This window comes from Nelumbo nucifera, chromosome 1 (genome assembly GCF_055504915.1).
Source record: "Nelumbo nucifera cultivar China Antique chromosome 1, China Antique-T2T, whole genome shotgun sequence".
NCBI lineage: Eukaryota > Viridiplantae > Streptophyta > Magnoliopsida > Proteales > Nelumbonaceae > Nelumbo > Nelumbo nucifera.
The window spans coordinates 199,737,901-199,853,319 of NC_142649.1; the positions used below are offsets into that span (position 1 = coordinate 199,737,901).

At 39.5% G+C, this 115,419-nt stretch overlaps 2 protein-coding genes across 31 annotated transcripts in view; one reads left to right on the forward strand and one right to left on the reverse strand.

The window, feature by feature from the left end:
- Positions 1 to 5,618, reverse strand: part of NAGK (N-acetyl-l-glutamate kinase) — a 16,977-nt gene extending 11,359 nt beyond the window's left edge. For 4 of the 13 annotated variants that reach the window (XR_016080894.1, XR_016080896.1, XR_016080895.1 and 1 more), the window contains exon 1: positions 4,410 to 5,618. Coding sequence is in view for 7 of the 13 variants with exons in the window: in XM_088895824.1 (XP_088751950.1) it covers positions 4,410 to 5,460 (1,051 nt within the window). In the remaining 6 variants the exon portion in view is untranslated. Of the gene's footprint in view, positions 1 to 4,387 lie in introns of all 13 variants that reach the window. The other 9 variants (XR_016080897.1, XR_016080898.1, XM_010266079.3 and 6 more) reach the window with 4 other exon arrangements.
- Positions 5,619 to 36,245: 30,627 nt separating this feature from the next.
- Positions 36,246 to 105,941, forward strand: ASG3 (SNF2 domain-containing protein / helicase domain-containing protein). 18 transcript variants are annotated; one of them, XR_016080904.1, is made up of 18 exons: positions 36,246 to 36,763; positions 36,890 to 36,945; positions 40,067 to 40,145; positions 40,261 to 40,421; positions 40,597 to 40,731; positions 41,295 to 41,475; positions 44,112 to 44,247; positions 52,025 to 52,142; positions 69,210 to 69,299; positions 69,799 to 69,906; positions 70,009 to 70,212; positions 76,341 to 76,466; positions 76,541 to 77,196; positions 84,131 to 84,198; positions 90,885 to 91,046; positions 91,408 to 91,522; positions 92,772 to 92,878; positions 105,627 to 105,941. XR_016080904.1 is itself a non-coding variant. In XM_088895830.1 (17 exons), exons 1-17 carry the CDS (start codon positions 36,580 to 36,582, stop codon positions 92,794 to 92,796), a joined length of 2,622 nt encoding a protein of 873 aa, XP_088751956.1. In that variant the 5' UTR covers positions 36,248 to 36,579; the 3' UTR covers positions 92,797 to 93,096. The 18 variants fall into 18 exon arrangements, 5 of the variants coding, with proteins under 5 accessions (XP_088751958.1, XP_088751959.1, XP_088751960.1 ...); XR_016080905.1 differs by having other exon boundaries at positions 90,888 to 91,046; XR_016080903.1 differs by lacking the exon at positions 84,131 to 84,198 and adding an exon at positions 82,421 to 82,566 and having other exon boundaries at positions 36,248 to 36,763; positions 91,408 to 91,462.
- Positions 105,942 to 115,419: the final 9,478 nt, after the last annotated feature.

Here is a 115,419-nt window from a genome sequence, read left to right on the forward strand (position 1 = left end):
CAAAGTGTCTTTCACTATGCTTCTCTTGACATCACCACCCAACCCCCTGACGTTCTAGCTCAAGATCTTCATTAGTTTACTCTGGTTGACTTCCCCTTACTTAACCTTCTACTCTCTTCCCTTGTACGATCCACATATTGATCCACTATACCCCATTGCAGACACTTTAATTCCCTGCCAAGCCCCTTTCTTTTTTCCTTTCTTTGAGTCATTTACTTCCCTAGGCTCACCTTTTTCCTTTGTATTCTTTCTTTCCAAGAACGAGGTCCCACTAGTTTCACGGCAATAAATTCCTAATTACCTCGCCATCTAATGTTCATTAACTTTCTGTTTTTCCTTTTCTTGACCTGCTGTAGCTTGGGCCCCTGCTTTGATAAACAAAGTTTCCTTTGAACCAGATCTGCGATAGTGATTATTGGGATTGACCAATGCTTGGGATTGCTGATCACCTGAACTTGGAGCACAAGGAAACAAAGGGTCACAGTGAGGAGGAAAGCTACTAAGATTAGATAAACAGGGAGACTCAAGGTTTGAAGAATAGCAAGATCTAGAAGAGTTTGCATTCAGAGAGTGCGGTGAGTTTCTTCCTCGTCCATCCTCAAAGCATCTGGAAGCAGGCAACCGATTCCCATAATCCAGATCAACTAGACAGACTTCTTCCAGCAAATCAGTGCACATCCTGCGGATCAACCTTTGTTCTCTGTCGTGTAGGAACTCAGGTCTTTATCTGAATCCGAGTCTTCTACTTCTCCAAAAGAGCTTGACATTGGATACATGGGAGTCGGTGATCGGAAGACTTCTTTCCAACGAGTTTTTGAGCTTGGGGGGGTTTTAGGGATGTCTCGTCCGCTGTAAGTAAGAGTCGAAAGAGGGCTAGGCGTGTAAGGACCTTCACGCGTGCGAACAGCTTGAGAAAATTGGGTTCGGCTCAAGGAATCGCTGGTATTCTTATCCAGGTTAGCGGAGTCCTCTTTGTGCTAATGTGTCTCACTCAAACCTAGAAGCTACACCTCAAGCGTTGAGCTGAACTTTCGAGCCGAGACTTCTTTTGAAATTTGAACTAGCTTCCTTTTTTGTCTCTTTGAAGTAGTCTTCCTCTCTCCCTTTCTCTTACTTTTACCCAATAGAGCAAAATCCCACCTGTTCCTGACTTCACCCGACTCTTTAGTACCTGCTACATTTTTTCCTTCCTTAGCACGTAACCAACCTACCCCATCTCCTGGCTGATCGAGGGGCATAGAGAGCTCGTGTGTTTGAGGACCGTTGCTCCGAGATGACTCAGCAGGTTGGGCACTTAACTTGGTTGTCTTCTCTACTACGACCAAGGCAAGGAACCAGACATTCCTATCAAGGACTGCTATCGGTCGAGGAATGGAGTGTACTCCATGGTTTTTCACTTTCAAACAAGCAACACTCAACTCATATAAGCTTTTTGTTTTGGGATCAATTTCTTCTAATCCACTGCACAGACTTCCAATCAGCTCAAAAATTTCCTCCTTCCACAAATGAAATGGGAGTATGTGGATTGCAATCCATCCATTGAACAATAAATCAGAAGGGATGGAATTTACAATTGGCCACCAACAATTTAGCTTCACCCAACTACCGTAAATGTAAAACTTCTCCAATCTAGCCCAAGCAGAAACTAGAGTGAACCCCACCGCTTTGTTCCTGGAGAAAGGGTGAAGATGAATGAGGGTTAGAGAGTGGAGATTTGCCGAGAGGCTGAGCTCAATTTCGTAACAACCCAGTTGGTCAGGTTTGGTACATACGAACGCGTTCTTCACTTCTTCCATTGTCCGAAAGGTCTTTCCTGGGTGGCGATAGAAATATGAGCTGAACCTCCAACCTACAACTCTGCTTCGCCCATCCATTAAAGATAGAAAGGCGACTGGGATTTCAAAGGCTGAAGGTCCAAGCTTAGGCAAGAAGGAATCAAGCACTTCGACAAAAGTCTTCCAGCCTAATTTCTTTTTTCTTCAGGGATGCAGATGGATCTTAGTTTTTTTGCGAGTTCCCAGCAGCTTAATCGGATGAATCTTCCCCAATGGTTTTCGCTTTGTTGAATGAGAAACACCTTCCCTCTGTGAACGTGTTTACACTCCTTCACTATTCCTTTTTGCGAGAAAATCACCTCTCGAAGGAAATCTTTCGTCCAGGTCATCTCCTTTGCTTTTAGAGATATTCTCGACCAGCCACCCCTAAATCTCTCGGTTTGCATTAAAAAATCATCTTGGTTAAGTGGGTTTGTATCAAACTTGAATGATTTTGAGCCGATTGTTATTGACTTTCTCATCATTTTCTTTAACGTTCGTCGTTGGTCATTGCTCAGTCTCCACCGAGTGCACTTGGGGAGACTTCTAATCCTCCAAAGAAGCATCCAATCAGCTGCTAAAGAAGAGCCTAGAAAGATATTTTACATATGAAAGAAAGAAAGTTAAATGGAAATTTCAAAAGAAATAAAGTTAAATGTTTTATATACACATAATGCATATATATTCTTATAAGAGTAAGACAATTTCTACCTTCCTTTTCACTCCATAATCAATTTTGTGAGCACATCAAGGTCTCCAAATTACCCAGATGAAGCCTACTTCAACGACTAACTACCCTCCCACCAGTACTAAAAGTTCATTCAGAAGCAACTACGGAAACAAGAGGAAGGGCTTGAATCCTCTCTCAACCCTTTTTACTTATGTGTATTATTTCTTATAAAATATATAACATATATTTAATAAAAATATATACAGGTTTATAGTCAGCTATTGGGAGTTGGGTACCCTAAGGTCAAAAACCAAATCCTATAGGGTTTTGATAAACATGTCCTATTAGAGTCGGGATGGGCTGGCTACCTAAAAATTCCCACGAAATTGCCATCCTTACCGACAAGTTTATTGTAGTTAGTAGTCGATTAAGACTACAATCAGTCTTGAATCCGAAAGTAAAAGAAAGATTTCAGATGGAGAAAAGAAGAAGAAAAGAGGGAGAAAGCAGAAGCACACGAAGGGTTTTAGAAAAGGAGAGAGAGGGTCGAATAGAATCAATCTGCCGACCCACTCTTAATATTTATATGTTTACTAATTGTAAAAAAGGCTGAATTGCCCTTAATGCTTACATGAAAAATAAACTAATAATAAAGCTGAAATAACAAGCTGTAACAACAAAACTGAAATAACTACCAACTAACACTGACATAACTAACAAAGAATACATGCTGTGCTGCCATACGAACACAGTGGGGACCACAGCCGTGGGATCCACATCAGTGTTCTCTACATAGTTGCTGGCTAAACTAAGATTTTTTGTAGTGTTATATGACACACACAAAATCACCATGTAGTTTAGAGTAATTATAGGTATTATGGATGGGCTATCATCAATTCAAATAAGGGATCCATGAAATCATGTATTTCAATGATAGTTGGAGGCAGCTTTGCATGTGTTCTGTTCTATTAAACTCCATGAAAACACAGCAGCAGTTCAGTGGTTCCTTCTTGTGCTTCTTGTATTCATTGTTCAAATTATTTAGAGGTGGAAGTATTTACCGCTTTGTAATTGGTTAGATATCTTCTAGATATAAAAGTCCTTTGGCACTTGATTTTTCTTATAAGCATTGGACACTTCATCATCATATCCAAGAAACAAATTTGATAGTAATATAGACTGGATATCTCATTTGAATTAGTCCTAAAATTAGCCAAACACCTTGTTGACTCTTGCAAATGAATTTCTGATCAACCAATCTGGGATATTTTAGAATGGGTCTCCCAGGTCCTGGGGTACAGCAGTACAGCCAAGATCTGATAAAAGTCCCTTCTTTTTTGTTCTACTGGATATATCATATAAAACATCCATTGTCATTCTGGTTTATCCCAAGAGTAGGGCCATAGGGGTACTGTTTATGCTTGTAATTCCTCTTCTTCCTTAGATTAACAAAGCCCTCTGATTGTCTTTAGTTGTTTCTGATAAAAAAATTTTCGTTTCTCAAAGAGAATGTCGCACAGTTTAATTAGTTGATACTGTATGCAAGCCCTCTGATTGTCTTCGTTTCTCGAAGGGTTTCAAAAGAAAATCAGTCAAAAATAGATTTGTTTATTTAGTTCCCTTGGAACTTTGCAACAGAAACAACTTTTGTTTTACTGAGAACTTGGAAGGACGGAGTCGATCAGAATAATATTCTGAAACTAAAGTTAATGGGTACTTGAAAACGTAGATAAAAGTCCCGCATTTAAATTAAAACATTACAAAAACAACATCAGAACAAAAATGGAAGCCAATAACCCACCAAAGAGCTAATTATAATTGCATTGACAAATACTGGTGTTCCATCTCCACTCAACTCACAATCTCATAGCAATTCCGCAAGTATACATAAATTATCTTTTACCCAGTAATCATTGTGCCTGCACCTTCATCGGTGAGGATCTCGAGAAGTAATGAATGTGGAAGCCGGCCGTCAATGATACTTGCAGTACGCACCCCCTGCGCGAGCGATCGAATGCAGCAATTCACTTTCGGAATCATCCCACCAGCGATCTTCCCTTCATCCATCATCTTCTTCACTCCCTTAATATCAATTTCCTTCACCAATGTCGTGGGTTCATCCTTATTTTCAAGAATTCCGGCAACATCTGTCAAGAGGATCAGCTTCTCAGCTCCAAGCGCTGCCGCCAGTTCCCCAGCAACCGTGTCAGCATTAATGTTATACGCCTGACCATTTTCGTCCGCCGCTACCGATGCAATCACCGGAATGAAATCATTAGCAACAAGCGGGCGGAGGATGGTTGGATCAACCCGAGCAATGTCACCGACAAACCCAAGTTGAGCAGCTTTGGCAGATGGCCGGGCGGTGAGGAGGCGACCATCTTTGCCGGAGAGACCGACAGCAGTGGCTCCGGCCTTGTTGATGAGAGAAACTAAGTGTTTATTGACCTTACCGACGAGGACCATTTCAACTATTTCCATGGTGGGCGTGTCAGTCACTCGGAGACCATCGACAAACTTGGGTTGCTGGCCGAGTCGGCCAAGCATGGAGTTAATTTCGGGGCCACCTCCATGGACGAAGACGGGACGAAGACCAACGCAGGAGAGGAGGACGAGATCGTTGATAACGGATGCCTGGAGATTTTTATCCTTCATGGCTGCGCCACCGTACTTGACGAGGATGGTCTTGCCGCGAAATTTCTGGATAAATGGGAGGGATTCCGCGAGGATATCTACGCGGGTTTGAGCGGCCGCTTTTGATGTCGAAGCAAGGGATTGATCCGGTGGCGATATTGCTGGTTCTGTTGTCGAAATTGATGATTTGAGAGGAGGAAAAGTGAGGAGTGGAGAAGTGGGTTTTCTAGTAGAAGTGGAGAGAGTCGAAAGGAACGGGAGGTTAGCGTTAAAATTAGGGTTGCTCGGATGATTGGAAATGGAGGGAAGAGATGCAAGCGTAGGGGCTTTTGCAGTAAACATCTTCTTCTGTTTCTGTATCTCCCTCACTGCCCTTTTGTAGCTGTGTCGCGGTGTTCTCAGGAGAAAGCGAACCCTCTCTGCCGGCGTCTCTACTCTCTAGGTCGAGGGTTTTGGTTTGGAGTTGGTGGGCAATACTCCTACCCAGTGGGAGGATATTAGGATATATGTCCGACAAGTGGATTGACCCACTTGATTTAAGTATATTCTCTATTTAAAAAATGTTAGTAAATATGATTTATTTAATTATTTTAAAAATCCTATTTTACCCTTATTTGTTAATAATATTTACAAATTGTTCTAGGTTGGAAATAACCACCACCTATTTGACGAAATGTATGAATGGACCAAGTTCATAAAAATCCTTTCCAACCCACAAACCAACTCCCTCATATGCTATTATGCTAGGTTGCATAGCCTGACCAAACATCTCCTTCTCCAAGTGCGGAATAAACAAAAGACCCCCTCCCCTTGCACCTGGTGTTGCTCCCCCTAGGCACACCCAGCCCACATGCTAGGCCACCCCTTGCCCTGCTTACCCGCCAACCACCCCACTCTTCGAAAAAATGCCTCAATGAGGACAGCAATAAAAAGCCAAGAAAACTCCTACCCCTCTCCCTTCTCACCATATAAACACAAGGTAGTGGAGCAAGAATAGTAACAAATTACTCGATCTGCAAAGTAATTGATCCAACGCACCGTTACCTGAAACCCATTGATATCAAGATGTTAAGATTAAAACGCAAATGGGTTCATTTTGTTTCTACATTTATCTCAGTGAAATGGAATTTGGCACCAATTCTGCTCGTTCGGCAATTCTGTCATTTGGAACCAATTTCATAGTTGATCAGAATTCAGAGACTGGCAGTAAAATAATTGCAAGTGATGCTTCTGTGGTGGTGTTTGTCATTTGCATTCATCTGACTGAGAGGGTATGGAATATAATTCTGTTTCAGATCTTTTCATCAAAAAAACAACCTTCTTGAGAATTGGAAATGGTCAATATCTCTGATCAGTAAACGAAAAATAATCTTATTGCAAATGTTTATTAGAAACAGGGAATGGATCTTTTTTAAATGTTGATTTTTTTCAGCAATGTAGAGGAGAATCATAACTAAATAATTTTATTTTCATGGCATCCAAAAAGGTGTGATCCAACACAATTCCAAAATCTTTCATGAGTAAAGGAACGATTGCATTTTGTATCCATGAGAGGTCACAAAAATCTATGTTTATTAGAAACCGGGAATGGATCTTTTTTAAATGTTGATTTTTTTCAGCAATGTAGAGGAGAATCATAACTAAATCATTTTATTTTCATGGCATCCAAAAAGGTGTGATCCAACACAATTCCAAAATCTTTCATGAGTAAAGGAACGATTGCATTTTGTATCCATGAGAGGTCACAAAAATCTATGTTTATTAGAAACCGGGAATGGATCTTTTTTAAATGTTGATTTTTTTCAGCAATGTAGAGGAGAATCATAACTAAATCATTTTATTTTCATGGCATCCAAAAAGGTGTGATCCAACACAATCCCAAAATCTTTCATGAGTAAAGGAACGATTGCATTTTGTATCCATGAGAGGTCACAAAAATCTATTCTATCAAAATCCAAGAAAACATGGCAAAGGAAATGTGAAAAAAAAAACAAAGAAAATCATATCAATCAAATTACTGAGATTTACAATGAATCAATTAATACAATTCAATCTTAAAAGAATTGTAAAAATCTCTTGATCTATGATTAAAATGTGGTCCTCTCCTTGACTAAGAAAAGGTACCTACTTTGATTTTCTTCCTCAGTGTTCTTCTTGTCTCTTTACAGTTCATTCTTTTTGTTTCCCACTTAAGCTCCCAAAACCCTTGCAGAAGTAGTTGGTCTTCTAATTATTCTTCCTTGAACTTCTATACCGATGTCTTCTACAGTGCTTAGAGCCTTTTCTGCAATGAAAGGATGAAGCAATAGCATATTAGTCATTTACCTGAAGCCGGCATTCCTCACAAAACATCTCTTTGAAAATCCTTCCCCTCCTCTTATATCTCCTTGAGCATCAAATGTGAGTTATGGCCAGTCTACCCCCTCTACAGACTAAGCGAGGTAAAACTAGAATACACCCTCCATTTCACATTCTGAGCTTCGAACAATGAAGTTGAATATGAGGCATTTATAGTCGAGCTATCATTGGCGAAAGAAGTCGGGGCTAAGCATCTCGTGTTGTGCAGCAATTCATAGTTACTAGTTAACCAAGTGAATGGACAGTATGAGGCTCGAGAGCCCACCATGTCGGCCTACCTGGCCAAGGTAAGGGAGCTCTTGCCCAACTTCCATTATTGGCATATCCAACAAATCCCAAGATCAAAGAACACGGAAGTCAACGCACTCTCAAAGTTGGCTAGCACAATCGACTCCAATAAAAGGATGGTTTACATAGAAGACATGCCATGCCCAACAATAGAAAGGGTGGCAAAAGAGGTTGTCACTGTGCTGACAATAGAGCCGAGTTGGATGGATCCGCTCATTGACTATCTGCTTCTTGGTACCCTGCGATAAGAATGTAACATGGCCCAGAGGGTAGAGCAACAAGCAGGTCGCTACGTGATCGTAGGAGAGCATCTATACAGGAGATCGTTCACACTCCCCTACCTATGCTGTTTACGCCGAATTGAAGTGGACTAAGTACTACAGGAAATTCACGAAGGTCTCTACAGATGACACTTGCGGGGCAGAGCGCTCGCCCAAAAAGCGCTACGACAAGGCTACTATTGGCCTACACTAAAAGCGGACACAACCAAACTAGTGCATAAATGTGACGAGTGCCAATGGCACACCAATATCCTACATCAACTTGCAACCTACCTAAAATATCTCACTACCCATGGCCTTTCGCATAGTGGGGAATCGATATACTTGGCTACTTTCCACCAGCAACCGAGCAAAGGAAGTTTTTAGTCGTAGCAGTTGATTATTTCACAAAATTGGTAGAGGTCGAGCCACTGGTAACTATTATACCTTGGAATGTGCAGAATTTCTTCTAGAGAAACATTGTATGCAAATTCAGAATACCAAAACTACTGATCTCAGACAATAGAAAACAATTTGAAGACATCAAGTTTCAAAACTAGTGCGCAGAGATGGGCATATAGCAGAATGTCACATCAGTCACTCATCCTCAAAAAAATGGTCAGGCCGAGGTAACAAACAGGGCGACACTCCACGACCTTAAAGCTCAGCTTTCCCGAGCTAAAGGTTTAAGGGTGGGCGAGCTGCCCAACGTATTATAGTTCTACTAAACAACTATCATGACAACGGCCGGTGAAACACCTTTCAATCTGACATGCGGGACTAAAGTTATGATCCCAATAGAAATCGAAGTGTTGACCTTATGATCCGAGACTTATGACAAGGTGACCAATGAGGACGATCTACGGACCAACCTCGACTTGATAAAATAAATTTGTGATCTTGCCTATATTCGAACTATAGCATACCAACAGTGAGTGGCTTAATACTATAACGCCCGAGTCAAGATACGCCAATTTAGAATTGGCGACCTAGTACTCAGGAAGGTTTTGGTGCCTGAACCTGGTGTAGGAAAGCTACGTCTGAACTGGGAAGGCCCTTATAGAGTCGTCAATGTAATTGGTGAAAATGCATACGAACTCAAAACATTGGAGGGGAAGCTAGTACCCCACGCATGGAATATAGACAACTTAAGGAGATATTATCTGTGAAAAGAAGCTGAATACAAAAATGTGAAAATCCTTCCCCTCCTCTTACTTTAAAAAAAAAATCAAAATATCTCGACCTAGACAAACATTTCATATACTTCAATACAAAAATACCACAGTCATTATTCCTACAAACACATTATAAATGATGGTAAACTCAATCACAAATGAATAAATGAAATTTAGAATGCTAGATTCACTAATGACAATGAAAGATAAACATACCCTTCTTGTTATGGAGCCCACATAATACCCTCAAATTGACATTGTCTAATGCTAGTAATGTGAGCTTGTAGCAAAGATATATAAAAGTCACACTACAAAATACAAAGGATTGAAACAAGGAATCTGTACTCATTGGAAAATAAACATGTTCTAGACAAGAAAAAACTAACAAAAATTAGAAAAAGTATCATGTTTGCAATGAAGGCTCTATACACGGAGGATTTCATTGAATCATATACCCGAATATTCTTCTCACACACGTCAATGACGACAAGTTGCCAGTGTGAGCTACCATTAATTGGAATAAAAATATTATCATACTTAACATTGTTTAAAGGTTCAAACCATTTATTTAATTTTATTGTCCTTTTTTTATTAAAACAACCATGCATTATAAGTAATGGTGTTAATTTATTCTTTAAATGAGCAGCATTTAGTAAATCATAATGATAGATAAGATAAGAACAAACCTGTGCTAATGTAGGCATGTAACAAAAATAATACTTGTTATAGTGCCTCGACTGCAGTAGTGTCGCATAAGCATATATGACCTATGGAATACCATAGATGGAATTGTTTTCATGCAGTTGACACACATATACCGTATGGATAAGATTAAGAAATAATTCCACCACCATATTTACTTCTTTGCACAGCTATCCTTCCATATCAAACAATTTTTTTCATATGTATGTGTCACTACAATTACAACACAAGCAAAGGAATGGTAGGATGAAATAAATAAGAAAAATGTGAGAAATGCTAGTGATGGTGCGCGATCTGAGCACTCCTAGCTGGCAGAGGCTGTGCTCCTAGCTGGCGCCGGACAAGATACCTGCGAGGAACAAGGTGAAGGATTCCCGGGGAGCTCTCCCGGTGGGAACACTCCAATGCTTAAGTCAGAACTTGGTGGAGAGCTGAGAAAGAGAGAGTTGCGGAGAAATAAGCTAAGAGTAGAGATGCGCAAATTGCAATTACCTTTGCTCTTTGGGGGTCGGAGCTCTTATATAGCAGTATCCTGTCAAATCAGGCATAACCGCCTCTGATTCTATGCCGCAGTCATTACTTGTCAGGGCTGCACAGGTAACTGTTGCAGAGTACGGCCCTGCCAAGCGGGGGACACCTCTCAGGGTTGGTAGGCACGACGCCACCTGGCGAGAGGCGTGGGTGCAAGTCTCCAGGTTTGGCAGGTACAGTTGTCAGACAGAAGATCTTCTTGTGATACGTCGAGCTGTTTTTTCGCGAGCTGCCTTACACCGAGCTACCCGAGCTGCAGGTGCCGTAACGAGGTGCCTCTACCCAAGGTGGCCTACTTAGGTTTGGGCAGGAATAAATTTATTCTACCTTAGGACGCTCCCGAGCTCACCCCGAAGTGCCTTGGGCTCGAGAGATTCCTGTCTTGGGAGAACCTTAGCTCGGAACGCTTCCTTGGAAGAATCTTATCTCGGGGTAATCAGTGTGTCATCCGGTACCAAGCTACCACGCTGGATCTTGGTGGACTGGCCACGCTGAGTTGTCACTTATGCTGAGTCACGTCTACGTGTCCTCTTATGATGAGTTCGGGTCAAATCACCCTCCATCAATTGCCCCCCACTCTCCGAGCCAGGGGTCCTGACTTGGTGTGGGGAGTTCACGACGTGACGAGTGGATTTGGCCCGAAGTCTAGGTTGCCTCGTCAGAGTTCGCCGGTCGGACCAGTTCGTTACTCGGCTCAATCAAGGATAACCCGGGTCGCGTACAGTTCACGCGCAGACGTCACGCGATCTATAGACTCCGCGGACGTCAAAAAATGCGCTAAACTGATTTCACCTCGGGGGTCGCGCAACCGGTTTTCTTGAGAGCCGTTAGATCGTCTTGATCGCAACCGTTGAATCTCGGGCATACCGGCTATAAATAGGGGGGACCCCCGTCATTTTCTCTGCCACAAGTTCACTAATGTTCGTCTTGAGGTCGCGGCTAAGCTCTTCAACTCGAGTTTTCCAGTCCACCACTCTTCCTAGTTCGGTCGTCTTCCCTTGGTGAGTCTCCTTAGCCTTTCCTCTTCAGTTCAGTTCCAGTCTTTTCAGTTTCATAGTTAGCTTCCCTATTTCATTTTTCAGTTCGTAGTTATGTCGGACCAAAGCTTCGGTAGTCTTTTAGATGAGCCCGAGGTGGGTACCTCGACTCAAGTAGGTGCCTCTGAGGCACATTCCACCTACGAGGTGCGGGGGACCTCGGGTAACCCGGCATCCACCTCTAATCAAGGTCGGATAATAGACAAGTTCGGTCCTTCTACCATGACGGTAGACAGGCTTAGGAGCCTGATAGCTCGGTACAACCTTCCTAGGGAGTATACCTACCACCTTCCTGCAAGCGACTTCCCTTGGGAACACGATCGCGACGAGATCGTGAATTTCGGGGAACAGTTTGTGGCCGGACTCTGCCTTCCACTGCACCCCCTAATTGTTGAAGTGTTAAATCACGTCGACGTCACTATAGACCAGCTCCACCCGAACTCCATTCGGAACATGGTCAGTACCATCTCCCTTTGCTTCGACTATGCCCTACCTCTCGACCTTGAAATTTTCGCCTCCATACTTTGTATAAAGAATAATGCTTCTACGGTTCTCCCCGAGCACAGGCGGACTTACTACATGTCCCCTCACCCGGGCTACAAGATGCTACATGACCTCCCCAATAAAATCCCAGCCTGGAAATGAGATTATTTTGTAGTTCGGAACCCTGCGGGATGGCCCTTCTCTACTCACTGGAGGGTGGCCATTTAGGACTCCGGCATTATGCTAGATCGGGATACAAGGGAGACGCTCTAGTCATGGGCGGAGCTCGGCTTCGACTACAAGGACTTCATCGCCGAGAACAAGCTCATTGAGGCCGGTCTGAGTCCCGATAGGTCACCTTGTTTAGAGTTAGTATCTTTCTTCGGTAGCCAGTTTCTACTTCTTGGTAGCATTACTGACGTCGATCTCTGTTGCAGGTCCTATGGAGTGACTTAGTGCTGAGAAACTCTTCAGAAAAATGAAGGGGAGAAAGAAGCGAGCTGCAAAGAGAGCTCGCATTGAATCTCCACGGGCTCCTACTCCTGAGCCCGAGCTGCCTGCTGAGCAGCCTGCTAATGTTCCTCCGATGATTAACTTGGAGGAGTCGGAGAACCATTCACCTCGGGAGCCCATTCCCGAGACAACTGTGGAGCCCGCTCCTGAGACTGTTGCTACTACTTCGGGAAGCGAGGAATCAGCTCGGGGATCAACTCGGAGTATCCTGAATCAGCAGTACAGCCTCTGGAAGAGCAAAGGGGTTGCGTGTGCTGAGGAGGTCACCAGTTGGGCTGAACTATTGCCTGCTCAACTCGGAGCTCAAGCAGCTATCCACTGCATGGTGGTAAGTCTCGTTGCATTTCAACTTCAATTTCTGCAATTGTTGCTTTACCGATGCTAACTAGCACTCTTGGAATGTGAACAATGTCGTGCACGCCCTGACCTACCAGTCTGAGCAGCACTTAAAGCGAGCTCTGGCAGCTCACTCCGATCTGAAGCTAGCTCGCGGCCAAATCCACCGGATGGAGGACGATGTGCTAGCTTTGAAAGAGCTAGTTACGTCGCTGATGTCAGAGAAGGAGGAGTTACTGCACAAGGTGAAGAACCTTGAGTCGGAAAAGGGAACTCTGGAGTGCCAGGTTGAGAACCTCGAAGTTGATGTTAAGGAGCGAACTGAGATCCTTCTTGGCGCTATGGAGGAGGCCAAGGTCAAGGCTGTCCAAGACTACGTCAAGTCGGAGGAGTTCGACGGGGTGATGGTGAATGCCTACCGCAAGGGCTTCAAGCTCAACAGATGGCTGATAAAGCGCGAGTTCCCACAGCTCGATGTAAGCGCTATCACTACCTCACGGATCACAGGAGAGGTAGCTCACTTAGACGCCGAGAACCCGGACTCCGAGGAGGAGGAGGAAGTCGCTGACATTGGGGAGGCTATCGGCCGAGCTGGCACTCCTGCGGAGACTTCTGCCGGGAATGATGACGAGTAGTTTCAGCCCGTGTACTTTGAGCACATGAGCTCAGTTTCTCTTTTCTTCTCTTTTTGTACCGAACTCATTGTAATGAAACTCTAGTAATGAAATATGTTTTTTGCTAAGTGTTGTGCAATTAACTTTCTTGTGCAATTATCCCTTTTGATCGGAATAATGGGTGTATGGGTTTCCCCGAACTGTCAAGCTACCGAGCTAGATAACAAGTAAGGGTAACCGAAGTGGATATTTATAGGTCGTCGCCACCCCGAACTGTCAACCAGCACTTAGTAGGGGCAACTTCGCAAGATGTGTGTCGATGTGACAACATTGTAGGGTATATACCTGACCTATCTGCACATGGGCCACTTAGAAAAACGACGGTCGTCCTTAACGGGTTCAACCCGCTGTACACCGGGGCGGGCTATGCATCATAGGGTTCACACCTGAGCTGCCTGCGCCTTAGGCATCAAAAGAACTTAGCCTATGCCGACAAGGCGACTAGGTCCTATGTGGTGCCGAAGTCTTTTGTTAGCTTGGCACTTTATCCCTTAGGCTGGGGGAGCGACTTAGTCCACTCCCCTAGAGTTCGCCCATGCCAAAGAGGCGACTGGGCGTCGAGGTCCTTAGCTCGGCATTTTGGCCCTTAGGCTGAGGGAGCAACTTATAGTCCATTCTCCTAGAGTTCGCCATGCCGAAGAGGCGACTAGACGCCGAGGTCCTTAGCTCGGAATTTTGGCCCATAGACTGGGGGAGCGACTTATAGTCCACTCTAGAGTTCGGTAATTACATGTAATGTTGCCTTAGGTTGACAATATTCCATGCTCAAGGTATCTGCTTCCCTTCTAGGGTTTTGAGCTGGGCTGATGTGATCACCATCTATGGGGTGGATCTGAGATTATGTTAGCAAAAAGATAGGGCCTTTTAACCTTATCCACTCTGGGAGACCAAATTCAAATCAGATTTGAATCTGGTAACCTCCTGATAAGAACAGGTGTAAGCTAACTTAATCTGCAGATAGGATTAAGATAATCCCCTATCCAAATACTGATTTGGATTGGGATAACTCCTAATTATGAGGTTTCTTAATCAAGAAGAAAGGAGGAGAAACCCTAAGAGAGAAAAATATCAGATTTCGAACCAAGGGTTTTTAGAGAAAGCAAGAATGCTTCCTACGAATAGAGATTAGATCTCATTCATACTCCAGAGAGAAGAGAAGCAATTCTTCTATCTTCGTCCTTGGAGTTCTCCTCCAACCGCTGCCGCCATTGCTTCTCACAAGATTCGATCTTTGTAGAGGAAAGAAGTCAAAAACCAGTTCTTGACATCAGTCTTGCAGAAAAGACTAAAGAAGATTCGGTGTTCAGAGTTTCCAAAGGATTCTTGCGAAGGATCCAGTGTGTAGGATGCACTCTGCTGGTTCCATTCCACCCACAGCTGTGTCATCTTCAGCAGGAGCGGATCTTGGTTTCTTCTTTGGGCGTGAACACCAACTTTGGAAGATACTGCTTCTCCGAATCAGGTATATTCCTCCCTTTTGCTTTTGGTTCAGATCTGGTTCGATTATGGTTCAAGTAAGATCCTTGAATATTGAATTCTAAATTTAGGGAATATGATTCCCAGTTGGAAGAAGGTAGGAAAATTTTTGAAATTCACCCACCCATTCCGCAACCTTCTTGGCGTCCATTAGATGGATCCTACCATTCTTTCAGGATCCAGCTCAACCCTGCTTGTACGACAGGACCGACCTCCTCTGCCCCCCCCCCCCGAGATTGCTAAGCCGAGGCAAGTTCTCTATGTACATGGTTCTCATGGTATTATCACTAGTGCTGGCTAACCAGGACAGGGCGTCGGCCTCAACGTTCTCAAATCTCGAGATTTGCTTGAGGAAGTGGGACTACAGTTGAGCAAAGCCTCTCTTACTTTGGCTAAATGACGACCATGGTTGGCTCGTGAGCTTCATATTCACCTATGACTTGGTTGACCACGAGCTGGGAGTCACTACAGATGACAATGTGCTTGGCTTTCACTTCATTTGCTAAACTCAGCCCAGCTATTAACGCATCGTACTCCGCTTCATTGTTGGATGCAGTGAACTCAAAGCGTAGCGCATATTCCAGTTTCACACTGTTTGGCCTGTACAGAACGATTCCAACTCCGCTGCCCTATTGGTTTGACGAGCCATCCACGTGAAGGATCTAGGGCTCCTCATCCTAGTTCGGGTTTAATCTAACCAGGAGAGAAGCCACGCCGGTTGTTCCCTCGCAGTGCTCGGGCTCGTCTGGCCTAGGGACTTCGTTGCTGAAAGTACATTTTGCAACAAAGTCGGCCAAGGCTTGGGCCATGATGATAGTTCGCGGCTTGTACTGGATGTCGTACTCGCTGAGCTTGATGGCCCACTTCGTCAACCTACCAGAGACCTCGGACTTGAATAAGACTTCCCTCAGAGGCTTATTGGTAAAAACAACAATAGTATGAGCTTGGAAATATGGACTGATGATAATAAAATTTATCATATTTTTATCCCCAAATATTCAGTCTTTTATACTGAATTAGTGCTTATTTGGACTCATATTTCTTGTATTTCGGTTCAGGACATGAAATAAGGCATCAGGAGAAAAGCAAGGCAAATCGGATGATTTTGCACAATTTCAGCACCGTTCAGTAATCTTGGCCTAAATCTCGTATCTGAGATCCGATTGGGCTGATTCAAGACTCAATGGAAAGATAAGAGAGAAATATACAACTTTCATGTTTTGGTCTTTCCAAGATTCTGCCTGAATCAAAGTCAAATCTGGGCCTGAATTCGGGGCAAATTTGTAGGAAGGCCCAATTCGCAGCTGAAGCACAACTTGCAGAAAAGCCTTGCAGCAGCCCAATTCACAGAGGCAGCCTAATACGAATGCAAGAACAAGAAATTGAGAAGAGTCCTATCAGATTTAAATTTGTGATGTAATCCTAGAAAGATAAAGAGATTGAGTTCACTAGATAAAGAGATAAGAATAGGATTAGATTAGGACTTTCTAATTTTGAGGATAATCTCCTAAGAGGAGTTTGAGAGAGCCCCTCCTCCTAAAGCTATATATAGGGGGGGGGGGGGGACCAGCTTTAGGCATCAAGAAGCAGAGGAGCAATCAGTCAAGAAAGCAAGAAGACTGCAAGAAGAAGGTGGCGGCAAGGAGAAGAGGAGACCTCAGCTCTAAGGGCGACACCATGACTTCTTTCTTTCCTCTTGTTTATTTTATTTCCACTAGTATGAACTGATTTATTTGTAGATAGGACTATGAAAAGCCTAATCATAACAATGAATACATTTTTATTCTGATTTATCCAAGATCGTGATTTCCATATAGTCTATGAGTTATGTTGCTTAATGCTATTAGGAGTGACCCTCTCTTAATTGATTAGGTTTATATGAATGAATCGAGAGAGGAATTCATATAACAGACCACAGAATTCATGGTGTGAATTGAATGGTATATAAGGGTATATACACATGATTCATCTTAATGTAATAGTTTTTCCTTGAACTTACTGCACTTCTACCTTGAGAACTCTAGTCGAGAGATCGAAGGGTTACCTGATAGAAGTAGTTTTAGTATATCTCGAGAGAGAATATTAAATAAAATTGGAAAAACTTCAGCTTATGGAAATGACAAATTATCTTGGGTAATCTCATACATTAATATTCATTGGAATGGTTAGATGGACCAAAAGTCCTAGCGAATTCAATCAATCGTTACATACTTCAGCATTGGTTACTTCTACTCTTGTTTTCTTTTTCTACTTTTCATTAGTTTTATCTTCAAATCTGAAATTCGATTGTCCAAATAATTAAGGAAGTTTGTAGTTCTAATACTTATTTTGTTAAATTCTCGTGGGAACGATATTTCTAGGGTTATAATCATAGCTATCACGGACGAAGCTTCCGAGTTGCAACAACTAGAGCAAACGCCAACTTTTTAATCTTTGGATACCTCGTCTCTGCCCCCTGCAACACTTTGCTAACATAGTAGATAGGTCGTTGGACCCGATCTATCTCTTTTATTGGTACCGAGCTGACTACCTAGCTCCAAAGTATCTCCCACCTCGGGTCCGGTCAAGGTTGGGATGCGGGCGAGGTACTTTTTGAGCTCGTCAAAAGCGACCTGACAGTCTTCGGTCCATTCGAAGCCTTTGCTTTTAATTGCCTTGAAGAAAGGCAGGCAGCGATCTGCCGATCTGGACATGAAACGGCTCAGGGCGTCTATGTGGCCATTCAACCTCTGAACCTCCTTCAATTTCCGGGGTGGTTTCATATCTAAGATTGCCTTAATTTTTTCAGGGTTAACCTCAATGCCATGTTGGTTGATGATGTAACCAAGGAATTTACCCGAGGTGACACCGAAAACGCACTTGTTTGGGTTTAATTTCATGTTAAATTTACACAAGATTTCAAAGACAGAATGTAAGTCTTTTATTAAATCACTTGAAAACTGAGTTTTGACGACCATGTCGTCTACATAGCTTTCTACTTTCTTGCCAATCAATGACTCAAACAATTTGTTTACAAGTCTTTGGAATGTAGCCCTGGCATTTTTCAGCCCAAAGGGCATGACCTTGTAGCAGTACAGGCCCAGCTCGGTTATGAAGGTTGTTTTTTCTTCATCAGCAGGGTCCATTCTGATCTGGTTGTAACCCGAATAAGCATCCAAGAAGCTCAACAACTCATGCCCTGAGGTCACGTCCACCAAACGGTCGATCCTGGGGAGTGGGAAGCAGTCCTTCGGGCAGGCCCGATTCGGGTCGGTATAATCGATTTACATGCGCCATTTACCGTTAGCCTTTTTTACCAGAATAGGGTTGGTCACCCAGCTCGGGTAATGGACTTCCCTGATAAAATTGACTGCGAGGAACTTTCGGACCTCCTCGTCAACTGCTCTGCAACGCTTCGGGGCTAGGTTGCGTTTCTTCTGTCTAACGGGCCTAACTACAGGATCAGTGTTCAGTTTGTGAGTGATGATGCTAGGGTCTATGTCGGGCATCTTTGCCGCCGACCATGCAAAAATATCTAAATTTCTAAGTAAGAAACTTACCAGTTGAGATCGCAAAGGCTCCTCGACTGAAACGCCGATCTGGAGTGTCTGAGTTGGGTCCTCTATTGAAGTTAGCATAAAAACAGTCTATTCCGTAGGTGCTGCTCGCTGTTCGCAATGCTCCGCAGGTCACTCCAGCCTGAGGTCGTCTGCCACCTTGTCTTTTCCTTTGAGAGCGGCGACATAGCACTTGCGAGACTCGATCTGATCGCCTCGCGCTTCCCCACCTAGGCCAGGTGCCGACCTCCACAGGTACAGTGATTCTCCCCAAGGGCCTGACTTCCTCTCCGCTGAAGCCCACAAGGGGGTACTTGCAGGCTCGAGGTTGCTCTCTTAGGGCTGAAGCTTGTCAAGCGCGGCTTTGAAGAGGATGTTTGCCGAGCTGCCAGAGTCAACGAGGATGTGCTTCACCTCGAAATCATTGATCCTTATCTTCACAACGAGCGCGTCATCATGGGGGTAGTGGACTTCGCGCGCATCGTCCTCGATAAAGAAGATTGGTTCCTCTGTCCTTGGCCGCTTCGGGGGGTTCTGCTCTTCCCTTCCAATCTCACGAGCTGAGGTCCGAGCTGAGGTCCGAGCTGCGGCCAAGGTGTAGCCCGCGACAATCGATCCTTCGGTGATCATGTGTATGGTCCCCCGAATTGGCCTCTCTTCAGGGGGCTGCTTTTGCGGCTGCTCACCTTGTTTGCTACTGGACTCGGGAACATCTCTACCTTGCTCCCCATGTCGTCCTGTTTTATTATCATTTTGTACAAAATTTCTTAAGTATCCATGACGGATGAGTTCTTCTATCTCATCGCGGAGGTTCTTACAACTTTCGATACTATGACCGTGATCTTTATGAAAATTGCAATACAAATTTTTATTTTTAACACTCAGGTCCCCTCTCAGTCGAGGTGACCACTTCATGTACGGGGCGTCCTTGATCACCATGAGGATCTCGGCCCGCTCTGCGTTCAGAGGTGTATAGTTGGTCCTTTCTGCTGGAGGAGCTCGAAAGGCTGACTTGGCCTTCCTCCCCGAGCTGGGTCTTTCTTCTTCTTGTTGTCCCCATGGGTTGATGACTCAACTTCTATTTTCCTCTTTTCAAGCAAAATTTCATTCTTCTGTTAATCTCCTCCTTCGTCCCTATGAACTGGTCCGCAAGCTTGAGGAACTCGGTTACAGTCTTAGGCCGGTTGACAACTACATGCCACTTGAACTCGTTGTGCATTATGCCACTCTTGGATGCTATGAGCCGCACAGCGGGGTCCAGGTCGGGTATCTGTAGACAAGCGTCATTAAACCGCTTGATGTAGTTGCGGATAGACTCCCCTTCCCTCTGGACTATGCCGAGGAGACTTTCTTGGGTTCTTGGGCATCTTTTGCTGGTGACGAAGTGGGAGGTGAAGACCTGCACAAACTGCGCCCAACTTTTTATTGTCCCGGGCGCGAGGTTCTTGTACCACGTTTGGGCCACTCCTTTGAAAGGTGGTAGAGAAAGCTACCCACATGCAGGACTCGCTTGCCGTTGCCAAGTGCATCTGCGACTGAAAGGCATCCACGTGATCATTCGGGTCGAACGATCCGTCATACTTGTCTAGGGGAGGTACTTTGAAGTCCTTGGGCATTGGGATGGCCAAGAGTTTAGGAGACAGAGGGGATGGTACAGAGAGGAGCGGAGTGGTTTTCACTTCGCCCGATCTTACCATGCTGCTTCTTTGCGGGCTCTGCATTGGTGTTGCTCGCTTCTGTGTTGTCAGGAACGGTTCTTGCAGGGAGTGGCTCGGATTGCTGATGATGACTGTGGATCGGTTCTCAACGAGTGGGGCAACGAACTCGAAAAGCTGAGGTGATGCGGGTCTAGGAGGCTGAGAGTTCCCCAACCTGACCATGCGCGGAGAGCTAGGTGTGACTGGATTTGGCTCCTGGGAGGATTCTGGGCCTGGGAGGTCTCTCCCCGGTGAGAGGGGCGTTCATTCCCGCGGTGAGGCTTAGTCTGCTATGAGGTCGAATGTCGTGGTGGAATCGGCGGTTGGTTCAGAGGCAACAGGGGGAAATGTTGCTGGAACAGATGAAGCTGTTGGACTTGCTGCACTTGAGCTTGTATGGCTCGCATGCAATGCATCCGATCTTCAAGCTGGTTTGGTCCAGCTACTGGGGGAAGAGAGGGCTCAATGAAAGTGGTGCCTACCGCGGAGGGGGGCGGAGTGCTCACCGGTGCCACGATCTGAGGCACGTTCAGCGTCGAGACCCCATCCACAGAGAGAGGAAGGGTGAACTGTCCAACGCACACTATAGGGAGCTGAGGTTCAGGGAAAGTGTTCACGCCTGAGTTTCGCCCGACGTTGCTGGAGGAAGCCATGGATACTGAAGTTGCAAAGTTTTGTGGAAGGCTTTTTGAAGTGGTTCCCACAGACGATGCCAATTGATGGTGCGCGATCTAAGCACTCCTAGCTGGCGCCGGACAAGATACCTACGAGGAAGAAGGTGAAGGATTCCTGGGGAGCTCTCCCAGCGGGAACACTCCGATGCTTAAGTCATAACTTGGTGGAGAGATGAGAAAGAGAGAGTTGCGGAGAAATAAGCTAAGAGTGGAGATGCGCAAATTGCAATTACCTTTGCTCTTTGGGGGTCGGAGCTCTTATATAGTGGTATCCTGTCAAATCAGGCATAACCGCCTCTGATTCTCTGCCGTAGTCGTTACTTGCCAGGGCTGCGCAGGTAACTGTTGCAGAGTACGGCCCTGCCAAGCGGGGGACACCTCTCAGGGTTGGCAGGCACGCCGCCGCCTGAGGTGAGACGTGGGTGCAGGTCTCCAGTTTTGGCAGGTACGGTTGTCAAACAGGAGATCTTCTCGTGATACGCCGAGCTGCCTTGCACCGAGCTACCCTGTGCTGAGCTGCAAATGCCGTAACGAGGTGCCTCTACCCGAGGTGGCCTACTTAGGTTTGGGTAAGAATAAATTTATTCTAACTTAGGAGGCTCTTGAGCTCACCCCGAAGTGCCTTGGGCTCAGGAGATTCCTGTCTTGGGAGAACCTTAGCTCGGGATGCTTCCTTTGAAGAATCTTAGCTCGGTGATAGCTATAATTATATAACCCTAGCAAGTGCACTAGTTATCAAGTAGTATAAAGATATCGTTCCCACGAGGATTTAACAAAATAAGTATTAGAACTATAACTTTCCTCAATTATTTGAACAACCGAATTCTAACAATAGGATCTACTGAAAAAATAGAAAAAGAAAGAATAAAAGCAAAGGCAATTAATGACAAAACTTGCAACAATCTAGTTGGAAGCGCTAGGACTATTGGTCCACCTAACCCTTCCAATGGATATCAATTTATTAGATTAACCAAGATAAGTTATTATTTTCATAAGCTGAAGTTTTTCCAAATTTATTTAATATTCTCTCTCAGGATATATCAAATCTACATCTATCAAATAACCCTTCAATCTCTCGACTACAGTTCTCGTGATAGAGATGTAGTAAGTTCTATGAAAAACCTATGTAATCAGATGAATCATGTATATATATTCATAAATACCATTCAATTCACACTATGAATTATTTAGTCCACTATATGAATTTCTCTCTCGATCCATTCATATAAACCAAGTCAATTAAGAGGTGATCAAACTCCTAATCACATTATGCATAATAACTCATGGACAATATGAAAATAACAATCTTGGATAAATCATAATAAAAATCAATCTATTGTCGTGGTTAGGCTTTCCACAGCCCTACCTACAAATAAATTAATTCATGATAAAGGAAATAAAATAAACAAGTGGTAAGAAAGAAATCATGATGTCGCCCTTGAAGTTGAGATCTATGAGCTTGTCTTCTCCTTGTCGCCGCCTTCCTCTTTTTCTCCTTCTTGCTTTGCTTCCAAGAATGATTGATTGATGCCTAAAGCTACTCCCCCCCCCCCCCCCTTTATATAGCTTTAGGAGGAGGGGTTGTTTCCAACTCCTTTTAGGAGTTCATTCCCCAAAAATAGAAAGTCCTAATTAGTTTTAATCTAATCCTATCCTATCTCTTATCTAGAAATCTCAATCTTCTTTATCTTTTTAGGATTACATTTGAAATTTAAATCTGATAAGACTCTTTATTATTGAATTCGAGTTGGGCTTCTTTAATAAATTGGGCTTCTACAAGGCTTTTTTGCGAATTGGGCGTGAGCTGTGAGTTGGACTTCTCTACGAATTTGCTTCGACTTTGGGCCCGATTCTGACCTAGATGTAGACCGAATCTGTCAAAACCTAAAACATGAAAGTTGTGGAGTTATCCCTTATCTTTCCGTTTCAACTTGAATCATACCAATCGTAGTCCAGATGTGAGAATTATGCCCAGATTACTGAACGGTGCTAAAACAATGCAAAATCATCCAATTAGCCTTGTTTCCCTCCTATCGCCTTATTGCGTGCCCTAAATCGAAATACAAGAATAATGAGTCCAATTAAGTATTAATTAAGTATAAAAGACTGAATATTTAGGGTTAAAAATATGACGGACAGGCCGTGCTGAATCTTGGCGGACTGGCCGTGCTGAATTGTCACTTATGCTGAGTCACGTCTACGTGTCCTATTATGATGAGGTCAGGTCAAATCACCCTCCATCAACTAGAAAAATATTACTCTTTGATGTCACCATGTAGAAACTTCTCAATCACTTCGAGTTCTATTGAAGTAAAGTGTTGTTTATATGTATAAGACCTCTACAGTAATGGACCATTGATTCTCCACATTAGAAAAACCGGTTAGAAATATTCAACCGCTAATCAAGGCATTATGACAAATATAAATATCATAATACAAATATCAATATCAATATGGTAAAAGTAGAAAATAGGTGTTGTATCACATGCCTTGGGCATTGTTGCTGTAGCCGCTTTTTTAAATTCCTTAGCAACTTACCCACTTAGGGTTGGGGCACCAAATGGAGACAACACAAGATGACTATATTGTTTTTCACCCTTACTCCTAAGTTGATACATCTTCAAGTTCACAGTAAGTGCAACAATGATCTTACATGATATGCTAGTGCTTTCAGTGATTGAGTTATTCGGGGAGTTGGGACTCACATCACCCATGGAAAAACCTAACACATGCTCAAGTTCAAGCCCTATCTCCGTGTTACCATCTAAAATTAAATGATCATTTACATGCAGACCATCCTCATTAACTTTTATAGTTACACCATTTGAAGGTAGAAGCTCTTGTAGTCTCAAATTTTCTTTTTGAATCTATCTCATGTATTTTTCTAATTGGTCATATTTTTTTTCATTAATTCATCTGCATGCATCTTTATATCTTGAAATTGTGTGGACTCTAGACATCATATGCACATCGACTGCATCGATGAACTAAAAAAAAACCATGAGTCTTTGGATTATATTTTAATAATATCAAAAGTTTATAATAAACAAAACATATAAGTCTACCCACCACTATTATTGTCTCAATCACATTATCCTCTTGCCCTCTAGAAGAGAATACAAATTCTTGATTATCTCAGTCACATTTTCCTACATAATAGAAGTGTTACATTGATTGCCATGGAATGACATGCACCCACATCCTTAGTTTCATTATCCTTTAGTAACAACAACTCTTTATCTAACGGAAGCAACCTTTCAACAATCTATAGTATGGTGGAATTATTAAAGGGGAGTGAACTTAAAAAATAATAATAATATGCGTTTGTTTTTCCAAGTTTATTATTAATTTTTAATAAAAAATGAAGTATGCAATAACTATTTCGTTTGTCATATTAGCTAATGAACCCACTTGTTTGGCCTTCCATTGTGATCTTACATTCCCTTATTTAAATAATCGAGGAAGAGTTGTTGGATTTGATGGACTTACCAGGGAGGTGTGTTCAAATAACCAAGCCTACACAATATTACAACTATGTCAATAAGCACTGTTCCATATTCTTTGTTACATTAAAAAAAAATCTATACATATTCAATTTTTACCTACCAATAAAGCAATGCTATGGCCAAATAAAGTCCTTGTAAATGTACTTTCCGTAACATGTTTTCCTTAACGAGAGCCAGAGGTAACTGTACCCAGTTCACTAACCATGTATGAATGGATGCACGTACTCCAAGCATAGTCACCTATATGCTCCAAATCATCTACATACTCGACCCAAATTGGATTTATTTGGGCACACTCTGTAGGAACAAATTGATCAAAAAATATACAATAATACTAACTTAACTACGTTAAGCGAAGCTTCATTTGAGTTTTCCTTCAAAAGCTTGCAAAATTTATGCTCTACCATGAGTAAATCTACATGTAATACTTTGTTATTAGATTTTTTAGACGTCATCGCATGTGAATGGTATTAACTTACCACCCAATCGAAAGCAATGGTGTTTGCAACCCCAAGCATGGAGCAGGCAATCAATAACTCTAATCTCCATTATGATATGGGGAAATCCAATAAAATGCCCAAATGGAGTTGCAACAAGTACATCTTTGTGTTCAAGTTGTAGATTAAGGCTCACTATTAATTGTCATAAGTGTTTGGCCGAACATCTTAATCCAATTGATTTCCGGTACATCATTATTCACTAACAGCCTACAAGAAAAGATAAACTAATTATGAGATTTGTATACAACAATTTCCATTTCAATTTTGTGCATAATTGTACAAAACAAATTGGTAATACAATAATAATACAAATGAAGATGCGAATAATTTTTAATAATAAAACTAATAATTCAGGAAGAAAACCATATACAATTATTTTGTTTATAAAAGAGGATTAAGGCAAGGAGATCCTCACTACCCTTTCTTGTTCACCTTGGTGGTTGAGGTCCTAAGTCGACAAATCCTTAAGGCTATTAATCAAAAAGGTCTGTTTAGAGGTTGGAGAATTGGTAGGGATGAGGTTGTGGTGACTCATTTTCGGTGTGCAAATGACACAATTATCTTTTGTGAAGATTGTGAAGAACCCACCCTAAGAAACTTGAAAGCTTTAGTAGATGAATTCCAACGAGTTTAAAAGTTGAAGGTCAATTAAGGTATGAATTGTGTGATAGCAATTAATTAGGAAGAGCATGTTGGCTACTCCTCGGTAGATATACTGGGTTGTAAGGTAAACTTTTGGTCCCTATAATATCTTGATTTGCCTTGGGGGGAAATTCCGAAGTTTGAGAACTTTTGGAAACCTTATAAACAAAAACTAACCATATGGAAGAGAAGTTACATTTCAATGGGGGGTAAAATCACTTTGATTAAGTCCACCCTAACAAACTTGCCAACCTACTTCCTTTCCACCTTTAGGATCCCAACAAAAGTAGTCAGGCAGCTAAAGAAGATAATGAGGGACTTTTGGGGCATTTCTATAATATGTTGTAACTAACTAGGTCATGAAAATATGACTTGCATTGTATTTTCAAAGTAACTTTTAATTAAGGGAAATTGTCTAAACTCACCATGACTTTTCATGGATTCTATTAAACTCACCATAACTTTTCAAAATGTTGAGGGAGTTTCATGTCAATAGCCCCTTACATAGCACCAAAAGTGTTGTATTTTGATTAGACCAACAAACTAAAAATAGCCCCTTACATAGCAATGCCAGTTGTATGGCCATTAAAGGGTAGGAAAGGGTAGGAGGATAACCAGTAATCTCTAGCATCAGGATGTTGGTTAGTACCCCAATTCTCAAATATTGTACTAATAATTTATATATCTTATCCATTTACAAAAGTTGATATATTCTGGTGGTTATTTTTCTATTTATCATTCAAGTAGCTCAGGTTTAAGTCTTCCAAATCATTTTTTGTTGAAATACATACACATTGGTTCAATATAGACATATATAAATAAAAATTGTGTGTAGGCTTAATGGTTACACAATACTTTGTAAAAATACATACATATCTTTTCTTTCTTTTTCCTTATAAGTAAGAAATGAAATTTTATTAGAGTAAGGAAGTGTGCAATATTTATAAATTTCATAAATATGAAATCTTGTTGTATTACTCCAATGGAGATCTTTATGAATTAGGTTAAAGCTCAAGTCCATCGTGGAAGAAACATATCTGAAGTGAAGTATCAAAGCAAGATGAAACAACTTACTTAATAACAGCCTAGGATCCAAACTCAACCACAGATTCCTCTTCCACTATCAAGATGAAGATACTAGAAGGACTTGCTTTGTCTGTTTCTCTCTCTGTTGCCTTGATTCTTAGAGGAAACACTAATAACAGTGAACTTAAAAGGTAGTTCAAAATGGCGTAAAACAATGGGCATCAATTAAAGCATTCTCAATAAGCAAACCTAAGAGGTTTTGAAGTTCAAATTGAAAAAATGTGAAAAAAGATATGATTAGTCCTGCAAAATCACAAAAGAAAAAAAAAACATATAAAAAAAACTTGGGAAAATGATGCTTAAACTCACTCAATAAATTTTAATCCCTCAAAAAACAATATGCTAAATGAATCAAACAATGACAAAGCTCATCATGTAATCAACATGCATATTCATATAAAACACATAACTCCACAACACAAGGGGGTCAATATAAATCAATCTTGAACGTTACCCAACCAACAATTTCGTATTTTTTAGAGCTTCCAAAGATAACAAAGAAACGTAAACAACAGTATCCCTTCCCTTTTACCCCCATCGATTAAAAATAAAGTTTTCAACCAAAAAAATACAAAGAAAAAAAACAAGTAGAAGAACAGAGACACTAGCATATAATCGCAGATTCTCCAACAAAAAAGAAATGGAACCCAATTCAAACTCAAACTAGTACGGATTGAAAAACACAAAGAACCCAACATCACAAAATCAGTATATTGAATTCTCAAAGTAGAAGTTGAATCATATCAAACAAAAAGAAGTTCTACATCCAATGATTCAACAAGGACAAAACCAACCAGATAAAAAAATTGAAACTGGGTACTTGTAGTTCTCAAACTCAGCTCGATTAATAAACGAGCCTATATATCAGGCTCGAATTCAGCTCAAAGCTCAGTTTAAATCGAGTGGAGCCCAGCTTTCTACGAGTCAAGCTCGAATAGCTCGTGAAAGGCTCGACTCATGGCCACCCCTAGAAAGAGGAAAAAGTGGGGGCCCCTTGAGGAGCACACATAGCGAAGCAATAGCAAAACAAAGAAATATTCAGACGGTTTTCCCAGGCATTCTGAAACTCATCTCAACTTCGCAAACTAATAAAACAAGTGCACGATAAAGAGTGAAAATGGTGAAGGTTGTTGTCAGTGAAGAAAGTTTAACGAGGATGAGGATACCTACAGAACGAACTACGTGTCTTTTTGTTGCCTCTTATTCTGGGAGAAAACATTGAAAGCAATTTACAATAGAGGGCTCTCTCTCTCTCTCTCTCTCACTCTCTCTCTTTGTTGGCTCTTGTTCTTATGGCAAACCCAAAGGTGATGACAATGGCATATGACACAGGGGATCGATTGAAGCATTCTACTCTTTATTGCCTCTTATTCTAGGATAAACAATGAAAATTGTGAAGGGGGTTATCCAAGGTTCAAAATATTGTCACGTATCGGCCAATACACCCCTATAGGGGGTGTTTTGGGTCAGTGAGTGGTTCAGGGGGTAGACTAGCCTTAGACCAGCTTCCCCTCCAATGTTTTGACCTCACATTTGATGCTAAAGAACGGGTTTTGGGGCACAAATTATCATTTTGTTTCCTATTAGCTAGTTTGTTCTAATTTAATGCTTGATAAAATTAAACTAATCCATTGTGGTTTGCCAATATAGCTTATTGATACAAGATTCATTTTCACCATTTTTAGAATGATTCCTTCATGTTGTTCAATGAATCGAAGAAATTCTTTTTGTCCATGGAAATTATGAGCCACATAAAATGATTCAATGGGAAACTAGTTAGCCTTGAATAAAGTTCTTAACTAAGATGTGAGCATCCACAACACTTGTAAGGAGAAGTTGTTGCGATATTCTCTGGACTAATTGGCTTTGAAGACTAAATTCCGACTAAAGCTCAATCTCTTCTACAAGGTCAAAAACTAGTTGAGCAGTTGGGAGTAAGAGATTTAATTTGGAAATTGAAGGGAATTCACTATTAGTTATAAATTTGGAAAAACAAATTGACTTAGCACCATGGAATCTTAGGTTCATCTTCTGAAAAAATGGCCCACTAACAATAGAATTTAGTTATAACTTCGATTAGGTCAAAAGGGAAGCAAATATTATAGTGGATGCTCTAGCAAAACAGTGAGCGAATAGACCCACTTTATTTTGGGCATTTCTATAATATGTTATAACTAGGTCATGACAAGTAGGGGTGTTAACGATATTCGAAAGTCCGACTTCGAATTCAATATTCGACATAATCGAATCGAATTCGGATAATTCGAATATCTAGCCAATCAAATTTGGATATCCTATTCATACCGAATAGCTAATCGGATTTGAATTCGGATATGACCTAATTCGATTCAATAAATATCCGAATTCAACCGGTTATTTAATTCTTATATATAATATATAAAATTTTTAAATGTTTTATATAATTTATATATATAATAATTAAATTATATAAATAATTTATATACTTTATATAAATAAAATATTTATTAATTATCTAAAATAATTAATTAATCTAATTTGAATCGAATCTAATATTCGAATATTAATTTTCAATATCCATCGGATAATGAATCGGATTCGTATATCGCATTTTTTAATCGGATTTAAATTTGGATTTCCCTAATCTAATTCGAATTCGATCCATTTACACCCCTAATGACAAGATGACTTGCATTGCATTTTTAAAGTAACATTTAATTAAGGGAAATTGTCTAAAACTCACCATGACTTTTCACGAATTCTCTAAACTCACCATAACTTTTCAAAACATCTAGGGAACCTCATGTCAGTGAGTTTTTGTTTTTCAAAACTCACCATCCGTTAAAGCACTGTTAGAATTCATTGACATAAGTTTTCCACGTCAACATAAATGCAATTTTCATGACCAAACTACTCCTGAATGAGTTAGCCTTATAAATAATTTTTTACTGAAATGCCCTTAAGCGCCCAAACTACTTCATATATAAGATTTCCCCTCATAAGGAGTTTTCTTGCTTTCAACATCCAGCAAAACCATATTTCTCCTTCAATTTTTTTAGTTTTGCTTAATTAGGACACTTGTTTTTCTCATTATTTCTTCATCTCCTTCAGTTTTACTCCTTTAAGACCACCATGTCAATTAACTAGCTATATGAATACGATCTAAACAAGGCACATACCTAGACCATGAAAGATGTAATAATATACTTGGTGAAAGAGAAAATACTAAATGCCCTTGAAAAACAACACTAGAAGCATGTAACGAGCACCACAGACAAGTAAAAAATGCCAAAGAAAAATAGAGTTCAAAAGTAAGAGAGGTTTATATCTAGGAAATTGTGTTTAGATAGGCATGTAAGTGAAAAACAACATAAGCAATGAAGCTCGCCACCATATACAAGCCTATACTAACAACCCCTAGAGGAAGGGCCATCAAAATAGTTGTTTGTAGCTTTTAAGCAATTGATTTACACAAAATTTCCAAGTAACCCTTGATGGTAGCTTTGGGAATTTGTAAAGTGTTAAAAACTAATTGGTTTTTTTCAATGGTTTTATTATGGATGCACACAAAAACATAATGAAATTAATGCATTCATGGAACCTATAGCAAGCAACAAGTACAAAGGCTAAATGCCAAAAAATAAAGGGTGCAAATGATTATAAATAGAGCAAAGTCAACATATTAGTAAAACATACAAGCATACATCGAAGCACAATAATCTCAACTCAAGGGTACAGACTACAAAAGGGTAATTGGATGGGGACATATGACTAAGTTCGAATGGATGCTTTCAAGCATAGTACCAACTTGCTAATGGGGTTCTTTCAAGATCTGAATGATTGAAGCTTTCTTCCAAGAGGTTACAGAAAAAAACCTTGGTTCTTAGAGGCAGTGGATGAATGTGGGAATTCAAATGAGCTAAGCAACGTCAATGATGGCGGAAAAACCTGACTTTGAATGGTGGAACAAGAGATCAATTGAGGCATTCTAAATTAGCAAACCCAATCAGTTCTGAAGCTCGAATGGAACAAAAAAAAAAATGAAAAATAAGAAATAGATAAACAAAACTTTCAAAAGGATAAACATATTGTATATACCTGTAGGACAAACTAAGTCTCTCTCTGTTGCCTATTATTCTGGGAAAAAAACATTGAAACAAGCTAACATTGAGAACGGTGAAGGTTGTGGTTAATGGAGAGAGTTCGATGAAGATGAAGATACCTATAGGACGAATTACATATCTCTCCATTGCCTCTTATTCTTGGAAGAAACACTGAAACTGGCAAACATTGAAGATGGTGAATGCAGTTTACAACAAAGGACTTTCTCTCTCTCTATTGTTTCTTTTTCTAGGAAGACACACTGAAAATGGCGAACCAAGAGGCCGTTGACAATGGCATATAATAGAGGGGATCAATTGATGCATTCTCAAACTCTCTATTGTCTCTTATTCTGGGATAAATACTGAAAACTATAAAGGTGGTTGCCAACGTAGAACACTCTGGTAGTTAGCTTCGAACTGGAGGGAGTTAGGCATATAACGTTCGAACTGGAGGGAGACATAACCACCGTGGTATTTGGGGATAATTTCGTCTGAAAAATTATAAAGATGACATGGAATGTCTACCGAGTGGGGGAGGGGGGCTCATAGGGATTTTGAAATATGAGGAGGCTTGCAGTAGCTCCCCATTTAACTTATTACTATTTGAGGGATTAAAATTTGTTAAGTGAGTTTAAGTGTCATTTTCCCTTTTTGTCTCATTTGCATTCATTGATAATGCAAATTTTACATCTCAAAAGCTGATGCAAAATTTGCACCACCTTCCATAGTTCCACCTACATCAATTCTCTCTTGTAAAGTGAGGACTACTAGGATTAGAAGCAATGTCTGATTGTCCAAAGGACTACAAACAGTATCTAATTGTCCAAATTGGAATTTGAATTCGATCAGGTGATTTGAATTTGATTTGGTGTTTGTTGGTATAGTTGGTTTTGTCGTTATGTTTTTACTATATTGTCATTTGTTCATGTAATTTCCATTTTGAATTCGATCAGGTGATTTGAATTTGATTTGGTGTTTGTTGGTATAGTTGGTTTTGTCGTTATGTTTTTACTATATTGTCATTTGTTCATGTAATTTCCATTTCATTTGTTCATGAAATATAATATTTAAGTCGATTTTAATTTATTTTATTAATAATATATAATATCTTTATCAGTTTTGTTTTGTTTATGTATACCATTCAATGTCATCTTGTAATTTGAATATTATTCAAATCCAATAAATATTCCCTAAATATGATCTAGTTTGAATTTGAATATTAAGGAATCAAATTTGGATATACTTATATCTACATGAAGTATCCATATAATCTTATCTCCTACATACTCCAAACAAATTGCCTCCTCCTCCTACCTCCATTCTCTTCAACTTAAAATAGGGAGTATTTCATTTTACTTCCTGTTTCGACTTAGCCTATTTGCACTTCTATGGTATAAAAATTTATACCAGTGCATAAGGGTGTCAATGGACTGGTTTTGGATTGGACTCCGTCTAGTCCAAAATCAATTTGGATGGATTGGACAGACCAACAAGACATATTGGATTGGACCAATCCGGTCTAAAATATTTATTAGATTGGATTGGACCTGGTCCGTCCATAACAAATTTATATTAGATTAGGTTGGATTAAGTCAATATCCGGTCCATTGATGTAAGATAAGAATATATGTGTCAATGGATCGGGTTTGGGTTGAAATCAATCTAAATCAAAATTAATTTGAACAAATTGGATAGTCCAGACGTTGAATTGGATCGATCCAAATTGGTCCAAAACATTCATTGAATTGGATTAGTCCTGGTCCATTTTTAATGGACTCACATTGAATTGGATTAGAATGGACCAAATCCGGTCCAATTGACACCCTTACCAGTGCAAATGAAATTCACACCAACCCATATCAAACCGGATGGTTGGATCGTTAGACTCGTAAACCATAAGACATTTCAATTTTTTTAAGCTAGTATAGGTGGTCCGACCAATAGAAATGCACATAATAGAATCTTTGCTTGATGACAAGCAGATTGCGGAATTTTAAGCTGAAATTTCATAGGATAGTATTTCTAAGTGTCCTAGATGAATTGACAATATTTGATTGGTTTAAATGTGTCCGGATCAAGGGAATTTGCGATACAAGCAATCTGACGTATGAAAAAGCCTAAAATATAATCTTCGTTCGATGGATGAATAGATCAAGGAATTTTGAGTTGACATTTTGTAGGACTGGAATTTTGAATGTCTTGGACAAATTGATAAGATTTGATTGATTCAAATGTGTTCGAATCGAGGGAATTTAAGGTACAAGTTGTCCGATCGATGAAAATGTTTAAAATGGAATCTCCGTTCGATGGATGAGTAGATCAAGGAATTTTGAGTTGAAATTTTGTAGGATTGGATTTTTTAATGTGTTGGATGAATTGATAAGATTTTATCTATTCAAATGTGTTCGGATCAAGGGAATTTGATGTACGGGTGGTCCAACCAATAAAAAGGCTCAAAATGGAATCTTTGTATGATAAAGAGGTAAAGCGGATATTTCAAGGGCTAAAATTTGATGGGTGGTCAATGAGAGTTTTAGGAAGGCATTGGTAAGGTTTGGGGGTCTTGGAAGATGTATTGTGATACAGATTTGTGGCTCCGATAGTAACGAGTAACGAGAGGGCTTAAATCATAATCTTTTTTGTAATAGTGGAAAAATGAAAGTTTTAGGTCTAAAATTCGGTGATGGGTTGATCGGAGAGTTAATGGAGATTTTGATGGGTTTGGAGGTTTTGGATTATATGTTACGACAGAGATCTTGAATTTGGATGGTGGTTGCCAATAAGATTTGTCTATTATGAATCTTTTTAAATGAATGATGAAATGGTCACTTTGAGATTTGAAATTTGACTGGTGGTCGATCGGGAGGTTGATGAAGGTTTTGATCATGTCCAGGGTATTTGGATTGTGGGTTTTAGTCGTAGTGTTTGATTCGTCAAAATGGAATCTTCAATGGGTGGATGGCAAAACCAGGGAATTTAAGGTTGAGATTTGGATCATGGGTTTTACTCATTGTGTCCAATTTGTCAAAATGGAGTCTTTGATAGGTGGATGGTGAAATCAATGAATTTATAGCTGAAATTTGTTGTGATTTGATGTTTATAGATTTTGTTTCATATGATGGGGTCTGATCGTGTGTGATAGGTGTGGTAATGGGGCGCAATCATGGTCGTTAGGAGGGAATCTTATAGTTTAACGGTGGATTTGAGGGTGTTTGAATCAAAATTTGGTCTTTTAGGGTTTTGACATGTTTTGGAGAGAATGGTGGGGTCTGATTGGGCATTTTGAATGTGAAGAGTGGGTCCTCAAAGGGGGGACTGAGCAAAAATTGAGTGTTAACATATATATACATTTTTTTTTAGAAATTACATGATACATTTAGTTTCCTAAACATATAGGGTATATAAGTAATTATCCCTTTCAAGATCTTATGCAATTTGAATCCCATTTGAGTCTGAATGGGTAAGATTTAATTTGGTTTAGAATTTAAATGAATCGTGCTTTGCAGCCCTTGCATAATGGTTAGGGGTGTTCATTATACGACCCAACTCACAAAAATGATCTAAACTGAATCAAATTTGTAGTTTGGTTTCGTTTATACACTACAAAACAGTTTTATTCAATTTGGTATCTTCCTAAATTATGGTTTATGGTTTTGGTCTGGTTTATATATCCAATAAACCAAACCAAAACCATAAATTGTAAATTGAAATAATATATATTATAAATATATGCATGTATAAATATATAATATTGCATATATAATAAAGGGTAAATTTCTTAAACTACCCCTACTGTTTAGCTAATTGACAAACTGTACCCTTACTGTTTAACTATTGTCTTAAACTATCCCTACTGTTTATGACAATTGATTAGCTCTACCCCTGCCATTAGCATTTGTTAATGTTCCATCAAAATCTTTACACACGTGACACCACATGACTAATAATATTTTTAAAATCCAATATACCCCTTCGCCCCTCATTTGTAAGTTGAGTAAGAATCACTGCCCATGAGCTCCTCATTACACCAGTCCTCTGATCTAGCGTTTCCATCTGGAGGTGTCTTCGGTGATGGTAGAGCCGATGGCTTCAGATTTGCGTCAAAACAGATAATGCAGATGATTGAGATAGAAGATGAATGGGATAAAGAGGGAAAAGAGATGGAGAATGAAAGAGATGGAATGAAAGCATCTTCCTTGCCGTTGCAAAACTCTAATCCTAGGAAATGGGTTGTGTGATCAGAGCGTAGCGATAAGAAGGATGGGTATTGGATCAACGTAAAGGTGTTGGGTCATAGTGCATTGTAAGTGTTTAAGTCCCATACCCACCACCAGAAGGGACTGACCATATTCGAAAGCCTTGACCTTGGTGAGCACAATGGATACCTCAAGGGTGTCCTCACCAAGATCGTTGATGACCCAAGTCGTGGTGCACCACTCACTCAGGTAGCCTTCCATCATTCGTTCGTTGTCCCTTTGACGAGAATATAGATCCCTCAGGGAGCAAACTATCCTAGCTACTACTGGAGATTCCATTTTTCTGACTTGTTGGAGAAACATGTCTTAAGGAGTTCATTGGGCTTTTTATAGTCCTCCGGTTGCTTCCCACAAAAGCTAAATAGAGTGAAAGGTTACTATTCATCGTCTTCGATGAAGAACAGACTGATGATGAGAGTACCGAATAGGAGTGGCGTAGAGGAACATCAGTAACCTCCGCAGAGGATTAAAGGTTACTATTCCCCCCTTTAATCCTACGTAGATCTCCCTTCGTTATCCTCTCCGACAAGAGAAAGAGGATGACGTTAGTAACCTAGTGTGTTCGTAGTGTTTCCCCCATATAATCCTAAGGGCACACCACAAAAGAGAATTGGATTTCTCTTTTGAAAATTCCTTTTGGATTTCTCAGAGTTGATTATACCAGTAGCCACTAGAGTCCTTGTCCCCTAACAATCATCATTGCTGGAAACCAGCGGATACCACTCGGACCCTAACAATTAGTCACACTGTCAATCATAATAGATGTGAATGGAAACGGTAAAAGGGTTTCTGGTATGACGGGTAGGGACGACGAATGCCAACAGTACGTAAAGAGCGAACAAGATTAGCCATTCGACAAGTGGTGGGGATTCTGATTAGTCGAGAACATATGACGGTTCAATAGGTGATGGGGATTTCGGTTACAATGATGATGATATAGAAAGGAGGTGCTGACGTTTTTGGAAAGATGGACGAGATTTAATGAAAGGGCAAAACTGACTTTTCATCCTTTATGTTAGAATTTAACGACAATAACAATTGTTAAAAATAATAATAAGGGTGGTGAAGACAATAGTTGAAAGTAAGTATAATTAGTCAATTAATTAAACCATAACAGTAATTTAAGAAATTTACCCTATAATAAATTCTTATTTTATGTTATTGATATGAAAATACATGCACATAAAAAAAAAGACTAAGTGGGTAAGTGTGTTATTTGTTTTTTTTTTTAATTTAATTGAATTAATCCCAATAGGATTATAAAATGGCCCAAACTATATTAAAAACCACACCATACCGCAACAAAACAGTTTGGTCTGATTTAATTTTCATACGGCTTGGTCTGAGAATTTATCACATCCCTTACTGGTTTGATCTGAGTCGAATCGGACCGTGAACACCCTAGCCGGTGGCAGTTTATGTAAGCTGTAGATCAGCCTTTTTTTCTTGTCATTCAATGGTTGTCGGTTTACTCGCTTCTACAGCACGTTTCAAACGGAAGAAGTCTCTATTTCCCTCTTCACAACCCCTTCAATCTCACATTCGCTCTCCAGTCTCCACTTCCAGTACAGTAGTATACACTTTGCGAATGCACAGAGGTCGTATAAACTGATTTCGGTGTGTATACAAAAGTACAGCAATACAGTGAGATGAGCTACTTGCAGAGGCTCAAAGCAGCGGCCCAGTTCATCCTCTCGAGAGACCTAGACGTCGAGAAGTCGTCGCCATTAGATGGTGCTGAGTTTGGGGTTACGGCATCACTGAAACCTCATCAGGTGGAAGGAGTCTTGTGGCTTATACGTAGATATATTCTTGGCGTCAATGTCATTCTCGGTAGGGTTTTCTTGTTGCTCCCCCTGTTGCCATTCACATTTCATTCAATTTCCCATCTATGCATATGGCCATTTCGTATAACGGTAGTTCTACATTTGATTGTATATATATATTTTTTCCTTTCAGGTGACGAGGTACGGTTCATTCGTTCTGTGAGGGGGAGGGTACCTGAGTATTTCGAAGTTTGGATTAGTTTTTTAAATCTCGTTTATTTCCCTCCACCGTATTGTTTAAATAATTTTTGGTTACTTTGTCATCATCTCCAATTGCCTTTTCGTTGTTGTTGTAAATTGTAATTATCATTATCATTTGTTGCTGTTGCTGTTATTGTTGTTTGGATGACGATGCAACTTCTATTGCAGCTCTATTTTGATATTGCCACTCTGAACTTCTATTTTGAGTATTTAATTGTATTATTTTTTTTTAATATTTTAAAAACCATTAGTATGCTGTAATATAAATTAGTTCAGCCTTAAGAATTGCATCATGGACACCAAGACTGTCAAGGTAAATTGTTTTGTTTTAATGTAATGGGATAAACCATTGTTACATAGTTTCACCAAGGCCACGACCCTTTTGGCCGTGGAGACCAAATTTGTTTGTCTGGTTGAGATGAGTCCAAACAAATGTTATCAAGAAGACTCAACAAACTGGTGAGACACTCAACTTCCCCATCCCTCAAACCTCTACGAAAACCAAAATCCCAGTTTGGTGCCAGGGGATTTTCGAGAGAGGAGAAGTAATTAGAAACAAACTCATTTTTGTACAAAGAGACGCTAAACAAGGAAGGAAAAAGGTCCTTTAGAGGTAAATCACCGATCCAAATATCATCCCAAAAAAGAACTGAGTTTCCAGCACACACATCATACCTGATAAGGTTGAGGAAGAGAGGGAGAATACTGTGAATAGCCTTCCACGGAGTTGCCAAAGTTGCCCGTCGAGATACACCAGCATCCCACCCATTTCCTACATGACCATGAATGCTTCCTATCACCTCGTGGCACAACCTTTCTCTCTCTAAAGGTCACCTCCACAACCATTTCCCCAAAAGAGCTTGGTTCTTTTGAATTAGATTCCCCAATCCCAACCCCCCTTCTTCTTTACTCATACAAGCCACGTCCCACTTGATTAAGTGATCTTTCCTACTTTATCCCGGTTCCCAAAGGAAATCCCTCATCAGCTTCTCTAGTTTTTTGACTTCCCTAGAAGGAATTGGTAGGTTGGCTAGTGTGGCTTTGATCAATGTTATTCGCCCCACAAGGAGATATAATTCTTTTCCATGAGGCCAATCTTTTCTCAAACTTCTCAACAACTAGGCACCAAAAGCTACTCTCTTTAGGATTTGCCCCTAAAGGAAGCCCCAAGTAGGTCGGAGACCAAGTAGATATGGAACACTCAAGGCACTCCATGATAACCTCCAACTCTCTTAATTCCAAATCAACCCCTGATACTCAATTCTTATCAAGATTAATTTTTTTAAATTGGATATCCTTTCGAAATTTGTTACCAACATCTTGAGATTCCTCACCTTCTCGATATCCCTCCTTCACAAAGAATTAGTATATCATCTGCAAATTGAAGGTGGGTAACTGGGATTTCCTCTCTACCTACTCTCCACCCTCTAACTACACCCTCCCTGTCAGCCTTTGAAATCAATATGCTAAACACATCAGCTATTAAGGTAAATAAGAATGGTGAGAGAAGGTCACCTTGCCTAAAACCCCTACAGGCTGGAAAGAAATCCTTCACTACTCCATTAATCAAGATGTAGTAGTTACAGGAACTAATGCACCCAAAGGTCCAGTTACGCTACCTTCCTCCAAAGCCACAATTTCTCAAGACATGAAGCAGGAATTGCCAATCCACCAAGTCATATGCCTTTTCAAGATCCAACTTACATACAAAGCCTTTTCTTTTTGATCTTCTCATCTCCTCCACGCACTCATTGGCAATCAAAATCTGATCATTAATTTGTCTCCCTTGTACAAAGGCCCATTGGGCTTGGCTAATTAGAGATGGAAGGACTTCTTTAAGTCTCAAGGGCAAAACCTTGGCTAAAATTTTGTAAATACTGATCACCAAACTAATTGGTCTAACATCCTTAGGGTGAGCAATGCTAACCTTTTTTGGGATTAAAGCCAAGAAAGTGGCATTGATTCCTGGACTCACTATGTATGTATCTGCAAATTCCTGAAACACCTCAAATAAGTCATCCTTCAGCACCTCCTAGCAATTTTGGTAAAATGCCATTGTAAAACCATCAGGGCCCGGAGCCTTAGATCTATCCATCAAAAACACTACCTTCCTTATCTCTTCTTCCTCAAACCTCCTTTTCAACCGGCTTGTTTTTTCCTCTCCCAACCTTGGCCAATCTAACCCTTCCAGAGGTAATCTCTCATTCAAAGGTCTTCTATAAATGGATATAAAGTAATTAACGAAAGTTCTAGCTATTTCATCCTGATATGTGATCTCCCCATCCATCTCCAATTTGGCCACATAGTTTTCCTTCTTCTTCTGTTTGCCAATCTTGGATTACCAGCTAAAGTGAGACCTACTTGATTCACAAAATGATGAAGCAATCAGTCATTCAGTTCAGCCACTTCATTTGTTATCAGGTGGCCCCTGTTAGTGTCACATACTTTATTTATTGTTGTTTGTGTTAGGTACAGCCAATTGAAATCTTCCCTGTCAATTATGATTTTTTCTCAAAGCTTTCCTACCTGCTCATTAATATTTATGAGCTGTTTTCTCTATTGATTATCCACAGTAAAAGAGAAGAGCCTTTTGATAACTAAGGTAATTCCCATTGATCAACAAAGCTTTCTAGTTTGCTCTGTGTGTTTATTTTATGGGCTGTTTGGCAAGTCTTTTTAAGTAGATCTTTTCCCTGCGGACCAAAAGATGTACTGAGCTTTTGGTGCTTGTCTTTAAAGACCAATACCGTTTGGTATGTATCCTGGTCAACCGGGCTGATAAAAACGGAGTAGAGGATATTTTAGGCATGGAAAGACTAAAAGCTTCATTTGAAGCTTCCCAATTTTCGGGTGTTTTGGGCTTCTGCGAGTTTTATGGGGATCATGTCTTTCTGGCTTTTTGTCTTTTCTTGCCAAACAGAAAAGACCCAATTTGGTCTTCTGACCTTTGAAAACCTCGAAAGACACCGCAGGAAGACTTGACATGCCCCTTGGTTTCTTGACTTATTTATTTATATATTTTTTGGCTCAGTATTTCTTTAACTTATAATTCTTTTAATAGTACACATGCTACTTAAGACAACATTGAAGCTAAATGATTTCTTGGCAGATGGGTCTTGGGAAGACTTTGCAAGCTCTTACTTTCTTGAGCTACTTGAAGGTTCGCCAGATGTCACCTGGACCATTTTGTGAGTTTGATAATGGCTTTTTATATTGTTTTCTTCTGCGGCTTTCTTGCGAAATGTAAACTCAATTAGCAACAATGGGGTTTGTTGAAATCATTTCCTATTTGCTTTTATGCAGTGGTTTTGTGTCCTCTAAGTGTGACTGATGGTTGGGTGTCAGAGATAGCCAACTTTTGTCCAAAATTAAGGGTTCTTAGATATGTTGGTGACAAAGAATTTCGGTGCAGTCAACGCAAGACAGTTTATGAACATGTAAAACAACAATCCTCATTGTTAGATGTAAGTGGTCTTGCTAGATGGCTCATTATTGTTGGGTTGGTATATGGATATATGGATGTCCAATGTCATGGGTTATTGTTAATATTTTCTCATTTGATCGGTTGGTCACTGGTTTAACTTGTTAAAAATCCATTAGACACTGAGGTGATGGTTGTTTATTTACATTTGTTTACAGGCACAATCAGCTTTTCCTTTTGATGTGTTTTTGACAACATATGACATTGCATTGATGGATCAAGATTTTCTTTCTCAAGTTCCTTGGCACTATGCAATCATTGACGAAGCTCAGAGACTTAAAAATCCTTCAAGTGTGTGTATTGTAGACCTATATTATACTTTCCTGATCTATTCGTGAACTTTTATTTTTTGATCATATGCTTATCCTGCTCTTTTTTATGCTTATCATGCTAATGACTAGTGAAATGCCATGTTTTATGTTTGTAAAGATTGTGGCAATTATATTCATTTATTTGTTTACTGAAACCATTATATATGATGATGAGTAAAGCGGGATGCACCCAATTTTTGGTAAAAGGAGCTCACCTAGTGAAAAACTACAATTACTCTTAATGTTATCAAACAATAGTGCCCCTACTAAATGATTCCTATTGTCATTATGTTGGGGTTACTTTTACATTTTTGGTAGGAGGATTGTGCTTAATGGGTGCCCCCATCAATATGATTGCCCTATGAGGCTAATAGATAAAACTGTAAAATCTGGAATATCATGGCAACAATATGTATTCATTCCACATAAAAAAATGAAATTTTAATTTGAAAGGCATATTGTGCAGACTGAATATGTGAAAAAGGTAATAGTCAGGTAGTGTGATTACTACTTTGTGCAGATTGCTAATTGTTAAAAATTTCTAGGTTCTGTACGATGTACTTGAACAGCGTTTTGTTATGCCAAGACGATTATTGTTGACGGGAACTCCTATCCAAAACAACCTCTCTGAGCTCTGGGCTCTAATGCATTTTTGTATGCCATCGGTCTTTGGGACATCAGAACAATTCCTCTCCACATTTAAGGAAGCTGGGGATCCTTCAGCAGGTTTTGTTTTAACCTGTATAAAGTCATATTGTGAACTTCTACCAAGGGTTTTAAAGACTTGGATAGTAATGTTTACTCTGACATTTTATTTGTAGAGGATAATTTTCATTAAATACTTGGATAGTGATGTTTACTCTGACATTTAATTGTAAAGGGTAATTTTGATTTTCATGTTAAAATAGATTAATGTTTCCTTTTAACCTGTATAAAGCTATTTGTTGAAAATAAAATAATGTTTTTTGGCTATAATTATTTTATCATGTTCAAAATATGTAGGTAATAGGACACCTGTTGTGCATTTTGTGAAAGACTAGAAGATATCATATGTTGGGGTTCAGTCACAATTTTAACTGGGATCTTAAATTTGGCTAATTCAAACTAAGCGGTGTATGCTGCATGTGATTAAACTTGCTGCTTTTGAACTGCATGGTGGGTGGGTGTGGTATTGGTTTCTTAGACTAATTTACTATATTAAAAAGTCATTTATGAATGTTGTGGGCCTTCAGCATAGGTGTGTTTTTAGGGATGAAGATGGTCCATATTAGCAGTGTATTGGTTTTTAGGGATGAACATGGTACCATAGCAATATATTCAGGCCTGATTGGTTATGGATACTCTATAAGAGCTGAGCTGCTAGTGGTCCTATAAGGTTAGAGAGTAGGCGAATCACTAAACTTCAAGGATGCAGTGGTGGAAAGGGACTCAAAGATGGTGATGGGATCAATTATAATGTGAATAGTAGGATAGGCTTAGGTGGATGATTGCCAGCCTATACCTAGGGATGCTTGGCATCTTGTACACATCCCAATCTTTTCCTGATCTAATAAAGCCCAAGAGTTACCAATAAAAAACTAATACGGGTTATGAAAGAATTTGTTGAAAATGGTTGTTTCTATTTTCTTTTATTACAAGCAAATACTGTCTTGGTTGTCCACATTGCATTTGGATCTGAATGTAATAACGGGGGTCAGGATCAGCTTAAGTTTGTTCATTTAATAGATAAATCAACATGTTGTCTTTGTGTATAGGAATTCCTGGAGTCCAACTATAATGTATGACTCCTCAATTTATGTATAATATACAAAAAAACAATCAGTGGATTTCTTGTCATCTTTGCATATTACATGATTTAAGGGGAAGAAGCTGTAGAGAACTCTTATTCTTCCTCAAGAACCTAACTGTGTATTTTGTTTAGTTTGAAGAAAGAATTTGAGGGGAATCTCTTCATAGACAATGACAAAAACTCTTGAGTCGTGCTCTGAACTTCATAAGATGTTTGATTTCGTTATTTGATCCACACTGGGCATTGCTAGTGATGGTTTATAGGATTTTTTTGATGTTATTTGTCTTCATTTGGGAGGAATTTGTCTTGGTGTGTTAGCTCAGTGCTCTTTCTTTATTGTAATCCTTATTTTTTTTCTTGGGATGACATACATGCACATTTTTATTCTTGTAAGTTGTAACTTCTAGAATTGGAGGGGCCATAAGAGGTAAGGGAGGGAATGTAGTAGCACGCTATTCAGGACAGGTCGGGGGTGGAGACTCTTTAAAGGTTGAACTGTTCGCAGTCCTACAAGGTGTTCAGATTGCAAAAGAGATGAGCTTGGAGAATCTGGTGGTTGAAGGGGACTCCAAGGTGGTGGTGGGCTGGCTAAAAGATCCAGATTCAGTGATATGGTTTTATAGAGATGAAATGAAGAAGTTCAAATGGTTAACACAACATATGAATCTGGTTATACAATGGTTGGGGAGGGAGGCTAATGCTTTGGCCGATTCTTTAGCTAACCAAGGAGTAATTAGGGATCAGTTGTATTGGGCTCAATTGTAAATTTTTGCTGTTTTTTCTTTAAGAGTGAGGCTACACCTCGCGCCTCCCTCTGGGACGCTCGTAACAGTTTTTTATCCTTGTTGATTTCAATGAACTTTTTGCTTATCAAAAAAGTTGTAAGTTGTAACTCAATTCTTTTTTCCCTTCTCATTAATAAGTTAGAAGATCAATTATTCCTCAGCTTATATCTTTAATGTTCCTAATGAAAATTGAACTCTAAGAAGAATTGTGAGAAGGAGAAGGCTCAATTGTAAAGGATTTGGTAGGCTTGATTGTAGCTTTTGACATGCCACCAAATATTCGGCCAAAATTTTGTGTGCCATTTTAATATGATATGTGATGAAGGATAGGGGACTGATGACTCATTATAGTTGGGGTGAGGCTTTGGTCAGTTGAGATAAAATGAAAGAGGGGGGGGGGGGGTTGGAGTTCTGAATAAACTTCTGCAGGCTGCGCAAATTTTCTTCGGGGCTCTTGCAGAGATGTTAATAATCTCTGGATTTGTATGGCTTGTTTTTCCTTGGTCAACAGCTTTTAACCATCTCTTAGTTGTTATTTTATGACTGGACTTTTGGGTCAAAAGTAAGATGTAATTGATTCATTTTTTTTTTATATTTTTGTGGAATGTGTACATCTGTCCCTCCTCAGACCCCGCATTGGTCGGAGCCTCGTGCATTGTGCTGCCCTATTTTTTGTGGAATGTGTCTCTCATTGTTGCATGTCTTTTTATCCTTTAGTTTATAAATGTCACTTTTGTGGAACACAATTATCCTGAAATATGAATCATATGATGTGGGTTTCTGAACAGGTCATGATGCAGTCAAGGTTAAGGAAAAATTCAAAACTCTAAAATATATATTGGGGGCATTTATGCTTCGGCGAACCAAATCCATGCTTATTGAGTGTGGAACTCTTGAGCTACCTCCTCTTACAGAGATTACTGTGTTAGATTCTTCACTCAGGGTTTAAATTCTTAATTGCATCTAAGGGGCTGTTTGATAACAGCTGAAGCTTCTGAGCTGAATGACTTATTGCTTTTCCTTTAGTGGATAAAATAACTAAATAAAATAAGATATTCAAGGGCATGGTAAGATACTCAACTTGAGTTTCAGCCATTGAGGGGCCAACAGCCTGCTTGAAATCTTATTCACTAAAGCAAATGCAGTGAATCATGCTAGCTGCTTTGACATAATATTTCAGTAACAATTGAGTGCGAAGAAAAACATGAAGGTCAGCGGGGGAAGCTTGGAAAGAGGGAGGGAAGGTCAGTTCATGTGAGCAAAAAGATGGAAGAAAGTGTTGAAGGTGGAAGCGAAGACTTTCATCTTGGAAGAAATCTGGACTAGAAATGGACTCTCTCTAAAGATTGTAGAATCGAGGAAAGCTTCTTTGCTTCTCCAAGGAAGGGCGGTACCATGGTTCCAAGGAGTTCTCGGTGGAGCTAAAATAACAGAAAAATCAAGGGAGTGGAGGTGCTGTCTATTGGAACAGAACAGGAAGTACGTGGCTGAAAGAAAAGAGAACAAGTACGGGAGGTTTTTGGGAGTGCAGGAACACTTTGGTGAGGGGCTGAAGCAGTTTACCTGTTTCCCTGAAGGAAGGGAGGCCTCAGGATGGGACCAGTTAGCAGAAGGGAGTGGAGGTGCTGTCTATTGGAACAGAACAGGAAGTACGTAGCTGAAAGAAAAGAGAACAAGTACGGGAGGTTTTTGGGAGTGCAGGAACACTTTGGTGAGGGGCTGAAGCAGTTTACCTGTTTCCCTGAAGGAAGGGAGGCCTCGGGATGGGACCAGTTAGCAGAAGCAATTCAGGGGTTTATGGTGGTAACTAATGACAGAGAAAGTGCCCTAAAAGATGGTCAAAAAGTTAAGGAACAATCTGAAGGGCAGTCAGGGAAAGTTTTCAGGGAGATCCTAGGAGAGGAGGAGATAGGGACGGAAAGTAAATTGCAGATTGATGCTGGACTAGGTTTGGTGAAATTGTGGGCGAACAAACCTAAGAGGATTGGCAGCTTAAACTTGTCCTCTTGGTAAACAAGAAAGTAGAAGATTGGGAGAGACTAGGTGAAGAAGTCCAACAGATATTGAAGACTACAGAGGTGTTGCAGATTTCTCCCTTTGACGACCACAAGGCTGTAGTGTATTTTCAGGGGATTCCTCTGGATTTTGCTACTGTTTTGGCTGTAACAGAGCAAGGTGTGGTGGTGTTGGAGAAATGGAAGCCTTTTTGCAATGTACAGTTGGTAGAACCCACAGAACTTATCAATCTGAAAATTATTGGGTTGCCTCTCCATCTATGGAAGATGGAGGTATTCAGGAAAGTTGCGAAGCTATGTGGAGACAAGATGGTTTCCTTTGATGCTTCCAACCTGAGTGCCGTGCAGATTAATGTAGCTGGAGCAAAGCCAGAGCTTATCCCAAGGTCTTTGGATTTAACTTCAGATAATGTAGAACTTAGGGTTTGGATTGCAACTTCTACCGAAGCTAGATGGTGGAGATTGGGGAGGAGTGGGGAAGACGAAGATGACGTGGCCTCCAAGGTTTGAGTTAACACCGGGAAGGAAACTGTAAAAGCAAGGGTTAGGAAAGCAGTACCCCAGTCTTCCACTTTAATTGGCAAATCAGAGGATCAGACTAGGACTTTTGCTCAGGTAGTAACGTCCAAAGGTGGAGAAAGTCTGTCAGAAGACTTTTTGAATTTGAACAAGTGTCCAAAGGTGGGGACAGGTGGAGGTAGATTGGAACAGCAACCAGGTGGATTGTCATTTGATATGGCCTAGGCCTGCAGTCAGGGAACCAATACTAAACTTTTAAAAAGACTGGGTCAGGTTCAAAATTATAAGGATAGGCTAATGGTAGAAGTGAAGGGTACTGGTGGGCCCAGTCTTAAACTTAAAGTGGATGGGCCTGGAAATAAGACTCCAACAGCAAGTAAGCCCATAGATAAGACTGGGCCCACCAGTACCCCTCACTTTTACCATTAGCCTATCCTTATAATTTTGAACCTGACCCAGTCTTTTTAAAAGTTTAGTGTTCCCTGACTGCAGGCCTGGGCCATATCAAATGACAATCCACCTAAGCCCATAGATAAATCAGGTGACCACTTAAATAGGCACGTGAGGTGGAACAAGTTCAAAAGACTATGGACATTCGCTGTGGTATATCTTCGTCCTCTTGAGATTGGTCTGCAACTGGCTCGAAAGAAAAACGTTTGTCTGGTCCGACTTTAGCGTGGCAGCCAGGACTGGTCTCTTACTCCACTAGCCCAGATAAACCTAACCCGAGATATAATCGCACGAGGTTAGAAGAGGAGGATTCTGCTTCAGACTAGGTAAGTGTAGATGATGAGTCTCTGAAAGAGGAGTTGTATGTTGAAGAGTCCAGCTATGGTAGTATACAGAGTAAATGTCGTTCAAGGTTTGGGGAGGAAGATGACCCAGGATTAAAGTTACTGTTCGAAGAAGAGGCTTATACACTTCCAGGAGAGTTGGTTCGGCCTAGAAAGGAGTTGGAAAGAAAGAAAACAGGCTCGGCTGAGGAGAAAACCGAAACAGGGAGAAAAGGGGATTCAATCCTTTGTAAAGACCAGGGAATGGGTGCTTGTACGGTGTGTGTTGGCAGTCTGGTTCCTACAAGCAGAGCTATAAACTGCCCGCCTCCTACTGCAATCAGCCAGATCTTGATTTCGAGGGTCCTATTCCCAGCGAAAGTCAAACAAAAGGGGTTCAGGTTATTCCAGCAACTCATAATGCGTCTTCTTCCTCCCAAGGTTTGGATTGTTTTCAGGTTCAGTTTTTGGTTACTAACTCTGTTTCCCCAAGTCCTGTGTGTGTCTGGCCTACAGGTGATTCTAGCCCAGCTTTAAAGTCTGCCAATTCGTTTGATTCGGGACAAGTGACAGAGGTAGTGGGGGAGATAAATTCAGAAGCAGAAGGGAGAGAACTAGGGGACAAAATTTGGGAGTTGATCTTGGAACTATTTAGAATCAGAATGGAAGAGGAGCTGAATGTGAAAGAGGGTAGGGTTGAGGAGGAGATTATTCAATTTCCCAATACAGTGAAGAAAAGTGGATACAGTGGAAAATCAAAAGGACAACTGAAAAAGAAGAAGGGGTCAGGTAAGAAACTAGAAGGAATTGAGAAGGTGGAAGAGTCTAGTAAGAAGGTAGGAGAGCTTTCTAAGAAGAGGAAGAAAAAGCTGAGTGAGGTGGAGAGGTTGAAGAGTGGGGTGGTTTATGATAAAGCGATGGGGGTAGGAAGGATAGAAAAAAGGAGTAAAGAGGGTGGTTTGGTTGGGGCTACCTGATTTGTTTGTCCATGAAGTTAATAAGCTGGAATGTAAGAGGTTTGGGGAGTTCAAAGAAAAGGCGAGTGATCAAAGACTTCTTGAGAAGAGAAAAGCCAGATGTGGTCTTAATACAAGAATCAAAATTGTTTGAGGTGGACAAGAAATGGGTGAGGAGCATTTGGTCAACAAGAAATTTGAGTTGGGCCTTTGCACAACCGTGGGGAGCTTTAGGGGGAATTATTACTTTATGGAGAAATGAAGACTGGGAGTGTGAAGAAGAATTAATTGGAAACTTCTCGGTGTCAATAAAATTGAAGAGAAAGGAAGATGGGTGGGCTTGGGTGCTAACTAATGTCTATGGTCCCACCTCTTACAGGGAAAGGGAAGGTTTCTGGGAAGAACTAGCAGCTGTTAGGGGTTTGTGGGGTGGCCCTTGGTGTTTGGGTGGGGATTTCAACGTAATAAGATTCTTAAATGAGTCCAATAACCCCAGTCGTAGGATTACATCTAGCATGAGGAAGTTTAATCTCTTTGTGGAGAATTTTACATTGCAGGACCTCCCTCTTCAGCAAGCAAATTTTACTTGGTCAAACTTCCAAGAAAACCCTACCTGTTATCGATTGGATAGGTTCCTCTTTACAGTGGATTGGGAAGCTGAATGGGGGATTTTAGGTGTTACAGCATTGCCGAGACCTATTTCAGATCATTGCCCAATCAGGTTGTCTCAAGAAAGACAAGATGGAGGCCCGTGCTCTTTTAGGTTTGAAAACATGTGGTTACTTCATCCAGAGTTTCTAGCTAAGGTAAAAGAATGGTGGAAAGTAGACCAAGTGGAATTCCGATGGAAGGGGTATAGGTTTTACAAGAAACTACAACTTCTGAAAGCTAGACTCAAGATTTGGAATAAAGAGGTTTTTGGTAGATTAGAGCAAAGGAAAGTGGAAATCAGTCAGAGAGTGCAGGAGGTAGATGGACTAGAAGCTGAAAGAAGGCTGGGGGAAGAGGGTAGGGTGGAAAGGTGGAATTTGAAACAGGAACTGGAAGATCTTCTTAGGAAGGAGGAGATAAGTTGGAGGCAAAAATCCAGGTGCAAATGGCTAAAGGAAGGGGACATCAATACAAGGTTTTTTCATTCGTTGGCAAATGGGAGGAGAAGGAAGAATTCTGTTTCAAAATTGGAGTGGGATGGGCAATTGCTGACAAGGGAAGATGATATAGCTCAAGCTTTGGTTAATCACTTCAAATTAGTGTATGACAACCCAGGGAGACCTAGTGAGAGCTTAGAGGACTTGGAGTGGAGGGTGGAAGATAGTGTCTTATTGGAATCTTTGGAAGAAGATTTGAGGCCCAAGAAGTGAGAAATGCAATCTTCTCCATGGATCGAGCTAAAGCTCCTGGGCCTGATGGTTTTTCAATGGCCTTCTATCAAGATTGTTGGGAGATAATTAGAGAGGATTTGTTGGAGGTTTTTGAAGAGTTCTATGAGAGAGGCAAATTTAACTCGGGAGCAAATGAAACTTTTATTGCCTTGGTTCCTAAGAAGAAGGATGCTCTCCAACCAAAGGATTGCAGACCTATAAGCCTGGTGGGAAGCATGTATAAGATCATCTCTAGGGTCCTAGCGCTAAGATTAAAAAAGATCCTCCCGTCTCTAATCTTACTGTATCAAGGGGCCTTCGTAGAAGGAAGACAAATTGTAGATGAAATACTTATTGCCAATGAATGTGTTGAGGTGAAGAGGAGGAGAAAGGAAAAGGGGTTGGTTTGCAAATTGGATCTTGAAAATGCATATGACATGGTGGACTGGGATTTTTTACTAGAGGTTCTCAAGCATAGAGGGTTTGGGGAGAGATGGTGCAGTTGGGTAAAGGGATGCATTTCTTCATGTCATTTCTCAATATTGGTGAATGGTGTAGCTAGGGGTTTCTTTCCTGCAAAGAGGGGTATTAGGCAAGGAGATCCATTGTCCCCATTCCTCTTTACCCTAGTAGCTGATGTGTTGAGTGCCATGATTTCGAGGGCCGATGCTAACAATTTGATAAGAGGTTGGAGGATTGGTAGGGAGGAGGTGGTGGTCACACACTTACAATTTGCAGATGACATCATCTTGTTTTGTGACGGGGAGGAAGGGGAATTATGGAACTTAAAGAGTCTAGTGCTTCAATTTGAAAGGAAGTCCAATCTTAAAGTGAATTGGGGAAAAAGTTGTGTGGCAAGGCTCAATCTAGGCGGAGAGGAGGTGGATTCCCTAGCTAGGATTTTGGGGTGTGAAGTGGGGGGCTGGCCTTTACAATATTTGGGGCTACCACTGGGAGGGAACCCAATGGTTGAGAGTTTTTGGTACCCTATAATTGAAAGATTCTCTAAGAGGTTAGCAAATTGAAAGAGGAATTACATCTCTTTAGGGGGTAGAATAACCTTAATCAAGTCAACCTTAGCCAACCTAACAGTTTATTTCCTGTCTACCTTTAGAGTACCAATGAAAGTAGCTAATCAGTTAGAGAAGATAATGAGGGATTTCTTGTGGGAACCAGGGGATACTAAGAAGGATCACTTGGTGAAGTGGGAGGTGGTTTCTAGGAGTAGGGATAATGGAGGCCTTGGGTTAGGAAATATAAGATTAAGAAACATGGCTTTGTTGGGGAAATGGATTTGGAGACTACCGATGGAACAAGACTGACTTTGGTCTAGAGTGATTGTTAGTATTCATGGATTGACAGATAACGGCTGGGATGCAGGACTCGACCCTGGGGCTTCTCAGTGTTCTCCTTGAAAAGCTATTCAAGGTATTTTGCCTCTTATGCTTCCTTATTTCAATTATGATGTCTGCGCTGGAAATAAAGTCTTGTTTTGGGAAGATGTTTGGGTTGGTGAAAACTCCCTTAGAGATAGATTTCCTTCTATTTACTCCTTGTCTAAAAACAAAAGAAAAGTGATCTCTTCAGTGTTTGTTGATAACTCTTGGGATTTGGGCTTGAGAAGAGGTCTAAGGGATTCTGAAATGGGGATGGTTGATGATTTGATCACTCAGTTAGGGGAAGTCTTTCTTGATCAGTCCTGTAGAGATAACAGAATTTGGAAACCTTCCCCTTCTGGTTTTTTCAATTGCTCTTCTTTCTATAACATTTTGCTTCAGACCTCTAACCTTGTAGGGAACTTTCCTTCAAAGGCGGTGTGGGGTAGCCCTGTACCCCCTAAAATTCAGGCCTTTTGTTGGGAAGTGGTACTCCAAAAAATCAACACCTTGGATTTATTGCAAAAAAAGAGGCCAAATATGTGCCTCTCCTCCCATGTTTGTTGCCTCTGTTTGGGTTCTGGTGAGACAATTTTACATTTACTAATCTCATGTCCCTTTGTGTTCTTTATTTGGTATTGGTTCTCTTCTCTCTTTGGCTACAGGTGGACTCCCTCCTCAAGCATGGTGAACCTCTTTGATCCAACTTTTTACAAGCAACCAATGGTTCGTGGAAGGATTATGTGGAGGGCCACTAGAGCTGCTGTATTGTGGTCAGTGTGGGAGGAAAGAAACAGTAGGATCTTTAAAGGCAGATGTAGATCCAAGGAAGAGGTTGTGGAAGGAATAACTACTAAGGTTATCCATTGGTTGAAATCCTGTGATCTTTTTAAGGATTTCTCAGTTGAAGACATTTATAGAAGTTGGGGTATTGTGGCATCTACTACTGCTTCCAAAGCTATGATATAGGAAGTTTGGTCCCCACCGGCACAACAAAGGGTGAAACTGAACTTTGATGGAAGCTCTATAGGTAATCTAGGCCCATCTGGTATAGGAGGTGTTTTCAGAGATAATGAAGGCAAGATAATGGCTTTGTTTTCAGGTCCAATAGGAGTTGGAGATTCCTTAAGAGCGGAAATCTTGGCACTACATCAAGGTGTAAAATTGGCCAAACAGTTGGGGCTACAGCAGATTGAGATAGAGGGAGACTCCAAGTTGGTAATTGGGTGGATGCAATCAGGGGCAGTTGGGAATTTGGCAATATAGACAGCTGATAAGGGAAACTCTTAGCATAACAAGGGAGATGAGTGTTTGGTTCAAGTGGGTAAGGAGATCAGCAAATGGTTTTGCTGACGCCCTAGCAAAACAAGGGACTGCAAGGGAGAGTCTTTTTTGGGCAGTGCTGTAATGTTTGATGTTTATTGGATCAATCTTTTCTAATAAGGGTTGAATTCTGTATTTCAGGTTAATTTATCTCTAATGAAAGTTATCGTTTCTGATAAAAAAAAACTTATTCACTAAAAGATAAAGTAATACACTTTTCAGTTCAGTCATTTTAGCTGTTATCTCCCAATGCCTTGTTCCGGAAATTTTCTTATCATCATTAAAATCATTCCATCTGCTTGTATGAAATAGTTTATTTATATATTTTAATTGGACTGCTTATATGTAATAATCAGTGCAAACTTTTGTCTTTGATAGGATGGCACCTTTAGTAACCTTGCAAAAGAAGGTCTACATGTCAATATTGCGGAGGGAGCTTTCTAAACTTCTTGCTTTCTCTTCTGGGGCATCTAATCATCAATCCTTACAAAATATTGTAATGCTAATAGTTTTAAGTTCTGGTTGTAGGCATCTTAATTCATACTTCCTCATATTTGTTATATGTATTACCTTTGTTTTTATTTGTCAATGCAACTCACATGGGTAAAGGTCACTAAACTTTGTGAGATATCATGATCCATGTAGTGGGTAAACCCTAAGTAGTCAAACTGTTATCCATGATAAAGCTTATGACCTTTTTTTCTCCATTTCCTAATTAGTGTTTTAAAAGCAAGAAGTGCAACTAAAGTGCAAGAACCTAGAACCTGAGGTAGAAGGTGCAAGGTGAAGGGTGTGCCTGAATGATGTGAGACACCACTTTTGAAAAATGAACAAAAGAAAAATTTTATATACAAGGATAGAAAATCTAAATTCTGAAAGAAACGAAAACTTAAAAAGCATTATAGATCAATTGCTCAGTGTCATGTTATTAATGCAAAGGTTGTAGCCTTTGTGTTCAAGGACTACATAGACTAAATTGTTTAAAACTCTTAGGTACAGTCTACAATATAGTAAATAATGTGTTCAACATCAAATTGAAGATTAATTAACCAAAAAATAGCAACAAATTAGAAGAGGTACACCTAGGTTCTGGTTAGTTGTGCACTACAGGATGAGGTACACCTGATGGAATATTAAATGTGTCTTTGCATAAACGGATATCTGTCTAAACAACAGATTCCCTATGTTATTTTATTGTTTTTTTGGAAGACATTTTTTAGAAATACGTGTTGACAAAAAAATATGAAGATAAGGCAAAGAGTTGGATAGATCCCACTAGAAAATTTCTTTTATCTCATATTTTACTAGACTCTGAGATGCTTCTGTCCCATGTTTTAAAAGGTGTGCCCAGACGAACAGGTTAAGCACATTTCAGTGTAAATGTCTTGCTTGAAGCAAAGTGTGGCCCCTTTCAAAAGGCGCACATCTAGTGCACCTTGTGCCTCCGTGCAGGCATGCACCTTTTTAAAATTGTCTTTTTTTAATGGATTCTTTCATATTTTACACTTTTGTAATGTTTTATCATGTACTGAATTACCTCTTATTGTTATTTGCACACTAGTAATTAGGAGTGCTCATAAAAAACTGAACCGAACCGAGAAAACCGGACCAAAAAATGTGGTTAATGAATCGATTGGTTTGGTTACAGTTTGGTATTTTTGAAAAATCAAAGCACTGGTTCGGTTTTTGGTTAACCTAGAAAAAACCGGTGGTTAACCGTACCAACCGATATATATATATTTATGTATGTTATATATTATATATTTTTAATATATATCATATATTATCTATTTATAATATATAATATATTTATAATTATCTATGTATATAACTCAAGGGTTTGAATGCTAGGGGCAAACTGCTTTGGAGGAATTCTGCCATCCTATGGGCTCTTTGGAAGGAAAGAAACAACCAAATCTTTGATAACAATTGTTCTGGTGTAGCTTCAGTTAGGAACAAGGTTATAGGCTTTTTGTGTTCCTGTTAAGTGTACAAAGGGCTTTGAATGGTGTCCTGCTTTTCTCTTTTTCGCAAGATGGACCTTTGTATATTCCCAATGTACAGGTTCTCATTGTACATGGGCTGATGTTACTGGTTTTCATTCATATTTCAATACAATACAATACTTTACCTTCTTAAAAAATATAATATATTATATATTTATAGTATTTATAATATATTATATATTTATATATTTGTTTGTAATATATATTATAAATATAAAAAACCAAAAACCGAAGAACTGAACTGGTCAACGGTTAGCTAGTGGTATCAGTTTGGGGAATTGCAAAAACTGGTAATACCGGTTCGGTTTCAAAAAAGAGCCCATGGTTTGGTTAACCGAACTGTGAGCACCTCTACTAGTAATGGTCTTTTGACTTTTGAAATAAACAAAAACAAAGATCTTTCAAACACTTAAGGCTTTATTTCTTGCAAATAGGATCTTAAATAGCAAAGTTTCTGCAAAACAAGCAACAAGAATTCAACTAATATATGATCTCTAATTCTAAAATGGAATGAATTATGACTACAATACAAAAAGAATCTCTTTATATATGTGCCAAAAATTTGGGGTGGGGGACCCAAACCCCAGTATGGACTTGTTTGGGCTTGTCTCAAGTGGCATTACAGAGATGAGGGCCAATCTCCTAGGATTGGGATGCAAGATATTTAACACCATACCAGCTACTTGAAGTAACGCCTCTAGGAGATGAAAATAAATAGATCGAAAGTTTCACATACTTGAAATGTTGAGTGCAAGAAGACTTCAAATATATTCTCGATAAAGTTCTGATATGCACTAGAATCCTGTTAGAATTAGTATTAGAGAGATCTTAGAAGAAGTACTAGAGAGAAAAGGAGAAGAAGAAAAGAAGAGAAAAGGGAAGAGAAGGAAAAGGCTGGTTTGTACTAGAGAGCAAAATCACTCTCTCTAGTCGGCCAGGTTATATTTTTATGTTTCTATTCAATAAAACAAAAGACTATTACATCCCTGCTTAAGTATGGGACACATCACTTAACATAAACATTACACATCAGCTTAAACATAAATAGAAAAACTAAACTACCCCTATACAGTCGGCACTGACAATTCTCAATTGAGATAACATGGAGTTCGAGGAGATAACAACCTGGAGAAGGCTTCAAAGAGCTGAGGCAAACACAGTCCTATTTGAGAGACTTAAAGTGAAAAGGAAGATCACACTGAAGATCAGGGAGTTGCAGAAAGCCATGGTTATGCTGGTTGGGACTGCTGTGGTCGAATGGTTCAGAAATTTCGTGGAAACGGCACTTCAAACAGACAAGAAGCGGAATGGAAAAGCTCCAAAGAAGGAGGTGATCGAAGGTACTTTGCTGAAAGAAGATGGAACAAAAAGGGAAGGTTCTTGGCATTGGTTGAATACTTCGGAAGAGGGAAGAAACAGCTAGTATGAATTCCCGAAGGAAAAAATGGATCAAGTTGGAGTGAGACTAAAAATTTGTTACAAATTTTCTTGGAAGAAACAAAGAAAAAGATGGGGGTGAAGCAGGGATGTGGAGAAACAAGTGAGCCTTACCCTGAAAAGGAAAAAGAAACTGAAAGTCATTTCTTGGTGAATGGTCTGGGTATTGATAAAGTGGCTTACAATACAGAAAAAAGGTAGTTTAGGAAAAGAAATTGGTGGTTGAAGTTGAAAAGAAACCAGAAAACTGGACGCTTATAGCAGAAGACTTGGTTAGAAAATTGAAGGTAAAAGGACCAATACTGTTTACTCCTTTTGAAGATCGTAAATCTCTTCTAGATTTGTTGGGAGAAGAGCTAGATGTCAGTGTTTTGAGTCTAATATTGAAGACGGGTGGCTACAATGATGAGATGGTCCCCTAGCTCCAACTCTAAAGATTTTTCAGTGGAGGATGGTGTAACCATTCGGATTGTTGGGCTCCCTTTCCACCTGTGGAAGAGGGTGATCTTCCAGTCGATTGCCTCTTTGTGTAAGGCAAAACTTGAAAGTGTTTTTGCTTTAGATCTTCGTTCAGTGGCTTTGAGAATGAACGGAGTGAAACCTGAAGAAATCCCAAGAAAGGTTCAGGTGCTAGCTGATGATGTTTTCTACTCAGCATGGATCTTGGTCTTCATTGAAGCAGCTCTGTGGAGGGAATGCAGGAGAGTGGAAGATGAAGAGCTTGAAGATGAATACCTATGTGGGTCGCAGAGATTGGCTGAATTCAAACTAGCTGAACTTTACTCGGAAATGGAAATTTTGGGGTTGCAGAACACAGAAGGTACTATGAAAGTGGAAAAGTTGAGGCGTGCAAGCAAAGATAAACCATTCGACTGTTGCATGACTTACGCAGAGGTTCTGATAAGGGGAGAAAATGCAAAAGATGAATGTGAAGGCTCTCGTGTTAGTGTGGTTGGCACGTGTACTGCAACTAAACAGAAACAAGGTGTTTCAGCAAATGGGCTTTCAAATGGACCAGGGCCCAACTTAGAGCTAAGATCTACTGCAACTAACTTTGGGCCTAAGGTGTGTTCGATTAATGAAGGGGCTGGGCCTTTGAAGAATTCAGAACAAGTTAAATCTGGGCCTAAACCGAAAGAAGGTGTTTCAGTAAATGGGCTTTCAATTGGACCAGGGCCCAACTTAGAGCTAAGGTCACATGCTCCTTTAAGTGACCACATGATGAGAGAGGCAAAAAAAAGGAGATGATAAAACAGGTCTATCATCGTCCCAAGCTCAGCCCTGTTCGAAGGTTCCCACTGTTAATGCTGCGGAAAAGCTGTCTTGGAGGCCGAGGCTGGTCTCCTACTCCACCAGCCCTGAACGACCAAATCCAAGGTATAGCAGAAGCAAAGAGGAAGAGGACGAGTTTGATTCAGATTGGGTAAACTGTGAAGGGGAAAAGACTGATGAGGAAATTTCTGGAGGTTCCAGTATAGGCAGCGTCAAAAGTAGGTGTTGCAAAAGTTTAATGGAGGAAATGGAAATGGGAACAAGACTTCTGTTCGAACCTTCTTCACCAGCCCCAACTGGACTTCCTTTCGACTCTCAGAAGAGCTACGGACCAATAGTTCCTCACCTGGGCGAGGATAAGACCTCGGTTAAAGATGGAGCAGATCCTATCCTTGTCCAGAGACAAAGCCAAGTTGTTAGTAGAGTGTCTCCCTCATCTCTGCAATCAGCAAGCAAAGCTACAGATCTATCCCCCTCCCCGGCTTGCGCTTCAAAGGTTGGTTTGGAGGAGAACCCCCAATTTAAAAGCCCTTTTGTTTAGTCTTCTGCAGAACTTAGTGCAGACCCTTTGAAGCCTGGCATGATGTGCCAAACCTCTTTGGTTCCTTCTTGTGATTTGGCTAATCTTCCTCTCTCTCTCTCCTGTTGTCTTGTCTGTCTAGCCTGCAGGTGTTTCCAGGTCCTGCCCAACAGCTGCCATTCCTAGCGACTCGGTGGGAGTAACAGAAGAGATAGGGGATGGTGAGGCTGTAGAAGGGTCTAAGGAGGAAGGGGAGCAAATCTGGGAATTAATAGTGATCCTTTTCGAGCAGTTGGTAGAGGTGGAAATTCATTCAGGTTGGGATCAGAAGAGGGGGCTGAACTTATTGGGACTACTTCTAAGGAAAATGAGAGGGAGATTAATAAGAGTGGTACTGGAACTAAAAAGGCAATTAAAAAATTTAGCAAGGATCGGAAAAAAAGTACAAGAAGTAACTTAGATAAAAGCTCCAAACAAGGGGGAGGGGGAGAATTCTAAAAGAAGAAAAAAAAAGATGAGTGAAGTTGAAAGACTTAGGTTTCGTAGATGGCTCTGATGCAGTCTTTGGTAAATATGAATTCATGTTGATGAAAGACCAAGGATAAGCAGAAAGCCGAAATGGAGAGTTTCGTTCAGGCAACAAAATGGAAAAGAATACTTCAGTTGGAGAAGAAGAAGGTCGTTATGGAGGAAATAACAAGCAGAGGGAAGAGCTATTGAAAATCAGGGAAGATCGACGAGCAACTATCATAATGGAATCAGAAGTAGTGGACTGGCTTAAAGGTTTCGTAGATGGCCTTCTATTTGCAGAAAGAATACAAGGGTGGGGAAATGAAACGACAAACAATGGGAAGAGATTCACAGTAGAAAATAGAAGGAACAGAAATGGAGGATTTATTTTACTAACAGAGTTCTTTGGCAAAGGGAGAAAATAACTAGTATGCCTTCCGAAGGGACAAGCTAAATAGGGGTGGAAGATGGTCGCAGGTGCACTTGATGATTTCAACCAGAAAAAATGGGAGTTCTCGAATACTGAAGAGCAAACTATGAGAGGAAAGAAAAAAAATCTGGGGAGGTGAGTGAGAGCCAAACTGGGAAAGCAAACCAGCAAAAGCAAACTAAAAAGATTACTCCTATAACAGTACTTTCGACAGATACGAGTTCAAAAATAATATTGGATGGAAGGAATGGGGACTGGTTTAAGAGGAAAGTTGTGAAAGTGAAAACAGAGGTTAAGGATTGGGAAGAAGTATTGCAAATCCTACTGGAGACGCTTCAGCCAAAAGAGAAAATCACCCTCATCCCATTTGAAAAGAATAAGGCAATACTTGACATGGCCGAACTTCAGACTCTGAGCAGAATCCTTGAAACCAAACTTAGCCAGATTGCAGTGGAAAATCGGTTGCCCTCCTGTAACGAACTAAATATCTCGCAGAAGACCATAGTTATCAAGATTCTGGGTTTTCCCTTCAACCTCTGGCAGGATCACATATTCTATAAGATAGCAGTGGCCTGTGGTGGGGTCTTGGAAGGTTTTTGCATGCAAAACCTTCAAGCGGCAAAGATTAAAGTTGCAGGTGGAAGATTGGAAAAAATCCCAAGAAGCCTGGACATCTTTGTGGATGACTGTTGGAGAAAGGTGTGGTTGGCGTCAGAAGTCGAAGCAAGGTTGTGGAACAGTTTGGAGGTAGAAGAAGATGATGACGTGGACTGTTGGAGGCCATGTGGCGAGAGCTGGGTGGACTGTCCAAAAGGTCAAGTTGACCAGGCGTTTATGGAAACTGAAAAGTCGGGCAATAGTTTAAAGGAGATTGCTTGGCCATTTAAGGGAGATTATTTTGAAAAATTGCGAATGGGATCCAATGGCCCAAAAGAAATCCTATGCTGAGGTGATGCAATCGAAAAAAGGGCCACCTCGCGCTCAATTTACAAAATCAATTGAAAAGTCGGACCCGTGTCTACATAACCCGATCCGAAAGTCTAATCTGGGCTAGGTCTTTCAAGTTGGGTCACGTGACCCTTTTAAAAGTCATGCGCAAAGCTCCCTTGCGTCAATGGGGGACGATGATTGTGGTCTATCATCGTCCCAAAGTGTGCCTATCCGCTCAAATCGTCCCCAAATAGGAGCGACAATCAGAAAACCCTCCCCTCCTCTTCCTTCGGCTGCGGGAAAGACATCGGCGACTGGGTTGAAGCTGAATTGGAGGCCGATGACTGAAGAAAACTCCACTACGCCTGAGAAGCCAAACCCTCGCTACAATAGGGTCTCTCGCAAGGAGACTCTAAAGATGACTCAGATTGGGAGGCATTAAGAGATGTGGAAGAAGATGAGGTTGATCTATTGTCAAGTATTGGTAGCATCAATTCGACAAAGACCTGCAAACTTTTAGACTCTGAAGCTTTCAGAACTGAACTGCTCTTCTCTGAAGATGCTTGTACGAAGATTCTGGAGATACAGGATCCAGGGGCTGGTAACCTTACTGTGGAAAGTGGAAGGCCTACAGGAGATTCTCAGAGAGAGAAGAAAATAGATACAAATCAAGAACAAAGACAGGGTGGTAGTTTTGTGGAGACGGGTTTCCATAGCAAACCGACTTTGGAACCACTTAAGGAACAGCTCCCCCCAACTGCACAGGTGGACACTGTACCTGAACCTGAATCATCTTGGTTTGTCTTTGGAGGAATCGATGAAATCCAAATTCAAGATTGGGGAGTCTCTTCCCCCCTTCCTCTCTTCTTCGCTCCCACTTTTCTGTCAAAACTCATTTGATTTTGATCCTTGTAGTAATCTTCAGCCTTTGAATTTTGTAGTTTCAGTTGTTGAAACGTCACCGGTGGCAGATAATGACCCATGTGCAATAGAAAAAGGAGGGGGTGGTGGAAAAGACAATGAGGAGAGATTGTTTAATGTGATGGTTTTGGAAAAGGATGAGGGCGGGAAATGAAGTTATTGCAGGTACCCAAGAGAAGGAAAAGGAAGACTGTTGTTTGGATGAGGGAGAAGAAGGTTGTAGAGAGATACCCAAAGTAAAAGGAGAGGAACAAAAAGAAGCCAAAAGGAAGTTCGCCAAAGCAAAGGTCTATCTTAGAAAGGGGGTAAAAGATGATAAAAAAAGAAAGAGAAGAATGAAGGAGGTGGAAAGGCTAGCCTGTGGTGTGTCCTATGAGAAGACTGTAAATAGGAAAAGGTTGGGGAAAAAAGAGTGAAATGAAAGTGCTTTGCTGGAATGTAAGAGGTTTAGGAAGTGCAAAGAAAAGGAGAGTCATCAGGAATGTGATAAGAAAGGAGAGACTGGTTATAGTCATGTTACAGGAGACAAAGCTTTCGGACTTGGACAGAAGGTGGATAAGAAGTATTTGGAGTTGCAGGGGTCTAAGTTGGTCTTTTGCCCCGTCGTGGGGTGCCTCGGGTGGAATCCTTACAATGTGGAAGAATGAGGAAATTGACTGTCAAGAGGAACTAATAGGTCAATACTTAGTATCAATAAAAGCCAAGAGGATGAGTGATGGAAGGGAGTGGGTCTTGACTAATGTGTATGGGTCGTATTCATATAGAGAGAGGAACTCATTCTGGGAAGAGCTAGCTGCAATCAGAGGCATATGGGAGGGTCCCTGGTGTTTGGGTGGGGATTTCAATGTAATAAGATATATAAATGAGACAAACAACCCCAACCAACCCTTAACATCTAGCATGAAACACTTCAATTCCCTAATTGAGTCCCTAGAACTAAAAGAGCCTACCTTGTTACAAGCCTCTTTCACCTGGTCAAATCTCCAAGAAAATCAAGTGTGCTCAAAACTGGATAGATTTCTGTACTCCATTGATTGGGAAGAGCTGTGGGGCACTTTGACACTAAAAGCCCTACCTAGAGTGACTTCTGATCATTGCCCTTTAAGCCTTTACCAAGAAAATCTTATTGGTGGCCCCACACCTTTTAGATTTGAAAACATGTGGCTAGAAGTTCCAAATTTTTTGCAAAGGGTAAAAGAATGGTGGTCAGAAGATGGGATTAGGGCTAGAAACAAAGTGGTGAGATTCTCTAAGAAACTGAAATGATTGAAGGAAAAGGTCAAGGAGTGGAACAAAGAGGAATTTTGAAAAATTGAGGTCATAAAGGAGGATTTAGCCAAGGAAAATAGAGGAAGTGGACCAAAAGGAGGCCAGGAAAGAGTGTGGGGTAGAGGATAGAATAGAAAGATGGAACTTAAAAGTACAATTGGAAGAGATTCTAAGAAAAGAAGAGATTTCTTGGAGGCAAAACTCTAGATGTAAATGGCTTCTGGAAGGGGATGGAAATACCAGTTTTTTTCACTCTCTAGCAAATGGGAGAAGACGGAAAAGCCAAATTTCTAGTATAGAGGTGGATGGAAGAGTGATAACTGCAAAAGAGGAAATTGAAAGATGCTTTGTGGATCACTTTAAGTCAATCCTAGCATCCTCTGATGAAAACATGGCAGAATTGGGAGATTTATAGTGGGATAGAGTGCCAGAATCTGAAGTTAACCTCCTAGAAAGAGCCTTCACTATTGAGGAGATACATGAAGCAATATTCTCGATAGATAGATCTAAAGCACCGAGGCCAGATGGATTTTCAATGGCTTTCTATCAGGATTGTTGGGAAATTTTGAAAGATGAATTAATGGATGTATTTGTGGAGTTCTATCAAGAAGGGAAATTATCGCCTGGAGCAAATGCAACTTTCGTTGCTTTAGTGCCAAAAAAGGAGGCCAAAACCCCTAAGGATTACAGACTGATAAGTCTTGTGGGTAGCTTGTATAAAATCATTGCTAAGTCCTGGCTGGTAGGTTGAAGACTGTACTGCCCAATATTATCTCTCAGAAGCAAGGAGCTTTTGTAGAGGGGAGACAAATTGTGGATCAAATTTTAGTGGCAAATGAGTGTGTGGCAGCTAAGAGAAAACAAGGTGACAAAAGTTTGATTTGTAAATTGGACCTTGAAAAAGCTTATGATATGGTGGATTGGTCCTTCCTGTTGAATTTAATGGAAAAGATGGGGCTAGGTGAAAGATGGAGGATGTGGATTAAAGAATATATTAGCTCAACACATTTTTCTATTCTGATGAATGGGGTAGCAAAGGATTTCTTCCAGGCTAAAAGAGGACTAAGACAGGGTGACCCCTTATCTCCATTCTTATTCACCTTTGTGGCTGAGGTTTTGAGTAGACAAATCACCAAAGCTGATCAAGAAAACCAATTTAAAGGTTGGAGAATTGGTAGATTAGAAGTGGTGGTGTCTCACTTGCAATTTGCTAATGACATATTTATTTTTCTGTGAAAGCTGTGATGAAGCCAGTTTAAGGAATCTGAAAAGATTGGTGGATGAATTTCAGCAGGCCTCCAAATTGAAAGTCAATTGGGGAAAAAGCTGCGTAGCCGGAATCAATATTGAAGGGGGGGGGGATATCCAAGCCATGGCAAATCTGCTAGGTTGTGAAGTGAAAAATTGGCCTCTGGAATACTTAGGAATGCCCTTGGGTGGGAATCCAAAAGCTGAAAGCTTCTGGAAACCGGTGGTAGAGAGGTTCATGAAGAAGTTGGCAATGTGGAAGAGAAATTATATTTCCTTGGGGGGAAGAATCACATTGATAAAATCAACCCTTGCAAACCTTCCCACTTACTTCCTTTCCACCTTTAAGATCTTGGTGAAAATAGCTAGGAAATTGGAGAAGATTATGAGGGACTTTTTGTGGGAGCCAGGTGAAGAAAAGAAAGATTATTTAGCGAAATGGGAGCAAGTTTGTTACCCTAAGGACTAGGGTGGATTAGGTATAGGGAACCTAATAAAGAGAAACAAGGCCCTCCTAGGGAAATGGCTATGGAGATTCCCTTGTGAGGAAGAAAGGTTGTGGCACAGGATCATTAAAAGCTTACATGGTGATGCAGATAACGGCTGGGATGCAAAATTAGCCCCCAATGAAGCTCCATCCTCTCCTTGGAAGGCAATCATTGAGGTATATCCTACTTTTCTTCAATTTATCAGGTTTGATGTTGGTTGTGGCAACAAAGTTTTATTCTAGGAAGACCTTTAGGTTGGGGATGTGCCTCTTATGTTCAATTTCCCAGGCCTCTACTCTTTATCAAACTATAAAAACAAACCTGTTGCTAGGTTTGGTGTGCTTTCAGAATCAGGGATCTCTTGGGATTTTGGCTTTAGAAGAGAGTTGAGGGAAATTGAGTGTGAGTCTCTAGGGCTGTTGATTTCAACACTTGAGAGGGTCTACTTGGACCAATCTATAGCTGATTGTAGAGGGTCCCCAACTTCTGATGGTTTATTTTCCTGTGCATCTTTCTTTGGTTTGCTCACTCATATTAACCCTATGGGGGTGAACTTCCCAGTGAGAGAAATTTGGACTAAACCGATCCCTCCAAAAGTACAAGCTTTTTGTTGGGAAGTGTTCCTAGGAAAGGTAAACACTTGTGATGTGCTACAGAAAAGGAGGCCAAACAATTGCCTCTCTCATGTGTCTGTCCTTTGTTTGGGATGTGGTGAAACTCTAACCCACTTGCTATTTTGCTTCTGGTATTTGGAGTGTTGTTTGTTCTCTCTTTGGATGCAGATGGGCTCCCCCACAAGATGTGGTAAATCTATTCAGCCCCTCTTTCCTGTATCAACGGAAGAAAAGGGGAAAATGTATATGGAAGGCAGTGAGAGCAGCTACAGTATGGACTATTTGGGAGGAAAGAAACCTAAGAATCTTTTCAGGAAAAAGCAAAACAATGGAGGAAGTTATTGAAGCCATAAAAATCAGAACTGCACATTGGGTGAAGACCATGGAGATTTTTAGAAACTACTCCATGAATGAGATACTAAGGAATTGGGCTGAAATAGCACAAACAGGTGTACCCAAAGTTCTTGTAAGCATGGAATGGAAGCCACCAGCATGGAACAAACTAAAACTGAATTTCGATGGGAGTTCTCTTGGCAACCCTGGAAGGGTAGGCATAGGGGGTGTGTTTAGAAATTATCTGGGTGTGGTGGTGGCACTCTACTCTGGACCAATAGGTTATGGTGACTCAATACAGGATGAATCTCTAGCCCTACTTCAAGGTCTAAAGATGGCTGAGCAGATAGGAACAACAGACTTAGAAATTGAAGGAGACTCTCTATTAGTCATCTCTTGGGCCAAAAACATCACATCAGAACCTTGGAAGCTCAAGTTTATTTTCAGAGAAATTGACACACTTGCAAGGAAGTTCAACTCTTAGTTTGGTTGGGTTAAAAGGGATGCAAATGGGGTGGCGGATACCCTAGCAAAACAAGGGGCAAATAGATCTTCATTGTATTGGGCAGAATTGTAACTGATTGCTGGAGGTTGCAATTTCCTATGCAATCTTTAGCTATTGTATCTTAATCTCTCTGTTATTAATGAAAGATTTTTGCTGATAAAAAAAAAGTTGAAAGACTTAGGTGTGGTGTGGATTATGAAAGAGGAGGCACAAGAAGGAGAGAAAGCTGGGTTAAATTAAGCTGAGTCTTTGGGTCTTTTTGCTTGTTTTTCCATGATGATAATTAGTTGGGATGTGAGGGGATTGGGGAGTTCAAGAAAGGAAGTGTAATTAGGGAAGCCCTTAGGAAAGAGAAACTGAGCATTATCTTAATTCAAGAGTCAAAGCTGACAGAGGTGGATAGAAGATGGGTGAGGAGTGTATGGTCAGCTAGAGGGTTAAGCTGGGTATTTACACAATCATCGGGAGCATCAGGAGGCATCATTACAATATGAAAGAATGAAGAGATGGACTGTACTGAAGAACTAATTGGAAATTTTATAGTAACAATCAAATTGAGAAGGAAAGAGGATGGTTTTGAGTGGGCCTTAACCAACGTCTGTGGACCTAACTCGTATAGGGAGAGGGATGATTTTGAGAGGAGCTTGCAGCCATTAGAGGTCTTTGGAATGGACCATGGTGTTTGGGGGGTGATTTCAATGTCATAACATTCCTAAATGAGACTACCAATCCAAACCATAGGGTCGCCTCCAGCATGAGAAAGTTCAACCTATTTGTGGACTCATATGAACTGAGAGAGATACCCATGTTGCAAGCAAACTTCACTTGGTCCAATTTCCAAGAAGAATCCCTATGTTGTAAATTAGATAGATTCTTATTCTCTTCAGATTTTGAATTTGCGTGGAGGGGACTGGTAGTAAGGGCTCTCCCTAGACCTACCTCAGATCATTGTCCAGTTAGGTTATCCCAAGAAAACTTAGGAGGGGGGCATGTCCTTTCCGGTTTGAGAACATGTGGTTTTTTCATCCCGATTTTATAAAAAAGTTCAACTGTGGTGGGAAGAAGACCAAGTGGAATTCAGGTGGAAAGGGTACAAGTTTTATAAAAAGCTACAGGCCTTGAAAGCTAGAATCAAAGCCTAGAATAGGGAGGAATTTGGAAGAGTGGAAGAAAGAAAAGAGTGGATTGCCAATAGGATTCAAGAAATTGATGGAGGTGAGCCAAAGAGGAGATTGACGATAGGAGAGAGGGAAGAATGTTGTAAGCTGAAACAAGAGTTGTAGGAAATCATAAGGAAAGAGGAGATAAATTGGAGACAAAAATCTAGGTGTAAGTGGCTGAAGGAGGGAGATGGGAATACCAAATTTTTTCATACCTTAGCAAATGAAGGAAGAGGAAGAATTTTGTGGGGAGACTGGAATGGAATGGGGAAGTGATTACAAGTGAGGAGGAGATAGCAAGAGCTTTTGTGGAGCATTTCAAATCCATTTATGACAGCCCAAGAAGAGAGAGAGAAGAAATTCCTAACCTTGATTGGCTTCCAGGGAATAGAGCTTTGATGGATTAGCTAGAAAAGAATTTTGAGGTCCAAGAAGTAAAAGATGCTATTTTTTCAATGGAAAGATCTAAAGCCCCATGCCTAGATGGTTTCACGATGGCCTTTTACCAAGATTGCTGGGATATTATAGGTGGTGATTTAATGGAGGTCTTCTTGGAATTCTTTGAGAGAGGTAAGATAAATTCGGGTGCCAATGCTACTTTCATAGCTTCGATTCCTAAAAAGGTAAATGCAAATCAACCAAAGGATTTTAGGCCCATATGCCTAATTGGTAGTATCTATAAGGTAATCTCAAAGGTCTTGGCAAAAAGAATAAAAAAGGTACTACCATCCTTGATTTCTCCGAACCAAGGGGCATTTATGTCAGGAAGACAAATTATTGATTGGATCCTTATTGCCAATGAATGTGTGGATTACAAAAAAAGACAAGGAGAAAAGGGCCTAATTTGCAAATTGAACTTGGAGAAGGCCTATGATTTGGTGGATTGGGGTTTTTTACTGGAAGTATTGAGAATTAGAGGATTTGGAGAGAGGTGGTGCATGTGGGTTTAGGGTTGTATCTCTTCATGCCACTACTCCATTCTAGTTAATGAGGTAGCCAAGGATTTCTTCTCGGCAAAGAGAGGTTTAAGACAAGGGGATCCTCTTTCTCCTTTCCTTTTCATCCTGATAGTTGATGTGTTGAGTGTCTAGATTACTAGAGCGGATGCTGGAAATTTGCTTAGAGGGTGGAGAGTAGGGAGGGAGGAAATAGTTGTAACCCACCTTCAATTTGTTGATGACTTGATTCTTTTTTGTGAAGGAGATCCGGAGGAGCTGGAAAATTTAAAGGTCTTGTTAGAGAATTTTGGAAAGGTCTCTAACTTGAGATTAAATTGGAATAAAAGTTGTGTAGCTGGAATTAATAGGCAAGAAGCAGAGGTGGCATCTTTGGCTAGATCTCTAGGTTATGAGGTAAGTGATTGGCCTCTTAGGTATTTAGGCTTACCTTTGGGAGGAAACCTGAGGTTAGATAGCTTTTGGTACCCAGTTTTGGAAAGATTCTCAAAGAGACTAGCGGGTTGGAAAAGGAACTACATCTCTTTAGGGGATAGAATCATTCTAATTAAGTCAACACTAGCAAATTTGTAAGTGTATTTTTTGTCTACCTTCAAATTGCCTGTTAAGATTACAAACTAGGTTGAAAAAATAATGAGAGATTTTCTGTGGGAACCTGGAGATACTAAAAAGGATCATAGGGTAAAATGGGAAGTGGTGTCTAGAAAGAAAGACAAAGGGGGCTTAGGGATTGGAAATATTAGAATAAGAAACACAACTTTGTTAGGCAAATGGTTATGGATGTTTCCTAAGGAGTAAGAGAGTTTATGGCATAAGGTGATAAGAAGTATTCATGGAATGGCAGGAAATGGATGGGACGCTGACTCGACCCAAGGGCTTCACGCTTTTCCCCGTGGAAAGATATTGTTGGCATCTTACCCATCTTCTCTCCTTTTATTAGGTATGATGCTTGCGTGGGTAATAAGATTCTTTTTTGGGAGGACTTGTGGATTGGGGAATCTCCCCTTAAGGATAGATTCCCGAACCTATATTCCGGTATTCCTTTTCTTTGAAAAAGTTTCAATCTATCTCTTCTTTTCGTGTTTCTAGGGATTCTTGGGATTTGGGACTAAGGAGAGGTTTGAGGGACTCAAAAGTGGGTTTGGCAGATGATCTTTTTTCTCTTCTAAGCTCAATTTTTCTAGACCACTCTTCTCCTGACAGTAGAATTTGGACGGAAACTTATACAAGTAGTTTTTCTTGTTCTTTGTTTTTCAATGCTATGGTCCTTCCTTTTAACTCGGTTACCTCCTTTCCTGTTAAAGAAGTATGGAGCGCTCTAGTACCCCCAAAAGTAAGGGCTTTTTGTTGGGAAGTGGTTCTCCAAAAAACCAGTACCTTGGAAGTGCTTCAAAGAAAGAGACCAAATTGGTGCTTGTCCCCTCATGCTTGTAGCCTTTGCTTGAGGAATGGTGAGATGGTGAATCACCTATTAATTTCTTGTCCTTTTAGTGCTCTAATTTGGGATTGGTTCCCCTCTCTCTTTGGTTGTAGGTGGACTCCCCCCCACAAGCGTAGTGGAATTATTTGACCCTAGCTTTTTCTGACAACCAAAGAAGAAAGGAAGGGTGATGTGGAGAACAACGAGGGCAGCTATCTTGTGGGCAGTGTGGGAAGAGAGAAATAATAGGATTTTCCAAGGGAAAGAAAAACCAGCTCCTGAAGTTATTGAAGGGATCACCATCAAGGCAGTACATTGGCTGAAAACTCGACTTGTTCAAGGATGTCTCCATAGATGATTTGACTAGAGGCTGGAGTATTTTAGCAAGGTCTTCTACTTCATCACCTACAATACAAGCAATTTGGTCCCCTCCTTTGCAGTGTAATGTTAAACTGAACTTTGATGGCAGTTCTCTTGGGAACCCTGGACCTTCTGGAATAGGGGGTGTGTTTAGAGATGTGGAAGCAAAAATCCTAGCTATGTATTCTGGTCCAATAGGTTTGGGGGACTTGCTTAGAGCTGAAGTGTTGGTTCTCCTCCAGAGGCTCAGATTGGCCAAGCAATTGGGCTTTCGACAGTTAGAAGTGGAGGGAGATTCAAAATTAGTAGTAGGTTGGCTGCAATCAATAGTTTGGGAACGTGGTTCCTTAGACAACCTGTAAGGGAATTATTGAGCCTCACAAGGGAGCTGGGTGCACAAGTTTATTGGTCTAGGAGATCAGTAAATGCTTTAGCTGACAACCTAGCAAAGCAAGGTGTGAATCGGGAGGTTTGTTTTGGGCAGTGTTGTAAGTTATTTTTTTGTTCAGGGGTCACCTTTCACTTTAGAAGGTGACAGTTCTTCTTCTGGTTTTATCTAATGAAAGTTACCATTTCCTATAAAAAAATGTTGTTTGCAAGAAGCACTCTGGTACAAATACATGTTTGCTTTCACTTCCATATTTGCATTTAGGATATGCTTTATATGTTATGTTTATCAGTTTATATTTACTTTGAGACAATAGGCTTTTTAAAACATTAGTTTTCTTTTTAAATTCAAGTTTTCATGTATAAATAATAACTGTTTTATTTTTTATTTCGACTTTTTTCTGATTTTTTTATTATTTTCTTTTATTTTTTCGAAATTTTGCATTTCTTTTTGAAAAGCTGCATGCCTTGCCTTGCACCTTGTGCCTTGGGCATTAAAAAACCTTTGTGCTTTTCTTTCATGTTGCACTTTTAAAACACTTCCAACATACATCTTAGCATCTTGCTTGTTCACCATGTGACCTTTACAGTGAACCCTGAGCCTAGAGATTCATCTGAATTCCATAGGGAACTTGATGACTAGTCTCACTTTAGGGAAAAAGGAAGTTACCTTTCATTTAACTCTTGCCATTATTTTTACCTATCACATTTCTTGATTTTTATCGGACTTGAGTAAGATGTGCTAATTCTTTTTCTGCTTTTGGTTTATACTAATTATTTGTGTCATACTTGTTCAGGTAATTCAATTGCGGAAGGCATGTAGCCATCCTTACCTCTTTCCTGGTATTGAACCAGAACCATACAAGGAGGGTGAACATCTTGTACAGGTAGACATACCAGTATTATGGAAGACCTGTCTTATAAGGATTTTACTTAAAATGCCCAAAAGGAGAACAAATATGAAATCCTCCTAGAGGTAGGGAGAGAACATAGACTAAACATACTTACAAATAGCCTATGTTAGGGCAACCTAGAGCCATGTGGTAGCCCCAATATCTCTAATCTCCTGTGGAAGTGCTGATGTCTCTGATCTAATCAAGTTTTCACCCTTTCTGTTATGTTGATTTAGTTGAATGCAAGCTTTTCTCTAGATACCTAGAAAATGCAAAAAATAAAAAGGAAAGAAGAAATGTGGAAAAGCTTGTTGTAATTTGGGACGTATCATCCTTAACACATTTCTTTTATTTTCTTTTATTCCTTTTTTTGGAATAAAGAAAATATTATGTTGCATCTCTGAGTCTCTTGATTTTATAGATCTCCCTCTTGTTGTTCTATTATTTTATGTTAAACAAATTTAATCATGTACTCTATGTTTTATGTGCTCAGGCTAGTGGTAAACTTATAATTTTGGACAAACTGCTTCAGAAGCTGCATGCTTCTGGACACCGAGTTCTGCTATTTGCTCAGATGACTCATACACTTGATATTCTTCAGGTTTGGTTTTAACTTGAAATGCAACTGGCAACTGGCTAAGCTTAATTTGCCATTCATGTTAATTTTTTTTCCTGTACATTATGTATTTTCAATGGAATGTAGGATTTTCTGGAGTTACGAGGGTATACATATGAACGTCTTGATGGATCTATTAGGGCTGAGGAGCGCTTTGCAGCAATAAGAAGTTTTAGTCATCAATCAGTTAAAGACACATTTAATGCTCAAGCTGATCAACATGGTGCATTTGTTTTTATGATCTCAACAAGAGCAGGGGGAGTTGGTCTAAACCTTGTCGCTGCTGATACTGTGAGTCTGAACATTGATTATTTCCTTGGTGTATCCACTTGTGCAGTCAGCCTTAATTTATTGTTATTTGACTTATCATCATGGAATGTTTAACCGAGAACTTTTTGGAGGAACTGAAGGAAGATGAGTCGGGAAATGGGGATCTGTCCAACGTGAAAGTCCTGCAAAGATTTTAGAACCTAAGTTGCAAGAGGACAAAATATTGAAGGAAGTAGGGGATAATAGTGATAGGTGCAAAGAGGACTCGTTGGCTGAATTTGTTGGCAAGCTTGGATGCAAAATTAAGAACCCTAATGATTTGAAAACTTACTTAGGGAGAAAGAAGGAAGAAGGCAAAATTAGGAAGAGGAAGTTGAGTGAGGCTGAAAGATTAAAATTGGATGTTGAGGGAGACAAGGAATTCAATGAGAGGAAGGTAAGAAAAAGGGGGAACAAATAAGGGAGAGTGAACTAAGCAGGGGGAAGAAGCAATAGACTAGAAATGAAGTTGGTCAGTTGGAAAGTTAGAGGCTTGGGAAGTGCCAGAAAGAGAGCTTTAATTAAGGAAGCCTTAAGGAAAGAAAACCTTGATATAGTTATTATTCAGGAGACAAAGTTGTCAATGTTTGATGACAGTTGGGCAAGAAGCATATGGAAAGCAAGGGGTATAAGCTGGGCTATGACTCCATTATGGGGTTCGTTAGGTAGAATAGTGACACTTTGGAAGAATGGCTTGATGCAGGGGGTGGAAGAATTGATGGGAAAATTCATAATGTCAATAAAGTTTAGGCAACTGAATGATGGGTTTGAGTGGGTTCTAACAAATATATATGGCCCAAATGGATATAGGGAGAGGAAAGAAATGTAGGATGAAGTGGGGGATATCAGGGGACTTTGGGAGGGGCCTTGGTGTATTGGGGGACTTTAATGTGATAATGTTAGTTGAGGAGGCCAATAAAGAAAGGCCGAGAGTCACTACTAGTATGAGGAACTTCAGTGAGTTCATAAATGTTATGGGACTTAAGGAGTTGCCTTTTCTGCATAACAAGTTTACTTGGTCCAACCTACAGGCTAACCCGATCTGTTCTAAACTTGATAGATTTGTTTTCACAGTGGATTGGGAGGATCATTGGGGAGATTTGGTGTCAAAAGCTCTACCTAGAGTTACTTCTGATTATTGGCCTATTTCTCTATCTGAGGAGAACATGAGAGGGAGGGGTCCAACTCCATTTCGTTTTGAGAATATGTGGCTTTGTCACCCCAGTTCTAAGGATAAAGTTAAGGATTGGTGGGAGGAAAGCAACCCAAGGGTAGATTGGGAGGGAATGAAGTTCCACCAAAAATTGAAGGACCTGAAAGTGAAAATAAAGGAGTGGAACTTTCAACAGTTTGCGAGATTGGGGGAGAGAAAATAAGAGCTGATTAATCAGATTGAAGCCTTGGATGCCAAAGAAACTGAGGGTACCTTTGGGGTTGGTGACAAAGAGCATCATAGGTGGTCTTTATGGAGACTGTTGGAAGATATCTTGTTCAAAGAAGATATAAGTTGGAAACAAAAATCTAGACATAAGTGGATAAAGGAAGGGGATAGAAATACAAATTTTTTCCATGTGATAGCAAGTGGTAGAAGAAGAAAAAAATTTCATTTCAAAGCTAAAGGTAGATGGTGTAACAATAACCCAACAAAGTGAAATTGCTAGAACTTTTGTGGATCACTTCAAATCCATCTTTAGAAGACCTTTGATGGGGAGACTGAGGGTAGAGGGCTTAGAGTGGCCAAGGTTGATGGAAGATCATAAGATTTGGTTGGAAAGGAATTTTGAATTGGAAGAGTAAAGGAGGCAGTTTTCTCGATGGATAGAGCTAAAGCACCGGGACCGGATGGATTTACAAGAGCTTTCTATCAAGACTGTTGGGATGTTGTAAAAGAGGATTTATTGAGAGTCTTCAATGAATTTTTTGGGAGAGGGGTAATTAATCCTGGGCTGAACTGAACTTTTGTTGCCTTGATCCAAAAGAAAGCAGAGGCAAACCACCCAAAAGAATTCAGATCCATAAGCTTGGTTAATAGCTTATACAAAATCATTGCAAAGGTGTTATCTCAAAGAATCATATTTGGGCTTCCCTTTATCATCTCCTCAAACCAAGGAGCTTTTGTAAAAGACAACCAAATTATTGATCAGATTTTAATTGCGAATGAAAGTGTTGAGGATTTCAAAAGAAATGGGAAGAAGGGTATAGTTTGTAAACTGGATTTGGAGAAGGGCTACGATTTGGTGGAAGCCATGAAAAACTTTGGATTTTGGGAGAAATGGTGTAAATGGATTCGAGGCTACTCGAGGACTTGCCACTACTCGAGGACTTTGGATTTTGGGACTGTAGTTGATCACTTTCTAGCCATTAGAGGGATCAGGCAGGGTGACCCTCTATCCCTCTTTCCTTTTACCTTGGTAGCTGATGTGTTGGGGAGATTAATCTAAAAAGTAGATTCTAGGGACCTGGAGAGTGGGAAGGGAGAGTGCCTATCACACATTTGTAGTTTGCTGATGACACGATTATATTTTGCGAAGGAGGTGATCTTAGTTGGGTAAGGAATCTGAAGTTAGCGGTCCAACTCTTTGAGCAAATGCCAAATTTGAAGATCAATTTTGATAAGAGTTTTGTAGTAGGAGTGAATATGGATGCTAGGGAGATGTCAGATTGTGCAGCCATCTTGGGTTGTGAAGTGTCAAATTGGCCCATGAATTACTTGGCACCTTCCTCTGGGAGACAATCCGAGAAATGGCAATTTTTGGAAACAATGATGGAGAGAGTCACAAAGAGATTAGCTTCTTGGGAGAGGAACTGCCTTTCTTTGGGAGGGAGGATAACCCTAATCAAGTCAACCTTGGCCAACTTACCTATTTATTTTCTATCGGTATTCAAAATGCCAGTGTGGGTTTCCAAGAGCCTAGAGAAATTAATTAGAGATTTTTTTTATGGGAACTAAGGGAGGAAAGAAATGACCAGTCAATTGGGAAGTTGTAACTAGGCTTGGACTTTGGAGGATTAGAAATTGGAAATATTTAGAAAAGAAATGCGGGCTCTACTAGGGAAGTGGTTGTGGAGGCTACCAATAGAGAATGTTAGTTTATGGGCCAAGGTGATTTTAAGTATTCATGGGTTGATGGCTAAAGGTTGGGACGTGGGAGTGTTGGCTCGAGCTACCAGTGTTTCTCCTTGGAAGTCGATACATGCCATCCTACCTTCCTTTTATCAGGTATAACCTTTACTCTGGGAACTTGGTTAATTTCTGGGAACACGTGTGGGTGGGAGACATACCCTTGAAAGATTGCTTTCCTTCTGTCTTTGCTTTGTTTGTTTACAAGAATAAACCAGTTTCCACCTTCCTTTCTTCTCATGCTGGGGGTCTTGAGCTTGATTGGGATTTGGGTTTTAGAAGGGGAACCAGGGATTCAGATCTAAGCAACCTCTTGTCTCTTCTTCATATCTTACAAGGAGTTTGCTTGGACCCTTCATAGTTGGATTCACGCATTTGGATCCTCTCTTCTTCTGGTATTTTTTCTCGTGCTTCTTTCTTTAAAGCTTTAACAATGCCTATTGATAGTGTCGGGCAAACCTTTCCAGTTAAAGAAGTATGGGGTAAACCAGTTCCACCTATGGTTGGGGCTTTTTTTTGGGAAGCCTTCTTGGGAAGGATTAACACTGGTGATCTCCTTCAAAGAAAGAAGCCTTTTTGGTGCTTATCTCCTAATTGCTGTGTTCTTTGTAAAGCTGATGGTGAGTCCTGCTTTCACTTATTAATTTCCTGTCCACTTGTTTCTTTTATTTGGGAATGGTTTCTCTCTTTGTTTGGTTGCAGATGGATTCCTCCACTAGATGTTCAAAGCCTTTTTGGTCCTGCTACTGGTAGCTGTACAAAGAAGATGGGAAGGCTTTATGGAGAAGTACAAGGGCTGCAGTATGTTGGATAGTTTTGGGAGGAAAGAAATCAAAGAACATTTTGTTGATAAGGAAAAAGGTCCAGAGAGACAATAATTGAAGTAATTACGACAAGGGTAATACAATGGGTGAAGTCCCTGAAGTTATTTGATGACATACCACATCAGCTCAGTTGAACAATTGGAAGGAAGTGGTCTGTTCAGCTCCTGACAAGACTGTCCCTCAACCATTGTGGACTCCTCCAGTCTTGGCTTCATAAAGCTAAACTTCGATGGTAGCAGTGAAGGGAACCCTGTCCCTTCAGGCATTGGAGGGGTATTTAGGAATGAGGTGGGTATGGTTATTGCTATGTTTTTAGGCCCATTTGGGGAAGGAGACTCGCTTCGAGCTGAAGTTTTGACAGTCTTGGAAGGTGCCAAAAAGGCTAAGGAGCTTAACTTAAGGAGGTTAATTATTGAGGGAGACTCCAAGTTGGTAATAGAATGGCTACAAAAGGAGGAGAGTAGCATGTGGAGCTACCTGAGTGAAAAAAGAGTATTTAAGTGGTTAACTCGGGATATGGCAGTGAGATTACAGTGGGTAAAAGGTGTGCCAATTCCTTTGCGGATGCACTAGCCAAACAAGGGGTGGGAAGAAATCAGTTGTTCTAGGCCAATTTGTAATCTTTCATTTTCCCTGGGGGAGTTAAGAGAGTTTCTCTCCCCCTACCATTGTACTTTTCTTTCATCTTTCATTAATGAAATGACTTTGTTATTAATCAAAAAAAAAAAAAAGAAAATTGGTAGAGGTTTATTTTTTTATAGAAGTCTTTGATGTTTAATGAGGATCCAAATATTTTCAAAGGATAAATCAATATTAAAGTTGATGCTGTGTGAGGTGTTTGACACATCACTTTTAGATCCTAATTCAGATACTCTGGTGTGTCAACCTCCAATTGATAGTGGCATTGGGGGAGACTTGATTCTTCCTCAAATCGGAAGGAGTATGTTGAGAGATCCTCATGGCATTGAAAGCTTGGTTGTAGCTGCTGGAAAAGAGGGGGAGCAAGCTATGGGATCGTCCAAGTCAGTGAGCTTGCCAGTGATGGAGGAGGGTAGCCTTAAAGGCAGTGGGAATCAGATTCTTAGTCTTATTGAAAAGGAAGTTGAGCTGAACCCAGCATTGCTGATTCTGTGGCAGAAATCAATGGAGCAATTGAAGAAATTAAAGTGACAATCTTAGAATCTGAACTCAGTGTGTTGTTGGTGAATGAGGATACAACTGATGAGAGGGGTGCTGTTAAAGAGATGAATTTGGATGAGGGTGATGTTGTCTTTGATTCAGGACATTTTGTGGAAATTGCAGAAGGGAAATTCGGCAGAGACCTGGGTAGAGGGAGGGTTGAAGCTAGTAAGGATGATAAACCCGAAAAAAGAATAAATAGAAGCTTCAAACTCAGGGCAGCTGGTATATATGACTAAGGTTTTCTTTAGATTGAAGGAAGGGCTTTGTGGGTCAGGGCCTTGTAATAGATTCAAGAGGTAGTATAAGAGGAAAAGGGTGAAAGTTAAAGCAGGCTACCGTAAAGGGAAGGTGGATGGTTTTACACCTAAAGATGATTCTTTTGAAATGATTTTTGTGGGTTCAGCTTCAGATATTGAGAGAAAAGGTTCAGATAAGGAGGATGAAGGATTGGAGGTTCAAAAGAGTGATGATGATTAGATCCTTTATCAAACAAGGCTAGTTGAGAAGAAAATTGATTTGGAAAAAGTGGTAGAAGAAGAGTTGATTTGAGCCATTAGATGTTTATTTTTTTCTTTTGTCAACATTTATCCTTTCTGTCACACATAAACAATTTGTGTCAATGAGGTTTATTTGTTTTCCTTTTTTGTACATGCTTTGTAATTATAATTTGTAAAGTTTTATTGTTACTGATCTGACAATAAACAATCTTACTTTTTATCATTATCTATCTATTGTTGTACCGGATGGCTCTGATTGATAATACTGCAGCAAGGTTACCTCTTTGATATTTCTAATTGAATTTAGCATATTATTTAACCCTTTTCTTGTATGTTAGAGCATTACTCTTGATTTTAGTTCTCTCTGACATTTTATTCCCTGTTATTGTGTGTACAACATGCTATTGATTCAATTGTTTTGTTTCAGTTATGTTGCTTATGTTCATGGAAAATTTCTCACAATTACTTGTTTTAAAACATTTTTAGGTTATATTTTATGAGCAAGACTGGAATCCCCTAGTGGACAAGCAGGCTCTGCAGCGTGCTCACCGAATTGGTCAGATGAACCATGTCCTATCTATAAATCTAGTAACAGAGCGCACAGTGGAGGAGGTGAAGTAAACCTTGGTAAACCATGGGAAAATAAATTCGATTATTTGTTTTGAATCTTTGTACTTTTTATGTAGGTAATTATGAGGAGAGCAGAGAGAAAGTTGCAGCTCGTCCATAATGTGGTAGGAGATTATGACATGGACAAGGAAGGAAAAACAGTGGGAGTTGAAGCTGGTGATTTGCAGTCTGTCATATTTGGATTACATATGTTTGACCCTACAGATATCAATGTTGATAATTTAAAGGAGGTCAATACATCGGATTTGAGTACAATGGTTGAACAGGTGACTGAAATGCGCTATGAACCATTGGACAGTGATGGTAGGAAATTTGTAATCAATCCAATGGATCTTCTGAATGGGGCTGATTTTTCAATTAGAACCACTTCATCTATTGATTTTGATCCTGGGCTTGATGAGGCCTCGTATCTTTCATGGGTTGAAAAGTTTAAGGAAGCATCAAAGTTGATTGATTCTCCAACTATAGAGTTGCGAGCACAGAGAAACTTACCTGAAGAAAAACATATGAAGCTTGAAGCTGCAAGGAAGAAAGCTGAGGAAAAGAAGTTAGCCAAGTGGGAGGCACTTGGTTACCAATCACTAGCTGTCAAAGGTCCTGCTTGTCCTATGGTTGGTGACATTATGCCAGATTCAGGTTCTGTCCAATTTGTTTATGGAGATTGTACAGATCCATCAAAAGTGTGTCCGTCTGAGCCTGCAATAATATTTAGGTAATTTTCTTAGTTTTTATTTTATATAAGAAGGATGCACTTACATGATTTCTTGTTTTCTTTTGATAGTTTTTCGTCTTCCCCTTTTTATCCTATGTACTTTTTTTGAGAAAAAGTTAACTTTATTCAAGAAGAGAAAGGTACATGAGGAGATGTACACAGATCAAGACACTCAAAGAGTTACATAGGCAGAAAGTTATCACTGAATAAGAATTCCCTGTGAGCTCCAGATTTAGCTAGACTGTCAGCTTCAGAATTTAGCTCCATCGGAATCCAGCCCACATGTGCATTCAAGGAGGAGAGGACAACTCTCGCTTCAGCCAAGTAGTGAGCTAAGGCCCAAGGCCCACCACTATCAGGATTGGTGAGCCTGTTAATGGTGTTGGCTGAATCTCCTTTAATGGTAAGATTTGATAAGCCCATGTCTCTTGCAATCCTGATGCCAGTTAATGCTGCTAAGACTTCAGCCTTTGTTGAGGAAGCTATCCCAATCGGTCCACTAAAAGGCCAACTGATAGTACCATCTCTTCTTTGAATTACACCTCCAATACCAGCTGCACCTGGGTTTCCGAAGGCGCTCCCATCAAAGTACAGAGTTGTCTCCCCTTCCTCAGCAAATCTGAGACTGCGGGAAGTGTTGAGGTGTATGCGATTGGAGTGAAGAAAGCTTACAGCATTTCTTTGGAGGTCAGTAAATGTGACACCTCTGAAATAAACTGAGCTGGAAGTCCACAGGAAGCTATAACAGATTAGAGAAATAAGCTCCTCCCAGTTTTTTGTTCTGTTGTTAAACACCCGATTATTCCTCTCTTCCCAAATGTTCCAAAATATAGCATGTGCAACTGATTGCCATGAAGTTTTCCTTCTTTTGCTTTAACCTCTTCCTGTCCATTCCATTGTCCTAAACATTCAACCACATGTTCTGGGAAGACCCAACTATACTCAAACAAAGTTAGGAAAAAGTTCCAAAATTTTCTGGTTTCCTCACAGTGAAGTAGGATGTGGTTGGCAGATTCCCCGGTTTTAAGGCAGAAGCAACAGACATGAGGGGATAAATAAGATCTTCCATGGTTCTTTTTCTGAAGGAGATCATAGGTGTTGATTTTCTTTAAGCTGGCCTCCCACACAAAAAACAAACCCTGGAAAGGATATGGGTGCACCGAATTCTCTTGTAGGGGTACTGATCAGTGGTTTGTTCTTCCCTCACTAAAGCCTTGAAGCAAGATTTGGTTGAAAACTTACCAGAAGGGTGAAGGGTCCAGACACGAAGGTCAGGGGAATTTTGGAAGAGGTATACCTTTCTCAGGGTGCGCAAGAAGTTAGTGATTTCACTAAGTTCCAGGTCCCTTAGTGGTCTCCTAAGAGTAGGTTCTAGTTGAAATGAGAGGGGGGGGGGGGGGGGGGGGGAAGAGGGTAAAACCTAGGATATGAGAGCTTCTTGGTTTGTGAAAGGCTGAAAAGGCGAGGGAAGGAGTTGGCCAAGGTTGAGTTGCCCCACCAAAGATCAGTCCAGAACTTAATTCTATCACCCTTGCCCACCTTATATCTAATAAAAGAGATGAAGAAAGTGTCAGTCGAGGTTATACCTTTCCAAGGGTGAGTGTCTTTGACCCGGTTCAAGTGAAGGTTGCTATCCTAACCGTTGATGTGCTTCCCGTATTTGTTAGTGATTACAACAGTCCATAGAGCACTTGGTTCTAGGGGGAATCAACACAACCATTTACTGAGGAGAGCTGTGTTTCTTTCTTTCAAGTGGCCAATTCCCAACCCACCACCCTCGTTTGGTTTGCAGGCCTGAGCCCAACTCACAAGGTGAGAGCCCCTTTCCCCGCCTCCCTCCCAAATAAAATTTCTCTGAAGCTTTTCCAACTAAATGGCTATCTTGTTTGGCAAGCTGAAAATAGAAAGGTAGTAGGTGGGTAGGTTTGCCAAAGATGCTCTAATGAGAGTGAGTCTCCCCCCTTTGGACAGATAGTTTCTTTTCCACGTGGCTAACTTTTTCTCACATTTTTCTAGAACTGGTTCCCAAAAACGTTGACTTCTTGGATTCCCTCCAAGAGGCATCCCAAGTAGAAGAATGGGAGATTCTCTGCTTTGCATCCCAAGATCTCTGTGAAAGTATTCAGGGAGTGTGCACCGACTAGATTTAGGCCAACAATATTGCTCTTAGAGAAGTTGACTTGCAGTCCAGAAATCCATTCAAAGCAGGTGATGACCCTTTTCAGATTTGAAACAATTGCCTCATCAGCCTCTAAGAAGAGAATAGTGTCGTTGACAAACTGGAGATGTGAAATCTGAGTGGCTTCCCGTCCAACTTCAAAACCTCTCAACAGATCCAAAGAAATAGCCTTATTCACCAGTTGGCTAAAAATTTCTGTGACAAGAGTAAAAGCAATGGGGAGAGGGGGCAACCTTGTCTTAAACCCCAGCTGGCATTAAAATATCCTTTCGGTTGCCCGTTAATTAGTAATGAGAACCAAGTGGAACTTATACACCCCTCAACCCACTAAATCCACTTTCTGCCAAAACCCATTAGCCTCATAGTTTCCATGAGACACTCCCCATCTACTTTGTCGATTGTCGTATGCTTTTTCCAAGTCGAACTTCATGATTACACCAGGTTTTCCATTCAGCTTCCTCTCTTCTACACATTCGTTTGCTATCAGGATGCTGTCAACAATTTGTTGCCCTTTGACAAATGCAAACTGATTTGGGGAAATGATTTCACCTAAAACTTTCTTTAGTCTTTCAGCTAGAAACTTTGCTAAAATTTTGTACACACTCCCAATCAAGCTGATAGGCCTAAAATCTTTTACTTCTAAAGTACCCTCTCTCTTGGGAATCAAACATATGAAGTTAGAGTTATTTCCTTTGTTGACAATGGCCGAATGATAGATGTCATTGAACACCTGTCTCAAATCTGACTTGATAAAACTCCAACAAATCTGATAAAAGAAAATAGGGAATCCATTAGGGCCAGGGGCTTTGTCTCCATCCATGCTAAAAAATGCATTCTTCACTTCTTGTTCTTGAAATTTTCTTTCTAACCACAGTCTGTTCTCCTCCGACAACTTGAGACCTTTCCAAAGGCTTCATGAGAGTTTTCTGCTTTCTTTCTTTGAGTAAAGGTCTTTGAAAAAGTATAGGAAAGCTTTAGAGATTTCCTCAGGATCCTCCATTTCTCGTTGCCCGACTTTTAATTTTGTTATAAGGTTTCTTTTCCGTCTACCAAATGCATAGATGTGAAAGAACCTAGAGTTATTATCCCCCTCCTTTAACCATCTGATCCTAGATCTTTGTCTCCAGTAAACTTCTTCTCTCCTTGCCACCTTTTCCCATTCTTGTCTTAGCCCAGGCCCAGATCTTTTCCTTCTTTCATTCTCATCTAGTTGGCCAATTTGCTCCTTTTGGTCTAATTCATCCAGCTCAGATAGGAGTGCTGATTTTTCTTCCTTGAAGGCTTTAAATTCCTCTTTGGCCCATCCTTTTAACTTCCTTTTTACAAATTTTAATTTTTCCAAGAATCTATAACCTGGCCAACCTTCTGTCCAGAATTTTTCCAGCCTAAAAGGGGTTTTCCCTCTAACCACCAAATCTGTACTCAGGGTGATGGGCCAGTGGTCAGAAGTGCAGCGGGAACGAATCTCCTGAAAGGTCAGGGGGAAGTGGTCTTCCCAATCTGATGTAATTAAAAATCTGTCAAGCCTACAACTTAAGGCATTCTCCTGCATGTTGGACCAGGTAAAATTACCATTCCTTAGGGGGAGGTCGTGCAGCCTATGTCTGGAAATGAATTTGGAGAACTCCCTCATACTTCTATTTACCCTCTTCTCATTGGAGTGTTCATGACTGAATCTCGTGACATTGAAGTTTCCTCTCACGCACAAGGGAAATTCATCATGTTCATGCAAGGAATCCGTCTCTTCCCAAAATCTACTCCTATTCGATGGAGCATTAGGGCCATAAACTGTTGTTAGAATCCAAGTGAAATTGTCTGCCTTGTTTGTGAAAAGTATTGAAATGGAGAATTCACCTCTGTCAACTTCCACTCCTATAACCACGTCTTCTCTCCACACTACAAGGATCCCTCCTGAAGTGCCTATGGCACTTCTTCTTGCCTTTCTTGTTGCATCCACTCTTATCTAAACTTCATCCATTGACATTAGGTGTATAAGAAACAAATAAATCAAGGCGATGTTTCGTATTGTGGTGTGTTGTGTGTCCATTGTTTTTATGCACCGGAAATTGGGAAAAAATGTTGCGGGCACAAAGTGCAATGCAACAATTGTTTATTGTGTTTTATTGCACATAAGCGCCATTGGGCACCACATAGGAAAAACTGAAACACAACAATGAAAATGTCAAAATGATGATGTTTCTTCTAAAAGTGAGTTTGACATAACCCGATATAAGAAAAAACACAAAATTTCTTGTTGCCTTAAAGAAAGTCTAATATATACTTTGTTTGGTAAACATATCTTTTGTTAACTTAAGGATAGTCTTTAACTTGTCAGATCTCTGACCTCAAACTTTTATCTAGAAAGTCCTTAAGCTTTTGAATGGCTGGTGCATTGTCAGTGGTCACTACATATTATCTACATTTATACTATATAAAGTGGATACTTTCCTTAGTTTTGGTGCAGGTCATAAAAGGTAAATTTGATTATATAGTGTTAACTTATATATCTTTACCTTTGCACACATGCATAGCATGTGCCCATAAACTAATGCTATGCAAATGGTATAAATGTTGCTGTACCCACATAGAATCCTAGTGCATTGTAGTTCTGGGGGCTGAATTGGTAGTACTGATTAGTGTTTACCAATGATGTGGTTGTTGTTGACACTGAATTGGTAAGTGGTAACACTGATTAGCATTAGGGCCTACTTTGGGATTTCCTTTTTTTCTATCCATTGTGCATGTTGAAGCTCCACGATAGTTTTGACATTTTCATCATACTCATTAGTTAGATTTGGATTTCTTGCAATTGCTTCAGTTTATGAATAATACTATAAGAGGGACTAAGCTGAAACTTCTGTTAGGTTTCTGGAATTAAGAGTCTGAATTTAATGTAAGAGTTATAAAACAATTTTTATGTGATTGATTCAATCGCTAGTGACAGTTGATCAATCTGCTTGTGCTTATCTAAGTATAAATATTTTAATCCTTCTTTGTTGGTTAATGCATAGTTTATGTTAAGTTTGATATGCCATGCCTTGGCAGTTGTATAGATAACTCTGGTAATTGGGGCCATGGAGGAATGTTTGATGCACTAGAAAAACTTTCAGCAAGTATTCCTGATGCTTATCGGCGTGCTTTCGAATTTGGGGACCTTCATTTGGGTGATCTCCATCTTATAAAACTCAATGGTTAGCTTTTATATCAGATCTTTCCTTCTTTACCTTTTCTTTCTCAGTTATTGTTTTCATTCATGCTATACAATTGCCTTTACCATGTAACAACTAGATAATAAGATGTTTTACTTTATCCCAAAATTCCAGAGTTTTATTAGTTGGTAAGTTCTTTTGTCTAAAACCATGGGTTTATATATATTGGGCCTAGCCCCTGCTAGCCATCCTCTGTTTTTACAAATTCCCAGTGTAGGAAATCAAACCCCAAAAAGGTTGAGATCTGGTTACTCCTTGTTTTGCTAAGCTATCTTTCAAATTGTTGGCAGATCTAGGAATCCTATGGAAGCTTGCATTCTGTTTTTTCTGCCAGGTGTTTGATTTCTCTCGTAACATGTCTCTGTGTTCAAGAGCCTGTGCATCTTCCTTTTGGCCATCTCACTACCATATGAGAGTTCACTTTCACCAGCAAGCACCTGGGAGTCACTTCTTTAGCCTGTCTAAAGCTTTGTAAAATTGCAGTAATTCTTCCCTTCTTGAGTACTCAAGTCCAATGGGTTCAGAATAGAAAGCAATTATCTCCCCTGTGCTGTTTCTAAAAACATCCCTCAAGACCAATTCTGCCAGGGTTCACCAAACTACAAGCATCAAAATTTCGTTTGTAGATGTTGGGAGAAGGAGAGTGCTACAAGGAGTATGAAATATTCCTAGTTGAAGTGTAATCTGCCACATTCCTCCAATTTGTTATTAGTATCATCTGCAATAAATGGAATGAAGGCATCTATGGTCTTCACCGAATGTGCCACTGTAATAAGAATGTTTTGAACTATAGCTTCCTTTGGTTTTCTCTCTGAAGATTCTAACATTCCTTCTTCCAAAATACCCCACAACATAGCTGCTATTGTGCGTCTACATGATAATTTCCCCCTTTCTTGATGGAGAGAAAGTACTACATATGTATTCCACATTTCCTAGAGAGGTCCACTTGGATCCTGTTAAATGCTACTGTTTTTTTTGTATTTATGTGCCACAGGAGCATTACTATCTTTTCCAATTGAATCTTCTCTCCTCTCACTTTCTAACATATTCTAGCAATAAAACATGGTATCAGAGCGTCGTTTTTGGGCCTGAGGACTGTTCGATCAAAGTTTCTTCTTTTTTTTGGAATTGAACTTAGAACAACCTAGTGGAAAGTGCATCGGCTGATCTGAAAAGGGGTTTCTTCGCAGTTTTTTTCTTGGTCATGTGCCAAGAAATCACTTGTGAGTGAGGCGTTTAGATGCTGTGAAGCTTTTTGCAGTTTTTCTTACTTCAATGTGGATCATGTGATCCTCTTGTACCCAGGTAGGTGGGTTGTCTAGGTCTGGATGACCTGTATCTTCTGTAACAGAAGTGTCTCATATTGTTTCTGGTGATTACTATGACTGTGTGGCCAAAAGTATGGTGGAGTGATATTCGTAGATTCTGTCTAGACCTAGAATAACCTTTTTTTTGCTACTGGAACTGTTTCTGTAGTGTGATAGTGCTGATTTTTGTGAGATTAAGTATCCTTGTGACTGTTTCTCCCTGTTCTTTGTGGCTGCAGAGTGAAAGCAGACCTTTCTTTCTTATCTTCTGAGGATTCAGCTGTCTCTGGTGTGTCCTCTAGCCAAAGTGTGGTGAGTGGGGGATTTGATATGAATTTTGTATGGCTGTAATTCCCTTTGATGGACTCAATTACCTAGAATGGTCAAGGGGAACTAAACTCTACCTAATTGCAAGGGGAAAGATATATTACATTAAAGAACCAAAGTCTGGGAGTGTAAACCATGACAAATGGGATCAAGAAAACAATATGGTGATGTTGTAGTTGTTATTGTCCATGCTACCTCAGGTGAGAAGACCTTCATTAGCAGTGCCCTTCATTGGTCTCAGATACTCCCAACCAGCCAGAGTTATATTTATATTGAGTTTCCTAAAAGAGAAGTTATAGTTTTGTCCAGTAACCAAAACAAATTAATAGAGTAGAAATCACTGATTGCAGTTTTAGATAAATTCCTTGTGAAGAGGAGTAGGATGTCAACCAGAATCGAATTGGTTCTGGCCACCAACCTCTCTTTGTATTATATACTCAACTTAAAAGAGTAAGAGATTACAAGAATGCCCTTAGTAGGGCGGCTACTTAAGTAGCTAAATAGTTACAACTTAAAAACATAAACTAATGGGCCTAAAGCCCAACAGCTTCCTAACTTAACAACTTAAGAATAAGAAATAAATAACTGGGCCCAATAACTAGAAATCGGCCCAACTCAACACTCCCCCTCAAGTTGGGAGTAAATGTCACACATTCCCAACTTGCGTAGATCATTCTCCAGCTTGTTTCTTGCAACACCTTTTGTAAGAACATCATCAAGCTGTAGATCAGAAGCAATGTATGGGAGACAAACTTCCCCAGAAGTCACCCTTTCTCTGATGAAGTGTCTATCCACTTCAATGTGCTTTGTCCGGTCATGCTGAATTGGGTTATGGGCAATTTTAAGTGCTGCTTGATTATCACAATACAACATCATAGGTTCTTCTGCCTTTACACCAATCTCTCATAACAAGGAACGGGTCTAGAGAAGTTCTGAAACTCCATGTGCCATGGCCCTGTATTCTGCTTCTGCACTTGATCTTGCCACCATTGTCTGTTTCTTACTTTTCCATGAGACAAGGTTACCCCCAACAAGGGTGCATACTCCTGAAGTAGATCTCCTGTCATCAAGGCATCCTGCCCAATCAACATCTGTATAAGCCTCTAGCTTCAACTGTCAGTGATCAGCAAATAGTATGCCTCTGCTTGGGTGGCCCTTTAGATAAGCAAGAATCCTGTCAACAGCCTCCCAATGCTGGACTCGTGGGGCATGCATGTATTGACTCACCACACTCACTGCATAGGCGATGTCTGGTCTTGTCATACACAAATACAGAAACCACCCCACAAGTCTCTAATATCTCCCAACGTCCTTTAACAGCTCACCTTCTGATGCATTAATTCTGTGATTCTGATCAATAGGAGTACTGACTGCCTTTGTTCCAAGCTTCCCTGTTTCTTGCAGAAGATCCAAAACATACTTTCTCTGAGAAACGAAGATTCCATGTTTTGATCTTGCAACTTCAATGCCCAAGAAGTACTTAACCTCTCCAAGATCCTTAATTTCAAATTCCCTATGTAGATTCTTCTGCAAACTGTCAATCTCACTTAGGTCATTCCTTGTGACAACAATATCATCCACATAAACAATTAGGACTGACACCAAGGATCCCCTCCGCTTCACAAACAAGGTATGGTCAGACTGAGTCTGAGAGTAGCCAAAAGCAACCAAGGCCTTCCTAAACCTGTCAAACCATGCTTTGGGTGACTGCTTTAAACCATAAAGTGACTTCTTAAGTTTGCATACGTTTCCCTTTTCAACATCACTGTAGAAACCAGCAGGAAGATCTATATACACTTCCTCTTGCAGATCTCCATTTAGGAAATGATTCTTCACATCAAGTTGAAACAGGGGCCAAAAGTATGTGGCAACAAGAGAAAGAAGTATCCAAACAGAAGTCATCTTTGCAACTGGTGCAAAGGTCTCTAATTTATCATTCCCATAGGTTTGTGTGTACCCTTTTGCAACAAGTCTAGCCTTATACCTTTCTATACTTCCATTTGCCTTATATTTGACTATGTAAACCCATCTGCATCCAACAGTCTCCTTGCCCTCAAGTAGATCCACAATCTTCCATGTTTGATTCTTAATTAAGACTTTCATCTCTTCCTGCATAGATGTCTTCCACTTAGGTTTGGAGAGAGCCTCAATGACACCCTTGGGTATAGACACAGAGTCAAGAGAGGAAAGGAAAGCACGGTAGGAAGGAGAAAGTCCACTTAGGATAAATATTGTGAAATACAATGAGCAATACACCTTCTCTTCCCTTTTCTGAGAGCAATAGGAAGGTCCAGATTATCTGTAATGGGATTAGTAGAATCAATGGGAACTGAAACAGTAGAGGGATCAAGAGGAATACCTGAATTCGTGTCAGCTGAATCTGGAGTCTCCAAGGAACCGACAGGAAGTGATGTGAGTTTTGCTGTAGTGGGATCAACCTCCTTGTGAAGTCTCTGTCGTGAGTAACGTTGAGAAGCAGGACGCAAGGGAGGTGGTAAGGTAGGTGATATAGGAGGATTAGACACAGGAGTGGACACAGGAATTGGAACTGGAAGAGGGATAGACTGCTCACTCACTTCCCCAAAACATTCCCCTTGAGAAGGATTCTTCGAGAAGAAGGATGTGGACTCAAAAAAGGTGGCATCCATAGTAAAATACCGACTCCCAGAGATTGGATCATAGCAGCAATACCCTTTTTGGTTTTCTGCATATCCAAGGAAGACACACTTCTTTGCCTTCGGATCAAGCTTTGAATGATGAGGACCAAGAATATATGCAAAGCAAACACATCCAAACACTCTGAGAGGAATATAGAACATCTCCCTCTCAGGAAAAAGGAGACCGAATGGGGTGCTGAATCCAAGTATTACGGGAGGGCACCCTGTTAATCAAAAAGACTGTTGTGAGAATTGCATCACCCCAAAAACGAATCGGAACTGTAGATGTGATCATCATGTTGCAATCTCAACAATGTGCCTGTTCTTCCTTTCTGCAACACCATTCTGCTGTGGACTGTAGGAACAACTGCTCTGATGGACAACACCATATTTTAATAGATACGAACCAAGATGTTTTTCAAAATATTCCCTGGCATTGTCTGATCTGAACACCTTTATTTGTATCCCAAACTGTGTTAGCACTATCTGATGAAATTGCCTTACCAAGGATGGTACCTCATCTCAGGATCTCATTAAGTAAATCCAAGAATATTGAGATAACACAAATAAGAGAAAATATTGATAACCACCCATAGAAGGAACATGATAAGGTCCCCACACATCAGAATGAATAACATTAAAAGGAGATGAACATCTTTTATTACTAGTTTAAAGGAATGTCTACAATGTTTTCCAAGTTGACAACCTTCACACTCCAGACTTGACAAATTAATAGACTCAAAAAGCTTTGGAAACAAGAAACTCAAAGAAGAAAAAGACAGATGACCTAAACGATTATGCCAAAGCATAATTTGACTCATAGACCCTGACTCACTATCCCTGCTGACATGATGACCCTGATGAGGAGGAAGCACATCTAGGAAGTAGATTCCATTCACTTCACGACCACTCCCAATTGTCCTCTTTGAATCCAGATCCTGCAAAATACAATGACTAGGAGAAAAATTTATTGAGCAGTTTAGGTTCATGTGAACTACCTGTGTGAGCAAAGGAAGTAGAGTGTGCTCCACCAAAACCACATTTACCTGGCTGTCCACCTGTTACTGAATTAGAACTGATTGTATCTCGCTGATTTAGGAACTGCCCATGTCTCTCAAGTTCGGCCCTCATTGCAGCAGCTACAATAGACTTTGGAGTAGCTGCAATGGGAGGGGCCGGTATGTCACCAGTGACTGCCATGTGAGCATTTCCCTTCTTGTTTTTGAGTCTATTCGACACCAGATGAGGATGAAGCTTCTAGCAAGTATCTCTTGTGTGTTTAGGCTTCAAAAACCCTATACTTCTCTAGGAGCTTCTGATAGGCAGCTGCATCCTTAGTGGTTTCCCAAACAACTGTCTCCAGATGGCCAATCTCCTGCCACTGCGTTTTAAGGGCTGAAAAGAAAACAGCAATAGGTGTATCTCCCTGCCTTGTAGCAATAATCTGATTTCTCAACTGATAAGTCCTAGCAATATTCTCCCTTTGTGAATAGGTTTCTACAACCCCATCCCATATTTCCTTAGCTGTATTTGCTCACAAAAAATTTTTACTCATATGGGGCAGCATCGAATTACACAACCAAGCCATCACCGTATAGTTTTCCTGTACCCACCAGGAGTTGTTAATTTTGGGTTTCACTTCTTCACTAGTGATATACCCTAACTTCCCACGAGCATCAATGGCCATCTTTGCAGATTGTGACCATTCTAAGTAATTTGAACCATCCAACTTAACTGTAGTAATGGTTTCAACCCCGGAAAGGTCTCCGACACCTCCTCCCACTGGTCCCATTTCACTCCCGGGCTTGTTTTCAACTCCGTTACCCTCCATTATTATCAAAAAGGGGGTAGAAGGTTACTGTAATATGCAATATCAAATAAATCACTTTTGGTACCAACGACACCCTTCTGGTGCCCTAGATGGTCCTCCCACAAAAGATTGCTTTTCTGTGGGACGGGAGAAGAGAGAGAAGAGGTAGCTGCTCTCTCTAGAAACCTCCAAAACAGGTAGGAATTGAACCGCCCCCCTCAGAAAACTCCAAGGAACCCTAAAAAATTAGGGCGCCACTTCCTAGGTCAAAATTAAAGAGTTGAACAGAAACAAGACTCTCCCCCTTTCTCCAGTTTCTCCTTATTTTGATGGGAAACCCTAGACCAGCTACAGGGCAAATAGATCCACCAAAAAAATCCAAAAACTGGGCTTACCTGAGATCTTCGATCAGCCTCTTAAATCACCATGCAATTGGCCGATCTAGGGCTGCATGATAGAACAGCTCAAGGAACCTTCGGCCTACTCTGATACCAAGTAGAAATCACTGATTGCAGTTTTAGATAAATTCCTTGTGAAGAGAAAGAAGAAGAAGGTGAAGAGTTTCAGCAGTAGAGAAGAAAAGGAGTAGGATGTCAACCAGAATTGAATTAGTTCTGGCCACCAACCTATCTTTGTATTATATACTCAACTTAAAAGAATAAGAGATTACAAGAATGCCCTTAGTAGGGCGGCTACTTAAGTAGTTGAACAGTTACAACTTAAAAAGCATAAACTAATGGGCCTAAAGCCCAACAACTTCCTAACTTAACAACTTGAGAATAAGAAATAAATAATTGGGCCCAATAACTAGAAATCGGCCCAACTCAACAAATAGAAATACCCCTACCTAATTTATAGAACAGAATAGGCAGATAAGCTCTCTCTAACACAGAACATTCATAAAACAGAATAAGAAACAGAACAGAAACTCATTCAGCATATCCTGTCAACATCTTTAAATTGTATTATTTTTTCTTCTTTTAGATTCTACCATCTAATGCTTTGGCACTTTTTTATTCTCTTTTTTCTTCCATATTCTACTGTAAAATCTACAATCATTAACCTGTATTGTGTGCTAAAACTTTCCTTGGGAATAACTTTGTGGTACTTGTACTTCAATTATTCTATTCTTATTAGAGAAATGTATTTAACATGAAGTTGATCCACTTTTAAATACAAACTAGATGTTTGTTCTTCTATTTTAAAATTAAAATATGTATTTGCTATTGGTAGATCAAATCTTATTGTGAATTCAGGTGAATCTCCTGCCTAATTTCTCTCTCCAAACTCAGATCCATCATGAACCCATCATATCCTGCACTTTCCCCCCACATGAGCATTTAGATTCTCTCCTATAAAAATCCTTTCACTATTTTAAATTTCTTGAATTTTTATGAGGAAAAGGTAAAGTATTGTATTAAATTTTCTGAAAAAAATGAAAAGTGTTAGAATTACATGTACATCTATGTTTTTTCCAAAATTGTCTTGTAATGTTTTCTTCTAAACCTCCTTAAGGTACCTAAGCACTAATTATATTAATGATTTCTTTACCTAAAATAAGTCTAATTGAAATTATTCTATCTTTATTTCATTTAACCTTTAAAATTTCATTTTTTAGATCTTTGTCTACTATTGCCATTAACTCATTTTTATTATTGATTTCTTCTATGTAGAAGTGCATAGCGATTAGCTTCTTTATTTTTTCCCTTTCATTATTCTCTTTGGGCATGTCATATTCATTCTTCTCTTTTTGTATCATGTATACTAATTCCATACTGTTGTTAAAGTTTTTATGTTTCAAGTAATTAACTGAATTCCTGTGTTTGTAGAGATATAATGAGTGATATGGATTAATCTTGTATTTACTTCTGGGAATGCCTTGATGTGAGCACAGAATAATAATTCGAGATCCATGTCCTTTCTTGAAAAATTGTTATTCTCCCCCTGCTGATAGTGGTATGTGCAGTAAAAACTTTTAATGAGAGAGGGGTTGAGAGGTGGCTGACATGGAAAAAACAGTCTTTTTGGATTATTACCTAAGCTACCATTGGGAAGAATTTAGGTGTCTAGATCCATATATGTTACTAGCTGCTAAATTTTGTGAATCTCTATCCTTAAACTTTGAGGAAGCTGCATTAAACTCATTATGGTGTTTTCCTTTATTGTTGTTGTTATTTTTATTGTTATTGTTATTGGCAGAAGATCATGAAGAGACAGCAGATCAAAAGCGTTCTTGGTGGGTGGCTTTAGCTGTTGTACAGTCGTACAATTCTAGACATAAAGTGCGATGCAGCAATATTTCTTTACCTGACTTAGAACAATGTTTATCCAAGGCATCTTACTCAGCTGCTCAGAATTCTGGTACCTCTCATATCTTAGTCTTGAAGTTGGTACTGGCCTTTCAAATTCAATTGATTATGAAAACTTTTTTTATTTTCTTAGGCACAAACTTAGTACTAGTCTTTTGAGGTTAGTTATTTATGAAAACCTTTTGTTTCGATGCATATCCACTTTACATATTTGAGTGGCTTTCAAAAAAAAAAGCTGGTATTTTGAGTTGCAATCGCGATTCTATGGAACTATTATGGAATATGGATAGGAGAGAGTTTATCTAGTTATCATAGACAGTTAGTTAAACTTCTAACTTTTTGAAATGTTGACATTTTTTTTATATTTGCAAAATATGTGTTCAACTAATTTATTTCCTTCTGAATTTCCTCAGCATCAATCCATATGCCACGAATTGGTTATCAAGATGGATCTCAACATTCGGAGTGGTACACAGTGGAACGTCTTTTACGAAAATATGCATCTGTATACAGCATAAGAATTTTTGTGTACCTCTCTCTCTCTCTCCCCCTATATGGGTCTTTTGGATTTAGTTGGTCTAGTTTCACTTGCCATTGTCAGCCCTATACCTCATGTATTGCATCTCCCTCCATAAATGGTAGCCCATCCCAAACAGGTAAAAAAAATCTCCATTGGGCTGAATCTTTACTGGAATATAGTGACATATAAAGCCACATAAACTCTTTTTTGAAAGGTAAAATATTGTATTATATTACTGAAAGGAGGGAGAGAATCCCTCAAACTGGGTACAAGAGAAATATATAGGCCTCTACTCCTATGCAGAAAGTGTATGGAGTATTATGACTGTATCCACTAGTCATTCATTTACAAAATCCACAAACAGAATCCTTTCCTGCTGATTTGCAAACTCCTCTTATGCCTTCGAACTCCTGTACACTTGCCCATTCCACCAAAAACCTTTCAAGTTTTCCAATTAACTGCTCAGGTTCTACCCCCACCTGATTGAGACCCTGCTTTTACGCTCCAACAAAATGGTCCAACATAAATCCCCAGGTAGCATCTGCCATAATCTCCTTCCCCTTCTACTGAAAACCTATGATGGTCAAGCCGCAATCGAAGATTGCAGATCACCTGGTAAACAGATGCTGGAAATGACACCAAATATGATATGTGACTGGGTATCAAATCAAGAGATGACTGATGAGCAACATCTTCAACTTCAGCCTGGCATAAGATACACTGGTTAATAATTGCCAGACCCTAGGAAACAATTTCCTCTCTATGTTTCCCTTGGATCACTTTCTCCACAGAGATTTTTTTCTCAGAACCATATCTCCATATCCGTCTCCCCAAGAGTGCTCTGTTTACTGCTTTAAGAGGTCTGATACCCTACCCCCCTTGTAAATTTGGTAAACAAACTTGGTTCCAAGCCACAAGACGCAAGTACCTCTCACCATCCAAACCATCCCAAAGGAAAACTCTTTGGATTTTTTTTTCTAGAAATTTCAGAACCAATGCAGGGGCTGTGTCAAGTGAAAAATAATGTTGTAAGTAAGAGAGCAAACCATTTATCAGAGTAACCTACCACTTGGATTTATATTTAGCTTGAGTGGAAGGCCCAAAAACTTGGATAGTAGATTACCTCTCTCGCAGCCTAGGGTGTTTGCCAACCCATCTTGGCTGGCATAAAATCAAACCTTTTCCGTCTTCGTTTTTCTGGGTGATCACATTTATGGTATCAACTTTTGTGTAATTCTTGGTTATAATGTTTTGCAGGTATTACTTCCGACGTTCTTCATGATAATGTGAAAATGGTCTATTGTCCAGCAGAGTCTTGCATCTATTGCAATGGAAAAGGAGCGGGTGAAAACACTGATTGATGTGTACGTCTTTTGTCATATTAAATCATAAATGCATTAGTTGGGATTTATTTATACTCTTTGATGCTGTACCATAGTCCTTATCAATATGTACTGTTCAATTGGTGGGCTAGTAGGATATTTTGGCCATGTTTGGTTTGCTGCTGTAAGTCTCATGCTTTCAATTATTATTCATTTTGGGCAAGAATGAGCAATAATGAATCACATGAGAGCATATTTGGTTACAAAATTCTTGTCATGGGCTTCATTTATTTTAGAATTAAAAATGAGTTCATGGCATAAAAATAAACCCAACTTGCAGCATGAAAAATAATTGTGCTTCATATTGCTCTTGCTCTTTTTCATTCTATAAAAAACCTCTATGCTGACATAGATTTTTACCAGCAAATGGTGGCAGCCTGTTGTAAAAACATATGATGACAGATACTGACTGCCAACCAATGGCAACCATCCACTAGTGAAAACCTATGCCGGCAGCTTACGACCATTGGTGCAAAGCTTCTTTGAAAAATGAAAAAAAGAAAATAAACCATATGGGACATGATTTTATGATGTTTTATTATATTTTATGACTTTCTTAATATATTCTCTTTACTTATTTATTTATTTGCTTCAAGGGCTACACAACCGGGGGGAGGGGGTGGTAGCCCATCCCCCAACCTAGGTGCAGGTGGGATTCGATCCCAAGTCTCTGCTACAGGCGGGATTCAATAGTATATTATCTCTATTGAATATACTATTATCAATTTGATAAAATCATTAGATATTTTGTACTTCACCATGTTATTAATTTTATTTTCAATTTTACAAAATTTAGATTCCATTTCTATTTTAACTTCCAATCTCTTTCTTCTTTTGCACAACTGCATACTTAATTCAACAAACTATTTTTTAATTAGATTTAAATATGTGCTAATTGCTTCCAGAAAAATGAATGATAATGAAATTTATAACCAAATGGGTTAAAAATTTATTTTCATTTTTGCCATAAAAAGAATTATTTTTTATTTTGGAAAAAAATTGTTTGGTTTGTACCAGCATTTTTTCATTCGGCTAATTTTTACCCATTTGGCCATTTTTGTCCATTTTAGAATGTTATTATTGGAAAGAATGAACAAAAATGAGAATTGAACCAAACATGACCATTATCAGTACATCCATGTGCCTTAACCGTAAATGCAAAGGTTTGATGTGCTAAATTCATTCCAAGGATAAGGTTAAAATTTTTCTGCTGAAATATTTAGTTGTTGTGAGATATTTATGGGGGTAAAAGAGGCATTCAATCATTTATGTATGTTTAGTTTGACCAAATTTACCATCTAGTCCAATCCGAGTATGACAACAATGATTAAAGCCATATTTTATTATTTTTGCCCATTTTGTGATTATGAATTATGATGACTTGCCCTTTTACATAAAATATAAAACAAAGGGAAATTTATGATTTGCTTCCCTCATAAATTTTTATTGGTTTTCTAAAATGTATTGTTTTGGAGAGGTTGCTGAATGACTTCAAGGAGAATCATCTTCAGAAGGGAGGGACAGAAGGGATGATCTCTAGAAAAGCGAAAGTGGAAAAAAGAAGGTTGGGGGAATGAAGATTCTGTGGCAGCCTTTGTGGGGAAGCTTGGATGTAAATTGAAAGATCTAAATGATCTTAAAGTGTTCTTACAAAAAAAGAGAGGAAGTAAAGGTGAAAGAAAGAAAGATAAGTGAGGTTGAAAGACTATTGAGGGATGTGGAAGGAGATAAGAGTTTCCACCTTAGAGGGGAAAGGAGGAAAGGAAGCAAGTGAGGATAATAGAGGTTAGGGGTGAACAATTTGAAGAAAATGAAAATCTTTAGTTGGAATGTTAGAGGCTTGGGGAGTCTAGAAAGAGAGCAATCATTAAAGAAGCAATCAAGAAGGTAAATCCAGATGTGGTAATTCTGCAGGAGACAAAGAGGACAGATTTTGATGGTAGGTGGGCAAGGAGTATATGGAAAGGTAGGGGAATCAGTTGGGCTGTGGCCCCCCTCTTGGGGGGCAGCAGGGGGTATTATGAAACTGGAAAAATGATATCTTCATAGGGTTGGAGGAATTGATAGGACAATTTACAGCCTCAATGAAGTTTAAGCAGGTGGAGGATGGTTTCGAGGGGGTATTATGACACTGTGGAAAAATGATATCTTCACAGGGTTGGAGGAATTGATAGGACAATTTACAGTCTCAATGAAGTTTAAGCAGGTGGAGGATGTTTTGGAGTGGGTATTAACAAATGTGTATGGGCCAAATGATTATAGAGAAAGGGAGTATTATAATTTGGCCTTCCCTTGAGTCCTGTTAGTTTGATAACAGTTGAGAAGAGAGGAGAAGAAAGAAGAAAGAAAGAGAGAGAGAAAGGAGAAGAAAAGAAGAGAAGAAAGGGAGAGAAAGTTCTGGTTCGAATGAAAGAAAAAATTCACTCTCCCATTCGGCCAGATGTGTTTTATATTACTAACATAATGGAAAAGACACATGTGTTTTATATTACTAGTATCCCCCCCTACTTAAGGGGGGGATACTAGTTCTAACATAATCTTACACATCAGCAACCTTAACATAAGCATAAAGATAGAAATACCCCTACATACTCGACACTAACACTCCACCTCAAGCTGATGAGTATATATCTTATAGTCCCAGCTAGTTACATATGTAGTCCACTCTTCCCCGACTCAACCCCTTAGTAAATAAGTCTGCCCAGTGCCCATTGGTTCCCTGTGTTAACATATGCAATGTCTATCACTCCACTCAGCACCTTCTCTCTCACAAAGTGGCAGTCAACTTCTATGTGCTTGGTTCTTTCATGAAACACCGGATTAGAAGAAATATGAACTGCAGCTTGATTGTCAGCAGTAGAGCTTCATTGGAGTGTTAACATTGTATCCCATCTCTTGTAGCTGGTTCCTTAGCTACACTAGTTCACAAGTAGTATATGCCATAGCTTTATATTCTGCCTCCGCACCGCTTCTCACCACACTGGTTCCAACACTTGTTTTTGCTGAAAATTGCACTCTTTACACCACAAACCCTACCCCACGACTACCTGAGATCTCACTACACTGTATGAGGACCACTCTCCCTTCGAATCACACTGAAAACAACATAAACCCTAGCACACTATAGTCTGAAATCCCACCATACGATCTGAAACATACTTATTATTTGATTCACAACAAAAAAATGCATAGAAATCTCTTACCTAATCACCTGAAAATCAGACCACACAAGACACCCACTGCACCATACGAATCAGCCCTCTTCTCTTCATCAATTAGGGGAGGACTTCTTACAAACCACAACAACCAACCACAAACAGCACAACTGGAGGTATAGAAACCTCCAAGGGAAGAGGGCGACCACTCCTTTTCAGCCCTTTTCCCTTTTCTCCAACTGATGGCAAAGAAACCAAGAGAAAACCCTAAATTGGGTGCGCAGAAAACAGAAATTTGGGCAGATTCGAGTTGCTTAGTTGAGCTCTGATACCATATTATAATTCGGCCTGCCCTTGAGTCCTATTAGTCTGATAATAGTCGAGAAGAGAGGAGAAGAAAGAGAGAGAGAGAAAGGAGAAGAAAAGAAGAGAAGAAAGGGAGAGAAAGTTCTGGTTCGAATGAGAAAAGATTCACTCTCCCATTTGGCCTGATGTGTTTTATATTACTAACATAATGGAAAAGACATGTGCCCCTACTTAAGTGAGTGACACTAGTTCTAACATAATCTTACACATCAGCAACCTCAACATAAGCATAAAGACAGAAATACCCCTACATACTCGACACTAACAAGGGGAAATTTTGGGAAGAACTAGGTGATAAGGGTTTGTGGGAGGGACCTTGGTGTATTGGATGGGATTTCAATGTGATTAGATTCTCGGAAGAAACAAATAAATCTAGACAAAGGGTGACTACAAGCATGAGGAACTTTAACCAATTTGTGGATGACTTTGAGCTTAAAGAGATCTTTCTGTCACATAGCAGATTACTTGGTCTAACCTCCAAGTGAACCCCATTTGCTCGAAATTGGACAGGTTCCTTTTTTCAAATGATTGGGAAGAGCACCGAGGGAATTTGATTTGTAGGGCCCTTCTAAGGATTAACTCTGACCATTGGCCTATTGTGATATGTACGGAAGAGTTGGGGAATGTGGGGCCGACTCCTTTTAGGTTTGAAAATATGTGGTTAGGCCATAACCACATATGGATTTTATTAGGAAAGTCAAAGATTGGTGGTCAGAGTGTAACTTGAAGTCGAGTGGAGTGGTATGAGATTCTATAGAAAGCTCCAATTTCTGAAAAATAAAATTAAAGATTGGAACATTCTAGAGTTTGGGAGGTTGGAGGAAAGGAAGCAATCAGTGACAACACAAATTGAATATTTGGACTTGAAGGAAGAGAGGGGGTGTTGGAAGGGTTAGGATCCATCATATGGATGGCCGAACCATGCTAGATGGTTGGGAAAATTTTCAAAAATTTCCTAATCCTTCTAGGAATTGAATTCCTTATGTTTTAAAAAATTGCATTTTTCAGGATTGGTCTTGCATTGAACCGAACCAGATTTAAAACCAAACAAAGAAGATCATGCTTGATAGGGATACAACAAATGCAGATCCTAAGGTGGTTCACACCCAAATTAGTCCTAAAACCAGCCTCCACTGAAGATGGCGCAGTGTATAGGTGAAGCTAATTTAACAACACAGTTTTCAGCAAAACTGCAACCCAACTGCTTGGATCGAATTGGGGAAGGTGAGCCTGAAATTCCTATGAATTTTTCTTGCAAAAATCAGAAGAAAACTGATATCCATCGGTCCTTGAAAACCTAGGTCGTGATAGGGTTTCTTGGAAGACAAAAGAGAACAAGAGAGAATAAGAGAGAGTGGTTTTCTAGTCTGGTTCACCCTCTTCTTTTTTTATCTCCTTATGGAGCACTCTCCTAATCAAATTAGGAGATTATCCAAATCTAATTTGGATATGGACTCTATTAAGAGATAAGCTCTATCCTTTTAAGAGGATGGGTGCTCCATACCCATTTCCAAACCCAGATTTGATCTAGAGCACATGACAACTTACTTAATCTTATTAATTATGGGCTCAATATGAGCCCAACATTTATACCTAAATGATCATTGAATTCAACCATCTTATGAAGACCCAAGGATAATGGACTTAAGTAAGATAAAGTCCACCAGGTAATCAGTCCTGTAATGGTTTCTTACATTTAACCTCTCGGTCCATAATGATTAAAACATTGCCTGACAAGGAAGGACCTCTGCCTTGGTTGCAAGGTGCAGTGTCACACTCTCTGCTCGGATGGATCCCGAGAATTAAAACATTTTTTAAACATTTTTTATAAAACAATATATATATATATATATATCATATAAATATATTTTGCAAAATCAAATCTCAAACATAGATGAAATCCACTGTCGGCAGTTTAGGTTTTCATCAGTGTAAGCCTTATCATTCACTTTGTCCAATAAAGGGACCGATCCTATCACTATAATCACCCACTCAGATGAATTCTCAGACTACCCCTACATACCCAGGTTTTGACCCTTGATGGATTTCATTGATTGACATATCAAAAACAATCCAATCCAACACCTAGTGCAATACCATAATCAAGTCTAGGGGTTTTGTGTAACTTTTCAGTTTTTCCCATCAATCTCCAAGGTCCAAGGCATAATTGGAAAATAGTTTAGGTTCAACGTTTCATCCAAGCACATTAGTGTCAGCCTTGACAGGATAAACTCCCCAAGTCTATCCAACGACTGAAAACATTCTAAACTGACATGAGTCTCATGAGTGTCCAGTTTAAAGGGTAATTACACAGAAACATACCAATATTAACATGAAACAATAATGTACTTTTATTCATTTACAATAAATGTATCTATACGTCAATCTGATTGGAGCTAAGGGCATACACTGTCTAACAACTCCCACTAGGGGTGTAAACGGTATTCAAAAATCCGATTTCGAATTCAATATTTGACATAATCAAATTGAATTCGAATATCTAATCTATCGAATTCAGATGTCCTATTTATACCAAATAGTCAATCGGATTCGAATTCAGATATGACCTAATTCGATTAGATAAATATTCGAATTCGACCAATTATTTAATTCTTATTTATAATATATAAAATATTTTATAATTTATTAATATATAAATAATTTTTATACTTATATACTTTATATTAATAAAATATTTTTTAATTATCTAAAATAATTAATTAATTGAATTTGAATCGAATATTCAAATATTTAATCGGATTCAAATTCGAATATTAATTTTCAATATCCGTTAGATATTGAATCAAATTCGGATATTAGATTTTCTAATCAAATTCGAATTCGAATATTGCCTGATCCAATTCGAATTTGATCCATTTACACCCCTAGCTCCCACTTGCACTTTGGTCCAATCGGGCACAAGCCTCAGTTTTATACTGTCTACGTGTTTTTAAAACACTTTCTGTGTCAATGGCTTATCAATGGGTCTGCTACATTTTCCCCTGATGCTACTTTATGAATCTGGATGTCCCATCTACTAACAATTCCTATAAATGCAATGTTGTCACACAACAGTGGAATGGGTGATATGGTAGGATTCCAAATTCCAGGACGGATTTGATCCATACTATTTATTAGGTAGCCTCATTTATAGTAATGTGCTTGGCCTCGGTTGTGGTCCTAAAGTATCCAGATATAGACTTTCTATCATCTAGCTTAGGCTAGAAGTCGACATCAGTATAATTGATCATCTGTAGTGAACTATCATCGAAGATACTTTAGTACTTTAGTACGTTTTTCATAGCAATCCAATGCTCGTCCTGTGTATGATCGGTATCTACTTACAACACTAACGGCCTGAGCAATGTCTAGCCGAAAGGAGTCTTAGGAACCGACTTGATTGGAACCCGGTTCAGCACGTAAATTGCAGTCTCTAATTTACACCCCCAAAAGGATATGGGTAACTCTGAATGGACGATGAGTGATCGGATCATATTTAATAGTCTGATTTTTTCTCTTTGACACATCGTTTAATTGTGGTGTCATAAGAAGAGTCAATTGTGATATAATCCCATTGTCCTTTAAGTAGTCTCTAAATTCGTCGAAGAGATTCACCTCCTCGATTTGATCGAAGGCTTTGATCTGTTTCTCAACCTCTTATCTAAATTCCTTGAACTTTTCAAAGGATTCAGAACTTATGTCTCATTAGGTACACATAACCATATCGAGAGTAATCATCGGTGAAAGTAATGAAATAATAGTATTTGTTTTGTGTCCTAACATTCATGGGACCACATACATCAGTATGTATAAGGTCAAGTTTGCTCGTACTTCTTTTAGGCTTACCTGTAAATGGCCTTTTTGCCATTTTGCCTTGAAAGCAAGGTTCACAAATGGTAGATCTTGCATGATGAAAAAATCTAGACGACCATCCTTCACCAATATTGTGATACATTCTTTATTAATATGACCAAGTCAGTAATGCTACAAGCACATGAGGTTAATTGTATCACGTGTTCTTTTCTTGGGGATGTGCTCCGATATGGTTTCAGTCACATTTGTTTTTAGAGAATGATGGAGAGCATAAAGACCATTCTCAAGTTCTCTATGAATAAGGAATTTGTTATTCAATTTAATTGCAATCTTATTACTAAATAAAATAGAATAACTATCCTTACATAGCTTAGAAATTGAAATCAAATTTCTTCTAAGTAAAGGTACATAAAGACAATCTTTTAATGTAACAATTCATTCTCTAAAAATTAAATCTATTGTTCCTATAACAGTAACTGCAACAGTTGCAGTCGTCCCTAAGTAAAGCACAACAACATTATCATCATCATTCAGCATTCTACTTTCCTTGAACCCCTGCAATGTGTTACATGTATGAGTGTAAGCTCAAGAGTTAATACACTAGGATGCAAAAATGACCAACATATTGGTTTTTATGACAAGAGATTCAAAATTACCTTCTTTGTTCTTGCGGGATTCCAGATACTGAGAACAATTCCTCCTCCAGTGCCCAGTCTGTTTATAGAAGTGACATTCATCAGATGACTTGTCTCTCTTCTGCTTCTTCAGTTTGCCTCCCTTTTTCTGAGGCTTATTTTTACCCTTCCTTTTCTTTCTGTCGGATTTGCCACCTTCAACAAGCATGGCTACTGACTTACCTTCTTAATCAATTGTTCAGCTCTTTGCAACATATTGTTGAGCTCTTGTAGGCTAACTTTTAGCTTATTCATGTTGTAGTTCATGACAAATTGATTAAAGGACGAGGGTATAGAGTTTAGGACAACATCAATCTTGGTGTCACCGTCAAGTTAGGAGCCAAGAGCCTCCAATTCATTTATATAACCTATCATCCGTATGACATGGTCATGAACTGGTTGGCTCTCGGTCATCCTCGTGGTCATCAATAGTTTGAGTACCTTTTGTCTTGCAAAACGATTTTGCTCCTCATACATGGTTTTAAGACTATCTAGGATATCTTTGAAGGTATCAATTTTGTCAAACTGTCTCTAGATAGAATTATCCAAGGAGGCTATGACATAACACCAGGCAAGAGAATTTTTCTCTTCCCACTCCTAATATTCCCTCCTTCTTGCCTCAGAAGCCCCATCACCCGGATGTTCTGGTGTTGGGTTTTTGGCAACCTTGTCCAATTTCTCGGACATGAGCACTAGGTTTAGGTTACAAAACTAGTCTACATAGTTGGGTCTTTTCAATTTGTTGTCGTCTAACAATTTAGCAAACTATCTGTGTGTCATTTCTAATAAAAGGCATGATTAATTAGTCCACGACCTTAATATTGTTTCATGTTATCTTTCATAGAATGGATTTTTATCTATGTTTTATCTCCATTTGTTCATCCCTGAGGTTTCCCTCCTATCTTAGTGAGAAAAACATAGTTCATGTCCTTGGAAATGTATCTATATCTGTACATCAGTCTGATTGGAGCTAAGGGCATACACTGTCTAACAAGGGGTGCCTTACAAAAGAGAGTAAGGATCTTAGATGGAGGTTGTAGAAACAATTAAAGGATTGTTTGCTAAAGGAGGAAATAAGTTGGAAGCAAAAATCAAGATGCAATTGGTTGAAAGAGGGGGATAGGAATACCAAATATTTTCATGGAGTGGCAAATGGAAGGAGGAAAAGTTTCATCTCTAGCCTGGAAGTTGAAGGGGTTACTTTGTCCAATCACAGTGAGATGGCTGGAGCCTTTGTAAAACACTTCAGATCAATTTTCAAAAGGCCTTTAAATAATGGAGTTTGGGTCAAGGTGTTGGATTGGCATTCCTTGAGTATAGAAGATAGGGTTTGGCTGGAGAGGAGGTTTGAATTGGAAGAGGTGAGAGATTGTTTTTTCTATGGACAGACCAAAGGCTCCAGGCCTAGATGGTTTTACAACTGTTGGGAGATACTGAAAGAGGACCTTCTGCTAGTGTTTGAGGAATTTTTTAACAGAGGAGTGATTAGTCGAGGTTTGAACTCTACCTTCTTAGCCTGGGTCCCCAAGGAAAAAAGAAGCAAATCGCACGAGGGATTATAGACCAATAAGCTTAGTAAATAGCTTATACAAGATCATAACAAAGGTGTTGTCCCTTAGCATCAGGAAGGTGCTCCCTACCATTTTAGAAAATAATCAATGAACTTTTGTAAGGGGAAGGCAAATAATAGATCAAATTCTTATAGAAAATGAGTGTTGAGGACTTTAAGAGATCAAAGAAAAAGGGGGTGGTTTGTAAATTGGAGTTGGAAAAAGCGTATGATCTTGTAGACTGGTCTTTCTTGTTAGAGGTGATGAATAGTTTTGGGTTTGGAGATAGATGGTATAGGTGAGTGATGGGTTGTATTCGAACATGTCATTACTCTATCTTGGTGAACGGGGCTGTAGAGGATTTCTTTCCAGCTTTGAGAGGAATTAAACAAGGAGACCCTTTATCTCCTTTTCTATTTACCTTGGTTGCAGAAGTGTTGGGTAAGTTAATTAGTAGAGCAGATTCCAAGAACCTAATTAGGGGTTGGAGTATTGGAAGGGAGAATGCGCCTCTTTCTCATTTACAATTTGTAGAAGATACGATTCTCTTTTGTGAAGGTGGAGACTTGAATTAGATTAGGAATTTGAAACTCATTATACAATTTTTTGAGCAAATGTCAACTCTTAAAGTAAAATTGAGAAAAGTTGTATTGTAGGGGTTAATTTAGGGGAAGGGGAGATCATGGAGTGTGCTGTTATCTTGGGGTGTGCAGTGTCCAATTGGCCCTTAAGTTAACTTGGCTTGCCTTTGGGTGATAATCCTTAGAGAGAAGGATTTTGGAATCCAGTAGTGGAAAGATTTGAGAAGAGACTAGCCTCTTGGAAGAAAAATTATTTATCACTTGGAGGGAGAATCACCTTAATTAGGTCTGTCTTGGCCAACTTGCTTGTGTATTTTTTGTCGGTGTTTAAGATTTTGGCAAGGGTGGCTAGTAAGGTAGAAAAACTAATGAGGAACTTTCTTTGGGAATCAGGGGAGGAGAAAAAAGGACAATAGGGAGGGGTGGGAGGTGGTGTGTAGAAGTAAGAATGAAGGAGGTCTAGGTGTAGGGAATATAAGGAAGAGGAATTTAGCCTTATTAGGGAAATGGTTGTGGAGATTCTCTCGAGAAAAAGAAAAGTTGTGGGCTAAGATAGTGAATAGTATTCATGGACTTGCAGAAAATGGATGGGACTATGGCATTCTAGCAAGGATCACAAGGGAATCTCCTTGGGAAGCAATCCAGGCTATTCAGCCTCTCTTTCTTCCCTGGATTAGGTATGATTTGCACTCTGGCCACCTTATTTATTTTTGGGAACAGGTTTGGGTTGGGAATTCTCCTTTAAAGGATCAGTTCCCAACTTTATTTGCCATCTCTACTTTCAAGGATGAACCAATTTCTACTTTCCTTGTACCTTCTGAGTCCTCTTTGGGGTTCGGTTGGAATTTGGGACTAGGAGAAATTAGAGAGAGAGAATTGGATAGTACCTTATTACTCCTTTTCAGAGTGTTCCTAGAACTGACAAAGGTAGACAACAGAATTTGGACACTCTTTCCTTCTGGTACCTTCTCTTGTGCTTCCTTTTTTCAAGCCTTAACACAACCGGTTGTTCCCTTTGGTCTGTCCTTTCCTGTTAAGGAGGTGTGGTCTCAACCTATTCCTCCGAAGGTGGGAAGTTTCTGTTGGGAAGCCTTACTGGAAAGAGTTAACACAGAAGATCTTCTTAAAAAATAAAGGCCCGATTGATGTCTTTCTCCTCATTGTTGTGTCCTCTATAAAGCCGCTGGTGAGTCTGGGTTTTCACTTACTAATTTCTTATCAATTTGCAAACTATATTTAGGAATGGTTTACTTCTTTATTTAGGGCCGCAGTGTGTTGGTCTATTTGGGAAGAAAGAAACTTGAGAATGTTCTCAAAAAATGAAAGAAGTACAGAAGCAGTGATAGAAGTGATTCATGCAAGGGTAGTTCATTGGCTGAAAACAGTGAACTTATTTATGGACTTCTCAGTTGATGATTTGTCTAGGAATTGGAAGGAAATTGCAAATTCAGCCCCAGCCAAGAGGGTCTCAAATTCTGTTTGGACCCCTCCACCTATTGGCTTTACCAAACTGAACTTTGATGGCAGCAACATGGGCACTCCTGGGCCCTCCGGAATAGGGGGAATCTTGAGGGATGAAAGAGCTAGGGATTGTGATGGTTATGTTTTCTGGCCCAATTGGAATACGGGACCCATTGAGGGATGAGATTTTAGCAGCTCTGAAAGGGATTCAAAGGGCTAAGGACTTGAACATAAACAAGCTGATCTTAGGAGACTTTGAAACTGTAGTGAATTGATTAAAAGAAGAAAATTCAAGACTATGGAGCTACAGCAATGAAAAGAGGAAATACAACTGGCTGACAAAAGATATGGAAGTTCGATGCACTTGGATAAAGAGAAGTGCAAACTCCTTTGCACATGGGTTAGCTAGACAAGGGGTGAATAGGAACTCTGTTTTTTTGGGCTCAACTATAAATTTTTTCTGTATTTTTGGCTTTAGTGGCATTTGTAAGGGGTTAAGTTACTTTAGCTCCAGTTGAATGTTTTTTATCACTTAATCAATTAATGAAATCTTTGTTATTGATAAAAAAAAGTATCCTCTTGAATTGTGATAAATTCTTCCATCTATTATTATTCTCAAGTCTCAACTGGATAAATTTATAAAAATTTATTATTTTTAGCTTATTTTGATTTAAGACAGGTTTATTGTAATTTTCTCAACGTTTTTGGTGAACTGTTTAACTGGATGGTTGGACGTTTGATTTAATGATTTAGTTACTATCAAGTCTAGAAGTCTAGAACTGGCTTCCCGAGTATTTCGACCAGGGAAAAAATTCACGCATTTTTACGTTGAAAATTGAAACAAACAGAGCCCAAAGGGTAACGTTAGGGAAAAACTGTCTGTGCCGATGTATGGTCTTTGGTGCAAGTCACAATAAAGGTTGGCTATTAGGAAAAACAGCCTGCGCTGTTTCTAAATTTCTGTGTGCCTGAACATGAAACGTTAGCATGGGTCGGGTCGGGAGTAAAAGAACAATTGCAATGAACTTGTAGGAAGTGTTCTCGTTTTGTCATCATGATGTGATAGTTTTATTGAACAAATAAATTTCTATTTGTTAACACTTGAAGACTTCCTACATTTTCTGTTGCAGGATCAATACCATCATACCACGCATATGGAATGATATTGTCAGCTGGACCCGTTTGTGAGAGATTTGAAAAACCTTAAATGCCAAAATACACATACATGAGCCAAGAAATCAACTTTCCTGTGAAACTATTTCTGGTAACTTTCTTGAAGGGTTTTAGTGCAATTCAATCAACGCTGAAGCCCTTCCAAACAAGTCTTAAATATATAGTCATTGCACCGGTATTTACCAATGTGTACTGAGACACTTGTCACATATTTGGTGGAAGTGCAGAAAATATGCAGAAAAGAATTAACACAGGTCCACATATTCGAATTGGAATTTTGTGGCTGGGCAATAGTGGTGAATGATCCAAATATTGGTCAGGTGGTGAATAAGGGGATTAACATTTAGAAAACAACCTAATCACTTTTCTCAAGGTGATAAGCTAATGATTCAACCATTTGGATCAAATGGGTTAATATGTGATTTCAAAAATCAAATAATAGAAATATAAAAATGTAATAGACATCCAAAATTTGTTTAAAGAATTGGACATGTCTCTTTCATGTTTTATTATTTTATAATAATAAATGCAATAACTGAGAATTATTATCATTAAAGATGAAAATGGATAGAATTACAAAGAAAAAACAACTTTAACATCTAACCTATAATCTGCTCACCGGATTGAATGGTTTGACAGTTTAATTCGTAGGGGATTGGATCATTGACTCGGTCAACAATTGTTTTCTCTAAATAAATAGTTAAGTGGCAAGTGGCTAATGGATACAAAGTCATGGCCAATAGGCCGGGTGATAGGTCAACAATGTGTCAAAAAGATTCATGCACTGTACTAGGTTTTTGGAGCCTCCGGATGAGTTGGAGAAAGATGGAGCCAGTGTGTTCACTCATGATGGTTAGTCCAGCCCGGTGTATGCAATCTTGTCTCCACCCAGGCTCGTTTTTGGAACAGTAGGCATTTATTTATATAAAATGCTTCACACCAACACCAAGTAAGCATGGTTGTTTTACCCACGGTTTTCAAAACCGGACTGGACCAGACGATTGGACCAAAAAAACCGGGAACCGGTTAGGTGACCGGTTTGATTTTTTCCAGAAAACTGGATTTTTCCTAAAAATTATTGATTTTGGTCAGCAAACGGCTGATCCAGGCAGTTAACTGTTCAAATGGTTTTGATTGTTTTTTTATTTTTTTGTCAGAACAGGCCGATCATTCAATTCGAATGGTTGGACCGTTTGACTCGAGAATCGGACCCATAACCGGTTTGTTCTTCAGGTCGGTTTTAAAAACCTTGGTTTTACCATTTTTTTCTGTTTGGTTGGAGTGTTTACCTTGGTTTTTATGAAAACTAACATTGCAAGAACATTATTTGGGTCCTTTAATAATACCACCATTTTTTACCTTTTTGTCTACACGATGCCTAATTGACTTGAATAAATAATTAAAAAATGCACACTATCACTTTTAACGATTTTCAAAACATAAATGTTTGACGAAAGAACATCCACAATATCAAACACCCTCGTGGTTCTTATTCTTCTAATCCAAGACTCTTTAAAAAAGTATTGGAATTTATCTAAGGCCATGTTTAATGATTAAGTGGTTGTTAAAAGTATTTATTTTAACAATTACTTAAGGTTGTTTGGTAACACACTTGCCAAATCACTTATTATGTTTTCAATCACTTATTGAGGTGGGGATGTTTGGTAAAGCTATTTTCCCCATAAGTGCTTATATTGACACAAATAACAATTTTAGCCTTCATTTCACCGAGAATAATAACTTCACAAAATAGAAGAAAGTGGAAAAATGATAGGTCTGCCAACCATTTTTCTTCACCATCGATCGATGCCGGTGGACCTATAACTAGGTGCGTCGCCACCTGGTTCGAATGAGAGGAGATGGAGGTATAACCCTCGTGCGGGGGTATTTTAGGTATTATAAGAAAATACTAAGGATTGGTTTGTCCCATTTTATTGGAAAAGTACTTCAAAAAGTGTTGAAAAAAAACCAACTTCAAGTTACCTTTTTACTCCACTTTTTTATCAAACATATAAAACCACTTAATAACAACTTAATGTATGGTCTCAGCTCTTAAAAGTACTTGTTAAGAGAAGTATTTCTTATAAGTGAAATCAAATAGGGGTTAAAAACGATGGCATGCCTTATAACCATGCTGCACTATGGTGATAATTCGGCTATCCATGTTTGACAGCATGAGCTGTCAACAAGGCTTTCTCCGTATGGCATGTTTGTTCACACGCATTGTTCAAAGTATTATTACTCTTGATATGTAATTTAAAACCTTTTATTCTTTTTGTTTGATAATTTGTTAATGGATATGATATGATATCTATTAACATTTAGAACCTTAAACTAAACTAACTCTTACTAATTAGTGTATAGATGACCTTAATGTTGTGTTTCGTTTAGTGTATAGATGACCTTAAACTAAACCTTGCATAGGTTCCCTACCTTTCCTTACCTTTTCCTTCAAACCAAACATAACCTAAAAGTTCATACTTATTCTATGATAGGCTCATTATTTTGAATTTTGTCCATATAGATTCCATGCAATAGTCAATGATTAAATTCAAAAGGAAAAAATGCAATTGCCCTTGTGGGTCAAATAATAGGAATCTCTCATCTTATTATATTTCAATATTTTCTTAATATTATAAGATGAAGCACACCGGTAACTTACCCCATGATTGACAAGGGTGATGTTCCCAATGTGTGGCTGTAGTGACTTTTAGAGCACATCTGAATTTGTTGCGCATTGGTTTCAAAATAGTTCAATCTGGGGATGCAAATAGATTGAATCTGGGTATATCCGAATCTAATCTGATAGCACGAATGGTAGATCCAACCTGACCTCACAAACACGGATTCAAATCTGAATCCATTAAGGATGTCAGATATCTGAATATGATCCAATCCGATTTAATTTTTGAAAACTTTAAAAAATATAACAGTTTATATAAAGAAAAACAAAAATGCAAGTGTTTTTTTAACCATTTTTGTCATATATATACATGTTTTTTTGTAAAAAAAAAATAAGGGTAAAAAACTTAAACATACCCTAAGTTTTCATAAATTGACTTAAACATACCCTGGATTTTTAAAAAAGACTTAAAATATACTTTATGACTCTTTTATTCTTCATTTTCTTTTAAATTTTCAAAATATACCATTTCAAACTCATGTGGGTGGTGGATAAATAGAGGTACCACGAGATGACTTAACAAAAAATCAACATCGTAATATCTATGGATATGAATCTTTGCACAGTGTATGGTTAACAAAAAGAGGGGTGCTGTATATCCTCTTTCTCACAATTAACTACGTGTATTGAAGCTTTTTTTTTTCTAAAAAAATTAACTACATCATCTTTACTCTTTAGGACGTGTTGGTGAACATCACTGATCCTACTTCCTACGACCTACCTCATTTGGATCTTTATCATATTAGTATTGTCATCCGAAGTTGAAATTGGTCCATACTTAGAAATTTCTTTAAGTTGTGTTTGGAATCGGTGTAAATCAAGACCGGTATAAAAGTTTACATCAGTTCTATTTTGTTCGTGTTTGGAATGAAAGTATAATCATGATCGACACAAAACTCCACTCCAGTTCAGTTTTGTGTACGTTTGGATGGAGTGGAGTTTTACGTTGATAATCAATGTAAAACCTATCAAATGTAAAGTTTTACATCGATTATCAATGTAAATACTACATCTATTTTATCGAGTAAAACTTTATACTCTTCATCCATTGTGTTTTTCAAAAAGCAACAGTCACTTTTACGATTCAGGCTGCATTCGGAAACAATGCAAATGAGTGTAGATCCTGTTCAGGGTAGATTTGCACTTTGGTTCACTTTTGCCTGTGTTTGGCAACATTACATTTATGCATTGACAAATGACAGACCAATGCATATTTACATTGATAACAAGATGTAAAAGTACATCAATAAAAAAGAAGTAAATTTGCATACAAGTGGGCTTTTGATAAAAAAAAAAAAAAAATATGCTTCATTGGAATTCATGTTTGCATCCATTACAACTAAAAGTCTGTTTGGTAAGAAGGTAAATTTGTCAGTGCAAAACTAACCCAATTTTACAATTTATATGAGCCGTTTTACACTCTACATATTTGCATTCACACTTATTTGCATCGTTTCCAAACGCAGCCTCAGTGTAAAACATCATCGGTTAGGAAATGTGAACCAGTTTAGTTGTCGATGGAAATTGGGACCGGTAGACTTTGAAAATTTACACTATGTTTGGTTGTCAAGGTTTAAATTCTGTGAAAATTTATAGAGAGGATGAGGGAAGCAGAAGAAGAAGAAGAAGAAGAAGAAGAAGAAAAAGGAAAGGAGGAAAGCAAAGGAAGAAAAAAAAAGAATAAAAAGGAGAAGGAGAAGAGAGAAAGAAAAAGAACCAAAGAGAGACAGATGGGAGGTGGGTTCAGATCTGCCACTGCAACCAGTTGCAGCGGCGGTGATGAAACAAAGAAAGAAAAAAAGGGGGAAGAAGAAGAAGAAGAAGAGAGAAGGAGAAGAGAGAGAGAGAGATGACGGTGTCATTGCCGCCCTGGTTTCAGATCTACCGTTGCAATTGCAGCGGCAGTGACAGAACAGAGAAAGAAAAAAGGGGGAGAAGAAGGAGAAGAGAGAGAGAGAGAGAGGAAGAAAGAGACGTTGTTGCTGCCGCTGCAACTGGTTTCATATTGTTGCAACTGGTTTCAGAGAAGGAGAAGAGCGAACCAACCGCAGCAACTGGATTCAGATCGCCTGCCGTTGCCACCTTGGGTTCTGATCTACGAAGAGAGAGATTGTAAAACTACACCGTTACTGATAATTTCGATGTATATTTTACATCGGTTATCAATGTAAAAAAAAAATCAAAAATCAGTTTTACACCGTTTTACGGCATAAAACTACACACTTTCCAAACATGTGGAAAATCAAACTGAGGTATAAAATTTATCCGATTCGATTTTCCACCCCAAGCAAACGTGGCCTAAGTGAAAATCGTTGTGGGTTAATTTTGGCGAGGAACGACACAAAGAAGTGGAAAGCACGTGGGGTTGGTTTGGGTGAGAGAAGGTAAAGTAAAAGTGGAAGAGCTGGTCAGCAGACAGTGGAGATCAGAAAGAAACACACGAAAATTTTATGATTTCTCAATCTATAAAAGGAGAGAGAAACGACTAATCAAATATAACAAACACATTCTCGAAACTTGAACCAACCCAACTCTCTCCAGAGCTTCTTTTTCTTTTGTTTTGCTAAGCTTATACTTTCCTTTGTCCTCTTTTTGTATTAACTAAACCAGCCCATTAATTCATCATCTTTCAACATTCTTCTTCTTCTTCATAATCCTATATGTATGGGTAAAATAGGATTTTTCAAATTTTAAATGATTTTACATGTCTGTAATTTATGAAAATAGAGGGTATTTTAAGTCTTTTACAGTTTTACCCATAAAAGAATAAATACAATATAAAAAAACTATAAAAAAATACAATATAAATATATTTATAAATAAATAAATAATAGATCGAATAGGGATGATTCCGATTTTCAATCAGATCCTATTATCTGATCTAAAAATTCGATAGGATATATGTGAATCCGATAAAATAGGATACAACCGATCCATTTGCACCCTTAGCTCAATCTGATTATGGTACTGTTATCTCGTCCAGAGAAATTCTAAAAGAATTGCTGTAGACGTATGAAGTGAAGAGTAAGGTGCAGGAAATGATTTGATGACCACATGAAGCTCCCACACATCCAAACCCCACAACCTAAAGAGCTACGGCTACCACACCAAACTCGATCGAGAAACAAGCTAAGGGTCACATTATGTTTACGCTGCATGGTCTTTCTTTCGATCAAACTCCATCCAGAAACAAGGTCACATTACGTTAAAAGTGACGCCCCATGGAAGCACACTGTAGTACTCTAACTCATCTTCTTGTTTATCATCTTCGGAAATTAAAGATGTCCAAGTGTGACGATTCCACCATCAAAGAAAAGTTGAAACGTCTTTGTAAGCTAGTCTGGTCCAATTAATTCACAGAGAATTAATTAATCATCATCACTTGTTCAGAGCTTCAATTCTCTCATCTGCACCATTGTAATATATAGAAATTACTTTTCTCTCTTCCTCTCTCTGTCTGTTTGATTAATGCATGCTTGACCTTCTGTTTTCAATTCCTTTTCTCTAGGTAAAACCACCACCGTGAAGACGAGATACACTGTCATGCCCTAGGAGACATCACCAACAATCAAGCAAAGGCTCGAAATAGCGAACCCAGCAATATTACTCTATTAGGCATGGCCCTGGAACTGGAAGCAAGCTTCGCTTGCATCAAGGAGCGACGTTGGAGACATCATCCATCTCGTCCATGTGTCCTCGAGCGAGATTAGATTGTCGTAAGGTCTAAGGCGGCGGTCATTGATCCGCCGTCTAACTGGTTGCCGGCCTAGATCAAGACCACCGCCTTTGGCGGTTTGGTCCGAGGCGGTCCAAATTTCTTTAAGATGGCGGTCTGTCAGAACCGCGGCTTTGTTCCCATTTGACTGCCACCTTATTGGCCTGAACCGCCGGCTTAGGTTCAGATGACCACCGCCTTAGGTCTTGTTTATGGCTAATCCAGCGGTGACATGAGCGTCGGCTTAGATATATATTTTTTAATTTTTATGCCAGGTTATTTCCGATATTTGTTGGCACTTCCACTTTTTTATTGATTCATCACTTTAATACCTACTTAATAAATAATTCATGACAATTGATACATGAAAAGTTAAGCAACTTGAATAAAAAAACGAAATTTAAAACAAAATATATTAATTTTAAGATTAATTAATATCCAAACCAAATTGTTCGAATACAATATCCAGTTGACATATAAAAATACAAGGACTTTAAAAATTCAATTTATTGAATAAGGTAGCACAACTTCCAATTCAAATCCACTTAGCATAATTGTTGAACCTGTAAATCAAAAACATATAAATCGTTAGAGAATGTAAAGTAAATGAGATAACCATAAAAAATGTATAAAAACGAGACATTCAAGGAGGCATCATAATTTAGCATTTACATATCAATAAATGAATTATGCAACTAGTAAATTAACCAAACCAAATTGAAACCTCTGGCATGGCAGCTTTAATGTAATCAGATTGGAGCACATAAAAGCACATTTGGACGATTGATTTAGATTTAAAAGATAAAAAATGTAAAATATTCCAAATAACGAATCCAATCTACCCATAAGTCAAGCCCAAAGCCCGGCCCATGAAAAGGTCCAATTGGGATGCGAACAACCTAGGTCATCAAAGATTGATTATTGAGTTCAATGTTATTGAGGCAATATGTACACTGGGGTTAGCTTAGTAAATTTTTGAGTTCAATAATTATTTTTTAAGAATAAAAGTCATTGTATAATTTAATTGAGAATCAAAATAAAACATATAAATCCGTTTAGCTTAGTAAATTTTTCCTAGGTAACACTTACTCAAATAAATGAATTTACCCAAATAAATAACCTTCTGAAAAGTAAAAGAAACCCATGGTTCAAAGTATTGATACGATACCAGTACTTTGAACCATGCGGAAATATGTTTTTTTTTTTAAATTGATTGTTGGGTAGTTTAATACTCATATTTATCATTAAAAATAGTGGGGTCCTGAAACACCTATAAACAAGCGTATCGAGACCCAAAAGATACGGTACGACACGCCCAATACCTTGAAGAAACCTTGAACCTGTAAACGGGTATATCGTATCAATTTTTTAAACCTTGAAGAAACCTAAGTGGAATTCAAGCATATGGGACGTATGAAATTACTATGATTACACTTTTAAGTTCATTGCTTGTCTTTTGGCTACAAGAACATCAATTGCAACTACTCTTTTACCCTACACCCTTGTTAAACTGCCATGTGTTTTTGGCATACACATAGTCCAGATTGTTTTTCCAACCAGCCAAAAGTTTTCTAGGTTTATGTAGCTAAATGGTCTCAAAGGGTTATTGTTCAAACAAATTTGGAAGACCATCCAACAATAGAGTGAAGGCAAGGACATTAGCATTTGCTCTGATGCTTTTGGCATACACTAATCAGGATAAGGTGTATATTGAGAGTTCACATTAGTGCCTTATAGTGCTACCTCGTATTGGGAACATCTTAATATGGGAAATGTTCCCAATGTACATTGAGATGTGCATGTGGGGTGCACCTTTGCTCCACATTTTTAAGGAATCGTGGTGGAGGATTTTGTGGCAGAGAGGGAAGAGGAATCACAAGATCAGATTTGCTCCTCACACAGCACTCCTTACAATGACCTTATAGGTACATTCCATCATGTATCGGGAATATCTCCCATACTTATGTGTTAGGGTAAAATACAAAAACCTCCTCTGAAGTTTCTGACAATCATAAAATCCTCTCCTATAATTTCATTTTTTCCAAATACCAATTCTACCATTTTATAAATTATTTTACATACAAAATTACTGAAATAATCCCATTTTAACTCAACAAAAATACATGTTTCAGTAATTTTGTATGTAAAATTACTGAGATGATCGTTAAAGGAGGTTTTTGTCGAGTTAAAGAGTTATTTTAGTACTTTTGTATGTAAAATAATTTATAAAAGGGTAGAATTGGTATTTAGAAAAAACTGGTGCATTAGTCTAACATTTTATGTCTAGGATGTTGACAAAAGAGAGGTTTTCGTTTTCTCAAAAGTTCAAGGGAGGTATTTGTTAAAATGAAACTACAAGGGAGGTTTTTATGATTGTCATAAACTTTAGGGAAGGATTTTGTATTTTACCTTGTGTTATTAATTCATGGAAAATGTTCCCAATGCGTGTGCCTTTGAGGTTAGAGTGAGGTGCACTCTATAAGTAGCAGATCCCAATTCAGGAATCACTTTATTTTGAATCTCAAAGGACTCTGAATCTCCTGTCCACAAGAACTCTGCCCACATCTATCCACAACACACTTACCCCCTTGCATTGGGCACATCTCGCCGTACATACTATGTAGGAGGATAAGATATTCTCAATGTGTGAGTACAATGTTATGTGGGTAGGCATGGACAGAGTTCTTGTAGGGAGGAGATCAAACTCATCTCAGAGCCGTAGACGCGATAACGTGGAGTTTGAATCTCCGCCCCACAAATGCCCACACAACGTGTGATTGCCACATGTCCAGTCGCACGCGATGGGGCATTCCCGCGTGGGCCCACCGCGTGCGGGGCTAATGGGACATCCGTTAGCTTATCCTGTTAGCCCCAAAACAATCCCAAATTTCCTTTCTCCCATACAACGTTTTAAAAAACGAATCAAAAATAGAACTGTTTTGGCCACTGGTTTATAGGTCGACGGTCCAACCGTCCGGTTCGAATAGATGGCTCGTTCTGACAAATAAATTAAAAATTTTAAAAATAAAAAGGTAAAAAATTGTTGAGCAGGTTTGGGTCGATCGCTTGGGTCAACGAGTTGTTGACTTTTTCAATGGTTTTTGGCCAAATACCGGGTTTGGATTAAAATGGAACTTGTTGCCTGGATGGTTCCCAGGCCGAATGGTTCGACCGTTCGAGTCAACGACGGTCCGAAAACCTTGCTCCTATATTACCGCCCCCTCAACCTCAAATCATGTCTGACCGATTTTACTCTCCTTCATCCGAGCTCAGATCCAACTCGATCTTCGGCATCGATGATCGCTCCGGCTAGTTCACTATCACCAAGCGGCCACCACCACTTGTCACCCCA

Excerpts from the sequence above, each read along its gene's own strand:
- ASG3 (XM_088895829.1), top strand. The coding sequence starts at position 36,580 with ATGAGCTACTTGCAGAGGCTCAAAGCAGCGGCCCAGTTCATCCTCTCG. Across the intron at positions 40,146-40,260 it reads GATGTCACCTGGACCATTTT|TGGTTTTGTGTCCTCTAAGT; the intron begins GTGAGTTTGATA and ends GCTTTTATGCAG. Across the intron at positions 69,300-69,798 it reads AGGGTGAACATCTTGTACAG|GCTAGTGGTAAACTTATAAT; the intron begins GTAGACATACCA and ends TTATGTGCTCAG.